This window comes from Scyliorhinus canicula, unplaced genomic scaffold, assembly GCF_902713615.1.
Source record: "Scyliorhinus canicula unplaced genomic scaffold, sScyCan1.1, whole genome shotgun sequence".
NCBI classification, from domain to species: Eukaryota; Metazoa; Chordata; class Chondrichthyes; order Carcharhiniformes; family Scyliorhinidae; genus Scyliorhinus; species Scyliorhinus canicula.
Genome location: NW_024055727.1, coordinates 345,762 through 489,940, shown reverse-complemented (window position 1 = coordinate 489,940; position 144,179 = coordinate 345,762). Strand labels below are relative to the sequence as shown.

General features: G+C 47.6%; 1 protein-coding gene across 4 annotated transcripts; it reads right to left on the bottom strand.

Annotated features, from left to right (window-relative positions):
• Positions 1-28,170: 28,170 nt before the first annotated feature.
• LOC119960716 (Fc receptor-like protein 5) lies at positions 28,171-100,891 on the bottom strand. Of its 4 annotated transcripts, XR_005459501.1 has the most exons (12): positions 100,554-100,889; positions 100,359-100,459; positions 92,417-92,446; positions 78,101-78,373; positions 75,721-76,002; positions 72,719-72,982; positions 56,001-56,288; positions 53,166-53,276; positions 37,117-37,186; positions 36,276-36,341; positions 30,767-30,798; positions 28,171-28,382 (listed from the first exon to the last, which is right to left on the bottom strand). XR_005459501.1 is itself a non-coding variant. In XM_038788332.1 (11 exons), exons 2-11 carry the CDS (start codon positions 100,387-100,389, stop codon positions 41,657-41,659), a joined length of 1,518 nt encoding a protein of 505 aa, XP_038644260.1. In that variant the 5' UTR covers positions 100,390-100,459; positions 100,554-100,891; the 3' UTR covers positions 41,586-41,656. The 4 variants fall into 4 exon arrangements, 3 of the variants coding, with proteins under 3 accessions (XP_038644260.1, XP_038644262.1, XP_038644261.1); XM_038788332.1 differs by lacking the exons at positions 28,171-28,382; positions 30,767-30,798; positions 36,276-36,341; positions 37,117-37,186 and adding exons at positions 41,586-41,797; positions 44,182-44,213; positions 49,677-49,742 and having other exon boundaries at positions 100,554-100,891; XM_038788334.1 differs by lacking the exons at positions 28,171-28,382; positions 30,767-30,798; positions 36,276-36,341; positions 37,117-37,186; positions 53,166-53,276 and adding exons at positions 41,586-41,797; positions 44,182-44,213; positions 49,677-49,742 and having other exon boundaries at positions 100,554-100,891.
• Between the last annotated feature and the right edge of the window lie 43,288 nt (positions 100,892-144,179).

The window sequence follows — 144,179 nt, the reverse complement described above, 5'->3', positions numbered from 1 at the left end:
ACAATGGCTGCATCAGGAAGGCTGGCATGTGGGCTGCGAGCAAGATACTGAGTTACAATGGCTGCATCAGGAAGGCTGTGGGCTGTGGGCTGCGAGCAAGGTGCTGAGTTACAATGGCTGCATCAGGATGGCTGTGGGCTGTGGGCTGTGGACCTGAGAGCAAGGTGCTGAGTTACAATGGCTGCAGCAGGAAGGCTGGGGCCATGCTGCCGGCTGCGAGCAAGGTGCTGAGTTACAATGGCTGCAGCAGGAAGGCTGGGTCCATGCTTTGGGCTGAGAGCAAGGTGCTCAGTTACAATGGCTGCTTCAGGAAGGCTGTGGGCTGTGGGCTGAGAGCAAGGTGCTGAGTTACAATGGCTGCATCAGGAAGGCTGTGGGCTGTGGGCTGCGAGCAAGATGCTGAGTTACAATGGCTGCATCAGGATGGCTGTGGGCTGTGGGCTGTGGACCTGAGAGCAAGGTGCTGAGTTACAATGGCTGCATCAGGAAGGCTGTGGGCTGTGGGCTGCGAGCAAGGTGCTGAGTTACAATGGCTGCAGCAGGAAGGCTGGGGCCATGCTGTGGGCTGCGAGCAAGGTGCTGAGTTACAATGGCTGCAGCAGGAAGGCTGTGGGCTGTGGGCTGAGAGCAAGGTGCTGAGTTACAATGGCTGCATCAGGAAGGCTGTGGGCTGTGGGCTGCGAGCAAGGTGCTGAGTTACAATGGCTGCAGCAGGAAGGCTGGGGCCATGCTGCCGGCTGCGAGCAAGGTGCTGAGTTACAATGGCTGCAGCAGGAAGGCTGGGGCCATGCTTTGGGCTGAGAGCAAGGTGCTCAGTTACAATGGCTGCTTCAGGAAGGCTGTGGGCTGTGGGCTGAGAGCAAGGTGCTGAGTTACAATGGCTGCATCAGGAAGGCTGTGGGCTGTGGGCTGCGAGCAAGATGCTGAGTTACAATGGCTGCATCAGGATGGCTGTGGGCTGTGGGCTGTGGACCTGAGAGCAAGGTGCTGAGTTACAATGGCTGCATCAGGAAGGCTGTGGGCTGTGGGCTGCGAGCAAGGTGCTGAGTTACAATGGCTGCAGCAGGAAGGCTGGGGCCATGCTGTGGGCTGCGAGCAAGGTGCTGAGTTACAATGGCTGCAGCAGGAAGGCTGTGGGCTGTGGGCTGAGAGCAAGGTGCTGAGTTACAATGGCTGCATCTGGAAGGCTGTGGGCTGTGGGCTGAGAGCAAGGTGCTGAGTTACAATGGCTGAATCAGGAAGGCTGTGGGCTGTGGGCTGAGAGCAAGGTGCTGAGTTACAATGGCTGCATCAGGAAGGCTGTGGGCTGTGGGCTGAGAGCAAGGTGCTGAGTTACAATGGCTGCATCTGGAAGGCTGTGGGCTGTGGGCTGCGAGCAAGGTGCTGAGTTACAATGGCCACATCAGGAAGGCTGGGGCCATGCTGTGGGCTGCGAGCAAGGTGCTGAGTTACAATGGCTGCATCAGGAATGCTGGGACCATGCTGTGGGCTGAGTGAAGGTGTCCCACAAAGCAGACTCCCAGTCTGTGTTTAATCTCCCCAATGTTGAGGAAACGGTATTGGCAGAAGCGAATACAGTTGAACAAATTGAAGGAAGAGAAGTGAAACGCTGCTTCCCCAGAAAGGAGAGTTTGCTGCTGAGAACCATGAGACGGGAGGAGGTAAAGGGACAGTTGCTGCATCGTCTGTGATTGCAGGGGAAGGTGCCGGGGGAAGGGAAAGGTGTGTGGGGTGTGATGAGGAAGTGGATAAGGGTGTCGAGGAGGGAGCGGTAACTGAGAAATGCAGACATTGAGGGGGTGGTTGGAGAGATGTGAAGATGTGTTTGGCGTCGACCTCATGCTGGAGTTCACAGAAATGGTGGAGGATTTTCCTTTCAATGTGGAGGCTGACAGTGTGGAAAGTGAGGATAGGGAGACACTATCATGTTTCCGGGAGGGAGGGGGATGTGTGAAGACAGAGGTGTGAGAAATGAATTGAAGACGATTGAGAGCCCTGTACACAAAGGGAAGGTGGTGGGGACAGCTCCGGATAAGGAAAAGATAGACTTGCCAGACGGGCTATTGTCCAACGCGTCATCATTAGAACAGAGGCTATGGAGGCGGAGAAAGTGGGAGAATGAGATGCTGCCTTTACAGGTAGCAGGGTGTGATGATCTGTACACAACCCTCGTGTTGGGGAACCGTAGAGGGATTGGACATCCATTGTGAAGATTAGGGGGTTAGGGCCAGGGAAATAGACATTGTTTATATGACATACGGCATCAGAGGAATCAGGAATCATAGAATCCCCACAGTACAGAAGGAGGTCATTCGGCCCATTCAGTCTGTACCAAACCTCTGAGAGAGTACCACAACCAAGCTCACTCCCGCGTCTCTCATTAACCCCTTAATCTAACCTACACTTCTTTATGGTCACTATGGAGCAACTTAGCATGGCCAGTCCACCTAACCTGCACATCTTTGGGCTGTGGGAGGTAACCGGAGCACCCGGAGGAAACCCACGCACACACGGAGACAAAGTGCAGTCCCCACACAGACAGTCACCCAAGGTAGGAATTGATCCGGAGACCCTGATGCTGTGTGGCAACAGTGCCAACCACTGCGTCACTGTGCCACCAATGTCTTTGGGAAGGGACAGAACAGGGTAAAGCGGATGGAATCACGATAGGAAGAAATGATCTTGCTGGGGCTGGAACAGGCCGAAATAATTGATGTACAGAGACTTTCCTGTTTGTGGATTTTGGGGAGAAGGAGCGGGAGGTTGATGCAGGATGTGTGGGATTGTGGGACTGTGATGCCTGAGCCTGTGGACAGCGGATATCCAGAGCCAATGAGGTCAGTCCTGGAAGCAATATCATGATGTTTGGTGGTGTGCTGCTGGTCCAGGGAGAGGTAGCAGGAGGGGAAGGTAGCAGGATGGGTCTGAGAGTTGACGGTCAGCCCCTGGGAGGAAGAAGTCAGTACACCAGACAATAATGGCAGCACCCTTGTGAGCAGCTCAGATCACCAGGTCAGGGTTGGATATTAGAGAGAGGATTGGAGCAAGATTAGACTGAGTCAGGAATACAGTTGGTGAGAGGCACAGAGAAATTGAGATGGTCGATGTCACACTGACAGATCTCAATGAAAAGATTAAGAGCTGATAGGAGGCCAGAGGGTGGGGTCCAGGTAGAGGGAGATTACTGGAGGCAGATGGATTTCAACAACAAATATTCATCAAATAGACAGTGAGAAACAGCAGAGACAATATTATCTATTCACTGATCACCATCAGAATAATTACCAAAGAATTGAAAAGCAGAAGTCGGTCTCTGTTATTCTTGAATTTAGAACAGAATATAATAAAATCTCCAGTCACAATGTCAACAGTTGGAACAATGGGATTAGACGTCTGAGGAAATGAAATCCAGTAACTCAGAGTTTACTAAATAGTCGGCACATATTCCAATGTCAACATTATTCCTGACACATTTCATCCAATTATTGCAATAACTATCAGAAATAATAGATCTGAGTAGTATGATAGAAATTCACGGTAGCATTGTGGATAGCATAATTGCTTCACAGCTCCAGGGTCCCAGGTTCGATTCCGGCTTGGGTCACTGTCTGTGCGGAGTCTGCACGTTCTCCCCGTGTGTGCGTGGGTTTCCTCCGGGTGCTCCGGTTTCCTCCCACAGTCCAAAGATGTGCAGGTTAGGTGGATTGGCATGCTAAATTGCCCTTCGTGTCCAAATTTCCCCTTAGTGTTTCGTGGGGTTACTGGGTTATGGGGATAGGGTTGAGTAGTTGACCTTGGGTAGGGTGCTCTTTCCAAGAGCCAGTGCAGACTCGATGGATCGAATGGCCTCCTTCTGCACTGTAAATTATATCTATGATAAAGGCCGTCAGTAAGATCCGACATAACAGACTGATGAGTAATCTCAGAGCCAGTGGAGTTCGGGGACACAGCAGCAGAATGGACACATGCTGGCGATACACACACAGAAAACAGGGGAAGAGTTAAAGGGATTTAGGCTGATTGGTCGGAAGGTGGGAAGTGGATCAGCAATGGGATCAATCGCCTTCGCCATTCCCAGCAACAGTATGGAATCGGGAAGCAGCATGAAAATTAGACAATTTACAGACCAAATCAAATTGAGAGTGATAGTGAATACAGAGGAAGAGTACAACTAATACAGGCACACATTCATCATTAATTATGAATTTGCAAAGTGGGTATTCAATGGGAAAATAACTTCCCGACAGATAAGTGTCCGCTGCTGCATTTTGATCAGAACAATAAGTCCCCCAATCACTCCTTGGAAAACAATTGTGTGAATGGACTGGAGGGGTTTCTGGGTTCAGGTGAATAGATTCACAAATCGTGTGAAGCAGAAACACAGTTTAAACACACCCATAAAAATTGATCAAACAAGTGAGTTCATTTCAGAATGAATAGAAATGGGAAAAACATCACAGAACCTGTAGGAATACCAGACTGCTGAGTTTTATTAACTGTCAGGGTGTCGGTGACACTCTTACTGTTGGAGTAGGTCAATAGAAAACAGATATCGAGACTTTTCACTGCACACAATAAAACCATGATCAAAACACAGCCAAACTCTTCCTGCTTTCAATCGAACCCAAAAATAAAACAGAGACAGAGAGAGAGACACACAGAAAGACAGGAAGAGAGAGAGAAAGCTCCATAGAACAGAGCGACGGCTTGCCAAATAAAACACATCATTTCAAAATAGAACCGACTTATTTCAGTTCAGTTCCTTACGCACACACAATACAATTCCACACGGAGAGGTATTCCCAGTAATTGATGGATATTCTGATCAGACATTCCACTCTGCTTAGTGACCCCACACTCAGTACAATTCTACACTGACAGATACTTCCAGTAATCCTTGCTCCCGCTGTCAGATATTCCACTCTGGTTACTGACCCTCACTCAGTACAATTCTACTCTGGCAGATACTTCCAATAATCCTTGTTCCCGCTGTCAGATATTCCACTCTCGTTAGTGACCCACACTCAGTACAATTCTACACTGACAGATACTTCCAGTAATCCTTGCTCCCGCTGTCAGATATTCCACTCTGGGGAGGGACCCACACTCAGTACAATTCAACACTGACAGATACTTCCAATAATCCTTGTTCCCGCTGTCAGATATTCTACTCTGGTTAGTGACCCACACTCAGTACAATTCTACACTGACAGATACTACCAGTAACCCTTGTTCCCTCTGTCAGATATTCCACTCTGGTTAGTGACCCACACGCAGTACAATTCCACACTGACAGACACTTCCAGTAATCCTTGTTCCCGCTGTCAGATATTCCACTCTGGTTAGTGACCCACACTCAGTACAATTCTACACTGACAGATACTTCCAGTAATCCTTGTTCCCGCTGTCAGATATTCCACTCTGGTTAGTGACCCACACTCAGTACAATTCTACACAGACAGATACTTCCAGTAATCCTTGTTCCCGCTGTGAGATATTCCACTCTGGTTAGTGACCCACACGCAGTCTGCTATAATTCTTTCTTCTCCTAAACCTCCCATCAGAGAAATTGCCTTCACTGAGATCCAATCTAACATTATACAAGATACCACTCAATAGCTTATCTTCACCAGTCAGAGATCCAGTGAGTAACAAACAGAGGTTTATTGTGAGTTGATGGAAGGGATTCAAACCATTGACATGCTTAAAGACATTTGACAATTATATAGTTGACCAGTTGTCTGTACAACAGTCAGCACGAGATCAGGATTAAACATTTTCAGTCAGAGTTTCAAATCAGCGAACCGCTCACACACAGATTTACACAACTTCAATGGTGATAGTCACTTACCAGGAACAGCAACGATAGCAATGATTGGGTAGAATATTTTCTCAGCAAAATAAATTGGATCAATCATTTTCACTGTGAAGTGATGTGTCCTTTCCTGCGATTGGCAATCTCTCTCTCTGAAACTCTGAGGTTATATATTCTCCAAGCTGTTAATTGATACCCTGTGGAACCACCTCAGGGATATTGAGGTTGTGACATCGTCTAACTTATTTTTCAAGATGTCAACAACTGATTGAGATATTGTGTTCAGTCAAAACAAATATTTTTTTTTCAGTGAGTGACCTCTTTCCAAACAGTGAACTGTGTTGATCACATTATTCAGCTAACATTAACATGAAGGATGGTGTCCACTCAGAAACCATCAGTCCCATTTCTAGATCTCAGATTGTTTCAGTGATATCCCCTCACTCCACTGCGAACATTCAGAGATTCAGTTCCAATTGTCAGTGTGTTTCTCTGGGTGTGTCCACTGAACTCTGGGATGTACCTGGATCTGTAACAGTGACCATTGAGTGATTCAGTTCCAATTGTCGTTGTGTTTCTCTGGATGGGTCCACTGCACTCTGGGATGTAGCTGTCTCTGTAACTGTGACCATTCAGTGATTCAGTTCCAATTGTCAGTCTGTTTCTCTGTCTGGTTCCACTGCACCCTGGGGAGTAGCTGCCTCTGTAACTGTGACCATTCAGCGATTCAGTTCCAATTGTCAGTGTGTTTCTCTGGGTGGGTCCATTGCACTCTGGGGTGTAGCTGTTTGTGTAACTGAGCCCATTCAGTGATTCAGTTCCAATTGTCAGTGTGTTTCTCTGGGTGTGTCCACTGCACTCTGGGGTGTAGCTGCCTCTGTAACTGTGACCATTCAGTGATTCAGTTCCAATTGTCAGTGTGTTTCTCTCGGTGGGTCCACTGCACACTGTAGTGTAGCTGCCTCTCTAACTGTGACAAATCAGTGATTCAGTTGAAATTGTCAGTGTGTTTCACGCGGTGGTTCCACTGCAGTCAGGGGTGTAGCTGCCTCTGTAACTGTGACCAGTCAGTGATTCAGTTCCAATGGACAATGTGTTTCTCTGGGTGGGTAAACTGAACTCTGGGGTGTAGCTGTCTCTGTAACTGTGACCATTCAGTGATTCAGTTCCTATTGTCAGTGTTTCTCTGGGTGGGTCCACTGTCCTGTGGGGTGTGGCTGTCTCTGTAACTGTGACCATTCAGTGATTCAGTTCCAATTGTCAGTGTTTTTCGCTGGGAGTGTCCACTGTTCTCTGGGGTGTAGCTTTCTCTGTAACTGTGACCATTCAGTGATTCAGATCCAAATGTCAGTGTGTTTCTCTCAGTGGGTCCACTGCACTCTGGGATGTAGCTGTCTCTGTAACTGTGACCATTCAGTGAGTCAGTTCCAATTGACAGTGTGTTTCTCTGGGTGGGTCCACTGTACTCTGGGGTGTAGCTGCCTCTGTGACTGTGACCATTCAGTGAGTCAGTTCCAATTGACAGTGTGTTTCTCTGGGTGGGTCCACTGCACTCTGGGATGTAGCTGCCTCTGTAACTGTGACCATTCAGTGATTCAGTTCGAATTGTCAGTGTGTTTCTCTGTTTGAGTGCACTGCACTCTGGGATGCAGCTGTATCTGTAACTGTGACCATTCAGTGATTCAGTTCCAATTGACAGTGTATTCCTCTGGGTGGGTCCACTGCACTCTGGGGTGTAGCTGCCTCTGTAACTGTGACCATTCAGTGATTCTGGACCAATTGTCAGTGTGTTTATCTGGGTGGGTCCACTGGACTCTGGAGTGTAGCTGTCTCTGCAAATGTGACCATTCAGTGATTCAGATCCAATTGTCAGTGTGTTTCTCTGGATGGGTCCACTGTACTCTGGGGTGTAGCTGCCTGTGTAACTGTGACCATTCAGTGATTCAGTTCCAATTTTCAGTGTGTTTCTCTGTATGGGTCCACTGCACTTTGGAATGTAGCTGCCTCTGTAACTGTGACTATTCAGTGATTCAGTTCCAATTGTCAGCGTGTTTCTCTGGGTGGGTCCACTGCACACTGGAGTGTAGCCATCTCTGTAACTGTGATCATTCGGTGATTCACTTCCAATTGTCAGTGTGTTTATCTGGGTGGTTCCACTGCACTCTGGGATGTTGCTGTCTCTGTAACTGTGACCATTCAGTGATTCAGTTCCAATTGTCAGTGTGTTTCTCTGGGTGGGTCCACTGCACTAAGGGATATAGCTGCCTCCGCAAATGTGACCTTTCAGTCATTCAGTTCCAATTGTCAGTGTGTTTTTCTGGGTGTTCCCACTGCACTCTGGGGTGTAGCTGTCTTTGTAGCTGTGACCATTCAGTGATTCAGTTCCAATTGTCGGTGTCTTTCTCTGGGTGGGTCCACTGCAGTCTGGGATGTAGCTACCTCTGTCACTGTGACCATTCAGTGATTCAGTTCCAATTGCCGGTGTGTTTCTCTGGGAGGGTCCACTGCAGTCTGGGATGTAGCTGCCTCTGTAACTGTGACCATTCAGTGATTCAGTTCCAATTGTCGGTGTGTTTCTCTGGGTGGGTCCACTGCAGTCTGGGATGTAGCTGTCTCTGTAGCTGTGACAATTCAGTTTCAGTGATTCATTTCCAATTTTCACTGTGTTTCTCTGTGTGGGTCCACTGCACTCTGGGGTGTAGCTTTCTCTGTTACTGTGACCATTCAATGGTTCAGCTCCAATTGTCAGTGCGATTTTCTGGGTGGGTCCACTGCACCCTGGGCTCTAGCTGTCTGTGTAATTCTGACCTTTCATGGTTTCCGTTCCAATTGTCAGTGTGTTTCTCTGGGTGTGTCCACTGCCCTCTGGGGTGCAGCTGTCTCTGTAACTGTGACCATTCAGTGATTCAGTTCCAATTGTCAGTCTGTTTCTCTGGGTGGATCCACTGCACTAAGGGATGTAGATGCCTCTGCAAATGTGACCTTTCAGTGATTCAGTTCCAATTGTCAGTGTGTTTCTCTGGGTGTTCCCACTGCACTCTGGGGTGTAGCTGTCTTTGTTGCTGTGACCATTCAGTGATTCAGTTCCAATTGTCGGTGTGTTTCTCTGGGTGGGTCCACTGCAGTCTGGGATGTAGCTGCCTCTGTAACTGTGACCATTCAGTGATTCAGTTCCAATTGTCGGTGTGTTTCTCTGGGTGGGTCCAATGCAGTCTGGGATGTAGCTGCCTCTGTAACTGTGACCATTCAGTGATTCAGTTCCAAATGTCAGTGTTGCTCTGGGTGCGTCCACTCTCCTGTGGGCTGTAGCTGCCTCTGTAACTTTGAACATTCAGTGACTCAGTTCCAATTGTCAGTGTGTTTCTCTGGGTGGGTCCACTGCACTCTGGGGTGTAGCTGTCTCTGTAGCTGTGACCATTCAGTGATTCAGTTCCAATTGTCAGTGTGTTTCTCTGTATGGGTCCACTGCACTCTGGGATGTAGCTGTCTCTGTAACTGTGACCATTCAGTTCCAATTTTCAGTGTGTTTCTCTGGTTGGGTCCACTGCACTCTGGGGTGTAGGTCACTCTGTAACTGTTACCATTCAGAGATTCATTTCCAATTGTCAGTGTGTTTCTCTGGGTGGGTCCACTGCACTCTGGGATGTAGCTGTCTCTGTAACTGTGACTATTCAGTGATTCAGTTCCAATTGTCAGTGTGTTTCTCTGAGTGGGTCCACGGCACTCTGGGGTGTGGCTTTCTCTGTCACTGTGACCAGTCAGTGATTCAGTTTCAATTATTAGTGTGTTTCTGTGGGTGTATCAACTGTACTCTGGGGTGTTGCTGTCTCTGTAACTTGTGACCATTCTGTGATTCAGTTTCAATTGTCAGAGTGTTTCTGTTGCGTTCTTCCACTGCACTCTGGGGTGTTGCTGCCTCTGTAACTGTGACAATTCAGTGATTCAGTTCCAATTGACAGTGTATTTCTCTGGGTGGGTCCACTTGGCTCTGGAGTGTAGCTGTCTCTGTAACTGTGACCATTCAGTGATTCAGATCCAATTGCCAGTGTGTTTCTCTGGGTGTGTCCACTGCCCTCTTGTGCAGAGCTGCCTCTGTAACTGTGACCATTCAGTGATTCAGTTCCAATTGTCAGTGAGTTTCTCTGTATGGGTCCACTGCACTCTGGGATGTAGCTGCCTCTGTAACTGTGACTATTCAGTGATTCAGTTCCAATTGTCAGTGTGTTTCTCTGGGTGGGTCTACAGCACTTTGGGGTGTAGCTGCCTCTGTAACTGTGACCATTCCGTGATTGAATTCCATTTGTCAGTGTGTTTATCAGGGTGGGTCCACTGCACTCTGGGGTGTGGCTGTTACTGTAACTGTGACCATTCATTGATTCAGTTCCAAATGTCAGTGTGTTCTCTGGGTGGGTCCACTGCACTCTGGGTTGTAGCTGCCTCTGTAACTGTGACCAATCAATGATTCAGCTCCAATTGTCAGTGCGATTTTCTGGGTTGGTCCAAAGCACTCTGGGGTGTAGCTGTCTCAATAATTGTGACCATTCAGTGATTCCGTTCCAATTGTCAGTGTGTTTCTCTGGGTGTGTCAATTGCACTCTGGGATGTAGCTGTCTCTGTTTCTGTGACCATTCAGTGATTCCGTTCCAATTGTCAGTGTGTTTCTCTGGGTGTGTCCTTTGCACTCTGGGGTGTAGCTGTCTCTGTTTCTGTGATCATTCTGTGACTCAGTTCCAATTGTCAGTGTGTTTCTCTGGGTGGTCCCACTGCACTCTGGGGTGTAGCTGCCTCTGTAACTGTGACCATTCAGTGATTCAGTTCCAATTGTCAGTGTGTCTCTCTGGGTTGGTACACTGCAGTCTGGGGTGTAGCTGTCTCTGTAACTGTGGCCATTCATAGAACATAGAACAGTATAGAACATAGAACAGTACAGCACAGAACAGGCCCTTCGGCCCTCAATGTTGTGCCGAGCCATGATCACCCTACCCAAACCCACATATCCACCCTATACCCGTAACCCAACAACCCCCCCCCTTAACCTTACATTTATTAGGACACTACGGGCAATTTAGCATGGCCAATCCACCTAACCCGCACATCTTTGGACTGTGGGAGGAAACCGGAGCACCCGGAGGAAACCCACGCACACAGGGGGAGGACGTGCAGACTCCACACAGACAGTGACCCAGCCGGGAATCGAACCTGGGACCCTGGAGCTGTGAAGCATTTATGCTAACCACCATGCTACCCTGCTGCCAAATGAAGTGGAGAATGTGGGCATCGATCCCACTACCTCTCACATGCTAAGCAAGCGCTCTACCATTTGAGCTAATTCCCCCTCTGTAACTGTGACCATTCAGTGATTCCGTTCCAATTGTCAGTGTTTTTCTCTGGGTGGGTCCACTGCCCTCTGGGATGTAGCTGTCTCTGTAGCTGTGACCATTCAGTGATTCATTTCCAGTTTTCAGTGTGTTTCTCTGGGTGTGTCCACTGCACTCTGGGATGTAGCTGTCTCTGTAACTGTGACCATTCAGTCATTCAGTTTCAATTGTCAGTGTGTTTCTCTGTATGGGTCCACTGCACTCTGGGATGTATTTGCCTCTGTAACTGTGACCATTCAGTTCCAATTTTCCGTATGTTTCTCTGGCTGGGTCCACTGCACTCTGGGGTGTAGCTTCCTCTGCATCTGTTACCATTCAGAGATTCAGTTCCAATTGTCAGTGTGTTGCTCTGGGTGGGTCCACTGCACTCTGGGGTATTGCTGCCTCTGTAACTGGAACCATTCAGTGATTCAGTTCAAATTGTCAGTTTGTTTCTCTGGGTGGGTCCACTGCACTCTGGGGTGTAGCTGCCTCTGTAACTGTGATAATTCAGTAATCAGTTCCAATTGTCAGTGTGTTTCTCCGTATGGATCCACTGCACTCTGGGATGTATTTGCCTCTGTAAATGTGACCATTCAGTCCCTATTGTCAGTGTGTTTCTCTGGGTGGTTCCACTGCACTCTGGGATGTAGCTGCCTCTGTAACTGTGGCCATTCAGTGATTCAGTTCCAATTGTCAGTTTGTCTCTCGGGGTGGGTCCACTTAACTCTGGGGTGTTGCTTTCTCTGTATTTGTGACCATTCAGTCATTCAGTTCCAATTGTCAGTGTGTCTCTCTGGGTGGGTTCACTGCACTCTGGGGTGCAGCTGCGTCTGTAACCGTGACGATTCAGAGATTTAGTTCCAATTGTCAGTGTGTTTCACTGTGTGGGTCCACTCCACTCTGGGGTGTAGCTGTCTCTGTAACTGTGACCATTCAGTGATTCAGTTCCAATTGTCAGTGTGTTTCTCTGGGTGGTTCCACTGCAGTCTTGGTTGTAGCTGTCTCTGTTACTGTGACCATTCAATGATTCAGTTCCAATTGTCAGTGTGTTTGTCTGGGTGGTTGAAATGCAATCTGGGATAAGATCATAAGAACTAGGAGCAGGAGTCGGCCATCTGGCCCCTCGAGCCTGCTCCGCCATTCAATTAGATCATGGCTGATCTTTTGTGGACTCAGCTCCACTTTCCGGCCCGAACACCATAACCCTTAATCCCTTTATTCTTCAACAAACTATCTATCTTTACCTTAAAAACATGTAATGAAGGAGCCTCAACTGCTTCACTGGGCAAGGAATTCCATAGATTGACAACCCTTTGGGTGAAGAAGTTCCTCCTAAACTCAGTCCTAAATCTACTTCCCCTTATTTTGAGGCTATGTCCCCAGTTCTGCTGTCACCCGCCAGTGAAAATAACCTGCCCGCATCTATCCTATCTATTCCCTTCATAATGTTAAATGTTTCTATAAGATCCTCCCTCATCCTTCTAAATTCCAACGAGTACCGTCCCAGTCTACTCAACCTCTCCTCATAATCCAACCCCTTCAGCTCTGGGATTAACTTAGTGAATCTCCTCTGCACACCCTCCAGCGCCAGTACGTCCTTTCTCAAATAAGGAGACCACAACTGAACACAATACTCCAGGTGTGGCCGCACTAACACCTTATACAATTGCAACATAACCTCCCTAGTCTTAAACTCCATCCCTCTCGCAATGAAGGACAAAATTCCATTTGCCTTCTTAATCACCTGTTGCACTTGTAAACCAACCTTCTGTGACTCATGCACTAGCACACCCAAGCCTCTCTGAACAGCGGCATGCTTTAATATTTTATCGTTTAAATAATAATCCCGTTTGCTGTTATTCCTACCAAAATGGATAACCTCACATTTGTCAACATTGTATTCCATCTGCCAGACCCTAGCCCATTCACTTCACCTATCCAAATCCCTCTGCAGACTTCCAGTATCCTCTGCACTTTTCGCTTTACCACTCATCTTAGTGTCATCTGCAAACTTGGACACATTGCCCTTGGTCCCCAACTCCAAATCATCTATGTAAATTGTGAACAATTGTGGGCCCAAAACGGATCCCTGAGGGACACCACTCGCTACTGATTGCCAACCAGAGAATCACCCATTTATCCCAACTCTTTGCATTATTTTAATTCACCAATCCTCTATCCATGCTACTACTTAACCCTTAATGCCATGCATCTTTATCTTATGCAGCAACCTTTTGTGTGGCACCTTGTAAAAGGCTTTCTGGAAATCCAGATATACCACATCCATCGGCTCCCCGTTATCTACTGCACTGGTTATGTCCTCAGAAAATTCCAATAAATTAGTTAGGGATGACCTGCCCTTTACGAACCTATGCTGTGTCTGCCCAATGGGACAATTTCTATCTAGATGCCTCGCAATTTCTTCCTTGATGATAGATTCCAGCATCTTCCCTACTACCGAAGTTAAGCTCACTGGCCTATAATTTCCTGCTTTCTGCCTACCTCCTTTTTTAAACAGTGGCGTCACGTTTGCTAATTTCCAAATCACCGGGACCACCCCAGAGTCTATTGAATTTCGGTAAATTATCACTAGTGCATCTGCAATTTCCCTAGCCATCTCTTTTAGCACTCTGGGATGCATTCCATCAGGGCCAGGAGACTTGTCTACCTTTAGCCCCATTAGCTTGCCCATCACTACCTCCTTAGTGATAACAATCCTCTCAAGGTCCTCACCTGTCATAGCCTCATTTCTATCAGTTGCTGGCATGTTATTTGTGTCTTCCACTGTGAAGACCGACCCAAAAAACCTGTTCAGTTCCTCAGCCATTTCCTCATTTCCCATTATTGAAACTCCCTTCTCATCCTCTAAAGGACCAATATTTACCTTAACCACTCTTTTTTGTTTTATTTTTGTAAAAACGTTTACTGTCTTTTTTTAAATATTCTGAGCAAGTTTACTCTCATACTCTATCTTACTCTTCTTTATAGCTTTTTTAGTAGCTTTCTGTTGCCCCCTAAAGATTTCCCAGTCCTCTAATCTCCCAGCAATCTTTGCCACTTTATATGCTTTTTCCTTCAATTTGATACTCTCCCTTATTTCCTTAGATATCCACGGTCGATTTTCCCTCTTTCTTCCGTCCTTCCTTTTTGCTGGTATAAACCTTTGCTGAGCACTGTGAAAAATCGCTTGGAAGGTTCTCCACTGTTCCTCAACTGTTCCACCATAAAGTCTTAGCTCCCAGTCTAGCTTAGCTAGTTCTTCTCTTATCCCCTTGTAATCTCCTTTGTTTAAACACAAAACACTAGTATTTGATTTTACTTTCTCACCCTCCATCTGTATTTTAAATTCCACCATATTGTGATCGCTCCTTCCGAGAGGATCCCTAACTATGAGATCATGAATCAATCCTGTTTCATTACACAGGACAAGATCTAGGACCGCTTGTTCCCTTGTAGGTTCCATTACATACTGTTCTAGGAAACTATCGCGGATACATTCTATAAACTCCTCCTCAGGGTTGCCTTGACCCACCTGGGTAAACCAATCGACATGTAGATTAAAATCCCCCATGATAACTGCTGTACCATTTCTACATGCATCAGTTATTTCTTTGTTTATTGCCTGCCCCACCATATCGTTACTATTTGGTGGCCGATAGACTACTCCTATCAGTGACTTTTTCGCCTTACTATTCCTGATTTCCACCCAAATAGATTCAACCTTATCCTCCATAGCACCGATGTCATCCCTTACTATTGCCCGGATGTCATCCTTAAATAACAGAGCAACACCACCTCCCTTACAATCCACTCTGTCCTTCCGAATAGTTTGATACCCTCGGATATTTAACTCCCAGTCGTGACCATCCTTTAACCATGTTTCAGTAATGGCCACTAAATCATAGTCATTTACGATGATTTGTGCCATCAACTCATTTACTTTATTCCGAATACTACGAGCATTCAGGTAAAGTACACTTATGTTGGTTTTTTTACCTCTGTTTTGAATCTTAACATCTCCAGTTTTATTCCTTTTGTAATTACTGGGCCTATTCACTGAACTCCCCTCAGTCACTGTACCTTGTACTGTCGCCCTTTTAGATTTTTGACTATGTCTTCTCTGCCTTGCACTTTTCCCCTTACTTCCTTTTGCTTCTGTCCCTTTTTTACCACCTTCCAACTTCCTGCATTTGTTCCCATCCCCGGCCACATTTGTTTAAACCCTCCCCAACAGCTCTAGAAAACACCCCCCCAGGACATCGGTTCCAGTCCTGCCCAGGTGCAGACCGTCCGGTTTGTACTGGTCCCACCTCCCCCAGAACCGGTCCCAATGCTCCAGAATTTGAATCCCTCCCTCTTGCACCATCTCTCGAGCCACGCATTCATCCTATCAATCCTGAAATTCCTACTCTGACCAGCTCGTGGCACTGGTAGCAATCCTGAGATTACTACCTTTGAGGTCCTACTTTTTAGTTTAACTCCTAACTCCCTGAATTCCGCTTGTAGGACCTCATCCCATTTTTTACCTATATCGTTGGTGCCTATGTGCACCACGACAGCTGGCTGTTCAACCCCCCCCCCCCCCCCGCCCCTCCCCCGAATGTCATGCAGCCGCTCCGAGACATCATTGACCCTTGCACCAGGGAGGCAACATACCATCCTGGAGTCTTGATTGCGTCCACAGAACCGCCTGTCTATTCCCCTTACGATCGAGTCCCCCATCACTATAGCCCTGCCATTTTTCTTCCTGCCCTGCTGTGCAGCAGGGCCAGCCACGGTGCCATGAACCTGGCCTCTGCTGCCTTCCCCTGGTGAGCCATCTCCCTCAACAGTATCCAAAGCGGTATATCTGTTTTGCAGAGAGATGACCGCAGGGGACACCTGCACTGCCTTCCTACTCTTGCTCTTTCTTTTGGTCACCCATTTTCTATCTCCCTCAGTAACTTTCACCTGCGGTGTGACCAACTCGCTAAACGGGCTATTCACGACCACCTCAGCATCGCAGATGCTCCAAAGTGAGTCCATCCGCAGCTCCAGAGCCGTCAAGCAGTCTAACAAGAGCTGCAACTGAACACACTTCTTGCACGTGAAGGAGCCAGGGACAGTGAACGTGTCCCTGAGCTCCCACATCGCACACGAGGAGCAAGAGACGGGTCTGGGATCTCCTGCCATGTCTTAAACCTTAGGTAAACTTAAGCAACTAGAATTTCAAAATAAAAATAAATAAATTAGACAATGAAAAGAAAAAGAGAGACTACTTACCACACATTTACCAGGGTTAAAAAGCACCTCCTCACACTCTGCACCTAATTACCTCACTGCACCAAATTACCAAGTTTCAATCCCCCAATCTGGATGAGTCTCACTCCGGATGTGTCTCCTGGAAAAGGGATGTGGCTGTCTCTGTAACTGTGACCATTCAATGATTCAGTGCCATTTGTCAGTGTGTTTCTCTGGGTGGGTCCACTGCACTCTGGGGTGCAGCTGTCTCTGTAACTGTGACCATTCAGTGATTCAGTTCCAATTGTCAGTGTGTTTCATTGGGTGGGTCCATTGCACTCTGGGATGTAGGTGTCACTGTAACTGACCATTCAGTGATTCATTTCCAATTGTCAGTGTGTTTCTTTCGGTGGTTCCTCTGCACTCTGGGGTGGAGCTGACTCTGTAGCTGTGACCATTCAGTGATTCATTTCCAGTTGTCAGTGTATTTCTCTAGGTGGTTCCACTGCACTCTGGGGTGTAGCTGCCTCTGCAACTGTGACCATTCAGTGATTCAGTCCCATTTGTCAGTGTGTTTATCTAGGTGGGTGCACTGCACTCTGGGGTGTAGCAGTCTCTGTAGCTGTGACCATTCAGTGATTCATTTCCAGTTGTCAGTGTATTTCTCTAGGTGGTTCCACTGCACTCTGGGGTGTAGGTCTCTCTGTGACTGTGACCATTCAGTGATTCAGTTCAAATTGTCAGTGTGTTTCTCTGGGTGGGTCCACTGCACTCTGGGGTGTAGCTGTCTCTGTATTTGAGACCATTCAGTGATTCAGTTCCAATTGTCTGTGTGTCTCTCTAGGTGGGTCCACTGCACTCTGGGGTGTAGCTGCCTCTGTAACTGTGGCCATTCAGTGATTCGGTTCCAATTATCAATTTGTATCTCTGGGTGGGTCCACTGCACTCTGGGATGTAGCTGTGTCTGTAACTGTGACCATTCAGTGATTGAGTTCCAATTGTCAGTGTGTCTCTCTGGGTGGGTCCACTGCACTCTGGGGTGTAGCTGCGTCTGTAACTGTGACCATTCAGAGATTCAGTTCCAATTGTCAGTGTGTTTCTCTGGGTGGGTCCACTGCACTCTGGGATGTAGCTGTCTCTGTAACTGTGACCATTTAGGGATTCAGTTCCAATTGTCAGTGTGTTTCTCTGGGTGGGTCCACTGCACTGTGGGGTGTAGCTGCCTCTGTAACTGTGACCATTCAGTGATTCAGTTCCAATTGTCAGTGTGTTTCTCTGGGTGGTTCCACTGCACTCTTGGGATTAGCTGTCTCTGTAACTGTGACCATTCAGTTCCAATTGTCAGTGTGTTTCTCTTTGTGGTTCGACTGCACTCTGGGATGTAGCTGTCTCTGTAACTGTGACCATTCAGTGATTCATCTCCAATTGTCAGTGTGTTTCTCTGGGTGGGTCCACTGCACTCTGGGGTGCAGCTTCCTCTGGAACGGTGACCATTCAGTGATTCAGTTCCAATTGTCAGTGTGTTTCTCTGGGTGGGTCCACTGAACTGTGAGGTGTAGCTGCCTCTGTAACTGTGACCATTCAGAGATTCAGTTCTAATTGTCAATATGATTCTCTGGGTGGGTCCACTGCATTCTGGGGTGTAGCTGCCTCTGTAACTGTGACCATTCAGTGATTCAGTTCCAATTGTCAGTGTGTTTCACAGGGTGGGTCCACTGCACTCTGGGATGTAGCTTTCTCTGCGTCTGTGACCATTCAGTGATTCAGTTCCAATTGTCAGTGTGTTTCTCTGGGTGGTTGAAATGCAACCTGGGATGTAGCTGTCTCTGTAATTGTGACCATTCAGTGATTCAGTTCCAATTGTCAGTGTCATTCTCTGGGTGGGTCCACTGCACCCTGGGGTGTAGCTGCCTCTGTAACTGTGACCATTCAGTAATTCAGTTCCAATTGTCATTGTGTTTCTCTGGGTGGGTCCACTGCACTCTGGGTTGTAGCTGTCTCTGTATCTGTGACCATTCAGTTATTCAGTTCCAATTGTCAGTGTGTTTCTCTGGGTGGCTCCACTGCACTCTGGGGGGTAACTGCCTCTGTAACTGTGACCATTCAGTGATTCAGTTCCAGTTGCCAGTGTGTTTCTCTGGGTGGTTCCACTGCACTCTGGGATGTAGCTGCCTCTGTAACTGTGGCCATTCAGTGATTCAGATCCAATTGTCAGTGTGTTTCTCTGGGTGGTCCACTGCACTCTGTGGTGTAGCTGTCTCTGTAACTGTGACCATTCAGTGATTCAGTTCCAATTGTCAGTCTGTTTCTCTGGGTGGCTCCACTGCACTCTGGGATGCAGCAGTCTCTGTAACTGTGACCATTCAGTGATTCAGTTCCAATTGTCAGTGTGTTTCTCTGTGTGGGTCCACTGCACTCTGGGATGCAGCTGTCTCTGTAACTATCACCATTCAGTTTCTCACTTCCAATTGTCAGTGTGTTTCTCTGGGTGGTTCCACTGCACTCTGGGGTGTAGCTGTCTCTTTAACTGTGACCATTCAGTGTTTCAGTTCCAATAGTGAGTGTGTTTCTCTGTGTGGGTCCACTGCACTCTGGGTTGTTGCTGCCTCTGTAACTGTGACCATTCAGTGATTCAGTTCCAATTGTCAGTGTGTTTCTCTGGGTGGTCCCACTGCACTCTGGGATGTCGCTCTCCCTGTAACTGTGACCATTCAGTGATTCAGTTCCAATTGCCAGTGTGTTTCTCTGGGTGGGTCCACGGCACTCTGAGATGTATTTGCCTCTGTAACTGTGACCATTCAGTGATTCAGTTCCAATTGTCAGTGTGTTTCTCTGGGTGGGTCCACTGCACTCTGGGATGTAGCTACCACTGTAACTGTGACCATTCAGTGATTCAGTTCCAATTGTCAGTGTGTTTCTCTGGGTTGCTCCACTGCACTCTGGGATGTAGCTGTCTCTGTAACTGTGACCATTCAGTGTTTCAGTTCCAATTGTCAGTTTGTTTCTCTGGGTGGGTCCACTGCACTCTGCGATGTAGCTGTCTCTGCAACTGTGACCATCCAGTGATTCAGTTCTAATTGTCAGTGTGTTTCTCTGGGTGGGTCCATTGCACTCTGGGGTGTAGCTGCCTCTGTAATTGTGACTGTACAGTGATTCAATTCCAATTGTCAGTGCGTTTCTCTCGTTGGGTCCACTGCACTGTGCGATGTAGCTGCCTCTGTAACTGTGAACATCCAGTGATTCAGTTCTAATTGTCAGTGTGTTTCTCTGGGTGGCTCCACTGCACTCTGGGATGTAGCTGTCTCTGTAACTATGACCATTCAGTGAATCAGTTCCAATTGTCAGTGTGTTTCTCTGGGTGGCTCCACTGCACTCTGGGATGCAGCTGTCTCTGTAACTATGACCATTTAGTGATTCAGTTGCAATTGTCAGTGTGTTTCTCTGGGTGTTCCAATGCCCTTTGGGTTGTTGCTGCCTCTGTAACTGTGACCATTCAGTGATTCAGTTCCAATTGTCAGTGTGTCTCTCTTTGTGGTTCTACTGCTCTCTGGGATGTAGCTGTCTCTGTAACTGTGACCATTCAGTGATTCAGTTCCAATTGTCAGTGTGTTTCTCTGTGTGGTTCCACTGAACTCTGGGGTGTAGCTGTCTCTGTAACTGTGAACATTCAGTGATTCAGTTCCAATTGTCAGTGTGTTTCTCTGGGTGTTTCCACTGCACTCTGGGATGTAGCTGCCTCTGTAACTGTGACCATTCAGTGATTCAGTTCCAGTTGTCAATGTATTTCTCTGGGTGGGTCCACTGCACTCTGGGGTGTTGCTGCCTCTGTAATTGTGACCATTCAGTGATTCAGTTTCAATTGTCAGTGTGTTTCTCTGGGTGGTCCCACTGCACTCTGGGATGTAGCTTTCTCTGTTGCTGTGATCATTCAGTGATTCAGTTCCAATTGTCAGTGTGTTTCTCTGGTTGGGTCCACTGCACTCTGGGGTGTAGCTGCCTCTGTAACTGTGACCATTCAGTGTCTCATTTCCAATTGTCAGTGTGTTTCTCTGTGTGTTCCACTGCACTCTGGGATGTAGCTACCTCTGTAACTGTGACCATTCAGTGTCTCATTTCCAATTGTCAGTGTGTTTCTCTGGGTGGGTCCACTGCACTCTGGGATGTAGCTGCCTCTGTAACTGTGACCATTCAGTGATTCAGTTCCAATTGTCAGTGTGTCTCTCTGGGTGGGTCTACTGCATTCTGTGGTGTAGCTGCCTCTGTAACTGTGGCCATTCAGTGATTCAGTTCCAATTATCAGTGTGTTTCTCTGGGTGGGTCCACTGCACTCCGGGGTGTAGCTGCCTCAGTAACTGTGACCATTCAGTGATTCAGTTCTGATTGTCAGTGTGTTTCTCTGGGTGGGTCCATTGCACTTTGGGATGTAGCTGTCTCTGTGACTGTGACTATTCCGTGATTCAGTTCTAATTGTCAGTGTGTTTCTCTGTGTGGTTCCACTGCACTCTAGGATGTAGCCCTCTCTGTAACTGTGCCCATTCAGTGATTCAGTTCGATTCTCACTGCGTTTCTCTTTGTGGTTCGACTGCACTCTGGGGTGTAGCTGTCTCTGTAACTGTGACCATTCAGTGTTTCAGTTCCAATTGACAGTGTTTTTCTCTGGGTGGGTCCACTGCACTCTGGGATGTAGCTGTCTCTGTAACTGTGACCGTTCAGTGATTCAGTTCCAATTGTCAGTGTGTTTCTCTGGGTTGCTCCACTGCACTCCGGGATGTAGCTCTCTCTGTAACTGTGGCCATTCAGTGATTCAGTTCGATTGTCATTGTGTTTCTCTGGGCGGTTCCAATGCCCTCTGGGATGTAGCTGTCTCTGTAACTCTGACCATTCAGTGATTCAGTTCCAATTGCCAGTGTGTTTCTCTGGGTGGGTCCACTGCACTCTGGGATGTAGCTGTCTCTGTAACTGTAGCCATTCAGTGAATCTGTTCCTATTGTCAGTGTGTTTCTCTGGGTGTTCCACTGCACTCTGGGTTGTAGCTGTCTCTGTACCTGTGACCATTCAGTAATTCAGTTCCAATTGTGAGTGTGTTTCTCTGTGTGGGTCCACTTCCCTCTGGGTTGTAGCTGCCTCAGTAACTGTGACCATTCAGTGATTCAGTTCCCATTGCGTACAGTTCTGGTCGCCTCATTATTGGAAGGACGTGGAAGCTTTGGAACGGGTGCAGAGGAGATTTACCAGGATGTTGCCTGGTATGGAGGGAAAATCTTATGTGGAAAGGCTGATGGACATGAGGTTGTTTTCGTTAGAGAGAAGAAGGTTAAGAGGTGACTTAATACAGGCATACAAAATGATCAGAGGGTTAGATAGGGTGCACAGCGAGAGCCTTCTCCCGCGGATGGAGGTGGCTAGCACGAGGGGACATATCCTTAAATTGAGGGGTAATAGATATAGGACAGAGGTCAGAGGTGGGTTTTTTACGCAATGAGTGGTGAGGCCGTGGAATGCCCTACCTGCAACAGTAGCAACTCGCCAACATTGAGGGCATTTAAACATTTATTGGATAAGCAAATGGATGATAAGGGCATAGTGTAGGTTAGATGGCCTTTAGTTTTTTTTCCATGTCGGTGCAACATTGAGGGCCGAAGGGCCTGTACTGCGCTGTATCATTCTATGTTCTATGTTCTAATTGTCAGTGTGTTTCACAGGGTGGGTCCACTGCATTCTGGGGTGTAGCTGTCTCTGTAACTGTGACCATTCAGTGATTCAGCTCCAATTGTCAGTTTGTTTCTCTGGGTGGGTCCACTGCATTCTGGGGTGTAGCTGTCTCTGTAACAGTGATCATTCAGTGATTCAGTTCCAATTGTCAGTGTGTTTGTCTGGGTGGTTGAAATGAAATCTGAGATGTAAATGCATCTGTAACTGTGACCATTCAGTGATTCAGTTCCAATTGTCAGTCTGTTTCTCTGTGTGGGTCCATTGCACTCTGGGATGTAGCTGCCTCTGTAACTGTGACCATTCAGTGATTCAGTTCCAATTGTCAGTGTGTTTCTCTTTGTGGTTCGATTGCCCTCTGGGATGTAGCTGTCTCTGTAACTGTGACCATTCAGTGATTCAATTCTAATTGTCAGTGTGTTTCTCTGGGTGGGTCCACTGCACTCTGGGGTGTAACTGCCTCTGTAACTGTGACAGTTCAGTGATTCAGTTCCAATTGTCAGTGTGTTTCTCTGGGTGGTTCCACTGCACTCTGGGGTGTAGCTGCCTCTGTAACTGTGACCATTCAGTGATTCAGTTCCAATTGTCAGTGTGTTTCTCTGGGTGGTCCACTGCACTCTGGGGTGTAGCTGTCTCTGTAACTGTGACCATTCAGTGATTCAGTTCCAATTGTCAGTGTGTTTCTCTGTGCTGGTCCAATGCACTGTGGGGTGTAGCTGCCTCTGTAACTGTGACTATTCAGTGATTCAGTTCTAATTGTCAGTGTGTTTATCTGGGTGGTTCCACTGCACTCTGGGCTGTAGCTGTCTCTGTAACTGTGACCATACAGTGATTCAGTTCCAATTGTCAGTGTGTTTCTCTGGGAGGGTCCAGTGCACTCTGGGATGTAGCTGCCTCTGTAACGGTGACCATTCAGTGATTCAGTTCCAATTGTCAGTGTGTTTCTCTGGCTGGTTCCACTGCACTCTAGGGTGTAGCTGTCTCTGTAACTGTGACCATTCAGTGATTCAGTTCCAATTGTCAGTGTGTTTCTCTGTGTGGGTACACTGCACTCTGGGCTGTAGCTGTCTCTGTAACTGTGACCATACAGTGATTCAGTTCCAATTGTCAGTGTGTTTCTCTGTGTTGGTCCAATGCAATGTGGGGTGTAGCTGCCTCTGTAACTGTGACTATTCAGTGATTCAGTTCTAATTGTCAGTGTGTTTATCTGGGTGGGTCCACTGCACTCTGGGCTGTAGCTGTCTCTGTAACTGTGACCATACAGTGATTCAGTTCCAATTGTCAGTGTGTTTCTCTGGGAGGTTCCAGTGCACTCTGGGATGTAGCTGCCTCTGTAACGGTGACCATTCAGTGATTCAGTTCCAATTGTCAGTGTGTTTCTCTGGCTGGTTCCACTGCACTCTGGGGTGTAGCTGTCTCTGTAACTGTGACCATTCAGTGATTCAGTTCCAATTGTCAGTGTGTTTCTCTGTGTGGGTCCACTGCACTCTGGGCTGTAGCTGTCTCTGTAACTGTGACCATACAGTGATTCAGTTCCAATTGTCAGTGTGTTTCTCTTGGAGGTTCCAGTGCACTCTGGGATGTAGCTGCCTCTGTAACGTTGACCATTCAGTGATTCAGTTCCAATTGTCATTGTGTTTCTCTGGGTGGGTCCACTGCAGTCTGGGGTGTAGCTGTTTCTGTAACTTTGACCATTCAGTGATTCAGTTCCAATTGTCAGTGTGTTTCTCTGTATCGTTGAAATGCACTCTGGTGTGTAGCTGTCTCTGTAACTGTGACCATTCAGTGATTCAGTTCCAATTGTCAGTGTGTTTCACTGGGTGGGTCCACTGCACTCTGGGGTGCAGCTGCCTCTGTAACTGTGACCATTCAGTGATCCAGATCCAATGGTCCGTGTGTTTCTCTGGGTGGGTCCACTGCACGCTTTGATGTAGCTGTCTCTGAAACTGTGACCATTCGGTGATCCAGATCCAAATGTCAGTGTGTTTCACTGAGTGAGTCCACTGCACCCTGAGGTGTAGCTGCCCCTGCAACTTTGACCATTCAGTGATTAAGTTGCAATTGTCAGTGTGTTTTTTACTGAGTGGGTCCACTGACCTCTGGGGTGTAGCTGTCTCTGTGACTGTGACCATTCAGTGATTCAGTTCTAATTGTCAGTGTGTTTCTCTGGGCGGTTCCACTGCACTCTGGGGTGTAGCTGTCTCTGTGACTGTGACCATTCAGTGATTCAGTTCCAATTGTCAGTGTGTTTCTCTGGGTGGTTCCATTGAACTCTGGGATGTATCTGTCTCTGTAACTGTGTCCATTCAGTGATTCAATTCCAATTGTCAGTGTGTTTCTCTGGGTGGGTCCACTGCACTCTGTGGTGTAGCTGCCTCAGTAACGCTATCCTCTCCGTTTTGAACTTGATGTGGGTTCATTCGACCATAAAATCCAAATTTCAATAAGTAGAAAATCTGGAATGTTTTAAAGTCCCAGGTAAATGGTTGCAACCCGAAATCTGAGGCGGCTCCTCAAACTATGAAAACTTTTTGAAAAATTGGAGCACCACAGGAAACCTGATCCCTGCATTTTGGAAGGTCTAATTCAAGAGCGGATTATACGGTCAATGGAAGGGTCCTGTAGAAAATTGATGTGCAGAGAGATCTGGGAGTTCAGGTCCATTGTATCCTGAAGGTGGCAACGCAGGTCGATAGTGGTCAAGAATGCATACAGCATGCTTTCCTTCATCGGACTTGGTATTGAGTACAAGAGTAGGCAGGTCATGTTACAGTTGTATAGGACTTTGGTTCGGCCACATTTGGAATACTGCGTGCAGTTCTGGTCGCCACATTTCCAGAAGGATGTGGATGCTTTGGAGAGGCTGCAGAGGAGGTTCACCAGGATGTTGTCTGGTATGGAGGGTGCTAGCTATGAAGAAAGGTTGAGTAGATTAGGATTGGTTTCGTTGGAAAGACGGAGGTTGAGGGGGGACCTGATTGAGGTCTACAAGCTTATGAGAGGTATGGACAGGGTGGATAGCAACAAGCTTTTTCCAAGAGTGGGGGTGTCAGTTACAAGGGGACACGATTTGAAGGTGAGAGGTGGAAAGTTTAAGGGAGATGTGCGTTGGAAGTTTGTTATGCAGAGGGTGGCGGGTGCCTGGAACGCTTTGCCAGCGGAGGTGGTAGAGGCGGGCACGATAGCATCATTTAAGATGCATCTAGACGGGTATATGAACGGGCGGGGAACAGAGGGAAGTAGACCTTGGTAAATAGGCAACAGGTTTAGATAAAGGATCTGGATCGGCGCAGGCTGGGAGGGCCGAAGGTCCTGTTCCTGTGCTGTAATTTTCTTTGTTCATAGCTAACTTTATTAATGACATCCATAAAACAAGCAATGAAGCAATTTATTTTTTTTAAGACATTCATTATATAACATGGTAGATAATTGGTAAAGCAGAATCGTTAGAATTATTAATTCCATTTGTACAATTGAACCAACCAGTTCCACTCCTGACCAGATTGGACAGGCCTTTGCAACACGCAGTCATGGATTCATGGAATGTTACAGGGCAGAAGGAGCCATTCATCCCATAGAATCGGCACCGATCCTTTGACAGTGCTTCCCATCCAGAGCCACTCCATCATCCCATCCCTCCAACTCCCTAATCGAACCATGCACACACCTTTGTCCACCTACCCCGTAGTGGAGACTGCCATATTCACACACACACATCTGTCCCAATCTGCTATCTCGTGGAAAATGTCAGAATCACACACACACACACACTTTTACCAATCGACCCTCCGGTGGAGAATGTCTGAATCACATACACACCTTTACCAATCTCCCCTTGAGTGGGGAACGTGAGAATCATACGTACACACCTTTACCAATCTCCCCCCCGGTGGAGATCGTCACAATCACACACACACACCTTTACCAATCTTTCCCCCGGTGGAGATCGTCACAATCACACACACACACCTTTACCAATCTCCCCCCTGGTGGAGATCGTCACAATCACACATACACACCTTTACCAATCTCCCCCCCGGTGGAGATCGTCACAATCACACACCTTTACCAATCTCCCCCCCCCCCCCGATGGAGATCGTCACAATCACACACACACACCTTTACCTATCTCCCCCCTGGTGGAGATCGTCACAATCACACACACACACCTTTTCCAATCTCCCCCCTGGTGGAGATCGTCACAATCATACACACACACCTTTAACAATCTCCCCCCTGGTGGAGATCGTCACAATCACAAACACACACACCTTTACCAATCTCCCCCCTGGTGTGGTTCGTCACAATCACAAACACACACACCTTTGCCAATCTCCCCCCCCCCGGTGGAGATCGTCACAATCACACACAAACACCATTACCAATCTCCCCCCCGGTGGAGATCGTCACAATCACAAACACACACCTTTACCTATCTCCCCCCTGGTGGAGATCGTCACAATCACACACACACACCTTTACCAATCTCCCCCCCGGTGGAGATCGTCACAATCACAAACACACACCTTTACCAATCTCCCCCTGGTGGGGATCGTCACAATCACACACACACACCTTTACCAATCCCCCCCCCCCTGGTGGGGATCGTCACAATCACACACACACACCTTTACCAATCTCCCCCCTGGTGGGAATCGTCACAATCACAAACACACACACCTTTACCAATCCACACCGTAGTAGGCAAATGTCAGAGTCTCACGCACTCTGACATTCTCCACGATATTGTAGATTGGTAAATACACCTTTACCACGTTACTGCCCAATGGAGAATGTCAGGTATATTTACTTCCCTTTTCACTCAGATTATTCCTGTCAATGTGAAAATGCCGGTGCGGTGGTCGCCCAGGAATTAGCCACGTTGGCAATCTGCACACTGAAGGCCGACGAAGAACGTCAATATTAGTGACATGGTAACGGACTACTTGGCGAAGGTCAGCAATTCATTATCATAGAATTTACAGTGCTGAAGGAGGACATTCGGCCCATCGAGTCTGCAGCGGCCGTTGGAAAGAGCACCCTACCCAAGGTCAACACCTCCACCCGATCCCCATAACCCAACACAACACTAAGGGTAATTTTGGACACTGAGGGCAATTTCTCATGGCCAATCCACCTAACCTGCACATCTTTGGACTGTGGTAGGAAACCGGAGCACCCGGAGGAAACCCACGCAGACACGGGGTGCATGTGCAGACTCCGCACAGACAGTGACCCAAGCCAGAATTGAACCTGGGACCCTGGAGCTGTGAAGCAATTGTGCTATCCACAATGCTACCGTGCTGCTTTTGTTCACTGATATGCGCGTGGATTACTAAGTATTCATGGCAGCGATAAAATAAAACTAAAAAGCTGAAATAATTCCTTGAACAAGTCAAAAAACCAATTCTGGTGGAGACAGCCAATCGAGTAATTCCTTAGTTGACGTGATGAGGTCCATTTGTGAGCAAGACGTGCCTAAATAACAGAGACTGACAATCTGTCAATCGTGGATGCTTCCTCAGTACACGCAATAGACTGTCACTGACTGGCGACACACGGTCTCCTGTGTCGATGTCGTCTTTCCCGTTGTCAGGGGTTGACCCAAAACATTGTGACTGATGCTGGGTTAACAACTGAATGTCCGAACAGCCGGTCCTCGTTGTTGTGACGAAGAAAATATTTATGAAATGAAAATATTGTCACGAGTTAGGCTTCAATGAAGTTACTGTGAAAAGCCCCTAGTCGCCACATTCCGGCGCCTGTTCGGTGAGGCAGTTACGGGAATCGAACCGTGCTGCTGGCCTGCTTTGGTCTGCTTTCAAAGCCAGCGATTTAGCCCAGTGTGCTAAACAGCCCCTTCATGATCACCAAAGTGGATAGACCTAAGTTTAAAATGTTAATTTTTACCATTTGGCATTTCCATCCAGAAAACGTTTCTCTACTCAAGCAAGCTGGGTGGTGTACCCGCTCCCTGGTTATGATTCCATCCGAATGCAGCAGATAGTAGGAATGAGGTCCTGTGTATTAAAGCTCCTCATGGTGTGAACAACGTACAAATCTTACTTTGCTTGAAAATGTCCCGTGGCAAAAACGAAGATATTTACTCATCGAAACGGACAAGGCTCAGTCAGTGACTATGACCTCCGCACATTTTGGTATATTTCACCATAATCTGAAGAATTATCTTCCTCTTCCTGTCGGGGCAACAGGTCTCCATTCCTTTCCATTTTCTGATGTTTCAGAGTCGCGTAAGTGACATAATAATCGTCCTTGCCCTGAAAGGGAGTGGAGAGGGTGTCAATACACTCACTGCCTGCTCTAATCTAAGCCATGTCGGTCATAACATCCTCCACCTACAGGTACCATGTGCGATGTGAGGAGTGGAACTCATAAGTCGACATCGGGGACAGTGGGCGTTGAAGGAGGAGTTTGTGTGTGTGTGTGTGTGTGTGTGACTGGGAATACAGGACAGCAAAAACAGACAGCACAGGAACAGGACCTTCTGCCCTCCAAGCCTGTGCATCTAACCTAAGACCGCCTGCATTCTCACGGTCTGTATCCCTCTATCCCCATCTTATCAGAAGGAATTTAGAAGGATGAGGGGGGATCTTATAGAAACATGTAAAATTGTGAAGGGAATAGATAGGATAGATGCGGGCAGGTTGTTTCCACTGGCGGGTGAAAGCAGAACTAGGGGGCATAGCCTCAAAATAAGGGGAAGTAGATTTAGGGCTGAGTTTAGGAGGAACCTCTTCACCCAAAGGGTTGTGAATCTATAGAATTCATTGCCCAGTGAAGCAGTTGAGGCTCCTTCATTACATGTTTTTAAGGTAAAGATAGATAGTTTTTTGAAGAATAAAGGGATTAAGGGTTATGGTGTTCGGGCCGGAAAGTGGAGCTGAGTCCACAAAAGATCAGCCATGATCTCATTGAATGGCGGAGCAGGCTCGAGGGGCCAGATGGCCTACTCCTGCTCCTAGTTCTTATGTTCTTATGTTCTTATTCCTGTTTTCTGAAACGAAAGGAAAATTTCAGCAAGTCTGGCAGCATCTGTAGTGAGAGGAAAGAGCCAACGATTTGAGTCCGATGACTCTTTGTCAAAGCTAACAGACAGAGTGAGTGGGAAATATTCATACTGTGGAGTGGGAATGAAAGATGAGTTATAGCCACAGAAACCCAGGGAAACCGGGTGCTAATGGCCACAGATACTAAGGGGAAAGAGTATTAATGGCAGTCCCCAGAGAGGACAAAAGATGGGAAAGGTCAAACAGCAGGGAAACTAACATCAGAGGATGAACAGAATTCGTTCAGTGGGTGCCGCAGGCTGTGCCAGCTTTTATTGCCCATCCATTGAGGGGGCAGTGAAGCATCAAGCACATTGCTGTGGGATTGCAGTCAGACCAGGTAAAATGGGAGATTTCCTTCTCTGATCCAGAGGGGGTTTTAAAACAATCTGCAATAGTCATCATTAGATATTTAATTCCAGATTTATCTTAAATTCAAACTTCTGCAGCGATGGGATTGGAACCCCCGTACCCACAGCATTCCCCTGGGTTCCTGATTTACTCATCCAGTGATAATCCCACCAGGCCACTGCCTCCCATTGCCTACAGCGTTAGCTGTTCTCCAGTCCTCTGGGACTACCTGGGTCGCCAGTGCGGATGCCAGGAATCCTGTCAGGGACCCAGCACTTACGTCCATTGCCTAACTCAGTATTCTGGGTATAAAACTGGTGCGGCCGCATTTGGAGTATTGCGTGCAGTTCTGGTCGCCGCATTATAGGAAGGATGTGGAAGCATTGGAAAGGATGCAGAGGAGATTTACCAGGATGTTGCCTAGGATGGAGGGAAGATCTTATGAGGAAAGGCTGAGGGACTTGAGGCTGTTTTTGTTAGAGAGAAGAAGATTAAGAGGTGACTTAATTGAGGCATACAAGATGATCAGAGGATTAGATAGGGTGGACAGTGAGAGCCTTTTTCCTCGGATGGTGATGTCCAGCACGAGGGGACATAGCTTTAAATTGAGGGGAGGTAGATATAGGACAGATGTCAGAGGTAGGTTCTTTACTCAGAGAGTAGTAAGGGCGTGGAATGCCCTGCCTACCACAGTAGTGGACTCGCCAACACTAAACGCATTCAAATGGTCATTGAATAGACATATGGACGATAAGGGAATAGTGTAGATGGGCTTTAGAGGGGTTTCACAGGTCCGCGCAACATCGAGGGCCGAAGGGCCTGTACTGCGCTGTAATGTTCTATGTTCTATCGCATCCAGCCCTGGGGAATAATCCACATTTATATTTTTCAAGACGCCCAAAACAAACTCCATTTTGATAATTTGACCCAAACGCTCTGCACACCCTTCCCCAGTCTCAACATCCATCAATTCCTTCTCTTTGGCGAATACTGACACAACGTCGTCATTCAGTACCCCGCCAATTTCCTCTGTGGCCAATTATAGATTCCCTCCCGTGCCCTTGAGTGGGGGCAACCCTTTACGTTGTGAGAGTTTTCCACCTCTGACTCTTTATGAGAGCGAGTCCTTGATCCCCTTGTCTATCTGTCCTGCTGCCGTCAGAGAACTATGGACATGTGCCTCAATTTGTGGCTTGTCTCTGATTCCCTCCAACATTAATGACGTGGTTAAATAAGACACTTACTGGGATTGTTCCAGCTCCTTTTCCATTGTGACCTATAGGGAACAAAAGATTCACATTTGAGTTTGCGTTTTGGGTGATATTGAATTTCCAGTCCCCCCCCCCCCCCCCCCCCCCCCCCCATTATCCTCCTGAATATGTCTTCCCACAAGTAGGCACAGCCGCTGGTGAAGTGGGATTGCAATAGATATGAACGAGTTCAGACAAGTGGATTGGAAAACACTTCTTTTTCAATTTGGAGTTGGGTTGGGGGGGAGTGGCCAATGAAAGCAGCTCACAATGCTGTTGGCCGATTGAAGGTCAAGGAAAATAGACATCTTTATTTTGCCATGGGGGTGTGGGCAGCAGTGCCAAAGGGCAGAATTCATTGCAATTTCCTCCCTGGCCTTCAGGGGGTGTCGGTGAGCCATCTTCCTCTGCACTGCGAGTGGGGCAATACGGGTCAAGGTTCCATTCCTTTAGTTTAACCTCTCTCTCGTGCAGTTATGGCCCAACTGAGTGGCTTTCTCCGCCATTTTACCAGCACAGTTTGGGGTCAAGCAATTCCCTGTGGATCTGGATGTGAACTGTGAGGACGACAGACATTCTCCCGCCCTTGAAAGGGCAGCAGTGGATCAGATTTCCTCTGCAATTGTTTGAAGCTAACCGTGACTAAGACTGGCTTTCCAATCCCAGACACTCATCGTTACTCACAGTTGATTTCCGACGATTCCTGTGGTGGATTGTGAACCCATCTCCAGAGATTATTAAGCAGGACCTTTGAGTTATTACAGCGATCGTATAACTCTGTCACCATCTCCCCAGTGGGAGTTTTCGGTTTGAACATAGAACATAGAGAAATACAGCACAGAACAGGCCCTTAGGCCCACGATGTTGTGCCGAACTTTTGCCCTTGGTTAATCATAGATTATTGGAAACTAAGGGCAATTTATCACGGCCAATCCACCCAACCTGCACATCTTTGGACTGTGGGAGGAAACAGGAGCACCCGGAGGAAACCCACGCACACACTGGGAGGATGTGCAGACTCTGCACAGACAGTGACCCAAGCCGGAATCGAACCTGGGATCCTGGCGCTGTGAAGCAATTGTCCTATCATGCAATGCTACCATGCTGCCCTTAAGAACAAATTAATCTACACTCCATTATTCTACCCTAATCCATGTACCTATCCAATAGCCGCTTGAAGGTCCCTAACGTTTCCGAATCAACTACTTCCACAGGCAGTGCATTCCATGCCCCGACTACTCTCTGGGTAAAGAACCGACCTCTGACATCCCTCCTATACCTTCCACCATTTATCTTAAATTTATGTCCCCTTGTAATGGTTTGTTCCACCCGGGGAAAAAGTCTCTGACTGTCTACTCTATCTATTCCCCTGATCATCTTATAAACCTTTATCAAGTCGCCCCTCATCCTTCTCCGTTCTAATGAACAAAGGCCTAGCACCCTCAACCTTTCCTCATACCGTGGGCAGCACGGTAGCATGGTGGTTAGCATAAATGCTTCACAGCTCCAGGGTCCCAGGTTCGATTCCCGGCTGGGTCACTGTCTGTGCGGAGTCTGCACGTCCTCCCCGTGTGTGCGTGGGTTTCCTCTGGGTGCTCCGGTTTCCTCCCACAGTCCAAAGATGTGGATTGGCCATGCTAAATTGCCCGTAGTGTCCTAAAAAGTAAGGTTTGGGGGGGGGGGGGCTGTTGGGTTACGGGTATAGGGTGGATACGTGGGTTTGAGTAGGGTGATCATGGCTCGGCACAACATCGAGGGCCTGTTCTGTTCTATGTTCTATATGACCTACTCTCCATTCCAGGCAACATCCTGGTAAATCTCCTTTGCACCTTTTCCAAAGCTTCCACATCCTTCCTAAAATAAGGTGACCAGAACTGCACACAGTACTCCAAATGTGGCCTGACCAAGGTTTTGTACAGCTGCATCATCACCTCACGGCTCTTAAATTCAATCCCTCTGCTAATGAACGCTAGCACAGCATAGGCCTTCTTCACAGCTCTATCCGCTTGAGTGGCAACTTTCACAGATCTATGATCATAGACCCCAAGATAACCCCTGCCCAAGTTTGTGACTACCCCCGCCCACTTACCCACTTTATTGAGGCCCAGTCAAAAACGCCAATAAACTGTCATCCCCAAATCAATCCCATGCTGTAACACTAAAGTAAGGGCTTGAGCACTCCCAGCGTGATGGAAGAACAGAATTCCTACTACGCTAAAATAAGTCATTTGGACCATGGAGTCTGCAGTGACTCTCTGAAAGAGCCACTGACCCAGATCGACTCCCCGTAAGACCAACCCAGACCCAACCTGCACATCTTTGGGTACGAAGGGGCAATTTAGCATGGCCAATCCCTGTAACATGTATTTTTGAGCATGGTCAACAAAGCAAACAAGTACATCTGTGAATACTGTGAGAGGTATTGGGCCCTGTATCTAAGGCAGAATGAGCTGGCCTTGTTCTGGGTCCAGAGAAGGATGACAAAAATGATCCCTGGAATGAAGAGTTAGCAAGTGAGGAACTGTTACTCTGTCACTCGTCTGTCCTCGTTGGAGTTAAGAAGGATGAGGGAGGGGGTAGGCTTGAAACTTACAGGATGCGGTGAGACCTGGATAGAGTGGAGGTGGAGAGGATGTTTCCACTAGTAGGTGAAACTTGAAACCGAGGACACAATCTCATACTGAAGGACAATCCTTTAAAACTGAGATGAGGAGGAATTTCTTCAGCCAGAGGGTGGTGAATCTGTGGAACTCTTTGCCGCAGAAGGCTGTGGAGGCCAAATCACTGTCTTGAAGACAGAGATAGATATTCTTGATGAGAAAGGGAATCAGGGGTTATGGGGAGAAGGCAGGAGAATGGTGTTGAGAAATATAGCAGGCATTATTGAACCGTGGAGCAGACTCGATGGGCCAAATGGACTAATTCTTCTCCTATTCACGGCCCCAAGGTCCCAGGTTCGATCCCGGCTCTGGGTCACTGTCCGTGTGGAGTTTGCACATTCTCCCCATGTTTGCATGGGTTTCGCCCCACAACCCTAAGGATGCACAGGGCAGGTGGATTGGCCACGCTAAATTGCCCCTTAATTGGAAAAAATGAATTGGGCACTCTAAACTTATTTAAAATGAAAATTTATGCTCCCATGTCTTATTGTCATATCTTTGGACACTAAGGGACAATTTAGCACGGCCAATCCAACTAACCTGTACATCTTTGGACACTAAGGGACAATTTAACATGGCCAATCCACCTAACCTGTACATCTTTGGACACTAAGGGACAATTTAACACGGCCAATCCACCTAACCTACACATCTACGGCGATTACGATGCTATTTAAACCTCCGGGTCCATAGCCTTTCAGCCTCATCCTATTCATCTAATGGTCAAGAAGCCTCTTAAATGGGTTCCATAATGGCGCAGTGCTTAGCACTGCTGCCTCAAGGCGCTGTGCACCTGGGTTCTATCCCAGCCCCAGGTCACTGTCCGTGTGGATTATCCACTTTCCCTCCTGTCGGTGTGGGTCACACCACAACAACGCAAAAAGGTTTGCAGGTTGGTCAATTGGCCATGCTAAATTCCCCCTGAATCGGAAACGAAAAGCTGGGACGCGATTCTCCGCAAATGCGGAGAGTCGTGAACATAGAACATGGTACAGCACAGAACAGGCCCTTCGGCCCTCGATGTTGTGCCGAGCAATGATCACCCTACTCAAACCCACGTATCCACCCAATACCCGTAACCCAAGAACCCCCCCTTAATCTTACTTTTTTAGGACACTACGGGCAATTTAGCATGGCCAATCCACCTAACCCGCACATCTTTGGACTGTGGGAGGAAACCGGAGCACCCGGAGGAAACCCACACACACACGGGGAGGACGTGCAGACTCTGCACAGACAGTGACACAGCCGGAATCGACCCTGGGACCCTGGAGCTGTGAAGCATTTCTGCTAACCACCATGCTACCGTGCTGCCCGTGTTACCCGGCAGCCGCCGCGCCCCCTCCCGGGACCCGATTCTGCTCCCCGATTGGGGCTAGCAGCGGGGCCCCGTGAATCACGGCATCGCAGGCTTAACGAACTTTGCTAAGCCCACGCGCCAAGGGTAACGGCGGCTGATGCGCACGATGACGTCAGCCGCGCATGCGCGGATTGGACGGCTCCAACCCGCGCATGCGCGGATGACCTCGTCACGCATATGCGTGAAACCCGCGCATGCGCGGGCTGTCATGCCCTTCAGCCGCCCCGCGGACTGATCAAGCGGGGCGGCGGAAGAACAAAGAGTGTGCGGGGTTCGGACCCGCTGCCCGCGATCGGTGGGCACCGATCGCGGGCCCATGCCACTCTTGGCACAGCCGTGGTGCGGCTGTGCCAATCGGTGCCATGGTTCTCCAGAACGGCACTTTGCGGCCGTTTTCACGAACTGTGATAGCAGGTGTGTTGGAGTTCGTGAAAACGGCCTGGGAACTCGGCCCATCGGATAGGGGAGAATCCCTGCTCGCCGTAAAAAACGGCGAGCAACGATTCGTGTCGTGGGGCGGCCATGGGGGGGGGGAAGAATAGCGGGAGGTCGGGAAAAGTGTCGGGAAAAGTGTCGGGAAGGCCCTCCCGCTATTCTCCGACCCGTCGTGGGGGGCGGAGAATCGCACCCTTGGTATGCATTAAAAAGAGATGTCTCTTAAACGTCACTATCGTCCGTGCTTCCACCACCTCCTCTGGCAGCGAGTTCCAGGCACCCTCTGTGTAAAAAAAGTCCCTCGCACATCTCCTCTAAACCTTGCCCCTCGCACCTTAAACCTAAGCCCCCTAGTAAATGACACTTCCACCCTGGGGACCAGAATTATATACAATGTTAGAAATGTGACCGAATTAAGGATCTGTACAGCTACAATTTTTTTACTCAATAGCCCGGCCGATGAAGGGAAGCATGCCGTAGGCCTTCTTGAACGCCCTTCTCTACCTGCGTTACCACTTTCAGTGAACTGTGGACCTGAACACCCAGATCCCCCTGTCGCTCAATAATCATAAGGGTTCTGCTCATTCACTGTATATTTCCCTACCTGTGTTAGCCCTTGAAAAATGCATTACCTCACATTTGTCCAGATTAAACTCCATCTGCCACCTCTCCGCCCAAGTCTTCAAACGATCTAAATGCTGCTGTATTCTCTGACAGTCCTCATCGCTATCCGCGATTCCACCAACCTTTGTGTCATCCGCAAACGTACTAATCAGACAAGTTACATTTTCCTCTAAATCGTTGATATAAATAGGCTACTTTCGATGTGGAATGCAATGATTTCACGGTTTCGAGTTCAACTAGAGTATTGTACCTAACGCCATCCGGCTTAAAAAAGACAAGGTTTGCTTCAGGGCTTCTGATCAGGGGTCGTTCAGTAATTATTTACACCCAGAGAACAATGTTCTGAAGAGTACCAGCTACTTATGTTTTCTGTTTGCTTTAAGTGCAGACCTGCGCAAAAAAATTAGCTTTCAATGCATATTACCATCGGCCTTCCTCTTCACTTGGACTTCGGCGTACACAATTTCACCAGCGGATGGCACAGTGTGTTCTGAAAGAGGGAAGAGATTGCAGGGTTTACTAGTCAAGCATCTGTCCCTCACCTCCTCAGTCTGACCTGCTGCACGTTCACAGCACTGACCCGTTTTGGATGATGCTTGAATTAAATATACGTCACCATGAACCAAATGCTTCATTACATGAATCCTTAATCAGAGATATTAAATTGAGATAAGACCGTAAAACCATAAGGCACAGGAGTAGAATTGGGCCACTCGGCCCATCGAGTCGATCCGACATTCATGACAGATATTATTCTCATCCCCATTCTTCTGCCTTCTCCCCATAAACCCTGATCCCCTTATTAATCAGGAACCTATCTGGGCCGAAGGACTCTGTGCTGTACTGTTCTATGATCTATGTCTGAAAGAAACACAGTGATTTGGACTCCACAGCCTTCTGCGTCAAAGAGTTCCACAGATTCACCACCCTCTGGCTGAAGAAATTCCTCCTCATCTCTGTTTCAAAGGATCATCCCTTCAGCCTGATATTGTGTTCCAGGTTCTCCGAGTGGAAACAGCCTCTCCAGGTCCACTCTACCCAGGTCTCGCAGTATCCTGTAAGTTTCAATAAGATTCCCCTCACTCTAATAAACTCCAACGTGTACAGTCCCAGAGTCCTCAGCCCCTCATCATATGACAAGCACTTCATTCCAAAGTTAATTCTTGTGAAACTCCTCTGGACCATTTCCAGGACCAGCACAATACATACGTGGCCCAAACCTGCGCACAATACTCCAAATAGGGTCTGGCTAGAACTTTATATACCATCAGAAATACATCCTGCTCTGGTATTCTTCATATCGACATGAATGGCAACGCCCTGGATCGCTGAGCTCTGTATAAAAGACAGACAGAAAGCGCACCTATTATGCTTTGCGCAGGTGAAGGAGACACATCCTGAGCGAGTGACACACATCCAGAATGGGAATTTGGAACTTGGTAATTTGGTGCAGTGAGGGAATTCGTGGCAGAGTGGGAGAAGGTGCTGCTTCCCGATCATTTTGTTCTCTTTCTTCTGGCCTGCAACTGTTAATCCGGTCACACCCAAGGTGCAGGCAGAGAGATGGGTGACCACCAGAACGGACAGGCAGTCGGTGCAGGAATCCCCTGTGGCTGTCCCCCTCTCGAACAGGTATACCGATTTGGATACTGTCGGGGGGGAATAACCTATCAGGGGACAACAGCAGCAGCCAGAGCAGTGACACCACAGCTGGCTCTGATAGACTTATCAGTGATAGGCAGCATGGTTTTGTGCAGGGAAGGTCACGTCTTACAAACCTAATAGAATTCTTTGAGGAAGTGACAAAGTTAATTGATGAGGGAAGGGCTGTAGATGTTGTATACATGGACTTTAGTAAGGCGTTTGATAAGGTTTCCCATGGCAGGTTGATGGGAAAAGTGAAGTCGTATGGGGTTCAGGGTGTACTAGCTAGATGGATAAAGAACTGGCTGGGCAACAGGAGACAGAGAGTAGTGGTGGAAGGGAGTGTCTCAAAATGGAGAAGGGTGACTAGTGGTGTTCCACAGGGATCCGTGCTCGGACCACTGATGTTTGTGATCTACATAAATGACCTGGAGGAAGGTCTGATCAGCAAGTTTGCAGATGATATTAAGATTGGTGGAGTTGCAGATAGCGAGGAGGACTGCCAGAGAATACAACAAAATATAGATAGGTTGGAGAGTTGGGCAGAGAAATGGCAGATGGAGTTCAATCCAGGCAAATGCGAGGTGATGCATTTTGGAAGGTCAAATTCAAGAGCGGACAATATGGTCAACGGAAGGGTCTTGGGGAAAATTGATGTGCAGAGAGATCTGGGAGTTCAGGTCCATTGTACCCTGAAGGTGGCAACGCAGGTCGATAGAGTGGTCAAGAAGGCATATAGCATGCTTGCCTTCATCGGACAGGGTATTGAGTACAAGACTCGGCAGGTCATGTTACAGTTGTATAGGACTTTGGTTCGGCCACATTTGGAATACTGCGTGCAGTTCTGGCCGCCACATTACCAGAAGGATGTGGATGACTTGGAGAGGGTGCAGAGGAGGTTCACCAGGATGTTGCCTGGTTATGGAGGGTGCTAGCTATGAAGAAAGGTTGAGTAGATTAGGATTGGTTTCGTTGGAAAGACGGAGGTTGAGGGGGGACCTGATTGAGGTCTACAAGCATATGAGAGGTATGGACAGGGTGGATAGCAACAAGCTTTTTCCAAGAGTGGGGGTGTCAGTTACAAGGGGACACGATTTGAAGGTGAGAGGTGGAAAGTTTAAGGGAGATGTGCGTTGGAAGTTTGTTATGCAGAGGGTGGCGGGTGCCTGGAACGCTTTGCCAGCGGAGGTGGTAGAGGCGGGCACGATAGCATCATTTAAGATGCATCTAGACGGGTATATGAACGGGCGGGGAACAGAGGGAAGTAGACCTTGGTAAATAGGCAACAGGTTTAGATAAAGGATCTGGATCGGCGCAGGCTGGGAGGGCCGAAGGTCCTGTTCCTGTGCTGTAATTTTCTTTGTTCATAGCTAACTTTATTAATGACATCCATAAAACAAGCAATGAAGCAATTTATTTTTTTTAAGACATTCATTATATAACATGGTAGATAATTGGTAAAGCAGAATCGTTAGAATTATTAATTCCATTTGTACAATTGAACCAACCAGTTCCACTCCTGACCAGATTGGACAGGCCTTTGCAACACGCAGTCATGGATTCATGGAATGTTACAGGGCAGAAGGAGCCATTCATCCCATAGAATCGGCACCGATCCTTTGACAGTGCTTCCCATCCAGAGCCACTCCATCATCCCATCCCTCCAACTCCCTAATCGAACCATGCACACACCTTTGTCCACCTACCCCGTAGTGGAGACTGCCATATTCACACACACACATCTGTCCCAATCTGCTATCTCGTGGAAAATGTCAGAATCACACACACACACACACTTTTACCAATCGACCCTCCGGTGGAGAATGTCTGAATCACATACACACCTTTACCAATCTCCCCTTGAGTGGGGAACGTGAGAATCATACGTACACACCTTTACCAATCTCCCCCCCGGTGGAGATCGTCACAATCACACACACACACCTTTACCAATCTTTCCCCCGGTGGAGATCGTCACAATCACACACACACACCTTTACCAATCTCCCCCCTGGTGGAGATCGTCACAATCACACATACACACCTTTACCAATCTCCCCCCCGGTGGAGATCGTCACAATCACACACCTTTACCAATCTCCCCCCCCCCCCCCGATGGAGATCGTCACAATCACACACACACACCTTTACCTATCTCCCCCCTGGTGGAGATCGTCACAATCACACACACACACCTTTTCCAATCTCCCCCCTGGTGGAGATCGTCACAATCATACACACACACCTTTAACAATCTCCCCCCTGGTGGAGATCGTCACAATCACAAACACACACACCTTTACCAATCTCCCCCCTGGTGTGGTTCGTCACAATCACAAACACACACACCTTTGCCAATCTCCCCCCCCCGGTGGAGATCGTCACAATCACACACAAACACCATTACCAATCTCCCCCCCGGTGGAGATCGTCACAATCACAAACACACACCTTTACCTATCTCCCCCCTGGTGGAGATCGTCACAATCACACACACACACCTTTACCAATCTCCCCCCCGGTGGAGATCGTCACAATCACAAACACACACCTTTACCAATCTCCCCCTGGTGGGGATCGTCACAATCACACACACACACCTTTACCAATCCCCCCCCCCTGGTGGGGATCGTCACAATCACACACACACACCTTTACCAATCTCCCCCCTGGTGGGAATCGTCACAATCACAAACACACACACCTTTACCAATCCACACCGTAGTAGGCAAATGTCAGAGTCTCACGCACTCTGACATTCTCCACGATATTGTAGATTGGTAAATACACCTTTACCACGTTACTGCCCAATGGAGAATGTCAGGTATATTTACTTCCCTTTTCACTCAGATTATTCCTGTCAATGTGAAAATGCCGGTGCGGTGGTCGCCCAGGAATTAGCCACGTTGGCAATCTGCACACTGAAGGCCGACGAAGAACGTCAATATTAGTGACATGGTAACGGACTACTTGGCGAAGGTCAGCAATTCATTATCATAGAATTTACAGTGCTGAAGGAGGACATTCGGCCCATCGAGTCTGCAGCGGCCGTTGGAAAGAGCACCCTACCCAAGGTCAACACCTCCACCCGATCCCCATAACCCAACACAACACTAAGGGTAATTTTGGACACTGAGGGCAATTTCTCATGGCCAATCCACCTAACCTGCACATCTTTGGACTGTGGTAGGAAACCGGAGCACCCGGAGGAAACCCACGCAGACACGGGGTGCATGTGCAGACTCCGCACAGACAGTGACCCAAGCCAGAATTGAACCTGGGACCCTGGAGCTGTGAAGCAATTGTGCTATCCACAATGCTACCGTGCTGCTTTTGTTCACTGATATGCGCGTGGATTACTAAGTATTCATGGCAGCGATAAAATAAAACTAAAAAGCTGAAATAATTCCTTGAACAAGTCAAAAAACCAATTCTGGTGGAGACAGCCAATCGAGTAATTCCTTAGTTGACGTGATGAGGTCCATTTGTGAGCAAGACGTGCCTAAATAACAGAGACTGACAATCTGTCAATCGTGGATGCTTCCTCAGTACACGCAATAGACTGTCACTGACTGGCGACACACGGTCTCCTGTGTCGATGTCGTCTTTCCCGTTGTCAGGGGTTGACCCAAAACATTGTGACTGATGCTGGGTTAACAACTGAATGTCCGAACAGCCGGTCCTCGTTGTTGTGACGAAGAAAATATTTATGAAATGAAAATATTGTCACGAGTTAGGCTTCAATGAAGTTACTGTGAAAAGCCCCTAGTCGCCACATTCCGGCGCCTGTTCGGTGAGGCAGTTACGGGAATCGAACCGTGCTGCTGGCCTGCTTTGGTCTGCTTTCAAAGCCAGCGATTTAGCCCAGTGTGCTAAACAGCCCCTTCATGATCACCAAAGTGGATAGACCTAAGTTTAAAATGTTAATTTTTACCATTTGGCATTTCCATCCAGAAAACGTTTCTCTACTCAAGCAAGCTGGGTGGTGTACCCGCTCCCTGGTTATGATTCCATCCGAATGCAGCAGATAGTAGGAATGAGGTCCTGTGTATTAAAGCTCCTCATGGTGTGAACAATGTACAAATCTTACTTTGCTTGAAAATGTCCCGTGGCAAAAACGAAGATATTTACTCATCGAAACGGACAAGGCTCAGTCAGTGACTATGACCTCCGCACATTTTGGTATATTTCACCATAATCTGAAGAATTATCTTCCTCTTCCTGTCGGGGCAACAGGTCTCCATTCCTTTCCATTTTCTGATGTTTCAGAGTCGCGTAAGTGACATAATAATCGTCCTTGCCCTGAAAGGGAGTGGAGAGGGTGTCAATACACTCACTGCCTGCTCTAATCTAAGCCATGTCGGTCATAACATCCTCCACCTACAGGTACCATGTGCGATGTGAGGAGTGGAACTCATAAGTCGACATCGGGGACAGTGGGCGTTGAAGGAGGAGTTTGTGTGTGTGTGTGTGTGTGTGTGACTGGGAATACAGGACAGCAAAAACAGACAGCACAGGAACAGGACCTTCTGCCCTCCAAGCCTGTGCATCTAACCTAAGACCGCCTGCATTCTCACGGTCTGTATCCCTCTATCCCCATCTTATCAGAAGGAATTTAGAAGGATGAGGGGGGATCTTATAGAAACATGTAAAATTGTGAAGGGAATAGATAGGATAGATGCGGGCAGGTTGTTTCCACTGGCGGGTGAAAGCAGAACTAGGGGGCATAGCCTCAAAATAAGGGGAAGTAGATTTAGGGCTGAGTTTAGGAGGAACCTCTTCACCCAAAGGGTTGTGAATCTATAGAATTCATTGCCCAGTGAAGCAGTTGAGGCTCCTTCATTACATGTTTTTAAGGTAAAGATAGATAGTTTTTTGAAGAATAAAGGGATTAAGGGTTATGGTGTTCGGGCCGGAAAGTGGAGCTGAGTCCACAAAAGATCAGCCATGATCTCATTGAATGGCGGAGCAGGCTCGAGGGGCCAGATGGCCTACTCCTGCTCCTAGTTCTTATGTTCTTATGTTCTTATTCCTGTTTTCTGAAACGAAAGGAAAATTTCAGCAAGTCTGGCAGCATCTGTAGTGAGAGGAAAGAGCCAACGATTTGAGTCCGATGACTCTTTGTCAAAGCTAACAGACAGAGTGAGTGGGAAATATTCATACTGTGGAGTGGGAATGAAAGATGAGTTATAGCCACAGAAACCCAGGGAAACCGGGTGCTAATGGCCACAGATACTAAGGGGAAAGAGTATTAATGGCAGTCCCCAGAGAGGACAAAAGATGGGAAAGGTCAAACAGCAGGGAAACTAACATCAGAGGATGAACAGAATTCGTTCAGTGGGTGCCGCAGGCTGTGCCAGCTTTTATTGCCCATCCATTGAGGGGGCAGTGAAGCATCAAGCACATTGCTGTGGGATTGCAGTCAGACCAGGTAAAATGGGAGATTTCCTTCTCTGATCCAGAGGGGGTTTTAAAACAATCTGCAATAGTCATCATTAGATATTTAATTCCAGATTTATCTTAAATTCAAACTTCTGCAGCGATGGGATTGGAACCCCCGTACCCACAGCATTCCCCTGGATTCCTGATTTACTCATCCAGTGATAATCCCACCAGGCCACTGCCTCCCATTGCCTACAGCGTTAGCTGTTCTCCAGTCCTCTGGGACTACCTGGGTCGCCAGTGCGGATGCCAGGAATCCTGTCAGGGACCCAGCACTTTCGTCCATTGCCTAACTCAGTATTCTGGGTATAAAACTGGTGCGGCCGCATTTGGAGTATTGCGTGCAGTTCTGGTCGCCGCATTATAGGAAGGATGTGGAAGCATTGGAAAGGATGCAGAGGAGATTTACCAGGATGTTGCCTAGGATGGAGGGAAGATCTTATGAGGAAAGGCTGAGGGACTTGAGGCTGTTTTTGTTAGAGAGAAGAAGATTAAGAGGTGACTTAATTGAGGCATACAAGATGATCAGAGGATTAGATAGGGTGGACAGTGAGAGCCTTTTTCCTCGGATGGTGATGTCCAGCACGAGGGGACATAGCTTTAAATTGAGGGGAGGTAGATATAGGACAGATGTCAGAGGTAGGTTCTTTACTCAGAGAGTAGTAAGGGCGTGGAATGCCCTGCCTACCACAGAAGTGGACTCGCCAACACTAAACGCATTCAAATGGTCATTGAATAGACATATGGACGATAAGGGAATAGTGTAGATGGGCTTTAGAGGGGTTTCACAGGTCCGCGCAACATCGAGGGCCGAAGGGCCTGTACTGCGCTGTAATGTTCTATGTTCTATCGCATCCAGCCCTGGGGAATAATCCACATTTATATTTTTCAAGACGCCCAAAACAAACTCCATTTTGATAATTTGACCCAAACGCTCTGCACACCCTTCCCCAGTCTCAACATCCATCAATTCCTTCTCTTTGGCGAATACTGACACAACGTCGTCATTCAGTACCCCGCCAATTTCCTCTGTGGCCAATTATAGATTCCCTCCCGTGCCCTTGAGTGGGGGCAACCCTTTACGTTGTGAGAGTTTTCCACCTCTGACTCTTTATGAGAGCGAGTCCTTGATCCCCTTGTCTATCTGTCCTGCTGCCGTCAGAGAACTATGGACATGTGCCTCAATTTGTGGCTTGTCTCTGATTCCCTCCAACATTAATGACGTGGTTAAATAAGACACTTACTGGGATTGTTCCAGCTCCTTTTCCATTGTGACCTATAGGGAACAAAAGATTCACATTTGAGTTTGCGTTTTGGGTGATATTGAATTTCCAGTCCCCCCCCCCCCCCCCCCCCCCCCCCCCATTATCCTCCTGAATATGTCTTCCCACAAGTAGGCACAGCCGCTGGTGAAGTGGGATTGCAATAGATATGAACGAGTTCAGACAAGTGGATTGGAAAACACTTCTTTTTCAATTTGGAGTTGGGTTGGGGGGGAGTGGCCAATGAAAGCAGCTCACAATGCTGTTGGCCGATTGAAGGTCAAGGAAAATAGACATCTTTATTTTGCCATGGGGGTGTGGGCAGCAGTGCCAAAGGGCAGAATTCATTGCAATTTCCTCCCTGGCCTTCAGGGGGTGTCGGTGAGCCATCTTCCTCTGCACTGCGAGTGGGGCAATACGGGTCAAGGTTCCATTCCTTTAGTTTAACCTCTCTCTCGTGCAGTTATGGCCCAACTGAGTGGCTTTCTCCGCCATTTTACCAGCACAGTTTGGGGTCAAGCAATTCCCTGTGGATCTGGATGTGAACTGTGAGGACGACAGACATTCTCCCGCCCTTGAAAGGGCAGCAGTGGATCAGATTTCCTCTGCAATTGTTTGAAGCTAACCGTGACTAAGACTGGCTTTCCAATCCCAGACACTCATCGTTACTCACAGTTGATTTCCGACGATTCCTGTGGTGGATTGTGAACCCATCTCCAGAGATTATTAAGCAGGACCTTTGAGTTATTACAGCGATCGTATAACTCTGTCACCATCTCCCCAGTGGGAGTTTTCGGTTTGAACATAGAACATAGAGAAATACAGCACAGAACAGGCCCTTAGGCCCACGATGTTGTGCCGAACTTTTGCCCTTGGTTAATCATAGATTATTGGAAACTAAGGGCAATTTATCACGGCCAATCCACCCAACCTGCACATCTTTGGACTGTGGGAGGAAACAGGAGCACCCGGAGGAAACCCACGCACACACTGGGAGGATGTGCAGACTCTGCACAGACAGTGACCCAAGCCGGAATCGAACCTGGGATCCTGGCGCTGTGAAGCAATTGTCCTATCATGCAATGCTACCATGCTGCCCTTAAGAACAAATTAATCTACACTCCATTATTCTACCCTAATCCATGTACCTATCCAATAGCCGCTTGAAGGTCCCTAACGTTTCCGAATCAACTACTTCCACAGGCAGTGCATTCCATGCCCCGACTACTCTCTGGGTAAAGAACCGACCTCTGACATCCCTCCTATACCTTCCACCATTTATCTTAAATTTATGTCCCCTTGTAATGGTTTGTTCCACCCGGGGAAAAAGTCTCTGACTGTCTACTCTATCTATTCCCCTGATCATCTTATAAACCTTTATCAAGTCGCCCCTCATCCTTCTCCGTTCTAATGAACAAAGGCCTAGCACCCTCAACCTTTCCTCATACCGTGGGCAGCACGGTAGCATGGTGGTTAGCATAAATGCTTCACAGCTCCAGGGTCCCAGGTTCGATTCCCGGCTGGGTCACTGTCTGTGCGGAGTCTGCACGTCCTCCCCGTGTGTGCGTGGGTTTCCTCTGGGTGCTCCGGTTTCCTCCCACAGTCCAAAGATGTGGATTGGCCATGCTAAATTGCCCGTAGTGTCCTAAAAAGTAAGGTTTGGGGGGGGCTGTTGGGTTACGGGTATAGGGTGGATACGTGGGTTTGAGTAGGGTGATCATGGCTCGGCACAACATCGAGGGCCTGTTCTGTTCTATGTTCTATATGACCTACTCTCCATTCCAGGCAACATCCTGGTAAATCTCCTTTGCACCTTTTCCAAAGCTTCCACATCCTTCCTAAAATAAGGTGACCAGAACAGCACACAGTACTCCAAATGTGGCCTGACCAAGGTTTTGTACAGCTGCATCATCACCTCACGGCTCTTAAATTCAATCCCTCTGCTAATGAACGCTAGCACAGCATAGGCCTTCTTCACAGCTCTATCCGCTTGAGTGGCAACTTTCACAGATCTATGATCATAGACCCCAAGATAACCCCTGCCCAAGTTTGTGACTACCCCCGCCCACTTACCCACTTTATTGAGGCCCAGTCAAAAACGCCAATAAACTGTCATCCCCAAATCAATCCCATGCTGTAACACTAAAGTAAGGGCTTGAGCACTCCCAGCGTGATGGAAGAACAGAATTCCTACTACGCTAAAATAAGTCATTTGGACCATGGAGTCTGCAGTGACTCTCTGAAAGAGCCACTGACCCCGATCGACTCCCCGTAAGACCAACCCAGACCCAACCTGCACATCTTTGGGTACGAAGGGGCAATTTAGCATGGCCAATCCCTGTAACATGTATTTTTGAGCATGGTCAACAAAGCAAACAAGTACATCTGTGAATACTGTGAGAGGTATTGGGCCCTGTATCTAAGGCAGAATGAGCTGGCCTTGTTCTGGGTCCAGAGAAGGATGACAAAAATGATCCCTGGAATGAAGAGTTAGCAAGTGAGGAACTGTTACTCTGTCACTCGTCTGTCCTCGTTGGAGTTAAGAAGGATGAGGGAGGGGGTAGGCTTGAAACTTACAGGATGCGGTGAGACCTGGATAGAGTGGAGGTGGAGAGGATGTTTCCACTAGTAGGTGAAACTTGAAACCGAGGACACAATCTCATACTGAAGGACAATCCTTTAAAACTGAGATGAGGAGGAATTTCTTCAGCCAGAGGGTGGTGAATCTGTGGAACTCTTTGCCGCAGAAGGCTGTGGAGGCCAAATCACTGTCTTGAAGACAGAGATAGATATTCTTGATGAGAAAGGGAATCAGGGGTTATGGGGAGAAGGCAGGAGAATGGTGTTGAGAAATATAGCAGGCATTATTGAACCGTGGAGCAGACTCGATGGGCCAAATGGACTAATTCTTCTCCTATTCACGGCCCCAAGGTCCCAGGTTCGATCCCGGCTCTGGGTCACTGTCCGTGTGGAGTTTGCACATTCTCCCCATGTTTGCATGGGTTTCGCCCCACAACCCTAAGGATGCACAGGGCAGGTGGATTGGCCACGCTAAATTGCCCCTTAATTGGAAAAAATGAATTGGGCACTCTAAACTTATTTAAAATGAAAATTTATGCTCCCATGTCTTATTGTCATATCTTTGGACACTAAGGGACAATTTAGCACGGCCAATCCAACTAACCTGTACATCTTTGGACACTAAGGGACAATTTAACATGGCCAATCCACCTAACCTGTACATCTTTGGACACTAAGGGACAATTTAACACGGCCAATCCACCTAACCTACACATCTACGGCGATTACGATGCTATTTAAACCTCCGGGTCCATAGCCTTCCAGCCTCATCCTAGTCATCTAATGGTCAAGAAGCCTCTTAAATGGGTTCCATAATGGCGCAGTGCTTAGCACTGCTGCCTCAAGGCGCTGTGCACCTGGGTTCTATCCCAGCCCCAGGTCACTGTCCGTGTGGATTATCCACTTTCCCTCCTGTCGGTGTGGGTCACACCACAACAACGCAAAAAGGTTTGCAGGTTGGTCAATTGGCCATGCTAAATTCCCCCTGAATCGGAAACGAAAAGCTGGGACGCGATTCTCCGCAAATGCGGAGAGTCGTGAACATAGAACATGGTACAGCACAGAACAGGCCCTTCGGCCCTCGATGTTGTGCCGAGCAATGATCACCCTACTCAAACCCACGTATCCACCCAATACCCGTAACCCAAGAACCCCCCCTTAATCTTACTTTTTTAGGACACTACGGGCAATTTAGCATGTCCAATCCACCTAACCCGCACATCTTTGGACTGTGGGAGGAAACCGGAGCACCCGGAGGAAACCCACACACACACGGGGAGGACGTGCAGACTCTGCACAGACAGTGACACAGCCGGGAATCGACCCTGGGACCCTGGAGCTGTGAAGCATTTCTGCTAACCACCATGCTACCGTGCTGCCCGTGTTACCCGGCAGCCTCCGCGCCCCCTCCCGGGACCCGATTCTGCTCCCCGATTGGGGCTAGCAGCGGGGCCCCGTGAATCACGGCATCGCAGGCTTAACGAACTTTGCTAAGCCCACGCGCCAAGGGTAACGGCGGCTGATGCGCACGATGACGTCAGCCGCGCATGCGCGGATTGGACGGCTCCAACCCGCGCATGCGCGGATGACCTCGTCACGCATATGCGTGAAACCCGCGCATCCGCGGGCTGTCATGCCCTTCAGCCGCCCCGCGGACTGATCCAGCGGGGCGGCGGAAGAACAAAGAGTGTGCGGGGTTCGGACCCGCTGCCCGCGATCGGTGGGCACCGATCGCGGGCCCATGCCACTCTTGGCACAGCCGTGGTGCGGCTGTGCCAATCGGTGCCATGGTTCTCCAGAACGGCACTTTGCGGCCGTTTTCACGAACTGTGATAGCAGGTGTGTTGGAGTTCGTGAAAACGGCCTGGGAACTCGGCCCATCGGATAGGGGAGAATCCCTGCTCGCCGTAAAAAACGGCGAGCAACGATTCGTGTCGTGGGGCGGCCATGGGGGGGGGGGGAGAATAGCGGGAGGTCGGGAAAAGTGTCGGGAAGGCCCTCCCGCTATTCTCCGACCCGTCGTGGGGGGCGGAGAATCGCACCCTTGGTATGCATTAAAAAGAGATGTCTCTTAAACGTCACTATCGTCCGTGCTTCCACCACCTCCTCTGGCAGCGAGTTCCAGGCACCCTCTGTGTAGAAAAAGTCCCTCGCACATCTCCTCTAAACCTTGCCCCTCGCACCTTAAACCTAAGCCCCCTAGTAAATGACACTTCCACCCTGGGGACCAGAATTATATACAATGTTAGAAATGTGACCGAATTAAGGATCTGTACAGCTACAATTTTTTTACTCAATAGCCCGGCCGATGAAGGGAAGCATGCCGTAGGCCTTCGTGAACGCCCTTCTCTACCTGCGTTACCACTTTCAGTGAACTGTGGACCTGAACACCCAGATCCCCCTGTCGCTCAATAATCATAAGGGTTCTGCTCATTCACTGTATATTTCCCTACCTGTGTTAGCCCTTGAAAAATGCATTACCTCACATTTGTCCAGATTAAACTCCATCTGCCACCTCTCCGCCCAAGTCTTCAAACGATCTAAATGCTGCTGTATTCTCTGACAGTCCTCATCGCTATCCGCGATTCCACCAACCTTTGTGTCATCCGCAAACGTACTAATCAGACAAGTTACATTTTCCTCTAAATCGTTGATATAAATAGGCTACTTTCGATGTGGAATGCAATGATTTCACGGTTTCGAGTTCAACTAGAGTATTGTACCTAACGCCATCCGGCTTAAAAAAGACAAGGTTTGCTTCAGGGCTTCTGATCAGGGGTCCTTCAGTAATTATTTACACCCAGAGAACAATGTTCTGAAGAGTACCAGCTACTTATGTTTTCTGTTTGCTTTAAGTGCAGACCTGCGCAAAAAAATTAGCTTTCAATGCATATTACCATCGGCCTTCCTCTTCACTTGGACTTCGGCGTACACAATTTCACCAGCGGATGGCACAGTGTGTTCTGAAAGAGGGAAGAGATTGCAGGGTTTACTAGTCAAGCATCTGTCCCTCACCTCCTCAGTCTGACCTGCTGCACGTTCACAGCACTGACCCGTTTTGGATGATGCTTGAATTAAATATACGTCACCATGAACCAAATGCTTCATTACATGAATCCTTAATCAGAGATATTAAATTGAGATAAGACCGTAAAACCATAAGGCACAGGAGTAGAATTGGGCCACTCGGCCCATCGAGTCGATCCGACATTCATGACAGATATTATTCTCATCCCCATTCTTCTGCCTTCTCCCCATAAACCCTGATCCCCTTATTAATCAGGAACCTATCTGGGCCGAAGGACTCTGTGCTGTACTGTTCTATGATCTCTGTCTGAAAGAAACACAGTGATTTGGACTCCACAGCCTTCTGCGTCAAAGAGTTCCACAGATTCACCACCCTCTGGCTGAAGAAATTCCTCCTCATCTCTGTTTCAAAGGATCATCCCTTCAGCCTGATATTGTGTTCCAGGTTCTCCGAGTGGAAACAGCCTCTCCAGGTCCACTCTACCCAGGTCTCGCAGTATCCTGTAAGTTTCAATAAGATTCCCCTCACTCTAATAAACTCCAACGTGTACAGACCCAGAGTCCTCAGCCCCTCATCATATGACAAGCACTTCATTCCAAAGTTAATTCTTGTGAAACTCCTCTGGACCATTTCCAGGACCAGCACAATACATACGTGGCCCAAACCTGCGCACAATACTCCAAATAGGGTCTGGCTAGAACTTTATATACCATCAGAAATACATCCTGCTCTGGTATTCTTCATATCGACATGAATGGCAACGCCCTGGATAGCTGAGCTCTGTATAAAAGACAGACAGAAAGCGCACCTATTATGCTTTGCGCAGGTGAAGGAGACACATCCTGAGCGAGTGACACACATCCAGAATGGGAATTTGGAACTTGGTAATTTGGTGCAGTGAGGGAATTCGTGGCAGAGTGGGAGAAGGTGCTGCTTCCCGATCATTTTGTTCTCTTTCTTCTGGCCTGCAACTGTTAATCCGGTCACACCCAAGGTGCAGGCAGAGAGATGGGTGACCACCAGAACGGACAGGCAGTCGGTGCAGGAATCCCCTGTGGCTGTCCCCCTCTCGAACAGGTATACCGATTTGGATACTGTCGGGGGGGAATAACCTATCAGGGGACAACAGCAGCAGCCAGAGCAGTGACACCACAGCTGGCTCTGATAGACTTATCAGTGATAGGCAGCATGGTTTTGTGCAGGGAAGGTCACGTCTTACAAACCTAATAGAATTCTTTGAGGAAGTGACAAAGTTAATTGATGAGGGAAGGGCTGTAGATGTTGTATACATGGACTTTAGTAAGGCGTTTGATAAGGTTTCCCATGGCAGGTTGATGGGAAAAGTGAAGTCGTATGGGGTTCAGGGTGTACTAGCTAGATGGATAAAGAACTGGCTGGGCAACAGGAGACAGAGAGTAGTGGTGGAAGGGAGTGTCTCAAAATGGAGAAGGGTGACTAGTGGTGTTCCACAGGGATCCGTGCTCGGACCACTGATGTTTGTGATCTACATAAATGACCTGGAGGAAGGTCTGATCAGCAAGTTTGCAGATGATATTAAGATTGGTGGAGTTGCAGATAGCGAGGAGGACTGCCAGAGAATACAACAAAATATAGATAGGTTGGAGAGTTGGGCAGAGAAATGGCAGATGGAGTTCAATCCAGGCAAATGCGAGGTGATGCATTTTGGAAGGTCAAATTCAAGAGCGGACAATATGGTCAACGGAAGGGTCTTGGGGAAAATTGATGTGCAGAGAGATCTGGGAGTTCAGGTCCATTGTACCCTGAAGGTGGCAACGCAGGTCGATAGAGTGGTCAAGAAGGCATATAGCATGCTTGCCTTCATCGGACAGGGTATTGAGTACAAGACTCGGCAGGTCATGTTACAGTTGTATAGGACTTTGGTTCGGCCACATTTGGAATACTGCGTGCAGTTCTGGCCGCCACATTACCAGAAGGATGTGGATGACTTGGAGAGGGTGCAGAGGAGGTTCACCAGGATGTTGCCTGGTTATGGAGGGTGCTAGCTATGAAGAAAGGTTGAGTAGATGAGGGTTGTTTTCATTGGAAAGATGGAGGTTGAGGGGGGACCTGATTGAGGTCTACAAAATTATGAGAGGTATGGACAGGGTGGATAGCAAGAAGCTTTTCCCAAAAGTGGGGGTGTCAGTTACAAAGGGTCATGATTTAAAGGTGAGAGGGAGAAAGTTTTTTACGCAGAGGGTGGTGGGTGCCTGGAACGCTTTGCCAGCGGAGGTGGTAGAGGCGGGCACGATAGCATCATTTAAGATGCATCTGGACAGATATATAAACGGGCGGGGAACAGAGAGAAGTAGACCTTGGAAAATAGAAGACATTTTAGATTAAGGACCTGGATCAGTGCAGGCTGGGAGGGCCGAAGGGCCTGTTCCTGTGCTGTAATTTTCATTGTTCTTTGTTCTATTCTATCTAAGCTAACTGCAATACAATAAGAATCACATCTTATTCAGCTCCAGTCCAATCAGCTCCCCCCAGTTTATGAGCCAGTGCAATTTCTAGAACAGTCCTCTCGCTCCCTCTAGTGGCTCAGCCTAACATAACATAAACTCTTCACATGCTGCACATTTGTACAATGTGACGGGGGGAATGTGGGAACTCTATACGGACAGTGACATGGGTCCGGATCAGACCCAGATCGTCGGCACGGTGAGGCAGCAGTGCTAACCACTGTCCCACCGTGCTGAACGATGGGGTTCCGAGGGTTAATGTGCTGACAACGGTTCTCCTTGATTATACGAGATGAATTAATAAGAACATAAGGACTAGGAGCAGGAGTAGGCCACCTGGTCCCTCGAGCCTGCTCCGTCATTCAATGAGATCATGGCTGATCTTTTGTGGACTCAGCTCCACTTTCCGGCCCGAACACCATAACCCTTAATCCCTTTATTCTTCAAAAAACTATCTGTCTTTACCTTGAAAACATTTAATGAAGGAGCCTCAACTGCTTCACTGGGAAAGGAATTCCATAGATTCACAACCGTTTGGGTGAAGAAGTTCCTCCTAAACTCAGTCCTAAATCTACTTCTCCTTATTTTGAGGCTATGCCCCCTAGTTCTGCTTTCACCCGCCAGTGGAAACAACCTGCCCGCATCTATCCTATCTATTCCCTTCATAATTTTAAATGTTTCTATAAGATTCCCCCCTCATCCTTCTAAATTCCAACGAGTACAGTCCCCAAGTCCCTTTAAATACTGAGTAACTAATGTTTGCATCATCTCTGTGAACTCCATCTAGCTATCTGACCCCAAACATCCTGAACTCAGATGCTCCTTAAAGCTGACGTGGTAAATCTGGCTTCATTGTCTTGTCAAGTGAGTTGTACCTTTGTTGTGTCGGCGACGTTTGTAGAGAAACAGGAGAATCAGTAACGCGAGAATCAGGAGCGAAATCCCCACTGCTGCATAGATCGCAAAGAGGAAACGTTCAGGGGAAACTGGAAATTAAAATTGGTAAAAGAAGGGCTTTTAATAATTGAACAGAAAGATGAAGTCGCTGAAGACTCGATCGATCCAATAAACTCCAACGCATCGCAGAAAATCTGCACTCGAAATGTCAGTTCCTTTCTCTCCCTACAGATGCTGCCAGACCTGTTCTGATTTTACAGCATTTTCTCTTTGGTTTCAGGTTCCAGCATCAACAGTAAACCGACACATCTTTCGGCACTAAGGGAGAATTTAACACGGCCAATCCACCTAACCTGTACATCTTTGGGCACTAAGGGAGAATTTAACACGGCCAATCCACCTAACCTGCACATCTTTGGGCACTAAGGGGCAATTTAACACGGCCAATCCACCTAACCTCTACATCTTTGGACACTAAGGGACAATTTAACACGGCCAATCCACCTAACCTCTACATCTTTGGACACTAAGGGACAATTTAACACGGCCAATCCCCCTAACCTGTACATCTTTCGACACAAAGGGACAATTTAATACGGCCAATCCAGCTAACCTGTACATCTTTGGACACTAAGGGACAATTTAACACGGCCAATCCACCTAACCTGTACATCGTTGGGCACTAAGGGACAATTTAACACGGCCAATCCACCTAACCTGCACATATTTGGGCACTAAGGGGCAATTTAACACGGCCAATCCACCTAACCTCTACATCTTTGGACACTAAGGGACAATTTAACACGGCCAATCCCCCTAACCTGTACATCTTTCGACACAAAGGGACAATTTAATACGGCCAATCCAGCTAACCTGTACATCTTTGGACACTAAGGGACAATTTAACACGGCCAATCCACCTAACCTGTACATCGTTGGGCACTAAGGGACAATTTAACACGGCCAGTCCCCCTAACCTGTACATCTTTGGGCACTAAGGGGCAATTTAACATGGCCAATCCACCTAACCTGTACATCTTTGGGCACTAAGGGACAATTTAACACTGCCAATGTCCCTAACTTGCTTATCTTTGGACACTAAGGGACAATTTAACACGGCCAATCCACCTAACCTGTACATCTTTGGACACTGAGGGACAATTTAACACGGCCAATCCACCGAACTTGCACATCTTTGGACACTGAGGGACAATTTAACACGGCCAATCCACCTAACCTGTACATCTTTGGACACTAAGGGACAATTCCACATGGCCATTGCCCCTAACCTGTACATCTTTGGACACTAAGGGACAATTCCACATGGCCATTGCCCCTAACATGCATATCTCTGGACAATGCGGGACAATTTAACAAGACCAAACCATCGAAACCGCACATCTTTGGCCACTCGGGGGAAATGTAAAGTGACCATTCCAGCTAACCTGTACATCTTTGGATCTTAGCGGAATGTTTAGCACGGTCAATCCACGTATGCTGCTGATCTTTGGGAGCTTTGGAGTAATGTTAGCTGGGGTAATCTATCTAATCTTTGGACTGTAGGAGGAAACCGGAGCGCCCGTCTGAAGCCGATGCAGACACAGGAAAAAGTCCGTACTCCACACAGACCGTCACCCAAGGTAGGAATCGAACCCGGGTGAAGCAACGTTAACCGCTGTGCCATCGTGCTGCAAAACATGTCGGACTATATGTGCTGACAAATAGGGCGGAATGTTTCTTAGAAACATTTGAGCCACTGCTGATGGCATTTTTATAAATGACCTGGAGGAGGGTGTAGAAGGATGGGTGAGTAAATTTGCAGATAACACTAAAGTCGGTGGAGTTGTGGACAGTGCGGAAGGATGTTACAAATTACAGGGGGACATAGATAAGCTGCAGAGCTGGGCTGACAGGTGGCAAATGGAGTTTAATGCAGAAATGTGCAAGGTGATTCATTTTGGAAGGAATAACAGGAAGACAGAGTACTGGGCTAATGGTAAGATTCTTGGTAGTGTGGACGGGCAGAGAGATCTCGGTGTCCATGTCCATAGATCCCTGAAAGTTGCCACCCAGGGTGAGAGGGTTGTTAAGCAGGCGTACGGTGTGTTAGCTTTTATTGGGAGAGGAATTGAGTTTCGGAGCCATGAGGTCATGTTGCAGCTGTACAAAACTCTGGTGCGGCCGCATTTGGAGTATTGCGTGCAGTTCTGGTCGCCACATTATAGGAAGGATGTGGAAGCATTGGAAAGGGTACAGAGGAGATTTAGCAGGATGTTGCCTGGTATGGAGGGAAGATCTTACGAGGGAAGGCTGAGGGACTTGAGGCTGTTTTTGTTAGAGAGGAGAAGGTTAAGAGGTGACTTAATTGAGGCATACAAGATGATCAGAGGATGAGATAGTGTGGACAGTAAGAGCCTTTTTCCTCGGATGGTGATGTACAGCACGAGGGGACATAGTTTTAATTTGAGGGGAGATAGATATAGGACAGATATCAGAGGTAGGTTCTTTACTCAGAGAGTAGCAAGGGCGTGGAATGCCCTGCCTACAACAGTAGTGCACTCACCAACATTAAACGCATTCAAATGGTCATTGGATAGGCATATGGACGATAAGGGAATAGTGTAGATGGGCTTTAGAGGGGTTTCACAGGTCAGCACAACATCGAGGGCCGAAGGGCCTGTACTGCGCTGTAATGTTCTATGTTCTATGTTTGATGGGAATTCCAGAAGCGAAATGAGTCCATTCAGTTTGATGTAGCAACATTAAAATGTTTTCTAACCTCTTCCCTTCCGCCTTCTTTGGCTGAGTCGTACCTGCTATTGTGAGTCGCATCGGTTGTCCACATTGGTCCATACGGCCAAACCCATTGTCAGCACCACAGGAGTACAGGCCTCCATCCGCCACAGACATCACTGTAAGGGTGAAATCCCCTCTTCTGGCGTTAGTGACTGTCCTGTTGTCAATGATCTGGCTATCACGGCTGAGCAGGTAATGTATGGGCGGCGTTCCTTGTTCGGACTTGCATCCGAGTCTCGCCCTGGCTCCAATAGCAAAGGTTGAATTACCCCAAACTGAGAAGAAGTCTGGGCAGCTGACTGGAACTGTAAAACAGTGAAAATCAAAGAAGCACATTTCAAAATGAATAATCGCAACATTGTCTCCACAATGTGGGCAGGTGGTAGATGTGAATATTCCCCATGATGTCTTAAAATAGTCCTGTGAAAAATTAACTTGACAGCTATTTAAACAGAAATTTTCATTACAATAGTGTTCCGTGTGGGCGATGGTGTAACATTGGGAGTGACCTTAACGTTCCCTAATAAGCCTCAACCAGCTCACTGGGCTAAAGGCTGGCTTTGAAAGCAGACCAAGGCAAGCCAGCAGCACGGTTCGACTCCCGTACCAGCCTCCCCGAACAGGCGCCGGAATGTGGCGACTAGGGGCTTATTACAGTAACTTCATTGAAGCCTACTCGTGGCAATAAGCCATTTTCATTTCATTGAATGATTCCTACACATCCTCGTTCTTCAAAAGATCAATGGCTAAGTCATTAATAATTAATTTTCTCACTCCCTCTCTTCCTCTATTCTGTCTCTTTTTCTCTCGCTCTTTATGTTCTCTCAGTCTGTTTCCATATTTTCACTCACACAATATCTTCCCCTTTTCCACGCTCTCTCCTTCTCTCATCCCTTATTCTCCTGTCTCACTCTCCCTCATTTTCTCACTCTCCCTCTTCCATGTTGTGTCCCTCTCTCCTCCCATATCCTCCTCTCTATCACTCTCCCTCTGTTTCTCTGCCTCCCTCTTCCATGTTGTCTTGCTATATCCTCCCATATCCTCTTCTCTCTCACTCTATCTCTGTGTCTCTCACTCCCTTTTGCATGTTGTCTCCCTGTCTCCTCCCATATTCTCTCACACACACTATCTCTCTTTGTCTCTCCCTCTTTGCCATGTTGTCTCTCTGTCTTTGTCTCTCACTGTCTCTTTCTGTCTATCTCTCTGTCTGTCTCTCCCTCTCTCTCTCACTCTCTCTCTCTCTCCAAGCTCTTCCTCCTCTTTTATTGTCTCCCACACCCCATCACTCTCTCCACTCATGTTCTTACGCTTTCTCTCTATTCTATGTTGCCGCACTCTCTCATAGAGAGAGACATAATTATCTGCTCTGACACAGAAAGTTAGTTTCACACGAGTGGACTATGGATATGGTAATTTGTGCATTGAAGTTTAATCCTCGTAATCCTTTCCTTGTGAATCAGGAACCAATCGTATCGCTGGCCACCTGATACACACCGAGTGAGAGATCCGAACCTGAAACAAACAATTGGCAATGATGCCACTGCCTTTTCATCAATGTTATGCATTAATAGTAGTAATTGACAAAGGAGCCAGATTGATAGAGGTAGCTGCAGCCGGGGATTACAATGCGAGATAATAAAATATTAATTGCAAATGAATTGAAATGAAAAAATGAAAATCGCTTATTGTCACGAGTAGGCTTCAATAAAGTTACTGTGAAAAGCCCCTAGTCGCCACATTCCGGCGCCTGTCCGGGGAGGCTGGTACGGGAATTAAACCGTGCTGCTGGCCTGCTTTCAAAGCCAGCGATTTAGCCCAGTGTGCTAAACCAGCCCCATTAATTACTAACCACGGGGGGGGGGGGGGGGGGGCACAGGTTGAAATAGTTTTGATTGTCTAAACTATTAGACAGTGATTAGCACTGCTACCTCACAGCGCCAGGATCCCGAATTGAATTCCAGCCTTGGGTACAAGAGTAGGCAGGTCATGTTACAGTTGTATAGGACTTTGGTTAGGCCACATTTGGAATACTGCGTGCAGTTCTGGTCGCCACATTACCAGAAGGATGTGGATGCCTTGGAGAGGGTGCAGAGGAGGTTCACCAGGATGTTGCCTGGTATGGAGGGTGCTAGCTATGAAGAAAGGTTGAGTAGATTAGGATTGTTTTCGTTGGAAAGACAGAGGTTGAGGGGGGACCTGATTGAGGTCTACAAAATTATGAGAGGTATGGACAGGGTGGATAGCAACAAGCTTTTTCCAAGAGTGGGGGTGTCAATTACAAGGGGTCACGATTTCAAGGTGAGAGGGGGAAAGTTTAAGGGAGATGTGCGTGGGAAGTTTTTTACGCAGAGGGTGGTAGGTGCCTGGAATGCTTTGCCAGCGGAGGTGGTAGAGGCGGGCAAGATAGCATCATTTAAGAGGCATCTAGACAGATATATGAGCGGGCTGGAACAGAGGGAAGTAGATCCTTGGAAAATACGCCACAGGTTTAGATAAAGGATATGGATCGGCGCAGGCTGGGAGGGCTGAAGAGCCTGTTCCTGTGCTGTAATTTTCTTTGTTCTTTGTTCTTTGTCACTGTCTCGTGACAATAAGCCATTTTCATTTCATTGAATGATTCCTACACATCCTCGTTCTTCAAAAGATATGGATATCCTCCCCGTGTCTGCGTGGGTTTCCTCCTGGTGCTCTTGTTTCCTCCCACAGTCCAAAGATGTGAAGGTCAGGCGGATTGGCCATGCATGTTAGATGGGGTTTTGGGGATAAGGTAGGGGAGTGAGCCAAGGCTAGGGGCTCTTTCAAAGGCGCAGACTCGATGGGCGCAATGCCCTCTTTTTTGCCCGAAGGATTCTCAGGGATTCTATCATGAAGTCCTTTCGAATTGATATCGGGAGTTGAGCAAATTGGAATTGCATGCTCTGGATTTCGGAATAATTGGTGATGTTCTCTCTGGGGCCGGAAAGATTTTGAAATTGGTTGATAGGACAGGCACGAGGAGAATGTTCCCTTCATGGCATGTGAATCTAAAACATGGGGAATGATGCTCAGGATAATGGGGTTGGTCATTTTGGGATGAGCTGAGCAGCAATCACTCTGCTCAAAGGGTTGAGGATCATTGCAGATGTCCATCCCTACAGGGTTGTGAGAGTTCCATCGCTGGCTGTATCAGAGGCCGGGATAGAGAGATTGTTCATCTCGAGGGTTCTTAGTCAGGAATGGGAGCAGAGGGTGGGAGAAATGTAGTCGGGAGATAAGGATCAGCCGCGTATCCAATTGGATGCCGAAAAGCCTCCTTGGGTCACATAGTCTAGATTATCACAGAATTTACAGTGCAGAAGGAGGACATTCGTCCCATCGAGTCTGCACCGGCTCTTGGAAAGAGCAACCTACCCAAGGTCCACACCTCCACCCTATCCCCATAACCCAGTAACCCCACCCAACACTAAGGGCAATTTTGGACACTTAAGGGCAATTTATCACGGCCAATCCACCTAACCTGCACATCTTTGGACAGTGGGAGGAAACCGGAGCACCCGGACGAAACCCACGCACACATGGGGAGGATGTGCAGACTCAGCACAGGCAGTGACCCAAGCCGGGAATCGAAACTGGAACCCTGGAGCTGTGAAGCAATTGTGCTAACCACTATGCTACCATGCTGCCCTAATTTGTTTTATTTTAATATTATTTTCAAAATTTAGAGTACCCAATTATTTTTTCCAATTAAGGGGCAATTTAGCGTGGCCAATCCACCTATCCAGCACATCTTTGGGTGAAGGCATGGGGAGAATGTGCAAACTCCTCACGGACAGTGACCCAGAGCCTGGATTCAATCCCAGGTCCTCAGCGCCATAGGTAGCAATGCTAGCCACCGTGCGGCTTGGTCTACACCGTCCACTCATCTCATTTCATGTCTTACATCATGGACGCTGGCAATGGAAATGCAATTGTTGCCTCGTTCAGCTTAGAATTGGAGCCATTTCTGACGTAGAAACTGATAGAAAGAGACAGCAGGAGCAGAATTGGTCCTTCGGCCCTTCAAGTCTGGTGCAGCATTCCGTAGATTCCTCACAGTGCACACAATGAAGAAATAACAATATAGCAACAGGCCCTTCGGCCCTCCCAGCCTGCGCCGATCCAGATCCTTTATCTAAACCCGTCGCATATTTTCCAAGGATCTACTTCCCTCTGTTCCCCGCCCGTTCATATATCTGTCCAGATGCATCTTAAATGATGCTATCGTGCCCGCCTCTACCACCTCCGCTGGCAAAGCGTTCCAGGCACCCACCACCCTCTGCGTAAAAAACTTTCCACGCACTTCTCCCTTAAACTTTCCCCCTCTCACCTTGAAATCGTGACCCCTTGTAATTGACACCCCCACTCTTGGAAAAAGCTTGTTGCTATCCACCCTATCCATACCTCTCATAATTTTGTAGACCTCAATCAGGTCTCCACTCAACCTCTGTCTTTCCAACGAAAACAATCCTAATCTACTGAACCTTTCTTCATAGCCATACCATACCAGGCAACATCCTGGTGAACCTCCTCTGCACCCTCTCTAAAGCATCCACATCCTTCTGGTCATGTAGCGACCAGAACTGCACGCAGTATTCCAAATGTGGCCTACCAAATGTCCTATACAACTGTAACATGACCTGCCGACTCTTGTACTCAATACCCCGTCCGATGAAGGCAAGCATGCTGTATGTCTTCTTGACCACTCTATCGACCTGCGTTGCCACCTTCAGAGTACAATGGATCTGAACTCCCAGATCTCTCTGCACATCAATTTTCCCCAGGACTCTTCAATTGACCGTATCGTCCGCTCTTGAATTAGATCTTCCAAAATGCATCACCTCGCATTTGCCTGGATTGAACTCCATCTGCCATTTCTCTGCCCAACTCGCCAATCTATCTATATTTTGCTGTATTCTCTGACAGTCCACCTCGCTTTCTGCAACTCCAATCTTAGTGCCATCTGCAGATTCCTTACAGAGCACACAATGAACAAATAACAATATAGCGCAGGAACAGGCTCTTTCTCCGTCCAGAACGCTACTGGTCGCGATACCTCACTCAGCCTGAATCCTCAGCACTTCCGATTGCAATATCCCTCAGTCGCTTAGGACTGAGTTTAGCAGGAACTTCTTCACCCAAAGGGTTGTGAATCTATGGAATTCCTTGCCCAGTGAAGCAGTTGAGGCTCCTTCATTACATGTTTTTAAGGTAAAGATAGATAGATTTTTGAAGAATAAAGGGATTAAGGGTTATGGTGTTCGGGCCGGAAAGTGGAGCTGAGTCCACAAGATCAGCCCTGATCTCATTGAATGGCGGAGCAGGCTCGAGGGGCCAGATGGCCGACTCCTGCTCCTAGTTCTTATGTATACCCATCCTATCCATGTGTTTGTCGAGATGCCTTTTGAACGCCATTAATGTTTTTGCTTCCACAACCTCCTCTGGTAACGCGTTCCAGACACTCACCACGCTCTGCGTAAAAACCCGCCTCGCACATCTCCTTGAAACTTTGCCCCACAAACCTTCACTTCAATCGCGGCTAATCATCCAACTCAACAGCCCGGGCCTATCATCCCCTCTTATCATCTGATCCCGATTGGTCCAGGGGCACTCTCCAGGCTGACTTGAAAGCAGACTATGTTTTGGCCAATATAAAAACCTACTTGAGTTAGCGGCATGGTCAGTTAGTCACAATGTGTGGTTACTTAGAATTTAAAGAGCTGAAGGAGGCCATTCGGCCCATCGAGTCTGCACCGGCTCCTGGAAAGAGCACCCTACACAAGGTTAACACCTCCACCCTATTCCCATAACCCAGTAACCCCACCCAACACTAAGGGCAATTTTGGACACTAAGGGCAATTTATCATGGCCATTCCACCTAACCTGCACATCTTTGGACTGTGGGAGGAAACCGGAGCACCCGGAGGAAACCCACGCACACACGGGGAGGGTGTGCAGACTCCGCACAGACAGTGACCCAAGCCGGAATCAAACCTGGGACCCTGGAGCTGTGAAGCGATTGTGCTATCCACAATGCTACCGTGCTGCCCCCGTGAATTCTGTACAATTCCCATTGAGAGACTCTTTTTCTTCCAGATGTACCTGCTACAGTCAGCTCCATTGTCTCGTTACAGTTGGTATGATCAGCCATCCCATTGGCAGCGCCACAGGAATACACGCCTCCATCCTGTAATGTGAAGTTGAAGATTCCAGGTCGAGAATCGAGGACTGTCACATTGGCGAGGAGACGCTGGCCACGATAGAGTTGGTAGCGTACTGGGGGCGTGCCTCTGTGGGACTTACACATGAAGATCACCTGGTGGCCAAGGGCAACGAGCGAGCCGTTCAGGTTTGAGGTGAGAGACGGGCAGCTCACCGCGACTGGGAAGACAAGAAGTTGGTGTGTGAATGGATTTCGAGGAAGAAAACAATCAGCATTGCACTTACACAGCACGGCTCACACATGCATGTTTAAAACCTGATCAATGCTCTTAAACACAGAACAAATTCTTGGCCATCAGTAGCTAGTGGTGTCCCTCAGGGATCACTGTTGGGCCCACAATTGTTCACAATTTACATAGATGAGTTGGAGTTGGGGACCAAGGGCAATGTGTCAAAGTTTGCAGATGACACTAAGATGAGTGGTAAAGCAAAAAGTACAGAGGATACTGGGAGGTTATGCTGCAATTGTCTAAGGTTTTAGTGAGGCCACACCTGGAATAAGCCATCCTCACCTGGTGTGGCCCATATATAACTTCTGGCACGTGGCAATGTCCTGGAAATTCAGTCCCCTTACCTAAGAACATATAGACAAAGAACTGTGCAGAATTTAGTGGCTGAGATTGAAAATGTGTCTTCCAATTATCAATACTGTGAACAGTTTTGGTTCCCTTATGGAAGAAGCGGTTTGCTGACATCAATAGGAGGTGGTGGTGTAGGGGTGTTGTCACTAACTTGTATTCCAGAGATCCAGGGTAATGATCTGGGATCCCAGTTTCCAATCCCACCATGGCAGAGAAAGTAACCCAAGCCGGGATTCGAGGTTGCGACCCTGGTGGTGAGAAGCAACAGTGCTAACCACTGTGCTACCATGCCGCCCCCCCAGCTCTGGCCTACATGTATGTCCAGTCCCAAGCAGCGATGGTGTTAACTATGAACTGGCATCTCAGAAGAAGAATTTACAGTGCAGAAGGAGGCCATTAGGCCCATCGAGTCTGCACCAGCCCCCGGAAAGAGCACCCCACCCAAGGTCAACACTCCACCCTATCCCCATAGCCCAGTAACCCCACCCAACATTAAGGGCAATTTTGGACACTAAGAGCAATTTATCATGGCAAATCCACCTAACCTGCACATCTTTGGACTGTGGGAGGAAACCGGAGCATCCGGAGGAAACCCACACACACTCGGGGAGGATGTGCAGACTCCGCACAGACAGTGACCCAGCCGGGAATCGAACCTGGGACCCTGGAGCTGTGAAGCAATTCTGCTAACCACCGTGCTGCCCCTCAAGCCACTCCATTCAAATGCCGGACTTTCCAGTGAAGATCATGAAGCAATATATAAAAGTAAGTGTTCTGAATTTCAAATATAACCAAATTGTGGTTGACGTTTTTCAACACGACATGTCTACCTTTCTGTTGTGACGACATTATTACGACATTCAGCGGTTTGGCAATGAGGCATTGTTCTGTCCACACCAGGTTGCTGACTGAAGATATTTCTTACCTTCTGCCTTGACTTCGACAGCTGGGCTGTGGACAGCGTTGCTGATGTTGTTGTAAACACTGCAGCTGTAACTGCCATCCATATCTTCATGGAAATTGTAGAGTCGGTGAGTTATCTCCCTGCTGGGTGAGATTTCTTTGTAGATCTCCATCTCTCCCCTGTACCAGGTGAACTCTATTGGCGGGGAGCCTTTAGTGATGGTGCATCTCAAGGTCAGGTTGCCTCCTCCCCTGACCCTCCCGTTGACTGGATTGATGTTCAACTGTGGTTTGGTGACATGAGCTCCTGTGGGAGATACAAGCATAGATCAGAGCTCGCATGACTTCAATTTACAGAAAGGTGGGGCGGGATTCTCTGTCGGCTGATTCCTAAATCGGGAAACACGATTGGGTGGAGCATCGGTGTCGAGGCTGACATTGCGGCCTATTTCCTCGCCGAATCGCCATTCTCTGGTGCCTCGACAGCCATGTCAATGTGTTCCACTCCACACGTAGACTAAACTGCATTCGCATGTCATTAATGGACAGGACACAAGGGGCCTCCATGATGCTCCTGATCGTCTGCGGAGAATTCCCGACTGCATATTTCACATGGACTTTTAGAAATTGTGTAACAGGCACTGTGGCTGCTGAAGGGGGGAAGGTATGGAACGTGTCCAACATCACCATAGTTTGCTGACAGTTGTCCCACTGGCCGGGGGGTCTCCTGCTAGGGCCGGGGTGGAGTGGCGGCTGGTGACCAGGAGATTGGCTGTGTTTTATCATAGATATTATCATAGAATTTACAGTGCAGAAGGAGGCCACTCGGCCCATCGAGTCTGCACCGGCTCTTGGAAAGAGCACCCTACCCAAGGTTAACACCTCCACCCTATCCCCATAACCCCACCCAACACTACGGGCAATTTTGGACACTAAGGGCAATTTAGCATGGCCAATCCACCTAACCTGCACATCTTTGGACTGTGGGAGGAAACCGGAGCACCCGTAGGAAACCCAGGTCGACACTGAAAACTGAAAAACTGAAAATCGCTTATTGTCACGAGTAGACTTCAATGAAGTTACTGTGAAAAGCCCCTAGTCACCACATTCCGGCACCTGTTCGGGGAGGCTGTTACGGGAATCAAACCGTGCTGCTGGCTTGCTTTCAAAGCCAGCGATTTAGTCCAGTGTGCTACGGGGAGGATGTGCAGACTCCGTACAGACAGTGACCCAAGCCGGAATCGAACCTGGGACCCTGGAGCTGTGAAGCAATTGTGCTATCCACAATGCCACCGTGCTGCCCTTTTTTGGGCTGGATGGGCACAGAACACACCATTGCCATGTCCTGCCAGGCAATCACGCTGCTGACTGCCCACTGTGAATGTAGGGCCGCCGGTCGTGTGGATGAACCTCCAGACCACCCTTGTAGGTGACCTCTGGTCCCCGTCAAGCGGCACGTGCATGCTGTAGGCTAACCAGCGCCACCTTGTGGCTGGGATGTGAGTGTGGGGATTGTAATGTGGAAATGCCAGTCTTCCGAGTGTCAATCACGGACACTGCGAGTCCCACACATTTCCTCATTGGAATCGATTCTGTTCGACGTGGTGTGGGTGCTACAGAATGAAATTAATAAGCTTTACTGTCACAAGTTGGCTGACATTATACTGCAATGAAGTTACTGTGAAAAGTCCCTAGTCTCCATATTCCGGCCACTGTTTGGGTACACGGAGGGAGAATTCAGAATGTCCAATTCACCTCACAGCACATCTTTCGGGAATTGTGGGGGGAAATCGGAGCTCCCGGAGTAAACCCACGCTGACACGAGGAGAACGTACAGACTCCACACAGACAGTATGGGGTACTGTGGGATGAAAACTATACAGACAAAGGGAGATAGCGAGGAGGACTGTCAGAGAATACAATCAAATATAGATAAATTGGAGAGTTGGGCAGAGAAATGGCAGATGGAGTTCAACAAAAAGGAAGGACGGTAGAAAGAGGGAAAATCGACCGTGGATATCTGAGGAAATAAGGGAGAGTATCAAATTGAAGGAAAAAGCATTTAAAGTGGCAAAGATTGCTGGGAGATTAGAGGACTGGGAAATCTTTAGGGGGCAACAGAAAGCTACTAAAAAGCTATACAGAAGAGTAAGATAGAGTATGAGAGTAAACTTGCTCAGAATATAAAAACAGACAGTAAAAGTTTTTACAAATATATAAAACAAAAAAGAGTGGCTAAGGTAAATATTGGTCCTTTAGAGGATGAGAAGGGAGTTTTAATAATGGGAAATGAGGAAATGGCTGAGGAACTGAACAGGTTTTTTGGGTCGGTCTTCACAGTGGAAGACACAAATAACATGCCAGTGACTGATAGAAATGAGGCTATGACAAGTGAGGACCTTGAGAGGATTGTTATCACTAAGGAGGTAGTGATGGGCAAGCTAATGGGGCAAAATGTAGACAAGTCTCCTGGCCCTGATGGAATGCATCCCAGAGTGCTAAAAGAGATGGCTAGGGAAGTTGCAGATGCACTAGTGATAATTTACCGAAATTCACTAGACTCTGGGGAGGTCCCGGTGGATTGGAAATTAGCAAACGTGACACCACTGTTTTAAAAAGGAGGTAGGCAGAAAGCAGGAAATTATAGCCCAGTGAGCTTAACTTCGGTAGTAGGGAAGATGCTGGAATCTATCATCAAGGAAGAAATAGCGAGGCATCTGGATAAAAATTGTCCCATTGGGCAGACGCAGCATGGGTTCATAAAGGGCAGGTCATGCCTAACAAATTTAGTGGAGTTTTTTGAGGACATTACCAGTGCAGTAGATAATGGGGAGCCGATGGATGTGGTATATCTGGATTTCCAGAAAGCCTTTGACAAGGTGCCACACAAAAGGTTGCTGAAAAAGATAAAGATGCATGGCATTAAGGGTAAAGTAGTAGCATGGATAGAGGATTGGTTAATTAATAGAAATAAAAGAGTGGGGATTAATGGGTGTTTCTCTGGTTGGCAATCAGTAGCTAGTGGTGTCCCTCAGGGATCCGTGTTGGGCCCATAATTGTTCACAATTTACATAGATGATTTGGAGTTGGGGACCAAGGGCAATGTGGCCAAGTTTGCAGATGACACTAAGATGAGTGGTAAAGCGAAAAGTGCAGAGGATACTGGAAGTCTGCAGAGGGATTTGGATAGGTTAAGTGAATGGGCTAGGGTCTGGCAGATGGAATACAATGTTGACAAATGTGAGGTTATCCATTTTGGTAGGAATAACAGCAAACGGGATTATTACTTAAACGATAAAATATTAAAGCATACCGCTGTGCAGAGAGACTTGGGTGTGCTAGTGCATGAGTCACAGAAGGTTGGTTTACAGGTGCAACAGGTGATTAAGAAGGCAAATGGAAGTTTGTCCTTCATTGCTAGAGGGATGGAGTTTAAGACTAGGGAGGTTATGTTGCAATTGTATGAGGTGTTAGTGAGGCCACACCTGGAGTATTGTGTTCAGTTTTGGTCTCCTTACTTGAGAAAGGACGTACTGGCACTGGAGGGTGAGCAGAGAAGATTCACTAGGTTAATTCCAGAGCTGAAGGGATTGGATTATGAGGAGAGGTTGAGTAGACTGGGACTGTACTCATTGGAATTTAGAAGGATGAGGGGGATCTTATAGAAACATTTGTGTTCAAGTAGGTGGTTTGAAGTGTGTCTACTTCAATGCCAGGAGTATACGAAATAAGGTAGGGGAACTGGCAGCATGGGTGGGTACCTGGGACTTCGACGTTGTGGCCATTTCAGAGACATGGATAGAGCAGGAACAGGAATGGTTGTTGCAGGTTCCGGGGTTTAGGTGTTTTAGTAAGCTCAGAGAAGGGGGCAAAAGAGGGGGAGCTGTGGCGCTGCTAGTCAAGGACAGTATTACGGTGGCGGAAAGGATGCTAGATGGGGACTCTTCTTCTGAGGTAGTATGGGCTGAGGTTAGAAACAGGAAAGGAGAGGTCACCCTGTTGGGAGTTTTCTATAGGCCACCTAATAATTCTACGGATGTAGAGGAAAGGATGGCGAAGATGATTCTTGAAAAGAGCGAAAGTAACAGGGTAGTTGTTATGGGAGACTTTAACTTTCCAAATATTGACTGGAAAAGATATAGTTCGAGTACATTAGATGGGTCGTTCTTTGTACAATGTGTGCTGGAGGGTTTCCTGACACAATATGTTGACAGGCCAACAGGAGGCGAGGCCACATTGGATTTGGTTTTGTGTAATGAATCAGGCCAGGTGTTAGATCTGGAGGTAGGTGAGCACTTTGGAAACAGTAACCACAATTCGGTGACCTTTACGTTAGTGATGGAAAGGGATAAGTATACCCCGCAGGGCAAGAGTTATAGCTGGTGGAAGGGCAATTATGATGCCATTAGACATGACTTAGGATGTGTTGGTTGGAGAAGTAGGCTGCAAGGGTTGGGCACACTGGATATGTAGAGCTTGTTCAAGGAACAGCTATTGCATGTTCTTGATAAGTACGTACCAGTCAGGCAGGGAGGAAGGGGTCGAGCGAGGGAACCGTGGTTTACCAAAGAAGTGGAATCTCTTGTTAAGAGGAAGAAGGACGCCTATGTGAAGATGAGGCATGAAGTTTTAGTTGGGGCGCTTGATAGTTACAAGGAAGCGAGGAAGGATCTGAAGAGAGAGCTGAGACGAGCAAGGAGGGGACATGAGAAGTCTTTGGCAGGTAGGATCAAGGAAAACCCAAAAGCTTTCTATAGGTATGTCAGGAATAAAAGAATGACTAGGGTAAGAGTAGGGCCAGTCAAGGACAGTGTTGGGAAGTTGTGTGTGGAGGCTGAGGAGATAAGCGAGATACTAAATGAATACTTTTCGTCAGTATTCACTCAAGAAAAAGATAATATTGTGGAGGAGAATGCTGAGACCCAGGCTATTAGAATAGATGGCATTGAGGTGCGTAGGGAAGAAGTGTTGGCAATTCTGGACAAGGTGAAAATAGATAAGTCCCCGGCGTCGGATGGGATTTATCCTAGGATTCTCTGGGAAGCCAGGGAAGAGATTGCTGAGCCTTTTGCTTTGATTTGTAGGTCATCATTGGCTACAGGAATAGTGCCAGAGGACATGAGGAAAGCAAATGTGGTCCCTTTGTTCAAGAAGGGGAGTAGAGATAACCCTGGTAACTATAGGCCGGTGAGCCTAACGTCTGTGGTGGGTAAAGTCTTGGAGAGGATTATAAAAGATACGATTTATAATCATCTAGATAGGAATAATATGATTAGGGATAGTCAGCATGGTTTTGTGAAGGGTAGGTCATGCCTCACAAACCTTATCAAGTTCTTTGAGAAGGTGACTGAACAGGTAGACGAGGGTAGAGCAGTTGATGTGGTGTATATGGATTTCAGTAAAGCGTTTGATAAGGTTTCCCACGGTCGGCTATTGCAGAAAATACGGAGGCTGGGGATTGAGGGTGATTTAGAGATGTGGATCAGAAATTGGCTAGTTGAAAGAAGACAGAGAGTGGTAGTTGATGGGAAATGTTCAGAATGGAGTTCAGTTACGAGTGGCATACCACAAGGATCTGTTCTGGGGCCGTTGCTGTTTGTCATTTTTATAAATGACCTAGAGGAGGGCGCAGAAGGATGGGTGAGTAAATTTGCAGACGACACTAAAGTCGGTGGAGTTGTAGACAGTGCGGAAGGATGTTGCAGGTTACAGAGGGACATAGATAAGCTGCAGAGCTGGGCTGAGAGGTGGCAAATGGAGTTTAATGTGGAGAAGTGTGAGGTGATTCACTTTGGAAAGAATAACAGGAATGCGGAATATTTGGCTAATGGTAAAATTCTTGGTAGTGTGGATGAGCAGAGGGATCTCGGTGTCCATGTACATAGATCCCTGAAAGTTGCCACCCAGGTTGATAGGGTTGTGAAGAAGGCCTATGGTGTGTTGGCCTTTATTGGTAGAGGGATTGAGTTCCGGAACTATGAGGTCATGTTGTAGTTGTACAAAACTCTAGTACGGCCGCATTTGGAGTATTGCGTACAGTTCTGGTTGCCTCATTATAGGAAGGACGTGGAAGCTTTGGAACGGGTGCAGAGGAGATTTACCAGGATGTTGCCTGGTATGGAGGGAAAATCTTATGAGGAAAGGCTGATGGACTTGAGGTTGTTTTCGTTAGATAGTCGAAGTTTAAGAGGTGACTTAATAGAGACATACAAAATGATCAGAGGGTTAGATAGGGTGGACAGCGAGAGCCTTCTCCCGCGGATGGGGATGGCTAGCACGAGGGGACATAGCCTTAAATTGAGGGGTAACAGATATAGAAAGCAAAGAGTTGGGATAAATGGGTGTTTCTCTGGTTGGCAATCAGTAGCTAGTGGTGTCCCTCAGGGATCCGTGTTGGGCCCACAATTGTTCACAATTTACATTGATGATTTGGAGTTGGGGACCAAGGGCAAGTTTGCAGATGACACTAAGATGAGTGGTAAAGCGAAAAGTGCAGAGGATACTGGAAGTCTGCAGAGGGATTTGGATAGGTTAAGTGAATGGGCTCAGGTCTGGCAGATGGAATACAATGTTGACAAATGTGAGGTTATCCATTTTGGTAGGAATAACAGCAAACGGGATTATTATTTAAATGATAAAATATTAAAGCATGCCGCTGTTCAGAGAGACTTGGGTGTGCTAGTGCATGAGTCACAGAAGGTTGGTTTACAAGTGCAACAGGTGATTAAGAAGGCAAATTGAATTTTGTCCTTCATTGCTAGAGGGATGGAGTTTAAGACTAGGGAGGTTATGTTGCAATTGTATAAGGTGTTAGTGCGGCCACACCTGGAGTATTGTGTTCAGTTTTGGTCTCCTTACTTGAGAAAGGACGTACTGGCGCTGGAGGGTGTGCAGAGGAGATTCACTAGGTTAATCCCAGAGCTGAAGGGGTTGGATTATGAGGAGAGGTTGAGTAGACTGGGACTGTACTCGTTGGAATTTAGAAGGATGAGGGGGGATCTTATAGAAACATTTAAAATTATGAAGGGAATAGATAGGATAGATGCGGGCAGGTTGTTTCCACTGGCGGGTGACAGCAGAACTAGGGGGCATAGCCTCAAAATAAGGGGAAGTAGATTTAGAACTGAGTTTAGGAGGAACTTCTTCACCCAAAGGGTTGTGAATCTATGGAATTCCTTGCCCAGTGAAGCAGTTGAGTCTCCTTCATTACATGTTTTTAAGGTAAAGATAGATAGTTTTTTGAAGAATAAAGGGATTAAGGGTTATGGTGTTCGGGCCGGAAAGTGGAGCTGAGTCCACAAAAGATCAGCCATGATCTCATTGAATGGCGGAGCAGGCTCGAGGGGCCAGATGGCCTACTCCTGCTCCTAGTTCTTATGTTCTTATGTTCTTATGACAGAGGTCAGAGGTGGTTTTTTTACGCAAAGAGTGGTGAGGCCGTGGAATGCCCTACCTGCAACAGTAGTGAACTCGCCAACATTGAGGGCATTTAAAAGTTTATTGGATAAGCATATGGATGATAATGGCATAGTGTAGGTTAGATGGCCTTTAGTTTTTTGCCATGTCGGTGCAACATCGAGGGCCGAAGGGCCTGTACTGCGCTGTATCGTTCTATGTTCTATGTTCTATTTAAAATTATGAAGGGAATAGATAGGATTGATGTGGGCAGGTTGTTTCCACTGGCGGGTGACAGCAGAACTTGGGGACATAGCCTCAAAATAAGGGGAAGTAGATTTAGGACTGAGTTTAGGAGGAACTTCTTCACCCAAAGGGCTGCGAATCTATGGAATTCCTTGCCCAGTGAAGCAGTTGAGGCTCCTTCATTAAATGTTTTTAAGGTAAAGATAGATAGTTTTTTGAAGAATAAAGGGATTAAGGGTTATGGTGTTCGGGCCGGAAAGTGGAGCTGAGTCCACAAAAGATCAGCCATGATCTAATTGAATGGCGGAGCAGGCTCGAGGGGGCAGATGGCCTACTCCTGCTCCTAGTTCTTATGTTCTTATGTAATCCAGGCAAATGCGAGGTGATGCATTTTGGAAGATCAAATTCAAGAGCAGAATATATGGTCAATGGAAGGGTCCTGGAGAAAATTGATGTACAGAGAGATCTGGGAGTTCAGGTCCATTGTACTCTGAAGGTGGCAGCGCAGATTGATAGAGTGGTCAAGAAGGCATACATCATGCTTGCCTTCATCGGACGGGGTATTGAGTACAAGTGTCGGCAGGTCATGTTACACTTGTATAGGACTTTGATTCGGCAACATTTGTAATACTGCGTGCAGTTCTGGTCGCCACATTACAAGAAGGATGTGGATGCTTTGGAGAGGGTGCAGACGATGTTGACCAGGATGTTGTCTGGTATGGAGGGTGCTAGCTATGAAGAAAGGTTGAATAGATTAGAAAGACGGAGGTTGAGGGGGCACCTGATTGAGGTTTACAAAATTATGAGAGGTATGGACAGGGTGGAGAGCAACAAGCTTTTTCCAAGAGTGGGGGTGTCAGTTACAAGGGGTCACGATCTCAAGGTGAGAGGGGGAAAATTTAAGGGAGATGTGCGTGGAAAGATTTTTTATGCAGAGGGTGGTGGGTGCCTGGAACGCTTTGCCAGCGGAGGTGGTAGAGGCGGGCACGATAGCATCATTTAAGATGCATCTGGACAGGTATATGAACGGGTGGGGAACAGAGGGAAGTAGACCTTGGAAAATAGGCGACAGGTTTAGATAAAGGATCTGGATCGGTGCAGGCTGGGAGGGCCGAAGGGCCTGTTCCTGTGCTGTAATTTTCTTTGTTCTTTGTGCGAACTGTACACAGTCACCCAAGCTCGGAATTGAACCCTGGCCTCTGTCACTGTGATGCAGCAGTGCTAAGCAGTGAGCCAGCGAGCCGACCAATTTCTTATCGCGTGCACTATCGAGTCCTGGGTGCGAACCATTCATATCTCTTTCTCATGACCACAGGTAAAGATATATTTGTTTAACCATTGGCCAAACACCGACAGACATTTTTTGTACTCACCCCTCACAGTCATTTCCACACTTTTGGCCGTGTGTGTTAAACTGTTGCTAACGCTACAATGGTACCATCCAGAATCCATCACGGTGGCCTGTCGGATGTGATACACATTGTGACTGACCGAATCAGAATTCATAAGGCTGTTGTTTCTGTAGAATGAATATTCTCCGCTCCCACAGGCATCTGAGTCGCTGCACTCACAGCTCAGCGTTATATTGTCACCATCCTTTGGCCTGTCAGGTTTTACAGACAGCCTCACAGGAAGATCTGAAATGGAAGAGGAAAGGAGGTCACTGTTCAGGATCGCTCAGTATCCCAAAATTGGTGCATTACAGATGTTGCTGTGTTCCGAAGGGTGGGAGGGGGTTCTTCTGCAGGAATGCATTTGGAGACTGTGAAAAACGGGCGGTATTGGTCATTTCATTTGATCGCTGTGTTTGAAATGTACTTTTTATCCGCTAATGTGAAATGGACGTCACTATCTGGGGGCAGCATTTATTGTCCATCCCGTACTCCCCTTGAGAAGTTTGTGGTCAGCTGCCTTCTTTACCCTGTGTAGGGGTTGTAGGTCCACCCACTGTGCTGCTAGGGAGGTCGTTCCAGGACGTTGATATATTTCCAAGTCAGGGTGGTGAATGACTTGAAGGGGAACATCCAGGTGGTCGGCATTGACCATATTGGACGGCTTGTCCTTCTAGATGGTGGTGGTCGTGGGGGTTTGGAAACTACTGACTAAGGAGCCTTAGTGAGTTCCTGCATCTTGCAGATGGTACACACGGCTGCGCCGATAGTGGAGGGTACGAAGGGTTGTGGAAGCGGGGAGCGGGGGGCAATCCAGCGGGGCTGCTTTGTCCTGGATGCTGGAGCGCATCAATATCAGGGCAGCAGGGTAGCATGGTGGTTAGTATAAATTATTCACAGCTCCAGGGTCCCAGGTTCGATTCCCGGCTGGGTCACTGTCTGTGTGGAGTCTGCACGTCCTCCCCCTGTGTGCGTGGGTTTCCTCCGGGTGCTCCGGTTTCCTCCCACAGTCCAAAGATGTGCGGGTTAGGTGGATTGGCCATGATAAATTGCCCGTAGTGTCCTAATAAAAAAGTAAGGTTAAGGGGGGGGGGGGGGGGGTTGTTGGGTTACGGGTATAGGGTGGATATGTGGGTTTGAGTAGGGTGATCATGGCTCGGCACAACATTGAGGGCCGAGGGGCCTGTTCTGTGCTGTACTGTTCTATGTTCTAATATCATTGAAGCTGCCCTCATCTGGGCAAGTGAACGGTATTATTCCATTGCATGACCGACGTTTGCCTTGTGGATCGTTTTGCGGAGTCAGGAGGTGAGTTACCCACCCCCACGCGCCCCCTTCCGATTCCTGAGCTTTGATCGGCTCTTTCAGCCACAGTATTGACATGGTTAGCGCAAATCAGTGCCCTGTCAATGGTGAGCACCATGGTGTTGATGGCATATTGGGGCGCAGTATCAACTGGCACTTTCCAATGTGTGATTCACCTAACGTACAGCTCCAGATCAGTCATGGTGCTGACTAAAGGGTGACAGATCATCCCTCTGTTCAAAGTAGGGGAATATTGTCGATAAACTGTTGTGGATCAGTCAATTCAGCCCTTTGCAATGAGGAGAGACAATTGGGAAAATTCTCAGAATGATATCTGACGGCCAACGCCGATTCTGCACCAAACGACAAAGCCGAATAGCTACATTCAATCATCAGAGGGAATGTCTTCAAACGGGTGTTTAGAAGGTTGCATATTTCATAAGACGAAGGGGAAACCGCAGCGAGCATCCAAGGCATTCTTCCTCATCCGCATCTTTGGGCGAACTGTGTGCTAAACAATGAAGCAACTTGCCATTTAGCCTCCTTGGTATAGACAATGGACTGCAGTGTTAAACCCCATTTGCACTTTCCCAGTTCCTTTATTCCAACCTTTAATCCTTTTTTCCCACCACCCACCAGTTACGCAGCACATACTCGTGCGACTCGACCAACGTAGTCTATCTCATACGCTGCAGGAAAGGATGTCCCGAAGCGTGGTACATTGGCGAGACCATGCAGACACTGCGACAACGAATGAACGGGCATCGCGCGACAATCACCAGGCAGGAATGTTCCCTTCCAGTCGGGGAACACTTCAGCAGCCAAGGGCATTCAGCCTCTGATCCCCGGGTAAGCGTTCTCCAAGGCAGCACGGTAGCATTGTGGATAGCATAATTGCTTCACAGCTCCAGGATCCCAGGTTTGATTCCGGCTTGGGTCACTGTCTGTGCGGAGTCTGCACATCCTCCCGTGTGTGCGTGGGTTTCCTCCGGGTGCTCCGGTTTCCTCCCACAGTCCAAAGGTGTGCTGGTTAGGTGGATTGGCCATGATAAATTGCCCTTAGTGTTCAATATTGGCCTAAGTGTTGGGTGGGGTCACTGGGTTATGGGGATAGGGTAGAGGTGTTGACCTTGGGTAGGGTGCTCTTTCCAAGAGCCGGTGCAGACTCAATGGGCCGAATGGCCTCTTTCTGCACTGTACATTAGATGATTATAAGGCGGTCTTCAGGACACGCGACAACACAGAATCGCCAAGCAAAAACCTATAGCCAAGTTCCGCACGCATGAGTGCAACCTCAAACGGGAATTTGGATTCATGTCGCATTACATTCATCCCCCACCATCTGGCCTGGACTTGCAAAATCCTACCAACTGTCCTGGCTTGAGACAATTCCCACCTCTTTAACCTGGGATTACTCCCTATCTCTGGATCTGTAACGATTTGATTACCTGCAAATGCTCGCATTCAAAGCATTGTCTGGATCTCTGACTTTGTCTATATGAATGTTTCTGGAACATACCTCTCCATTCACCTGAGGAAGGAGCAGTGCTCCGAAAGATCGTGTTTGAAACAAACCTGTTGATCTTTAACCTGGTGTAGGAAGATTTCTTACTGCCCTTTTCCCCCCAATAACTTTGCTTTTTTTCTCTTGCTTGTGGATAATGTACAATGGCACATACCTTTAATGTCTACAAATGTATATGCTGATGAGTAGATGGGTCCATTGGTAAAGTTAACAAATTGCAATTCGCAGCGATAACGTCCTTTATCCTCCACGGAAACCCTTTCAATTTCAAATGTACCACTTCCAACAAAAACTGTTGCCTCGCCCAAACGAGAACCTTCTTTGAAAAACGTGTAAATCGCCTCCTTCTTAAAGGTGAAATTACATCTTAACAGCAGATTTTGGTTGGCCCACAGAATTTCTGGAAGACTCTCAATGGTCGTTGAGCCATCTGGTTCTATTGGAGAGAAACAATGGAAATTAGCAGATTGGCAGGAATTCGTTCCTTAAATCATAATCACACATTTCTTCTTTTACAGCCATCCACTACCATCTCGAAGTCAAGAGCAGAACACACCGACGAAACTCCAGCATCTGGAGGTTCCCCTCCAAGTTACTGACCAGCCCTGCTGGGAAATATATCACCTTTCCTTCACTCTCACTGGGGCAAAATGCTGTAAGGCTCTCTGTAGGTTGGACCTACATCTCAAGGACTGCAGTGGCTCAAGAAGACAACTCACCACCACCTTCTGAAGGCACCTAGGGATGGGCAGTAAATGTTGGTCAAACCAGCGACGTCCAAGTCCCGACTCTGATAAACAATCATTCAGAGGCGGTGGGGAGTTTGGTACATCAAGTTGCAGCGGGTCTAAAATAAACCTTCAGTAACCAGGACCTCATCCCAAAATCCCACAATCCTCAGGGATGGAGGGTATGTAGCAGAGATATCGAAGGGCAGCACGGTAGCATTGTGGATAGCACAATTGCTTTGCAGCTCCAAGGGTCCCAGGTTCGATTCCCGGCTTGGGTCACTGTCTGTACGGAGTCTGCACATCCTCCCCGTGTGTGCGTGGGTTTCCTCCGGGTGCTCCGGTTTCCACCCACAGTCCAAAGATGTGCAGGTTAGGTGCATAGGCCATGATAAATTGCCCTTAGTGTCCAAAAAGTGCCCTGAGTGTTGGGTTGGGTTATGGGGATAGGGTGGTGTTGACCTTGGGTAGGGTGCTCTTTCGAGGAACCGGTGCAGACTCAATGGACCGAATGGCCTCCTTCTGCACTGTAAATTCGATGATAAGTACACAATCAGCAATATGGATTCTGGATGTGATAATCTCATTCTGAACAGCGGACAGTAAGATTGATTTATTAACAAAAGTGAATGTGCACAGCAGATTGAAGGAACATGGTACCCAACAGATGACGGGAAAGGGTAATGCGAGGGTGATATTACCATGATTAGAATAGTGAGTGCTGCTCCAGTTGCAGTTTTCTAGATGATTTTTTACCAACAGGTCCCTCGAGCCTGCTCCGCCATTCAATGAGATCATGGCTGATCTTTTGTGGACTCAGCTCCACTTTCCGGCCCGAACACCAGAACCCTTAATCCCTTTATTCTTCAGAAAACTATCTATCTTTACCTTACAAACATGTAATGAAGGAGCCTCAACTGCTTCACTGGGCAAGGAATTCCATAGATTCACAACCCTTTGGGTGAAGAAGTTCCTCCTAAACTCAGTCCTACATCTACTTCCCCTTATTTTGAGGCTATGCCCCCTAGTTCTGCTTTCACCCGCCAGTGGAAACAACCTGCCCGCATCTATCCTATCTATTCCCTTCATAATTTTATGTTTCGAAAAGATCCCCCCTCATCATTCCAAATTCCAACGAGTACAGTCCCAGTCTACTCAACCTCTCCTCCTAACCCAACCCCTTCAGCACTGGAATTAACCTCGTGAATCGCCTCTGCCCACCCTCCAGTGTCAGTACGTCCTTTCTAAAGTAAGGAGATCAAAATTGAACACAATACTCCAGGTGTGGCCTCACTAAAACCTTATACAATTACAGCATAACCTCCCTAGTCTTAAACTCCATCCCTCTAGCAATGAAGGACAAAATTCCATTTGCCTTCTTAAAAACCTATTGCACCTGTAAACCAACTTTTTGCGACTCATGCACTAGCACACCCAAGTCTCTCTGCGCAGAAGCATGGTGTAATATTTTATCATTAAGTAATAATCCTGTTTGCTGTTATCCCTACCAAAATGGATAACCTCATATGTGTCAACATTGTATTCCATCTGCCAGACCCTAGCCCATTCACTTAACCCATCCAAATCCCTCTGCAGACTTCCAGTATCCTGTGCACTTCTCGCTTTCCCACTCACCTTAGTGTCATCTGTAAACTTGGACATATTGCCCTTGGTCCCCAACTCCAAATATACCTCGTGGGTATATTTTGTAAGATACCAACTTTTAAAGTTTTTCAGAACAGTTTCTCCATTCAATTGTTAATTGATAAAAAGAATGGATGTAAAAGTGAGTGCAACTTAACTTACCAGTGACGTTCACGTGAATGGTGTTACTGTAGGGTGTACTACTGCGAGATGAATCTGTTGTGGTTTTACATTTATACACGCCAGTATCGTTCTTTGAAGCATACTTGATGGGATATCTTTCCTCGCCAGGTATGTCACCCCGATCACTGATATGCCATATATAATTCTTAGAGCGTGAGCTTCTTCCAGCATCGCATGTGAGAATGATGCTGTCACCAGCCAGGAATCTAACCCATGGTGGCTCCATTGTCAGGACCGGTGCGGTGGTCTCACCTGTGGAGGTCAATGGAAAACAAGGAGGACATTTAAGTATGTCAATCGATAGTAGTGTGTGCTGCTCATTCACTAACGTTCACCACACCTACCCCAAACAGTGGCTTTTATTCAGACAAGCAACAATCCCCTAACACGACATATGTTACTTTATTATTGCCCCAAATAGAGGTATTAGTCAATCCGGGACATTCGCACAAGGTGACATGAACTGAGTATTTATATTCATCAGGAATGATGGGACTGGGGCCTTGCAGTGGTAACTGTTACACACACTAGCATACCGCAAATATCATCCAATCCATGTGCTGTATCATCTGTTTTGTGTTTAACCCCAAGGTGAAAAGCAATTAGTCAAACACGATTGTTTGACTAATCTGTTTTAACAAACAGATTGCCAACTGTCATCTAATAACGGTGATCAATGTTAAAATAGAACATAGAACATAGAACATTACAGCACAGTACAGGCCCTTCGGCCCTCGATGTTGCGCCGACCTGTGAAACCCCTCTAAAGCCCATCTACACTATTCCCTTACCGTCCATATGTCTATCCAATGACCATTTGTATGCGTTTAGTGTTGGCGAGTCCACGACTGTTGCAGGCAGGGCATTCCACGCCCTTACTACTCTCTGAGTAAAGAACCTACCTCTGACATCTGTCCTGCATCTATCTCCCCTCAATTTAAAGCTATGTCCCCTCGTGCTGGACATCACCATCTGAGGAAAAAGGCTCTCACTGTCCACCCTATCTAATCCTCTGATCATCTTGTATGCCTCAATTAAGTCACCTCTTAACTTTCTTCTCTCTAACAAAAACAGCCTCAAGTCCCTCAGCCTTTCCTCGTAAGATCTTCCCTCCATACCAGGCAACATTTTGGTAAATCTCCTCTCTACCCTTTCCAATGCTTCCACATCCTTCCGATAATGTGGCGACCAGAACTGCACGCAAAACTCCAAATGCAGCCGCACCAGAATTTTCTACAGCTGCACCATGACCTCATGGCTCCGAAACTCAATTCCTCAAGTGCACGGGTTTCCTCCCACAGTCCAAAGATGTGCAGGTTAGGTGGATTGGCCGTGTTGAATTGTCCCTTATTGTCCAAAGATGCACAGGTTAGGTGGATTGGCCGTGTAAAATTGCCCCTTAGTGTCCAAAGATGGACAGGTTAAGTGGATTGACCGTGTTGAATTGTCCCTTAGTGTCCAAAGATGTCCAGGTTAGGTGGATTGGCCGTGTTAAATTGCCCCTTAGTGTCCAAAGATGTACAGGTTAGGGGGATTGGCCGTGTTAAATTGCCCTTTAGTGTCTAAAGATGTACAGGTTAGGTGGATTGGCCATGTTAAATTGTCCCTAGTGTGCAAAGATGTGCAGGTTAGGTGGATTGACCGTGTTAAATTGTCCCTTAGTGTCCAAAGATGTACAGGTTAGGTGGATTGGCTGTGCTAAATTGCTCCTTAGTGTCCAAAGATGTGCAGGTTAGGTGGATTGGCCGTGTTAAATTGTCATTTAGTGTCCAAAGATGGACAGATGAGATGGATTATCCAAGGTAAATTGTTCCTTAGTGTCCAAAGATGGACAGGTTAATAGAATCCCGGTATTGCAGAAGGAGGCCATTTGAATCTGCATCGTCGGGTAGAAAGTACTCACTACCTAGGCCCACAACACCACACCATCCCCAGAGGCCAACTAAACCCACTTAACAATAGGACAGTAAGGAGAAATTTATCATGGTCAATCCACCTAAACTGCACCTCTTTGGACTGTGGGAGGAAAGTGCATCACCCCGGGCTGGTTTAGCACAGGGCATAATAGATGGCTTTGAAAGCAGACCAAGGTAGGCCAGCAGCACGGTTCGATTCCTGAACCAGCCTTCCCGAACAGGTGCCGGAATGTACCGACTAGGGGCTTTTCACAGAAACTTAACTTGAAGCCTACTCGTGAAAATAAGCGATTTTCATTTTTTTTTTCAAAACACATGCAGACACAGAGAGAATGTGCAAACTCCAACCCAACAGTCACTGAAGGTCGAAATTCAACCCGGGACCCCGGGAAAAGTGCGAACCACTGAGTTGCTGTGCCCGACCTTCTACTGTCATTACCTAGGCTGGCCTACATGACTCTTACATTGTGGGCGAGGCGGTTGATGTAGATATAGAGAAATACAGCACAGAACAGGCCCTTCGGCCCACGATGTTGTGCCGAACTTTTGTCCTAGATTAATCATAGATCATAGAATTTTGGACACTAAGGGCAATTTATCATGGCCAATCCACCTAACCTGCACATCTTTGGACTCTGGGAGGAAACCGGAGCACCCGGAGGAAACCCACGCACACATGGGGAGGATGTGCAGACTCCGCACAGTCAGTGACCCAAGCCAGAATCGAACCTGGGACCCTGGAACTGTGAAGCAATTGTGCTATTCACAATACTACCGTGCTGCCCTTAAGAACAAATGAATCTACACTCCATCATTCTACCATAATCCATGCACCTATCGAATAGCCGCTTGAAGGTCCCTAACATTTCCGACTCAACTACTTCGACAGGCAGTGCATTCCATGCCCCCACTACTCTCTGGGTAAAGAACCTACCTCTGACATCCCTCCTATATCTTCCACAATTAACCTTAAATTTATGTCCCCTTGTAATGGTTTGTTCCACCCGGGGAAAAAGTCTCTGACTGTCTACTCTATCTATTCCCCTGATCATCTTATAATCCTCTATCAAGTCACCCCTCATCCTTCCCCGTTCTAATGAGAAAAGGCCTAGCACCCTCGACCTTTCTTCGTAAGACCTACTCTCCATTCCAGGCAACATCCTGGTAAATGTCCTTTGCACCTTTTCCAAAGCTTCCACATCCTTCCTAAAATGAGGTGACCAGAACTGCACACAGTACTCCAAATGTGGCCTGACCAAGGTTTTGTACAGCTGCATCATCACCCCACGGCTCTTAAAATCAATCCCTCTGCTAATGAACGCTCACACACCATAGTCCTTCTTCACAGCTCTATCCACTTGAGTGGCAACTTTCAAAGATCTAAGTACATAGACCTCAAAATCTCTCTGCTCCTCGACATTGCCAAGAAATTTGTTGTTACTCCTGTATTCCGCATTCATAGTTGTCCTTCTAAAATGGACAACCTCACACTTGTCATGTTTAAACTCCATCTGCCACTTCTCAACCCAGCTCTGCATCCTATCTGTGTCTCTTTGCAGACAACAACAGCCCTCCTCGCTATCCACAACACCACCAATCTTCGTATCATCTGCAAATTTACTGACCCACCCTTCAACTCCCTCATCCAAGTCATTAATGAAAATCACAAACAGCAGAGGACCCAGAACTGATCTCTGCGGTATGCCAGGTAACTGGTAAATGCATATATTTTTTTAAATGCTAATCCTAAAGTGAGATCCTTAGTGATTTCGCATAGATGAGATCAGGGCTATGCAGAAAGATACCTGTGGTAGATTTCCCTGTAATCAATGCGGGGTAAATCAAACGTCACCAGGGGCACAATTCGAATCTTTCCGGCAGAATGGACATGGAATATGAGAGTTCGAGACGCACTTTGCAAACCACCTTCATTTCCTCCTCACAGAGTGATAAACATTGGAAACTACAGCTCAGCTGCAGGCCAATAGCATCCTATTACGCCATTAAATAACATCATCCCTGATCGACTCGTGCCTGATCCTGTCTGACCCCCTTCCCTCTTCACCCGATAAACCATTGAGTCCCTCGTCTCATAAAATAAGTGGCCGATCTCCGCCTTCGATCTACTCAATGACGCAACATCCACGCCCTTGTCTAAAAGAGAATTACACAGATTAATGGCCCAACTGCGCCGATCGTGCTGTCAGTTGAACCTGAAATGTTCTACACTTCCGGGGTCCGTATCCCTCTATCACCATCCCATTCATGTATTTGTCAAGATGCCCCTTAAACGATATTCAGGACGCAGCCGATATTCAGGACGCCAAAGCGTGTTAGTGATGCAGTGGGGAAGGTAACACTGACAAAGGAGAGTACTTGCAGGCAAGGAGATGGGTTGAAGTGTGTATATTTCAACGCAAGAAGCATCAGGAATAAGGTGGGTGAACTTAAGGCACGGATCGGTACTTGGACTACGATGTGGTGGCCATCACGGAAACTTGGATAGAAGAGGGGCAGAAATGGTTGTTGCAGGTCCCTGGTTATAGATGTTTAAACAAGATTAGGGTGGATGGTAAAAGAGGTGGAAGGGGGGTGGCATTGTTAATTAGAGATAGTATAACAGCTGCAGAAAGGCAGTTCGAGGGGGATCTGCCTACTGAGGTAATATCGGTTGAAGTCAGAAATAGGAAGGGAGCAGTCACCATGTTGGGAGTTTTCTATAGGCCCCCCAATAGCAGCAGAGATGTGGAGGAACATATTGGGAATCAGATTTTGGAAAGGTGCAAAAGTCACATGGTAGTAGTCATGGGTGACTTCAACTTCCCAAATATTGAGTGGAAACTCTTTAGATCAAATAGTTTGGATGGGGTGGTGTTTGTGCAGTGTGTCCAGGAAGCTTTTTTAACACAGTATGTAGATTGTCCGACCAGAGAGGAGGCCATATTGGATTTGGTACTTGGTAATGAACCAGGGCAGGTGATAGATTTGTTAGTGGTGGAGCATTTTGGAGATAGTGACCACAATTCTGTGACTTTCACTTTAGTAATGGAGAGGGATAGGTGCGTGCAACAGGGCAAGGTTTACAATTGTGGGAAGGGTAAATACAATGCTGTCGGACAAGAATTGAAGTGCATAAGTTGGGAACATAGGCTATCAGGGAAGGACACAGTGAAATGTGGAATGTGTTCAAGGAACAGGTACTGCGAGTCTTTGAAATGTATGTCCATGTCAGGCAGGGAAGAGATGGTCGAGTGATGGAACCATGGTTGACAAGAGAGGTTGAATGTCTTGTAAAGAGGAAGAAGGAGACTTATGTAAGGCTGAGGAAACACGGTTCAGACAGGGCGTTGGAGGGATACAAGATAGCCAGGAGGGAACTGAAGAAAGGGATTAGGAGAGCTAAGCGAGGACATGAAAGATCTTTGGCGGGTAGGATGAAGGAAAACCCCAAGACACATATGTGAGAAATATGAGAATGACTAGAGCGAGGGTAGGTCCGATCAAGGACAGTAGCGGGAGTCTGAAGAGATAGGAGAGGTCTTGAACAAGTACTTTTCTTCAGTATTTACAAACGAGAGGGGCCATATTGTTGGAGAGGACAGTGTGAAACAGACTGGTAAGCTCGAGGAGATACTTGTTATGAAGGAAGATGTGTTGGGCGTTTTGAAAAACTTGAGGATAGACAAGTCCCCTGGGCCTGATGGGATGTATCCAAGGATTCTATGGGAAGCAAGAAATGAAATTGCAGAGCCGTTGGGAATGATCTTTTCATCCTCGCTGTCAACAGAGGTGGTACCAGGGGACTGGAGAGTGGGGAATGTCGTGATCCTGTTCAAAAAAGGGAATATGGATAACCCTAGGAATTACAGGCCAGTTAGTCTTACTTCGGTGGTAGGTAAATTAATGGAAAGGGTACTGAGGGATAGGATTTCTGAGCATCTGGAAAGACACTGCTTGATTAGGGATAGTCAGCACGGATTTGTGAGGGGTAGATCTTGCCTCACAAGTCTTATTGACTTCTTTGAGGAGGTGAACAAGCATGTGGATGAAGGTAAAGCAGTGTATGTAGTGTACCTGGATTTTAGTAAGGCATTTGATAAGGTTCCCCATTGTAGGCTTATGCAGAAAATAAGGAGGCATGGGATGGTGGGAAATTTGGACAGTTGGATAACAAACTGGCTTACCGATAGAAGGCAGAGAGTGGTGGTGGATGGCAAATATTCAGCCTGGAGCCCAGTTATTAGTGGCGTACTGCAGGGATCAGATCTGGGTCTTCTGCTGTTTGTGATGTTCATTAACGACTTGGATGAGGGAGTTGAAGGGTGGGTCAGTAAATTTGCAGATGACATGAAGATTGGTGGAGTTGTGGATAGTGAGGAGGGCTGTTGTCGGCTGCAAAGAGACATAGATAGGATGCAGAGCTGGGCTGAGAAGTGGCAGATGGAGTTTAACCCTGACAAGTGAGAGATTGTCCATTTTGGAAGGACAAATTTGAAGGCGGAATACAGGGTTAACGGTAGGGTTCTTGTCAATGTGGAGGAGCAGAGAGATCTTGGGGTCTATGTTCATAGATCTTTGAAAGTTGACACTCAAGTGGATGGAGCTGTGAAGAAGGCCTATGGTGTGCTAGCGTTCATTAGCAGAGGGAATAAATTTAAAGCAGTGAGGTGATAATGCAGCAGTACAAAACCTTGGTCAGGCCACATTTGGAGTACTGTGTGTAGTTCTGGTCACCTCATTTTAGGAAGTTTGTGGAAGCTTTGGAAAAGGTGCAAAGGAGATTTACCAGGATGTTGCCTGGAATGGAGAGTAGGTCTAACTAGGAAAGGTTGAGGGTGCTCGGCCTTTTCTCATCAGAACGGAGAAGGATGAGGGGCAAATTGATAGAGGTTTATAAGATGATCAGGGGAATAGATAGAGTAGACAGTCAGAGACTTTTTCCCCGGGTGGAACAAATCATTACAAGGGGACATAAATTTAAGGTGAATGGTGGAAAATATAGGGGGGATTTCAGAGGTAGGTTCTTTACCCAGAGAGTAGTGGGGGCATGGAATGCACTGCCTGTGGAAGTAGTTGAGTCAGAAACATTAGGGACCTTCAAGTGGCTATTGGATAGGTACATGGATTATGGTAGAATAATGGAGTGTAGATTATTTTTTTCATAAGGGCAACACGGTAGCATTCTGGATAGCACAATTGCTTCACAGCTCCAGGGTCCCAGGTTCGATTTCGACTTGGGTCACTGTCTGTGTGGTGTCTGCACGTTCTCCCCGTGTGTGCGTGGGTTTCCTCCGGGTGCTCTCGTTTCCTCCCACAGTCCAGAGGTGTGCAGGTTGGGTGGATTGGCCGTGATAAATTGCCCTTAGTGTCCAAACGTCTACGATCTATGATTAACCTAGGACAAAAGTTCGGCACAACATCGTGGGCCGAAGGGCCTGTTCTGTCCTGTATTTCTCGAAAAAACAAAAAAAAATCTCTATCGTCCCTGCTTCCGTCACCTCCTCTGGCAGTGAGTTCCAGCCACCATTCTGCAGGAAAATCCTTCCCTCGCACACCTTTCTAAACGTTGCCCCTTGCACTTTATTCCTGTGTCCACTTGTAATTGACTCTCCCACACTTCGAAAAAGCTCTGACTACCCTCTCTGTCCATGCCCCTCATAATATTGTTGATTTCTACAGGGTCGACGCTCAACCTCCGTCGTTTCAGTGAGAACAAACAAATTTATTCAATCTCTCCTCACTAATGACCTCCACACAAGGGGGCGTCCTGGTAAACTCTTCAGTACCTCTCCAAAGCCTCCACTTCCTGCCGCTGGTATGCGACAGAACTGAAACCTATATTTCACATTTGGTCTAACTAAGGTTCTGCGCAACTGCAGCATGATTGCCAATATTTAAACTCAATGGCCCGGCCGTTGAACGCATGCACGCTGTCTGCCTTCTTAACTACCTTCTCTGGGATAATGGTAAGATTCATGGCAGTGTGGACGAGCAGAAAGATCCCGGACCCATGAGGTCATGTTGCAGTTGTACAAAACTCTGGTGCGGCCACATTTGGAGTATTGCGTGCAGTTCTGGTCGCCGCATTATAGGAAGGATGTGGAAGCATTGGCAAGGGTACAGAGGAGATTTACAAGAATGTTGCCTAGTATGGAGGGAAGATCTGAAGAGGAAAGGCGGAAGGACTTTAGGCTGTTTGTGTTAGAGACAAGAAGATTAAGAGGTGACTTAATTGAGGCATACGAGATGATCAGAGGATTAGATAGGGTGGACAGTGAGAGCCTTTTTCCTCGGATGGTGATGTCCAGCACGAGGGGACATAGTTTTAAATTGAGGGGAGATAGATGTAGGACAGATGTCAGAGGTAGGTTCTTTACTCAGAGAGTAGTAAGGGCGTGGAATGCCCTGCCGGCAACAGTAGTGGACTCGCCAACACTAAACGCATTCAAATGGTCATTGGATAGACATATGGACGCTATGGGAATAGTGTAGATGGGCTTTAGAGGGGTTTCACAGGTCGGAGCAACATCGAGGGCTGAAGGGCCTGTACTGCGCTGTAATGTTCTATGTTCTCCACCTGTGTTGCATTTTCGGTGACGTTGGGCCTGTCCACCCAGATCCATCTGTCTGTCAATACTCTGAAGCGTTCTGCCATTCATTGCTATTTCCCACGGAATTAGACATTCCAAATGCATTACCTCCCATTTCTCCGGATTTAACTCCATCTGCCGTCTCTCCCCCAAAACCAATATATGCCCAGCTGCATCCTCTGACAGTCCTGATCGCAATCCGCAATTCCACCAACCTTTGTGTCTTCCGCAAACTTGCTAATGAGACCAGTTACATGTTCCTCTAAATCATTTATTTATGCTACAAACAGTAAACGTCCCAACACTGCGGAACACCGCTAGTCCCAGCCCTTCATTTAGATACGCATCTTCCACTGCTTCCCTCTGCCTTCTTTGACCAAGCCAGTTATGTATCCACCTGACCAGCTCCCCTCTGATCCTGTGCGACTTCACTCCCCTGCACCAGTCTGCCCTGAGTGATCTTGCCAGAGGCTTTACTAATGTCCAACATCTTCTGCCCTCTCCTAAACCAATCAACTTCGTCACTTCTCAAACAACTTGATTATGTTAGTGAGACATAACCTTCCCTTCACGAAACCATGCTGTCTCTCCTTAACTTTGATGTGGAGATGCTGGCGTTGGACTGGGGTGAGCTCAGTAAGAAGCCTTCCAACACCAGGTTAAAGTCCAACAGGTTTGTTTCAAACACGAGCTTTGGAGCAATGCTCCTTCCTCTGGTGAATGGCGAGGTATGTTCCAGAAACATTTATATAGACAAAGTCAGAGATGCCAGACAATGCTTGGAATGCGAGCATTTGCGGGTAATCAAATCGTTACAGATCCAGAGATAGGGGGTGATCCCAGGATAAAGAGGTGGGAATTGTCTCAAGCCAGGACAGTTGGTCGGATTTTGCAAGTCCAGGCCAGATGGTGGGGGGTGAATGTAATGCGACATGAATCCAAGATCCCGGTTGAGATCAGCCTCTGATCTCCGGATAAGCGTTCTCCAAGGCCGTCTTCAGGACACGCGACAACGCAGAATTGCCGAGCAAAAATTTATAGCTAAGTTCCGCACGTATGAGTGCGGCCTCAACCGGGATCTTGGATTCATGTCACATTACATCTACCCCCCACCATCTGGCCTGGACTTGCACAGTCCTACCAACTGTCCTGGCTTGAGACAATTCCCACCTCTTTAACCAGTGATTATCCCTCTCTCTGGATCTATAATGATTTGATTACCAGCAAATGCCCGCATTCCAAGCATTGTCTGGCATCTCTGACTTTGTCTATATAAATGTTTCTGGAACATACCTCTCCATTCACCTGAGGAAGGAGCAGTACTCCGAAAGCTCATGTTTGAAACAAACCTGTTGGACTTTAACCTTGTGTTGTAAGGCTTCTTACTTTGCTCTCCATAACTTGCTTCATAAATGGGAGTGAATCTTGTCTGGAAGAATCGTGGGTTTCACTGGATTTCCTGGATTATTCTTGCAGCCCTTCTTATACATTAGCTACTCTCCTGGGACGTCACCTGCATCCAGTATGGATACAAATATTCAGGCAAGGCCTCATCAATCTCCTACCTTGCCTCCCTCACGATACTGGGGGAGATCCCATCAGGCCGTGGGGACTGACCTACCTGAATGTTTCCCAAGACGCCCGAAACCTCCTCCTGTTTGATCTCAATGTGACCCAGATAATCTCAGAGCTTTGTTGCAAGTATATATTGGTGCACTAAGCCCCAAGGTAACCTCCCCTCTAAAACTGCCAGGCTGACTTTTTACTGCCGGCACAGAGCATCGTGGTTGGCTCTGAACTGCTGTTAAAAATGGCCCACAATGCCACTCAGTTCCAGGGATTGACAACAGATGTTGACGCCATCAATGCCGCCGACATCCTGTGAATGAGAAAAAATCGCACTAGATGATTTGTTCCCTCTCCTCTGGATTTTTGATTGACCTTTCCTGCCTATTGCAGCATAACTTTCGAAGAGTTGTTCCTGATGCAAGGGAAAGACAGACCTGCAACTCAGAAACTACACGACCACACAAGAGGAAGGAGAAGTCTGTTCAGCAACAACTGGTGTTTGCTGATGGGAATTCAACTCACAGACGTGACCGCGTGAACTCGAGATGGTTGTCGCAGTAGCTCCAATATAAGCATTTAAGGCCGCCTTCAAAACAATTGAAAAATGTACCCCAGCACTTGATGGGACATTGAATAAATATAACGTGGATATTGAACAAAGAACAAAGCAAATTACAGCACAGGAACAGGCCCTTCGGCCCTCCCAGCCAGCGCCGATCCGGATCCTTTATCTAAACCTGTCGCCTATTTTCCAAGGATCTACTTATCTCTGTTCCCCGCCCGTTCATACATCTGCCCAGGTGCATCTTAAATGATGCTATCGTGCCCGCCTCTACCACCTCCGCTGGCAAAGCGTTCAAGGCATCCACTATCCTCTACGTAAAAAAACTTCCACGCACATCTCCCTTAAACTTTCCCCCTCTCACCTTGAAATTGTGACCCCTTGTAATTGACACCCCCACTATTGGGAAAAGCTTGTTGCTATCCACCCTGTCCATACCTCTCATAACTTTGTTGACCTCAATCAGGTGTCCCCTCAACCTCCGTCTTTCCAATGAAAACAATCCTAATCTACTCAATCTTCATAGCTAGCACCCTCCATACCAGGCAACATCCTGGTGAACATCCTCTGGGCCCTCTCTAAAGCATCCACATCCTTCTGGTAATGTGGCGACCAGAACAGCACGCAGTATTCCAAATGTGGCCTAACCAAAGTCCGATACAACTGTAACATGACCTGCCGACACTTGTACTCAATACCCCGTCCGATGAAGGCAAACATGCTGAATGCCTTCTTGACCACTCTATCAACCCGCGTTGCCACCTTCAGGATACAATGGACCTGATTTCCCAGATCTCTCTGTACATCAATTTTCCCCAGGACCCTTCCCTTGACCATATAGTCCGCAATTGAATTTGATCTTCCAAAATACATCACCTCGCATTTTCGTGGATTGAACTCCATCTGCCATTTCTCTGCCCAACACTCCAATCTATCTATATTTTGCTGTATTCTCTGACAGTCCGCCTCACTATCTGCAACTCCACCAATCTTAGTATCATCTGCAAACTTGCTCATTAGACCACTTATACCTTCGTGCAGATCATTTATGTATATCACAAACAACAGTGGTCCGAGCACGGATCCATGTGGAACACCACTAGTCACCTTTCTCCATTTTGAGACACTCCCTTCCACCACTACTCTCTGTCTCCTGTTGCCCAGCCAGTTCTTTATCCATCTAGCTAGTACACCCTGAACCCCATACGACTTCACTTTTTCCATCAACCTGCCATGGGATACTTTATTAAATGCTTTACTGAAGTCCATGTATATGACATCTACAGCCCTTCCCTCATCAATTAACTTTGTCACTTCCTCAAAGAATTCTATTGGTTTGTAAGACATGACCTTCCCTGCATAAAACCATGCTGCCTATCATTGATAAGTCTATTTTCTTCCAAATGTGAATAGATCCTATCCCTCAGTATCATCTCCAACAGTTTGCCTACCACTGTCGTCAAGCTCACAGGTCTATAATTCCCTGGATTATCCCTGCTACCCTTCTTAAACAAAGGGTCAACATTAGCAATTCTCCAGTCCTCCGGGACCTCACCCGTGGACCTCAAGGATGCTGCAAAGATATCTGTTAAGGCCCCAGTTATTTCGTCCCTCGCTTCCCTCATTAACCTGGGATAGATCCCATCCGGTCCTGGCGACTTGTCCACCTTAATGCCTTTTAGAATACCCAAAACCTCACCCTTCCTTATGCAGACATGACCTAGAGTATTTAAACATCCATCCCTAGCCTCAACATCCATCATTTCCCTCTCCTTGGTAAATACCGATGCAAAGTACTCATTAAGAAGCTCACTCATTTCCTCTGACTCCACGCATAAATTCCCTCCTTTGTCTTTAAGTGGGCCAATCCTTTCTCTCGTTGCCCTGTTGCTCCTTATATACGAATAAAAGGCTTTGGGATTTTTATTAACCCTGTAAGCCAAAGATATTTCATGACCCCTTTTAGCCCTCTTTATTGCACGTTTGAGATTCGTCCTACTTTCCCGATATTCCTTCAAAGCTTCATCAGTTTTGAGTCACCTCAATCTTATGTATGCTTCTTTTTCATCTTAGCAAGTCTCACAATTCCACCCGTCATCCATGGTTCCCTAATCCTGCCATTTCTATCTCTAATTTTCACAGGAACATGTCTGACCTGCACTCTAATCAACCTTTCCTTAAAAGACTCCCACATTTCAAATGTGGATTTACCCTTAAACAGCTGCTCCCAATCCACATTCCCGAGATCCTGTCGAATTTTATTATACTCTGCCTTTCCCCAATTTAGCACTCTTCCTTTAGGGAAAGTCTCATCTTTGTCCATGAGTATTCTAAAACTTACGGAATTGTGATTGCTATTCCCAAAGTAATCGCCGACTGAAGCTTCAACCACCTGGCCGGGATTATTCCCCAATACCAGGTCCAGTATGGCCTCTTCCCGAGTTGGGCTATTTACATACTGCTCTAAAAATCTCTCATGGATGCTCCTTACAAACTCTGCTCCCTCTACGCCTCCAACACTACATGAGTCCCATTCAATGTTGGGGAAGTTAAAATCTCCCATGACAACTACCCTGTTGTTCCTACAAATGTTGCCTGGTATGGAGGGAAGATCTTATGAGGAAAGGCTGAGGGACTTGAGGCTGTTTGTGTTAGAGAGAAGAAGGTTAAGCGGTGACTTAATTGAGGTATACGAGATGATCAGAGGATTAGATAGGGTGGACAGTGAGATCCTTTTTCCTCAGATGGTGATGGCTAGCACGAGGGGGACATAGCTTTAAATTGAGGGTAGATAGATATCAGACAGATGTCAGAGGTAGGTTCTTTACTCAGAGAGTAGTAAGGGCGTGGAATGCCCTACCTGCAGCAGTAATGCACTCGCCAACACTAAACGCATTCAAATGGTCATTGGATAGACATATGGACGACAAGGGAATAGTGTACATGGGCTTTAGAGGGGTTTCACAGGTCGTCGCTGCATCGTTGGCCGAAGGGCCTGTACTACGCAGTAATGTTCTATGTTCTATGTTTGTTCCGGTCCCCACATTACCAGAAGGATGTGGATGCTTTAGAGAGGGTGCAGAGGATGTTCACCTGGATGTTGCCTGGTATGGAGGGTGCTAGATATGAAGAATGGTTGAGTAGATTAGGATTGTTTTCGTTGGAAAGATGGAGGTTATGGGGGGACCTGATTAAGGTCTAGAAAATTATGAGAGGTATGGACAGGGTGATAACAACAAGCTTTTTCTAAGAGTGGGGGTGTCAGTTACAAGGGGTCACGATTTCAAGGTGAGAGGGGGAAAGTTTAAGGGAGATGTGCGTGGAAAGTTTTTTACGCAGAGGGTGGTGGGTGCCTGGAACGCTTTGCCAGAGGAGGTGGTGGAGGCGGGCATGATAGCATCATTTAAGATGCATCTGGACAGATATATGAACAGGCGGGGAACAGAGGGAAGTTGATCCTTGGAAAATAGGAGACAGGTTTAGATAAAGGATCTGGATCGGCGCAGGCTGGTAGGGCCGAAGGGCCTGTTCCTGTGCTGTAATTTTCTATCATTTTCCTTTCTTAATAAAGATTATATTTGGTATCTGTGAAGCTCACTATTGACTATCATGTTGTTGCTTTAAGTGGTTGTGAATAGTCATTTTAAATTCCACATACCTTGTGCTGCTGACTGCGAAGCCATTGCCACTGAAAAATATAAAGAGAAATATAATCGATAAGGTTCTGTTGATTTGCTGCAAACTTGCGTTGAGAGAGAAGGGGAAGCTTGAGCAAACCTAGAGAAGTCACACTTTCCTGTTTGTCTTTTCTTAAAATCATGTCCTGAAATTGAACTTGTGACCAAAAGTGATCTTTTCATGCTCGTGGCTGACAATAAACATTTGGGAGAGAAAGTCGTGGTCGTTGCTTTAATCTGTTAAACTGAGTTAATTTCAAATAGATTGGTGTTGAAGTGCGGGTTTCTCCAGCGCAATAACAGTCAGTTGGTGATATCAGTAAGAAGTCTCACAGAAGGTTAAAGTCCAACAGGTTTGTTTCAAACACGAGCTTTCGGAGCGCTGCTCCATCCTCAGGTGAATGTGGTTGATGATATGTGTGAAAGAGAGACAGAGAGCAGGGATGTGTCTGATCCGGAGTGTGCGAGTGTTTGGTTGCGTGTGTGAGAGAGAGAGATAGACAGTGATATAGATAGATAGAGAGAGGACAGGAAATTCTCTGTCCCTGTGGGTGCGCGTGTGGCAGAGCTATTTGTGTGTGTATGAGAGAGACAGCGTGAGATAGGTGGACAGAGATAAAGACAGATAAATGGATAGGAAGGTAGATAGATTGTTGATAGATAGACAGTTAGATAGATAGGCAGGTATTAATGCGTGAGAATAGACAAGCTTGAGTGTCTGTGCCTGTGTAAGTATGAAAAAGAGGGAGCGCTAGATAGAGATAGAGAGATAGATATGAAGAGAGAGTTAATGCTTCTGTCCCTGTGTCCGTGAGTGTTTGTCGTTTGTGTATGTCTATGAATGAGATATATATATATATAGAGAGAGAGAGAGGGGGTGCATTAATGCCTCTGTGTCTGCCTGTGCGCGCAAGTGTGAATCTTGTTTGTTAGAGAGAGATAGAGAGCTAGATAGATAGATGTGGAGATGGCGGCGTTGGACTGGGGTGACCACAGTAAGAAGTCTTACAACACCAGGTTAAAGTCTGTGATGAACAGTATTAATAACTGCTGTAAACGGTACCTGACCTTTAAATCCTTGCCCCTTTAAGATGCTTGGAACCCTGGGGGACTCCGCCTCTGGCTACACCCCCAGGAAACGGTATATAGGATATGGCTCCATGTGGAGAGCACACTTCTCTCGGATGCTGTTCAGTTCTCTGTAGATTAAAGCCTTTTGATTACCGACCTCGCTCTCGCGTCGTAACTGAGGGTGCCTCAAAGTCCAACAGGTTTGTTTCAAACAAGAGCTTTCGGAGCACTGCTCCTTCCTCAGGTGAATGAAGAAGAAGGAGCCTGAGGAAGGAGCAGTGCTCCGAAAGCTCGGGTTTGAAACAAACCTGTTGGACTTTAACCTGGGTGTTGCAAGACTTCTTACTAGACAGATAGAGAGTGAGAGAGCATTAATCTCGCTGTACGCGCCTGAGCGTGAGTGAGTGTTGTTGGTGTTTGAGAGAGAGAGATAGAGAGATAGTTAGAGAGAGGAAATTAATGCCTCTCTGCCTGTGTGCGCGTTAGTGAGAGTATTGTTTGTCTGTGCATGAGACACAGAGATAGATAGAAAGATACATCGATAGAGAGATAGATAGAGAGATAGATAGAGAGATACATAGATAGATAGATAGAGAGATACATAGATAGAGAGATAGATAGAGAGAGAGCGTGAAAGAGAGAGACAAAGAGGGCGAGAGAGATAACAATACCCAACGTGGCCATTTGAAAAAATACACTGACACAGTCTAAAGCAGTATGAGAGGTGGGCAGAGTAAGGCCAAAGAACTGAATGAAAGAGGAAGCTAAGGACAAAAAAATGAAAAGAATAATGCTCACGAGTAGGCTTCAATATCGTTACTGCGAAAAGCCCCTAGTCACCACATTCCGGCGCCTGTTCGGGGAGGCTGGTACGGGAACTGAACCGTGCTGCTGGCCTGCTTTCAAAGCCAGCGATTTAGCCCATTGTGCTAAACCAGCCCCTGGAGACAAGTTGAGTCAGAGAAATGACAGATAGAGATAGGGAATGTGTGAAAAAAAACTTGTTTTTCTGCCAGGAGGTGATTGAGTGGACGTCTGAGAGTACTGAGCTTGATCATAACTGCCAGGCTCAAGGATAGACAACAAAGAGGAATAAGGAATGATTTATATTGGAGAATGTGCAGTGATGTTTCACAATGATTAGTGTGACTGCCCGACTATTGACTTGAACTTGTAGATTGATCGGAAGTGAAGTGTTTGCAGTTTTGATATTAATTGCAAAGGGATATGTGTCCCAGAGTAAAGGTTTCCCGCTGCGATTGCACAAAACGTTGACGAGTCCAAACATGGAACATTGTGGACAGTTTCAATCGCTTGAACTCAGAAACGAATGACCACTCTGGAGGGAGAGCTAGACAGGTTGACTAGGCTGACTCCTGGGATGACAAAAGGACAAAGAAACAAGAATAGTACAGCACAGGAAAGGCTCTTCGTCCCTTCAAGCCTGCGTCTGCCACACTGTCCATCTGACCGAAAACATTTCACACTTCCGGGGTCCGTATCCCTCTATTCCCATCTTTAGAACATAAGAACATAAGAACTAGGAGCAGGAGTCGGCCATCTGGCCCCTCGAGCCTGCACCGCCATTCAATTAGATCATGGCTGATCTTTTGTGGACTCAGCTCCACTTTCCGTCCCGAACACCATAACCCTTAATCCCTTTATTCTTCAAAAAACTATCTATCTTTACCTTAAAAACATGTAATGAAGGTGCCTCCTATTCATCCATTTCCAAGAATTTGCATTCGGTGGAGTTGTGGACAGTGCGGAAGGATGTTACAAATTACAGAGAGACATAGATAAGCTGCGGATCTGGGCTGAGAGGTGGCAAATGGAGTTTAATGCAGAAAAGTGTGAGGTGATTCATTTTGGAAGGAATAACAGGAAGACAGAGTACTGGGCAAATGGGAAGATTCTTGGTAGTGTGGATGAGCAGAGAGATCCCGGTGTCCATGTCCATTGATCCCTGAAAGTTGCCACCCAGGTTGAGAGGTGTGTTAAGATGGCGTACGGTATGTTAGCTTTTATTGGTAGAGGAATTGAGTTTCGGAGCAATGAGGTCATGTTGCAGCTGTAGAAAACTCTGGTGCGGCCGCATTTGGATTCATGCGTGCAGTTCTGGTCGCCGCATTATATGAAGGATGTGGAAACATTGGAAAGGGTACAGAGGAGATTTACCAGGATGTTGCCTGCAATGGAGGGAAGATCTTATGAGGAAAGGCCGAGGGACTTGAGGCTGTTTTGACCTTGGGCCCTGTTGACCTTGGGTAGTGTTCTCTTTCCTAGAGTCGGTGCAGACTCGATGGGCCGAATGGCCTCCTTCTGCCCTGTAAATTCTATGATAATCTATGATTTCAGGCTGGGCTAGACAGCGTTTTGGGAAGAGGGCGGGAAAATGGAGTTCAAAATCAAGTTAAACCATGATCACATTGACTGGAGGGCGAGGTCCCATGGACCGAATGGCTCCTCCATCTACTGTATCATATGTTCATTATTTACTTAGAGCAACGAGGTTAAGCACACTGGGCTAAATCGCTGGCTTTGAAAGCAGACCAAGGCAGGCTAGCAGAACGGTTCGATTCCCGTACCAGCCTCCCCGAACAGGTGCCAGAATGTGGCGACTAGGGGCTTTTCAAGGTAACTTCATTGAAGCCTACTCGTGACAATAAGCGATTTTCATTTCATTTCTAAGATGAGAATAATTATTGGACGTGGGCTGATCACGATGGTGAGAATATGAATCTGGCCCAGGTGAAATGCAAGGAACAGCCACAAATGCGGCACCCTAGCAACGTGATTATCACTGTTGCTTCACCGTGTCAGGGTCCCAGGTTCGATTCCCGGCTTGGGTCACTGTCTGTGCGGAATACAGCATGCATGCCTTCATCGGACAGGGTATTGAGTACAAGAGTTGGCAGATCATGTTATAGTTGTATAGGACTTTGGTTAGGCCACATTTGGAATACTGCGTGCAGTTCCTGGTCGCCACATTACCAGAAGGATGTGGATGCTTTGGAGATGGTGCAGAGGAGGTTCACCAGGATGTTGCCTGGTATGGAGGGTGCTAGCTATGAAGAAAGGTTGAGTAGATTAGAATTGTTTTCATTGGAAAGACGGAGGTTGAAGGGGGACCTGATTGAGGTCTACAAAATTATGAGAGGTATGGACAGGATGGATAGCAACAAGCTTTTTCCAAGAGTGGGGCTGTCAATTACAAGGGGGTCACGATTTCAAGGTGAGAGGGGGAAAGTTTAAGGGAGATGTGCGTGTAAAGTTTTTTAAGCAGAGGGTGGTGGGTGCCTGGAACGCTTTACCAGCGGAGGTGGTAGAGGTGGGCATGACAGCATCATTTAAGAGGCATCTAGACAGATATAGGAACGGGTGGGGAACTGAGAGAAGTAGACCTTGGAAAATAGGCGACAGGTTTAGATAAAGGATCTGGATCGACGCAGGCTGGGAGGGCCGAAGGCCCTGTTCCTGTGCTGTAAGTTCCTTTGTTCTTTGTTCTTTGAGGCTGCACGTTCTCCCCGTGTCTACGTGGGTTTCCTCCGCGTGCTCCGGTCCTGTTCCTGTGCTGTAATTTCATTTGTTCTTTGTTCTTTGAGTCTGCACGTTCTCCCCGTGTCTACGTGGGTTTCCTTCGGGTGCTCCGGTTTCCTCCCACAAGTCCCGAAAGACGTGTTTGTTAGGTGAATTGGACATTCTGAATCTCCCCTGTGTACCCGAACAGGCGCCGGAGTGTGGCGACGAGGGGATTTTCACTAAATACATTGCAGTGTTAATATAAACCTGCTTGTGTCAATACAGATAATTATTAGTGTAATTATTGAAAAAGAGTAAAGGGATAATATTAGGCCTTCAAACAGGGGGTATCTGATGTGCAGCCCAATTACATCACAAGGCAGATTGTTGGTACTCCACGGTGGCACAATTTTTAGCACTGCTGCCTCACGGCGCCAGGATCTCAGGTTCGATACCAGGCTTGGGTCAGTGTCTGAGATTTGATCGCATGTTATCGCCGTGTCTGCGTGGGGGAATCTTCCGGGTGCTCCAGTTCATCTCACAGTCCAAAGACACCTGGGTTAGGTAGATTGGCCATGACAAATTGCCCCCTCGCGCCCAACCATGGCCAGTTAGCTGATTTGGCAATGCCAGCACCTGCCATTTAACGTTGAAAGATGTGCAGGTTAGGTTGGCTACTGGGGTGGGGTTGGGGAGTGGGCCTGGAGAGACTATTTTTGAAGACGGTCGGTGCAGAATGGATGGGCCGGGCGGCCTACTTCTACTCTGTCGGTATTGTATAAATTCTATGCATCACTGGAAGATATTTTGAAATTAAGCAGAACGTGCGTGTTCCCCATTTGCAGCGGTTTCAGAATACAGTGAAGAACTCGGGCCAGAGGTTACTAAAAAGCAAACTAAAGAATGACACTCACCCTAACCCTAAACTCCAAAGATGGGAATAAAATAAAAGGGAACTTGCGAGGCTTTTAATAAGCATCAAGAACCATATGGCTCACTCAACACCACATCCCTTTGGCTGAGGTTCTGAATCTATATTTTGCATTTCCTTGCCACGAATATGTACATTTCCAAATACCGATCTAACTTTCCACCTGTGCACCCACCTTTCCGAACAGCGAGCCAACTTTCCACAGATCATAGAAGTTACAGTGCAGAAGGGGGCCATTCGGCCCATCGAGTCTGCACCGGCTCCTGGAAAGAGCACCCTACCCAAGGTCAACATCTCCAACCTATCCCAATAACCCAACCCAACAGTAGGGGCAATTTTCGACACTACGGGCAATTTATCATGAACAGAGTTTTGTACAACTGCAACATGACCTCATGGCTCAGACTCTCAATTCCTCTACCAATAAAAGCTAACACACCGTACGCCTTCTTAACAACCCTCTCAACCTGGGTGGCAACTTTCAGGGATCTATGGACATGGACACTGATATCTCTCTGCTCATCCACACTACCAAGAATCTTACCATTAGCCCAGTACTCTGTCTTCCTGTTATTCCTTCCAAAATGAATCACCTCGCACTTTTATGCATTAAGCTCCATTTGCCACCTGTCAGCCCAGCTCCGCAGCTCATTCTCTCCTTCTCTCATTTCATGTCTTACATCATGGACGCTGACAATGGAAATGCAATTGTTGCCTCCTTCACACTTAGCCAAAATCCTTATCTTAAATAGCTCATCTATGTCCCTCTGTAACTTGTGACATCATTCTGCACTGTCCACAACTCCACCAACTTTAGTGTCATCTGCAAATTTACTCACCCATCCTTCTACGCCATCCTCCAGGTCATTTATAAACATGACAAACAGCAGCGGCCCCAAAATATTGGAAAGCTGGGTGTCCAGGTGGAACGTTAGATGGGGATTTGGATAGATGAGTGGGGAACGTTAGATGTGGATTTGGATAGATGGGTGGGGAACGTTTGATGGGGATTTGGATAGATGGGTGTTCAGGTGGAACGTTAGATGTGGATTTGGATAGATGGGTGGGGAACGTTTGATGGGGATTTGGATAGATGGGTGTTCAGGTGGAACATTAGATGGGGATTTGGATAGATGGGTGTTCAGGTGGAACATTAGATGGGGATTTGGATAGATGGGTGTGGAACGTTAGATGGGGATTTGGATAGATGCGTGAGAAACGTTAGATTTGGATTTGGATAGATGGGTGTTCAGGTGGAACGTTAGATGGGGATTTGGATAGATGAGTGTGGAACGTTAGATGGGGATTTGGATAGATGGGTGTGGAACGTTAGATGGGGATTTGGATAGATGGGTGCTCAGGTGGAACGTTAGATGGGGATTTGGATAGATGGATGTGGAACGTTAGATGGGGATTTGGACTGTGTGTGAGGAAGTCTGTGTGGGAGTGTGTGAGTATATGTGTGACTGTGTCTGTCACTGTATGACAGAGACTGTGTGTGAGGAAGTGTGTGTGGGAGAGAGTGTGTGAGTATGTGTGTGACTGCGTGTGTCACTGTATGACAGAGACTGTGTGAGAAAGTGTGTGTGAGAGAGGGTGTGTGTGGAAGAGAGTGTGTGAGTAGGTGTGTGACTGCGTGTGTCACTATGTGTGAGACTGTGTGAGAAAGTGTGTGTGAGGGAGAGTGTGTGAGTATGTGTGTGACTGCGTCTGTCACTGTCTGAGAGAGACTGTGTGTGAGGAAGTGTGTGTGGGAGAGAGTGTGTGAGTATGTGTGTGACTGTGTCTGTCACTGTATGAGAGAGACTGTGTGTGAGGAAGTGTGTGTGGGAGAGAGTGTGTGAGTATGTATGTGACTGTGTCTGCCACTGTATGAGAGAGACTGTGAGGAGGTGTGTGGTGGAAGGGAGAGTGTGTGTGTGTGAGAGACAGTTTGTGGGAGAGACAGAAAATGTGTGTGAGGATGTGTGTATGTGACAGTGTGCGTGTGGTAGAAAAGCGGAAGAGTGTCTGGCTGCATGTGAGAGATGAATTGGGTTAGAGAATGTTTTCGTGTGAGGGAACGTTTCTAGGTTAGAGAGAGAGAGAATCGGTGGGCTTGTAATCCACCACCTCCCCCTCACCCCCACCCCTCCGGCTCTCTGTATCACTATTCCAGTAATAATGCCACTGTCTCCCCGTGTCAGAGATTGAGTGAAAGGGTGACAGGATGTGTTTGAAAACATATCAGTAGAAGATAGTGTGTGGAAATGTATGTGTGTGTGAACATATGTGTAAATTTCATGGACAGAATTATTCCTTATAGATGAAACGGTCCATCAATAAATATATCAGTCGGTTTACATTACACTTCAATGTAGTTCCTGTGAAAATCCTTTAGTCGCCACTCACATACTTACAAATCAGCAGAAAAGAAGAGGGACGATCCATGGAGACTCCTGTCTCTCTCTCTCGTCTTACTCCCAGTGATCGATTCCGATTCGGTCCCAGGACAGGGAGCCTGAAGGAGATAGAGGGGGAGCAGTCAGAGGCATTGCTGAGGGGCACATTGCTAACTCAACAGACACGAGGGAACATCACCCTGAACATCATACCTCACACTGACATAAAGTTGCAGCCGCTATTCCTGTGAGATGCTGCTGGCTGACCAGGTTATGGCAGTTATTTAACAGATTGTCCCCAAGGAGTTCAGAAATGAGAACTTTAAAAAAAAAGTTTCCCTTCCTCTTTCGTGGTCTCCACTAGCAACAGAAGCGAGTGTGTGTATCATCAGACTACCCTGTCAGACTGAGAATGATAAATAAGGCACTCAGGGCAATGATTCGCTCTGCCCTGGAAGAGGTCGTGTACAATTGACTCTGTCCAACTCAGACGTGTAAATCTAAACAGAAGCATTTGCGCTGCTGTTGTCCGACCACCTTGTGACTTGAGGAAACAGCAGAGGTGCTGAAGGAGGAAGCTGTTCCTTGCTGATACGAAACTCTGATCTCAAAGTGAACTGGTTCCAAACCGCAGCTGGGCTGAAATAGAAGAGTTTCCATCGCTCAGCTCGAGAAAAGATGAAATGGTTTTCCCCCCTTGTCCTTATCTAGGAGGGATTGGTACTTCCACTTTCAGCCATCCTTGTTAGGCTGGTCTATCAGGAGATGGGCCAATCTGCCCTGATTTCATTTATTTTTGATTGTTTAATTCTTTGGCATGATGCCGGCCAGGTCAGAAGCTATTTTTTTACCCGGGATTATCAAAGAAAGTACAGGTAGTGAGCCTTAGGTCAGTGGTAGGGAAATTATTGGAGGATTCTTCGAGCCATTCTTTGCGTTTGATAAGGTTCCCCGCAGTAGGCTATTGCAGAAAATACGGAGGCATGGGATTCAGGGTGATTTAGCAGTTTGGATCAGAAATTGGCTAGCTGGAAGAAGACAAAGGGTGGTGGTTGATGGGAAATGTTCAGACTGGAGTCCAGTTACTAGTGGTGTACCGCAAGGATCTGTTTTGGGGCCACTGCTGTTTGTCATTTTTATAAATGACCTGGAGGAGGGTGTAAAAGGATGGGTGAGTAAATTTGCAGATGACACTGAAGTCGGTGGAGTTGTGGTCAGTGTGGAGGATGTTACAAGTGACAGAGGGACATAGATAAGCTGCAGAGCTGGGCTGACAGGTGGAAAATGGAGTTTAATGCAGAAGAGTGTGAGGTGATTCATTTTGGAAGGAATAACAGGAAGACAGAGTACTGGGCGAATGGTAAGATTCTTGGTAGTGTGGATGAGCAGAGAGATCTTGGTGTCCATGTCCATAGATTCCTGAAAGTTGCCACCCAGTTTGAGAAGGTTGTTAAGAAGGTGTACCTTTATTGGTAGAGGAATTGAGTTTCGGAGCCCTGAGGTCATGTTGCAGTTGTACAAAACTCTGGTGCGGCCGCATTTGGAGTATTGTGTGCAGTTCTGGTCGCCGCATTATAGGAAGGATGTGGAAGCATTGGAAAGGGTACAGAGGAGATTTACAAGGATGTTGCCTGGTATGGCCTTTTTCCTCGGATGGTGATGTCCAGCACGAGGGGACATAGCTTTAAATTGAGGGGAAATAGATATAGGACAGATATCAGAGGGAGGTTCTTTACTCAGAGAGTAGTAAGGGCATGGAATGCCCTGCCTTCAACAGGCGTGGACTAGCCAACACTAAACACATTCAAATGGTCATTGGATAGGCATAGAACATAGAACATAGAACAATACAGCATAGAACAGGCCCTTCGGCCCTCGATGTTGTGCCGAGCCATGATCACCCTACTCAAACTCATGTATCCACCCTATACCCATAACCCAACAACCTCCCACCCCTTAACCTTACTTTTTAGGACACTACGGGCAATTTAGCATGGCCAATCCACCTATCCCGCACATCTTTGGACTGTGGGAGGAAACCGGAGCACCCGGAGGAAACCCACGCACACACGGGGAGGACGTGCAGACTCCCCACAGACAGTGACCCAGCCGGGAATCGAACCTGGGAAGTTTTAAAGCATTTAGGCTAACCACCATGCTACCGTGCTGCCCCATATGGACGATAAGGGAATAGTGTAGATGGGCTTAAGAGGGGTTTCACAGGACGGCGCAACATTGAGGACTGAAGGGCCTGTATACTGCGCTGTAATGTTCCATCTTTGTACTTTGAAACCCAGGGAAACCGGGTATTAATGGCCACAGAAACCATGGGGAAAGAGTGTTAATGGCAGTCCCCAGAGAGGACAAAAGATGTGAAAGGTCAAACAGCAGAGAAACTAACATCAGAGGATGACCTGTAGGTGTGGGGGGAAGGGGGAAGCAAAGAGGAGAAAGGTGCAGGAAAGGTGGATAAGATGGGGGGAAATTAAATGTCTGTTAAGAAAGAAAGAAATTGTAAAAGACAGTTAAAATGAAATGAAAACAAATGGGTAGAGGTGGGTCTGATTATCTGAAGTTGTTGAATTCGATGTTCAGGCCGGAAGGCTGTAGCGTGCCTAACCGGTTGATGAGAGGTTGTTCCTCCAGTTTGTGTTGACCTTCACTGGAACATTGGATAGAAATATAGATAGTTACTGACTCCGAAATTGAGGAAACTAACAATCTTGACAACCATTGGATGGACACAAATGAAAGGCACATTTTATTGATTGGAGATATTTCATGATGTTGACTATAATTGTTCAATGGGTACACGGTGCTTCAAGAAGCAGAAACACAAGGGGCGCGATTCTCCGCTCCCCACGTACGTTTTGGTCCTGTCCAAAGCTGGAGGAGTACTGGAAGGAGGTTTTTAGGGTAATTTCTAAAGTGGTGCACGTGAAACTGGACCCGGGTCCCCGGGAGGCCATATTCGGGGTTTCGGAACAGCCGGGATCGGAAACGGGTGCGGAGGCAGATGTTGACGCCTTAGCCTCGTTGATCGCCCGAAGGCGGATCCTGTTGGGATGGTGACCAACCTCTCCACCCTGTGGCCTGGCCTGACGGGGTGACCTACTGGAATTCTTGACTCTTGAGAAGGGTAAGTTTGAACTGAGGGGAAGGATGGAAGGGTTGCACAATTCATGGGTCTTATTGATTATGCACTTTCAATGACTGGATAACATCGAATGTTAGTTTGTGGAGGAGCGGGGCGGTTGGGAGGGGTGGGTGGGTGCGTGGGTTGGAGGGGGGGGGGGGCTGTGTGTGTTAATGGTGACTATGGGTGGTTCCGGATTTCTTTTTGTCATTTGTTTCCGTTAACATGCACGCTAATGTTTGGGGGTTTGGTGGGAGTTTGGGACCGTTGTTATTGATATGGGGATTGACATTACATTCATAACTAATTATTGTTTATTATTGGTGGGTGAAAATTTGGGGAGAAAATGTGAAAGAGTAGGAGAATAAAAATAGTTTTAAAAAAAATATGAGGGGGGAATATATTGTGGGGGGGGGGGGACCTAAAATGGGTTGGCATAAAATAGGGGGGATAAATTTGCGGAGGTCATAAAATGGGAGGGTGCATTAATTCTGGGGACAAAATGGTGGCAAAAATGTGGACAGTGGGGAGCAAAATTGGGTGGGGGGTATTGGAAGCCGAACAGATTTTTTGTGGGGTGAATTGGGGGGATTAAAATGAGGGGAAAATGGACGGATTAAATGGTGTGAATAAAATGGGAGTGGCATAAAACTGGGAGAAGAACCGGGGTAGAATCCTGGGACACACACACTCCCACACACCTCCCTCTCCACACACACAATCCTCCCCCGCACACACTCCCACACACCTCCCTCTCCACACACACAATCCTCTCCCCCTCACACACTCCCACACACTTCCCTCTCCACACACAATCCACCCCCCCCACATACTCCCTCTCTCCCTCCCACACACTCCCGCCCACACACACTCTCCCACATACACTCCCACACACCTCCCTCTCCACACACAATACTCCCCCTCACACACACTCCCACACACCTCCCTCTCCACACACACAATCCTCCCCCACACACACACTCCCACACACCTCCCTCTCCATATACACAATCCTCCACCCCCACACACACACTCCCACACACCTCCCTCCCACACACACAATCCTCCCCCCCCACAAACACTCCCACGCACCTCCCTCTCCACACACACAATCCTCCCCCTCACACACACTCCCACAAACCTCCCTCTCCACACACAATATCCTCCCACCCTCACACACACTCCCACACACCTCCCTCCACACACACAATCCTCCCCACACACACTCTCCCACACACCTCCCTCTCCACACACACAATCCTCCCCCCACACACACACTCCCACACACCTCCTCTCCATATACACAATCCTCCACCCCCACACACACACTCCCACACACCTCCCTGTCCACACACACAATCCTCCCCCCCACAAACACTCCCACGCACCTCCCTCTCCACACACACAATCCTCCCCCTCACACACACTCCCACAAACCTCCCTCTCCACACACAATATCCTCCCACCCTCACACACTCTCACACACACCTCCCTCTCCACACACACAATCCTCCCCCCCCACACACTCTCCCACACACCTCCCTCTCCACACACACAATCCTCCCCCCCCACACACTCCCACACACCTCCCTCCACACACACAATCCTCCCCCCCACACACACTCCCACACACCTCTCCACGCACACAATCCTCCCCCACACACACTCCCACACACCTCCCTCTCCACACACACAATCCACCCCCACACACACTCCCACACTCCTCCCTCTCCCCACACACACAATCCTCCCCCCCCACACACAGTCCCACACACCTCCCTCTCCATACACACAATCCTCCCCCCCACACACACACGGTTCGCCGCACACAAACACCTCCCCCTCACACACACACCCTCCCACACACACTCCCACGCACACACCCTCCCACACACATTCCCACACACCTCCCTATCCAGGCACACAATCCTCCCCCACCCACATATACATACTATCTCCCACACACATACACTCTCTCCCTCCCACACACATCTTCCACATACTCCCTCCCACACATATATTCCATTCCACAGACCCACATACTCCCTCCCACACACACTCACTCCCTCCCACACACACTCACTCCCTCCCCCACACATATGCTCCCACACACCCACTCTCCCTGCCTCACATGCACACATAAACTGCCCTCCACACACATACAGATACTCGCTGAAGCCCAACTTCTGAACACTCGCCGCCTTGCACACGCTCAGTCTCTCGCATGCAATCCCTCTTTATCACTCACTATTCATCACTCTCCATCTCTCACACTCGGGTACCCCTTCTCTCACTCACCCCACCCCGTATCATGAAATCTGGCATTGCAACTCACTCTCCGCAAGGCTGCTCAGTCCAAAGATGTGCAGGTTGGGTGGATTGGCCATGAAAAATTGTCCAAAATTCTATGATTAACCTAGGACAAAAGTTCGGCGCAACATCGTGGGCCGAAGGGCCTGTTCTGTGCTGTATTTCTCTATCTCTCTATCTATCTCTCTCTACCTCAACCCCCACACTCGAGGTATTTATGGCGGAGTTGTCATGTCTCGAAAGTTATGAGAGCATTTTACACACCTCACACCATCTTCCCCTTCCACGCCCGCTTTCTCTCCACTCTGTCCCCTTCATTTACTCTCAATCAACTCCATGACCCTCTTCCAACACCAGGTTAGAGGAACCTGAGGAAGGAGCAGCGCTCCGAAAGCTCGTGTTTGAAAAAAACCTGTTGGACTTTAACCTGGTGTTGTAAAACTTCTTACTGTGCTCACCCCAGTCCAACGCCGGCATCTCCACATCATCACCCTCTTGAACACCTCACCCTCTTTCACTCCTTGTGGTGAATTCACACTGTATTGCATTGCATTGTATTATGTCTTTGTGGGCTCTGTCTGTGAGCCGTTGCGCGGCTCTGCCCACAGAGGGAGATGACGGGCTGGTACTGGGCTCCACCCTTGGCTCCGCCCATGGCCCCTCCCACTACAGGAAGTATAAAGTGCTCCAGCCGTGAGCCTGCCCTCAGTTCCTCTGGTCGCAGGCAGGCTCAGTTGTAAGACTATTAAAATCACAAATTACTTCCAATTGTCTCTCTACTGAACTGATGGTCACATCAATTTAATAGTCTTAAAAAACTTGAAGAAAACTATTATGGAATCAGACCTCGAACCCGACGGAATAGAACTCGACCTGCAGGCTGCAGAGATGAAGGAAATCTTCATACACTGGCTTCGATGCTTCAAGGCCTACCTGGCTTGAATCAAGCACATCCGAGACGACAGAGGAGCAGAAAATCGGCAGACTGCACGCACGGGTGAGCCATCGTATCTCTCCGCAACTGAATTGTACAACCTCATATACTGAGACCCTGGCTGTGCTCGACCGACTATACGTGAGGCTGATTAACGAGGTCTCCGCGTGGCACATTTTCAGACTTATCACCCTATCTTCCATCAGCACATGTCACAGACCAGCGTTCACTTGCTGTTGATCTCAAACCGCCTGCCTTCCATTATAAGATTGTCTACAACGGGAGGACCAGTATGAGTTAGAGACAGTGCATTATTTTCACAGCTAATTATAATTTCCTGATGTACTGAAGTGAGGTGTTTGCATCAGCAGCAGTCCCTCAGTCTTCTGAGGTGTTCAAAATGTTTCCTTCGTTTGTGGAGTTGAATCAGATTCAGTTATGGAAAATTTGCTTTGGATTTTAACTTGTTCCAGATTTTTGAGACTTTTAAAAATGCAATCACTTATATTGCAAATCTGAACGGTCACATTTACAGAGGCAGCTACACCACAGAGTGCAGAGGACCACCCAGAGAAACACACTGACAATTGGAATTGACTCACTGAATGGTCCCAGGTACAGAGACAGCACACCCCAGAGAGCAGTGGACCCACCCAAAGAAACACACTGACAATTGGAACTGAATCACTGAATGGTCACTGTTACAGAGACAGCTACACCCCAGAGTGCAGTGGACCCAACCAGAGAAACACACTGACAATTGGAACTGAATCACTGAATGGTCACGGTTACAGAGACAGCTACACCCCAGAGTGCAGTGGACCCACCCAGAGAAACACACTGACAATTGGAACTGAATCACTGAATGGTCACAGTTACAGAGGCAGCTACACCCCAGAGTGCAGTGGACTCACCCAGAGAAACACACTGACAATTGGAACTGAATCACTGAATGGTCACAGTTACAGAGACAGCTACACCCCAGAGTGCAGTGGACCCACCCAGAGAAACACACTGACAATTGGAACTGAATCACTGAATGGTCACAGTTACAGAGACAGCTACACCCCAGAGTGCAGTGGAACCACCCAGAGAAACACACTGACAATTGGAACTGAATCACTGAATGGTCACAGTTACAGAGGCAGCTACACCCCAGAGTGCAGTGGACCCACCCAGAGAAACACACTGACAATTGGAACTTAATCACTCAATGGTCACAGTGGAGTGAGGGGATATCACTGAAACAATCTGAGATCTAGAGATGGGACTGATGGTTTCTGAGTGGACAGCATCCTTTCTGTTAATGTTAGCTGAACAATGTGATCAACACAGTCCAGTGTTTGGAAAATGGTCACTCACTCTAAAAAAAATATTTGTTTTCACTGAACACAATATCTCAATCAGTTTGTTCACATCTTGAAAAATAAGTTAAACAATGTCACAACCTCAATGTGCCTGAGGTGGTTCCACAGGGTAACAATTAACAGCTTGGAGAATATATAACCTCAGAGTTTCAGAGAGAGAGATTGCCAATCGCAGGAAGGACACATCACTTCACAGTGAAAATGCTGTATCCAATTGAGACTGCTGAGAAAATATTCTACCCAATCATTGCTATCGTTGGTATTCCTGGTAAGTGTCTATCACCATTGAAGTTGTGTAAATCTGTGTGTGAGCGGTTCGCTGATTTGAAACTCTGACTGAAAATGTTTAATCCTGATCTCGTGCTGACTGTTGTACAGACACATGGTCAACTATATAATTGTCAAATGTCTTTAAGCATGTCAATAGTTGAATCCCTTCCATTAACTCACAATAAACCTCTATTTGTTACTCACTGGATCTCTGACCGGTGAAAATATGATATTGAGTGGTATCTTGTGTAATGTTAGATTGGATCTCAGTGAAGGCAATTTCACTGATGGGATGTTTAGGAGGAAAAAGAATTAAAGCACACGGCGTGTGGGTCACTAATCAGAGTGAGATATCTGACAGCGGGAACAAGGATTACTGGAAATATCTGTCAGTGTAGAATTGTACTGAGTGTGGGTCACTAACCAGAGTGGAATATGTGACAGCGGGAAAAAGGATTACTGGAAATATCTGTCAGTGTAGAATTGTACTGAGTGTGGGTCAGTAACCAGAGTGGAATATCTGACAGCGGGAACAAGGATTACTGGAAGTATCTGTCAGTGTAGAATTGTACTGAGTGTGGGTCACTAACCAGAGTGGAATATCTGACAGCGGGAATAAGGATTACTGGAAATATCTGTCAGTGTAGAATTGTACTGAATGTGGGTCACTAACCAGAGTGGAATATCTGATAGCGGGAACAAGGATTACTGGAAATATCTGTCAGTGTAGAATTGTACTGAGTGTGGGTCACTAACCAGAGTGGAATATCTGACAGCGGGAATAAGGATTACTGGAAATATCTGTCAGTGAAGAATTGTACTGAGTGTGGGTCACTAACCAGAGTGGAATATCTGACAGCGGGAACAAGGATTACTGGAAGTATCTGTCAGTGTAGAATTGTACTGAATGTGGGTCAGCAACCAGAGTGGAATATCTGACAGCGGGAACAAGGATTACTGGAAGTATCTGTCCATGTAGAATTGTACTGAGTGTGGATCACTAACCAGAGTGGAATATCTGACAGCGGGAACAAGGATTATTGGAAGTATCTGTCCGTGTAGAATTGTACTGAGTGTGGATCACTAACCAGAGTGGAATATCTGACAGCGGGAACAAGGATTATTGGAAGTATCTGTCCGTGTAGAATTGTACTGAGTGTGGATCACTAACCAGAATGGAATATCTGACAGCGGGAACAAGGATTATTGGAAGTATCTGTCCGTGTAGAATTGTACTGAGTGTGGGTCAGTAACCAGAGTGGAATATCTGCCAGTGGGAACAAGGATTACTGGAAGTGTCTGTCAGTGTATAATTGTACTGAGTGTGGGTCACTAACCAGAGTGGAATATCTGACAGCGGGAACAAGGATTACTGGAAGTATTTGTCAGATTAGAATTGTACTGAGTGTGGGTCAGTAACCAGAGTGGAATATCTGACAGCGGGAACAAGGATTACTGGAAGTATTTGTCAGATTAGAACTGTACTGAGTGTGGGGTCACTAACCAGAGTGGAATATCTGACAGCGGTGAACAAGTATAATGACAAAGAAAAGTACAGCACAGGAACAGGCCCTTCGGCCCTCCCAGACTGCGCCGACCATGCTGCCCGTCTAAACTCAAATCTTCTGCACTTCCTGGGTTCGTATCCCTCTAGTCCCATCCTATTCATGTATTTGTCAAGACGCCACTTAAATGTCACTATCATCCCTGCTTCCACCACCTCCTAGTGTGGCGCCCAGAATTGAACACTATACTCCAAAAATGGCCTAATTAAGATTCTATACAACTGTAAAATGACTTGCCAATTATTATACTCAAAGCCCCGGCCAATGAAGGCAAGCATGCCGTATGCCTTCTTGCCTACCTTCTCCACCTGTGTTGCCCCTTTGAGTGACCTGTGGACCTGTACACCTGGATCTCTCTGACTTTCAATACTCTTGAGGGCTCTGCATTAGACCTTCCAAAATGCATTACCTCACATTTGTCCGGATTAAACGCCATCTGCCATCTCTCTGCCCAAGTCTCCAAATGATCTAAGTCCTGCTGTATCCTCTGACAGTCCGCATCGCTATTCGCAATTCCACCAATCTTTGTGTCGTCCACAAACTTACTAATCAGTTACATTTTCCTCCAAATCCTTTATATGTCCTACGAACAGCAAAGGTCCAATCAGAAAAGCAAGAGTAATTATTAATTGTGGAGGCCAATTCACAGAGTGTCTTTAAGACAGAGATATATAGGTTCTTGATTAATAGGGGGATCAGGGATTATGGGGAGAAGGCAGGAGAATGGGGATGAGAAAATATAATAACATAAGAACATAAGAACTAGGAGCAGGAGTAGGCCATCTGGCCCCTCGAGCCTGCTCCGCCAATCCAGGCGTGGTCCAGGGGTTGTGGGCGTGGCCTAGGAGCTATGGGAGTGGTCTAGGTGTTGTGGGCGTGGTCTAGGTGTTGTGGGCGCTGTCTTGAAATTGTGGGCGTGGTCCAGGGGTTGTGGGGGTGGTCTATGGGTTGTGGGTGTGGTCCAGGGGTTGTGGGCGTGGACTATGGGTTGTGGGCGTGGTCTAGGGGTTGTGGGCGTTCTCTAGGTGTTGTGGGCGTGGTCTAGGTGTTGTTGGCGCTGTCTTGAGATTGTGGGCGTGGTCCAGGTGTTGTGGGCGTGGTCTAGGAGTTATGGGCGTGGTCTATGGGTTGTGGGCGGGGTCTCGGTGTTGTGGGCGTGGTCCAAGGGTTGTGGGCGTGGTCCACGGGTTGTGGGCGTGGTCTAGGAGTTGTGGGCGAGGTCTATGGGTTGTGGGCGGCGTCTCGGGGTTGTGGGCGTGGTCTCAGCAGATGGGGCGTGGTTTCAGCAGATGGGGCGTGGTCTAGGAGTTGTGGGCCGTGTCCTAGGAAACCCATTTGGTTAGGTCCAGAGTGAGTGAGTGAGTGAGTGAGTGAGTTAGTTAGTTAGTTAGTTAGTTGGGTGAGTGAGTGTAACGCTGTCTGCAACGAAAATGTATTGTTGTCACGAGTAAGCTTCAAATGAAGTTACTGTGAAAAGTCCCTAGTTGCCACATTCTGGCACCTGTTCAGGGAGGCTGTTATGGGAATTGATCCGGGCTGTTAGTTTGCCTTGGTCTGCCTTCAAAGCCAGCGATTAGCCCAGTGAGCTAAACAGACCATAGCAAATGTAACTGATACTCAACACTGCTGACTGCACCTTCTGGGATCGCTCTGTGCGCCAATGGACTTTGGTTTAGAAAGGTCTCTCTAAGTTTGAAGAGGCAGTTTAACTGCAGAAAGTGAAGGGACTTCTCCAGGGATGTTCCAATCCACACATAACACGGTGGTGAGGATGGGTGGGGGGTGGGGGTGTTAGGTACAGTGAGGAATGGAGCTCCCAGCAGGAGTGAGGGGTGGCGTAGAGGAGGGACAACGTCCCATCTGGTTAGGTCCAGATTGCTGCTGCTGTGGGATCTTGCTGTTCACTCACTGGCCTGTGGCCTTTTCCCGCACTGCAACAGTGACTACAACACTTAAATTCAAATTGCAGAGAGTGAGTGAGTGGGCGTGGTCTGTGGGGTTGTGGGCGTGATCTAGGATGAGTGCGCATGGTCTAGGAGTTGTGGGCGTGGTCTACGAGTTGTGGGAGTGGTCTATGTGTTGTTGGAGTGGTCTAGGGGTTGTGGGCGTGGTCTAGGGGTTGTGGGCGTGGTCTACGAGTAGTTGGCCTTGTCTACGAGATGTGGGCGTGGTCTCCGTGTTGTGGGCGAGGTCTAGGAGTTGTGGGTGTGGACTAGGAGTTGTGGGCGTTGTCAAGGAGTTGTGGGCGTGGTCTATGTGTTGTGGGCGTGGTCCAGGAGTTGAGGACGTGGTCCAGGGGTTTTGGGCGTGGTTTAGGGGTTGTGGGCGTGGTCTAGGGGATGTAGGCATGGTCTAGGAGTTGTGGGCGTGGTCTAGGGGTTGTGGGCGTGGTCTAGGATTTGTGGGCGTGGTTTCAGCAGATTGGGCAGGGTCTAGGAATTGGAGGCGTGGTCTAAGAAGAGTGGGCATTGCCTAAGAGTTATGGGTGTGGTGTAGGGGTTGTAGGCGTGGTCTGGGTGTTGTGGGTGTGGTCTTGGGAGTGGGCGTTGCCTAGTCGTTGAGGGCGTGGTCTATGGGTTATGGGCGTGTACTAGGATGAGTTGGCGTGGTTTTGTTGTGGGCGTTGTCAAGGAGTTGTGCGCGTGGTCTGTGGGTTGTGGGCGTGGTCCAGGAGTTGAGGACGTGGTCCAGGGATTGTGGGCGTGGTTTAGGGTTTGTGGGCGTTGTCTAGTGGATGTGGGCATGGTCTAGGAGTTGTGGGCGTGGTCTAGGGGTTGTGGGCGTGGTTTCAGCAGATGGGGCATGGTCTAGGAATTGGGGGCGTGGTCTAAGAAGTGTGGGGGTTGCCTAAGAGTTGTGGGTGTGGTCTAGGGGTTGTGGGCGTGGTCTGGGTGTTGTGGGTGTGGTCTTGGGAGTGGGCGTTGCCTAGGCGTTGAGGGCGTGGTCTATGGGTTATGGGCATGGACTAGGATGAGTAGGCGTGGTCTAGGAGTTGTGGGCGTAGTCAACGAGTCGTGGGCGTGGTCCAGGGGATCTGGGCGTGGTCTTGGGGCTGTGAGCGTGGACTGAGGGATGTGGGCGTGGTCTAGATTTTGTGGGAGTGGTCTACAGGTTGTGGGCGTGGTCTAAGAATTGCGGGCGTGGTCTATGGGATGTGGGCGTGGTCTCGGAGTTGAGGGTGTGGTCAGGTAGTTGTAGGCGTGGTCTAGGGGATGTGGGCGTTGTCCAGGAGTTGTGGGCGTTGTCTCAGCTGGGGCCATGGTCTAAGAGGAGAGGACGTTACCAAGGAGTTGAGGGCGTGGTCTATGCGTTTTGGGCGTGGTCCAGGAGTTGTGGGCGTGGCCAAAGGAGTTGTGGGTGTGGTCTAGGAGTTGTGGGCGTGGTCTAGAAGTTGTGGGCGTGGTCTAGGAGTTGTGGGCGTGGTCTAGGTTTTGTGGGCACTGTCTTGGGGTTGTGGGCGTGGTCCAGGCGTTGTGGGGGTGGTCTAGGAGTTGTGGGCGTCGTCTACGGGTTGTGTGCGTGGTTTAAGAGTTGTGGGCGTGGTCTAGTTGATGTGGGAGTGGTCTAGGAGTTGTGGGCGTGGTTTCAGCAGATGGTCGTGGTCTTGGAATTGGGGGCATGGTCTAGGGCTTGTGGGCGTGGTCTAGGAATGGTGGGCGTGGTCTAGAGGTTGTGGGCGTGGTCTAAGGAGTGGGCGTTGCCTAGGAGTTGAGGGCGTGGTCTATGTGTTGTGGGCGTTGTCCAGGTTGAGTGGGCGTGGTCTAGGAGTTCTGGGCTTAGTCTACGAGTCGAAGGCGTGGTATAGGAGTTGTGGGTGTGGTCTAGGAGTTGTGGGTGTGGTCTATGGGTTGTCGGAGGGGTCTAGGGGTTGTGGGCATGGCCCATGTTTTGTGGGCGAGGTCTAGGAGTTGTGGGCGTGGTCTCAGCAGATGGGGCGTGGTTTCAGCAGATGGGGCGTGGTCTAGGAGTTGTGGCCGTGTCCTAGGAAACCCATCTGGTTCGGTCCAGAGTGAGTGAGTGAGTGAGTTAATTAGTTAGTTAGTTAGTTAGTTGGGTGAGTGAGTGTAACGCTGTCTGCAACGAAAATGGCTAATTGTCACGAGTAAGCTTCAAATGAAGTTACTGTGAAAAGTCCCTAGTTGCCACATTCTGGCACCTGTTCAGGGAGGCTGTTATGGGAATTGATCCGGGCTGTTAGTTTGCTTTGGTCTGCCTTCAAAGCCAGCGATTAGCCCAGTGAGCTAAACAGCCCACAGCAAATGTAAATTATACTCAACACTGCTGACTGCACCTTCTGGGATCGCTCTGTGCGTCAATGGACTTTGGTTTAGAAAGGTCTCTCTTAGTTTGAAGAGGCAGTTTAACTGCAGAAAGTGAAGGGACTTCTCCAGGGATGTTCCAATCCACACATAACACGGTGGTGAGGGTGGGTGGGGGGGGGGGTGTTAGGTACAGTGAGGAATGGAGCTCCCAGCAGGAGTGAGGGGTGGCGTAGAGGAGGGACAATGTCCCATCTGGTTAGGTCCAGATTGCTGCTGCTGTGGGATCTTGCTGTTCACTCACTGGCCTGTAGCATTTTCCCGCACAGCAACAGTGACTACAACACTTAAATTCAAATTGCAGAGAGTGAGTGTGGGCGTGGTCTGTGGGGTTGTTGGCGTGGTCTAGGAGTTCTGGGCGTGGTCTACGAGTTGTGTGAGTGGTCTAGGTGTTGTGGGCGTGGTGTTGGAGCTGTGGGCTTGGTCTAGGGGTTGTGGGCGTGGTCTACGAGTTGTGGGCGTGGTCTACGAGTTGTGATTATGAGGGGCATAGACAGAGTGGATAGTCAGAGGCTTCTCCCCAGGGTAGAGGGGTCAATTACTAGGGGGTACAGGTTTAAGGTGCGAGAGGCAAGGTTTCGAGGGGATGTACGAGGCAAGTTTTTTACACAGTGGATAGTGGGTGCCTGGAACTCGCTGCCGGAGGAGGTGGTGGAAGCAGGGACGATAGTGACATTTAAGGGGCATTTTGACAAATACATGAATAGGATGGGAATAGAGGGATACGGACCCAGGAAGTGCAGAAGATTTGAGTTTAGACGGGCATCATGGTCGGCACTGGCAGGGAGGGCCGAAGGGCCTGTTCCTGTGCTGTACTTTTAATTGTTATTATATGTGTTCACCGCTGTCAGATATTCCACTCTGGTTACTGACCAACACTCAGTACAATTCTACACTGACAGATATTTCCAGTGATCCTTGTTCCCGCTGTCAGACATTCCACTCTGGTTTGTGACCCACACTCAGTACAATTCTACACTGACAGATACTTCCAGTAATCCTTGTTCCCGCTGTCAGATATCCCACTCTGGTTAGTGACCCACACTCAGTACAATTCTACACTGACAGATACTTCCAGTAATCCTTGTTCCCGCTGTCAGGTATTCCACTCTGGCTAGTGACCCACACTCAGTACAATTCTACACTGACAGATATTTCCAGTAATCCTTGTTCCCGCTGTCAGATATTCCTCCCGAGAGAGACCCACACTCAGTGTAATTTCATTCTTACTTCCACTACCTTGCTTCAGAGTGACTGCCTTAATTGAGATCCAATCTAACATTCTTCAAAATTTAACTCAATATAACTTCATTAAGAACAAAGAACAAAGAAAATTACAGCACAGGAAAAGGCACTTCGGCCCTCACAGCCTGCGCCGATCCAGATCCTTTATCTAAACCAGTCGCCTATTTTCCAAGATCTACTTCCCTCTTCCCCGCCCGTTCATATATCTGTCCAGATGCATATTAAATGATGCTATCGTACCCGCCTCTACCACCTCCACTGGCAAAGCGTTCCATGCACCCACCACCCTCAGCGTAAAAAACTTTCCCGCATATCTCCCTTTAACTTTCCCTCTCTCACCTTGAAATCGTGACCCCTTGTAACTGACACCCCAACTCTTGGGAAAAGCTTCCTGCTATCCACCCTGATATCCATCATAATGTTGTAGACCTCAATCAGGTCTCCACTCAACCTCCGTCTTTCCAACGAAAATCCTAATCTACTCAACCTTTCTTCATAGCTAGCACCCTCCATACCAGGCAACATCCTGGTAAACCTCCTCTGCACACTCTCTAAAGCATCCACATCCTTCCGGTAATGTGGCTACCAGAACTGCACGCAGTATTCCAAATTCCAAAATAAATGCCAGGAATTACAAAGAGATGTTTGTTGTTTGATGACAAAGCGGATTCAAACCACAGACATGTTTGAAGTTATTTAAGGTGAATGATAAAGTTGACCAGGTGACAGTGTAACAGTGAGCACGAGATGAGGGTGAACATTTTTAGTAACAGTTTGAAATAAGAGATCCACCAACACACAGATTTACATACCTTCAATGGTGATAGGTACTTCCCAGGAACATGAACAAAAGCAACGACTGGGTAGAATATTCTCTCAAAGATTGGAATTGAAAAACCCACGTTCCGTCTGAAGTGGATAGGATCCTCCTACTGCTAGCAGGCTCTACTTCTTAAACACTGAAGTTATATATTCCGCAAGACTGCAATTTACACCTCAAGGAACCACCTCAGCGATATTGAGGTTGCAACATGTCTGAACAGATTTTTTAACGATGAAAAAAAATTACGAAATTGGGTACAAAAAAATAGAATATCAGTTTTTTGAGAGTGACATATTTCGAAACACTGGACTATGTTGATCATATTGTCAAACTAATAACAACAGAAATGATGGTCTACACAAAAAAAAAGCATCAGACCCACTTCGAGATCTCACATTGTTTAAACGATATCTGTCACTTGACTGTGACCATTCAGTGTTTCATATCCAGTTGTTCGTGTGTTTCTCTGGGTGCATCCACTGCACTGGGGTGTAGCTGCCTCTGGTACTGTGACCATTCAGTGATTCACTTCCAATTGTCAGTGAGTTTCTCTGGGTGGGTCCACTGCACTCTGGGGTGTAGCTGCCTCTGTAACTGTGACCATTCAGGGATTCAGTTCAAAACATCAGTGTGTTTCTCTGGGTGTACATAGAACATAGAACATTACAGCGCAGTACAGGCCCTTCGGCCCTCGATGTTGCGCCGTCCTGTGAAACCCCTCTAAAGCCCATCTACACTATTCCCTAACCGTCCATATGCCTATCTAATGACCATTTGAATGCGTTTCATGTTGGCGAGTCCACTACTGTTGCAGGCAGGGCATTACACGCCCTTACTACTCTCTGAGTAAAGAACCTACCTCTGTCATCTGTCCAATATCTATGTCCCCTCAATTTAAAACTATGTCCCCTCGTGCTGGACATCACCATCTGTGGAAAAATGCTCTCAATGTCCACCCTGTCTAATCCTCTGATCATCTTGTATGCCTCAATTAAGTCACCTCTTAACCTTGTTCTCTCTACCGAAAACAGCCTCAAGTCCCTCAGCCTTCCCTCATAAGATCTTCCTTCCAGACCAGGCAACATCCTTGTAAATCTCCTCTGTACCCCTTCCAATGCTTCCACATCCTTCCTATGATGTGGCGACCAGAACTGCACACAATACTCCAAATGCGGCCGCACCAGAGTTTTGTACAATTGCAACATTACCTCATTCCTCGACCAATAAAATCTAACACACCGTACGCCTTCTTAACAGGCCTCTCAACCTGGGTGGCAACTTTCAGGGATCTATGGACATGGACACCGAGATCTCTCTGCTCATCCACACTACCAAGAATCTTACCATTAGCCCAGTACTCTGCCTTCCTGTTACTCCTTCCAAAATGAATCACCTCACACCTTTCTGCATTAAACTCAATTTGCCAACTGTCAGCCCAGCTCTGCAGTTTATCTATGTCCCTCTGCAACTTGTAACATCCTTCTGAACTGTCCACACATCCACCGACTTTAGTGTCATCTTCAAATTTACTCACCCATCCTTCTACGCCCTCCTCCAGGTCATTTATAAATAGCCAGCACTGCCAGTGCTCACCCCCCCCCCCCCCACAGCCAGCACTGCCAGTGCTACCCACACATAGCCTGCACTGCTAATGCTTCCCCCCCACAGCCAGCACTGCCAGTGCGCGCCCCACAGCCCGCACTGCCAGTGCTCCCCCCACAGCCAGCACTGCCAGTGCTACCCCACACAGACAGCACTGACAGTGCCCCCCAGAGCTGATTGACTGAGAGGCTTTCAGTGTTCGGCTGGAGCTGCTGATTGGCTGAGTGGCTGTCAGTCAGCGGCGGGAGCTGCTGATTGGCTGAGAGGCTGTCAGTCAGTTTGATTTACTCATTAATTTAATAATTGATGTAACCGGATATTTCACCGCGATCTTGATCTGGTCCCTGAATCTGGACTGAGTCACCACATAAATAAATGTGTTTGTGCAGCAATTTAAATCCCGCAGCATCAATCCGACTTGTTGGAAAGTAAATTGAGGAATGGTGAGGTAATATAATCCTCTCACATTGATATACAAATATTTAATAACGTTCACAGTCCAGAGGAGAATGAAAGCTCCCGAGATGCTGAAGAGCAAAATCATTGACTTCCTTCTGCTCTCCATCTCTGGGTCTGCGCGATTGTCTCCCTGACTCTGAGCCCTCAGTGTCTTCCGGACCCGACTGGTGAGTAAAATGTGTCTGACTGTCAGAGAGTTGATCAACAGGATTGAGAAGAACGGGATCAATGGGGTTAAAACCTGATCAAACCAGGAATATCCAACCCATCCCGGGTCAGTGAAATAGCTGCTCTTTGCCTGACAGAACCACTGGACATTGTCGATTATCCTCGCAGGTTCATATATAAAGTACAGGGGGATGTTTTTCACCCAGAGCAAGAGGCCGCTTGTTGACAGAATCACAGCCGCAGTTTTCCCGGTGCAATATTTAGTTTTCAGTTTCTGGCAGCGAATGGCCACAAATCGATCAAAGGAGAAAGTGAGGGTGAACCAGACAGAACAGTCCCTGGCTGCAGCCATCAGGACAGAGTTAACACTGCACACATGGGTGAGGAACAGGAAATTCCAGGGGAAATAATAACCATTGATCCTGTTCAGTATGGGGTTAGTGATAATAAACAGCAGATCCGCCATTGCCATGGCCACCAGGTAGCGAGTGGTGCAGGTAGAGAGGCCACACTTCCTCTGACACAGAATCACAATTCCCAGTAAATTAACTGTCAGAGAGAGAAAGGAGAGATGCAAAAAATTACTGGATAATCAATCTCCCTGTCTGAACATAATCTCAGCATCAATATAATGGACAGTGGGTGAGTGGGGGTGTTGGGAGAGGAGTGGGCACAGAGATTAACATTGCAGAGAGGGAAGTAGCAAATGTAACTCGAGTGTTAAAGATAGGGAATGGGGGGGGGGGTGAATTGCAGCCCTGTCAGTTCGATGGCAGTGGGAGGAAAATGTTTATAATTCAGATACCTTTGGGAGAGGTTACATTTCTCATTCAGTCTGATTTACAGGATTCACTCAGGCCGGCCAGGTTTTCCAAACCAGATACAAACATACCAGAGATTATTGGACCACACCCCGGATTGGACCGTTCCCTGGACTGGGTTTCTGATGGGGTTGGACACCACTCCAGGTTTATTTGAATCCTCCACGATCAATGGAAAAAATAAAACAAACGCTGGATCGTCTCATTTCATAATCACGGGAGGAATAGAATCAGAGAATCTGCATGGCAGATGGAGGCCATTGGGCCCTTGGAAAGAGAAAACCAGTTAAATCTACCCAATCCCCATAATCCAATAAACCAACCTTATCTATATGGAAACTAAGAACAATTTATCTTGTCCAATCCACCTAACCTGCACATCTTTGGACTGTGGGAGGAAACCGGAGCACCCGGAGGAAACCCACGCACACACGGGGAGGATGTGCAGACTCCGCACAGACAGTGACCCAAGCCGGAATCGAACCTGGGACCCGGGAGCTGTAGAGCTACTGTGCCAACCACTGTGCTACCGTGAAAGTCCAGCCTGTCCAGAATAGAGTCTGTCCTGTCTCCAGAACATTCCGAAGGCACACCCCTACCAGGTGTATTCATTCGTAAAGCATCCTCTCCCAGGAATCCCCCATTGCCATGTCTGGGGCATCCCAACATCACTGTTCCCAGGAATCCATCCTCTCCCTGTTTGAAAACAATCCCTACCAAGCTTTTCTCAGGAATATTCCCGCTCCGGCATTGGACACTCCCCAGGGTTCAATTGGCCGGAGTAGACTCTCTCCAAATTCGGATTCATTGCATTCGACAAACAAATAGGGAAATTCCAAAACAAGGGCGTTAAGATGGAAGAGAAAGTTCCCAGTATAAAGTTGTTGAAATTAAAGTTATGTCCTGCGGGATGTAACATCCTAATTGGACGATGAGATGTTGCTCCTCCAGCTTGCGTTGGGCTTCACTGCATTCTTGCCACAGGCCAAGGACAGACATGTGGGCCTGAGAGCAAGGTGCTGAGTTACAATGGCAGCATCAGGAAGGCTGTGGGCTGAGAGCAAGGTGCTGAGTTACAATGGCTGCATCAGGAAGGCTGTGGGCTGTGGGCCTGAGAGCAAGGTGCTGAGTTACAATGGCAGCATCAGGAAGGCTGTGGGCTGTGGGCCTGAGAGCAAGGTGCTGAGTTACAATGGCAGCATCAGGAAGGCTGTGGGCCTGAGAGCAAGGTGCTGAGTTACAATGGCAGCATCAGGAAGGCTGTGGGCTGTGGGCCTGAGAGCAAGGTGCTGAGTTACAATGGCAGCATCAGGAAGGCTGTGGGCCTGAGAGCAAGGTGCTGAGTTACAATGGCAGCATCAGGAAGGCTGTGGGCTGTGGGCCTGAGAGCAAGGTGCTGAGTTACAATGGCTGCATCAGGAAGGCTGGGGCCATGCTGTGGGCTGAGTGAAGGTGTTCCACAAAGCAGACTCCCAGTCTGTGTTTAATCTCCCCAATGTCGAGGAGACGGTATTGGAAGAAGCGAATACAGTCGAACAAATTGAAGGAAGAGAAGTGAAACGCTGCTTTACCAGAAAGGAGAGTTTGCTGCTGAGAACCATGAGCCTGGAGGAGGTAAAGGGACAGTTGCTGCACCGTCTGTGATTGCTGGGGAAGGTCCCGGGGGAAGGGAATGGGGTGTGGGGTGTGATGGGGAAGTGGGTAAGGGTGTCGAGGAGGGAGCAGTACCTGAGGAATGCAGACATTGAGGGGGTGGTTGTAGAGATGTGAAGATGTGTTTGGTGGTGACGTCATGCTGGATTTCACAGAAATGGTGGAGGATTTTCCTTTCAATGTGGAGGCTGACGGTGTGGAAAGTGAGGATAGGGAGACACTAACATGTTTCCGGGAGGGAGGGGGATGTGTGAATACAGAGGTGTGAGAAATGGATTGAGCGCGATTGAGAGCCCTGTACACAAAGGGAAGGTGGTGGGGCAGCCCCAGTTAAGGAAAAGACAGACTTGCCAGACGGGCTATTGTCCAACGCGTCATCATCAGAACAGAGGCGATGGAGGCGGAGAAAGTGGGAGAATGAGGTGCAGTCTTTACAGGAAGCGGGGTATGAGGATCTGTACACAACCCTCGTGTTGGGGAATGGAGGTGCAGAGGGATTGGACATCCATTGTGAAGATTAGGCGGTTGGAGCCAGGGAAATAGACATTGTTTCTATGACATACGGCACCAGAGAAATCAGGAATCATAGAAACCCCACAGTGCAGAAGGAGGTCATTCGGCCCATTATGTCTGTACCAAACCTCTGAGAGAGTACCTCAACCAAGCTCACAGACCCACCTACCTCATTAATCCCTTAATCTAACCTACACTTCTTTATGGACACTATGGAGCAATTTAGCATGGCCAGTCCACCTAGTCCGCACATCTTTGGACTGTGGGAGGTAACGGGAGCACCCGGAGGAAACCCACGCACACACGGAGACAAAGTGCAGTCTCCACACAGACAGTCACCCAAGGTAGGAATTGATCCGGAGACCCTGATGCTGTGTGGCAACAGTGCCAACCACTGCATCACTGTGCCACCAATGTCTTTGGGAAGGGACAGAGCAGGGTAAAGCGGGTGGAATCACGATAGGAAGAAATTATCTTTCTGGGGCTGGAACAGGCCGAAATAATTGGTGTACAGGGACTTTCCTGTTTGTGGATTTTGGGGAGGTAGAAGCGGGAGGTTGGTGCAGGATGTGTGGGGTTGTGGGACTATGATGTCTGAGCCTGTGGACAGAGTATATCCAGAGCCAATGAGGTCAGTCCTGGAAACAATATCATGATGTTTGGTGGTGTGCTGCTGGTCCAGGGGGAGGTAGCAGGAGGGGGAGGTAGCAGGAGGGGGAGGTAGCAGGATGGATCTGAGAGTTGATGGTCAGCCTCTGTGAGGAAGAAGGCAGTACACCAGACAATAATGGCAACACCCTTGTGGGAAGCTCAGATCACCAGGTCAGGGTTGGATATTAGAGAGAGGATTGGAGCAAGATTAGAGTGAGTCAGGAATACAGTTGGTGAGAGGCACAGAGAAATTGAGACGGTCGATATCGCACTGACAGATCTCAATGAAAAGATTAAGAGCTGATAGGAAGCCAGAGGGTGGGGTCCAGGTAGAGGGAGATTACTGGAGGCAGATGCATTTCAACAACAAATATTCATCAAATAGACAGAGAGAAACAGCAGAGACAATATTATATATTCACTAATCACCATCAGAATAATTACCAAAGAATTGAAAAGCAGAAGACGGTCTCTGTTGTTCTTGAATTTAGAACAGAATATAATAAAATCTCCAGTCACAATGTCAACAGTTGGAAAAATGGAATTAGACGTCTGAGTAAAAGAAATCCAGTAACACAGAGTTTACTAAATAGTCGGCACATATTCCAAAGTCAACATTATTCCTGACACATTTCATCCAATTATTGCAATAAATATCAGAAATAATAGATCTGAGTAGTATGATAGAAATTCACGGTAGCATTGTGGATATCATAATTGCTTCACAGCTCCAGGGTCCCAGGTTCGATTCCAGCTTGGGTCACTGTCTGTGCGGAGTCTGCACATCCTCCCCGTGTGTGCGTGGGTTTCCTCCGGGTGCTCCGGTTTCCTCCCACAGTCCAAAGATGTGCAGATTAGGTGGATTGGCATGCTAAATTGCCCTTTGTGTCCAAATTTCCCCTTAGTGTTTGGTGGGGTTACTGGGTTATGGGGATAGGGTGGAGTAGTTGACCTTGGGTAGGGTGCACTTTCCAAGAGCCGGTGCAGACTCGATGGTCTGAATGGCCTCCTTCTGCACTGTAAATTCTATCTATGAACTGTCTGTGCAGAGTCTGCATGTTCTCCCCGTTTGTGCTTTTGATTCCTCCGGGTGCTCCGGTTTCCTCCCACAGTCCGAAGATGTGCAGGTTAGGTGGATTGGCCATGGTAAATGGCACTTAGTGTTGGGTGGGGTTACTGGGTTATGGGGATATGTGTTGACCTTGGGTAGGGTGCTCTTTCCAAGAGCCAGTGCAGTCTCGATGGGCCGAATGGCCTCCTTCTGCACTGTAAATTATATCTATGATAAAGGCCGTCAGTAAGATCCGACATAACAGACTGATGAGTAATCTCAGAGCCAGTGGAGGTAGGGGGCACAGCAGCAGAATGGACACATGCTGGCGATACACACAAAAAGCAGGGGAGGAGTTAAAGGGATTTAGGCTGATTGGTAGAAGATGGGAAGTGGTGTTCCACAAGGATCAGAACAGGGATCAACCTCCTTCGCCATTCCCAGCAGCAGTCTGGAATCGGGAAGCAGCATGAAAATTGGACAATTTACAGACAAAATCACATTGAGAATGATAGTCAATACAGAGGAAGAATACAACTAAGTTCAGGCACACAATCATCATTAATTATGAATTTGCAAAGTGGGTATTCAATGGGAAATTAATTTCCCGACAGATCAGTGTCCGCTGCTGCATTTTGATCAGAACTAAAAGTCCCCCAATCACTCCTTGGAAAACAATTGTGTAAATGGACTGGAGGGGTTTCTGGGTTCAGGTGAATAGATTCACAAATCGTGTGACGCAGAAACACAGTTTAAACACACCCATAAAAATTGATCAAACAAGTGAGTTCATATGGGCATGAACAGAAATGAGGAAAACAGCAGAGAACCTGTAGGAATACCAGACTGCTGAGTTTTATTAACTGTCAGGGTGTCGGTTATAACTGTTACTGTTGGAGTAGGTCAATAGAAAACAGATATCGAGACATTTCACTGCATACAATAAATCCATGGTCACAACACAGCCAAACCCTTCTTGCTTTCAATCTAACCCAGATATAAAACAGAGATAGAGACTCACAGAAAGACAGGAAGAGAAAGAGAGAGAGAACTCCATAGAATAGAGCGACGACGTGCCAAATAAAACACACCATTTCAAAATAGAATCAACTTATTTCAGTTCAGTTCCTTACGCACACACAATACAATTCCACACGGAGATATAGTCCCAGTAATTGATAGATATTCTGATCAGACATTCCACTCTACTTAGTGACCCCACACTCAGTACAATTCTACACTGACAGACAGTTCCAGTAATCCTTGTTCCCGCTGTCAGATATTCCACTCTGGTTAGTGACCCACACTCAGTACAATTCTACACTGACAGATACTTCCAGTAATCCTTGTTCCTGCTGTCAGATATTCCACTCTGGTTAGTGACCCACACTCAGTACAATTCTACACTGACAGGTACTTCCAGTAACCCTTGTTCCTGCAGTCAGATATTCCACTCTGGTTAGAGACCCACACTCAGTACAATTCTACACTGACAGACACTTCCAGTAATCCTTGTTCGCGCTGTCAGATATTCCACTCTGGTTAATGACCCACACTCAGTACAATTCTACACTGACAGACACTTCCAGTAATCCTTGTTCCCGCTGTCAGATATTCCACTCTGGTTAGTGACCACAGTCAGTACAATTCTACACTGACAGATACTTCCAGTAATCCTTGTTCCCGCTGTCAGATATTCCACTCTGGTTACTGACCCACACGCAGTACAATTCCACACTGACAGACACTTCCAGTAATCCTTGTTCCCTCTGTCAGATAATCCACTCTGGTTAGTGACCCACACTCCACAATTATACACTGACAGATACTTCCAGTAATCCTTGTTCCCGCTGTCAGATATTCCACTCTGGTGAGAGACCCACACTCAGTACAATTCTACACTGACAGATACTTCCAGTAATCCTTATTCCCGGTGTCAGATATTCCACTCTGGTTAGTGACCCACACACAGTACAATTCCACACTGACAGGTACTTCCAGTAATCCTTGTTCACGCTGTCAGATATTCCACTCTGGTTAGTGACCACAATCAGTACAATTCTAAACTGACAGATATTTCCAGTAATCCTTGTTCCCGCTGTCAGATATTCCACTCTGGTTAGTGACCCACACACAGTACAATTCTACACTGACAGATATTTCCAGTAATCCTTGTTCCCGCTGTCAGATATTCCACTCTGGTTAGTGACCACAATCAGTACATTTCTACACTGACAGATATTTCCAGTAATCCTTGTTCCCGCTTTCAGATATTCCACTCTGGTTAGTGAACCACACACAGTACAATTCTACACTGACAGGTACATCCAGTAATCCTTATTCCCGCTGTGAGATATTCCACTCTGGTTCGTGACCCACACGCAGTGTGCTATAATTCTTTTTCCTCCTAAACCTCCCATCAGAGAAATTGCCTTCACTGAGATCAAATCTAACATTACACAAGATACCACTCAATATCATATCTTCACCGGTCAGAGATCCAGTGAGTAACAAATAGAGGTTTATTGTGAGTTGATGGAAGGGATTCAACCATTGACATGCTTAAAGACATTTGACAATTATATAGTTGACCATGTGTCTGTACAACAGTCAGCACGAGATCAGGATAAAACATTTTCAGTCAGAGTTTCAAATCAGCGAACCGCTCACACACAGATTTACACAGCTTCAATGGTGATAGACACTTACCAGGAACACCAACGGTAGCAATGATTGGGTAGAATATTTTCTCAGCAGTCTTAATTGGATAAACCATTTTCACTTTGAAGTGATGTGTCCTTCCTGCGATTGGCAATCTCTCTCTCTGAAACTTTGAGGTTATATATTCTCCAAGCTGTTAATTGATACCCTGTGGAACCACCTCAGGCATATTGAGGTTGTGACATCGTTTATCTTATTTTTCAAGATATGAACAAACTGATTGAGATTTTGTGTTCAGTGAAAAAAAAAAAATTTTTTGAGTGAGTGATCTCTTTTCAAACTGAACTGTGCTGATCACATTGCGGTCCACTCAGACACCACCAGTCCCATTTCTAGATCTCAGATTTTTTCAGTGATATCCCCTCACTCCACTGTGAACATTGAATGATTCAGTTCCAATTGCCAGTCTGTTTCTCTGTGTGGTTCCACTGCACTCTGGGATGTAGCTGTTTCTGTAACTGTGACCATTCTGTGAATCAGTTCCAATTGTCAGTGCGTTTCTCTGGGTGGGTCCACTGCACTCTGGGGTGTAGCTGCCTCTGTAACTGTGACCATTCAGTGATTCAGTTCCAATTGTCAGTGTGTTTCTCTGGGTGGGTCCACTGCACTCTGGGAGAGTTTCTGTGGGAGGGTGTGTGTGGGAGGGAGAGTGTGTGTGTGGGAGGGAGAGAGGGAGTGTGTGAGGGGGGAGATTTGTGTGTGGAGAGGGAGGTGTGTGAGATTGTGTGCGGGGGAGGATTATGTGTGTGGAGAGGGAGGTGTGTGGCAGTGTGTGTGTCCCAGGATTCTACCCCGGTTCTTCTCCCAGTTTTATGCCACTCCCATTTTATTCACACCATTTAATCCGTCCATTTCCCCCCCATTTTAATCTGTTCGGCTTCCAATTCCCCCCACCCAATTAAACTCCCCACTGTCCAAACTGTTGCCCCCATTTTGCCCCCAGAGTTAATGCACCCTCCCATTTTATGACCTCGCAAATTCCCCCCCCCCCCCATTTTATGCCAGACCATTTTAGGTCCCCCCCCCCACAATATATTCCCCCCTCATAATTTTTTTAAACTATTTTTATTCTCCTACTTTTTCACATTTTCTCCCCAAATTTGCAACCACCAACAATAAACAATAATTAGTTATGAATGTAATGTCAATCCCCATATCAATAGCCACGGTCCCAAACTCCCTCCAAACTCCCGAACATTAGCGTGCATGTTAACGGAAACAAATGACAAAAAGAAATCAGGAATCACCCATAGTCGCCATTAACACACACAGCCCGCCTCCCTCCAACCCACCCCCACCCACCCCTCCCCCCCCAACTAACGTTCGATGTTATCCCTCCATTGAAAGTGCATAATCAATAAGGCCCATGAATTGTGGAACCCTTCCATCCTTCCCCTCAGTTCAAACTTACCCTTCTCAAGAGTCAAGAATTCCAGTAGGTCACCCCGTCAGGTCAGGGCACAGGGTGGAGAGGTTGGTCTCCATCCCAACAGGATCCGCCTTCGGGCGATCAACGAGGCGAAGGCGTCAACATTTGCCTCCGCACCCATTTCCGATCCCGGCTGGTCCGACACCCCAAATATGGCCTCCCGGGAGCCCGGGTCCAGTTTCACGTGCACCACTTTAGAAATTACCTTAAAAACCTCCTTCCAATAATCCTCCAGCTTTGGACAGGACCAAAACATATGAACGTGATTATCCCCCCCGCAACATTCAAACACATCTTCTAACTCTCAAAGAATCGGCTCATCATCACCCTCGTGAGGTGTGCTCTGTACACCACCTTCAGCTGTATCAGCCCCAACCACATGCACGAGGTGGAGGCTTTCACTCTACGGAGCACCTCACACCAGATCCCCTCCTCCATCTCCTCTCCCAGCTCTTCCTCCCACTTTGCTTTGATCCCTTCCAGTGGTGCCTTCTCCTCTTCCAAAATAGCTCAGTAGACTGCTGACTCTACTCCCTCCTCCAGTCCCCCTCCAGCAATGTAGAGGCCAGCTCTTCCGGGAAGTTCTGTATCTCCTTCCTGGCAAAATCTCCAACCTGCATGTATCTAAACATTTCCCCCTGCTCCAGCCCATACTTCGCTTCCAGCTCCTTCAATACTGCAAACCGAGAAACAAATCGTTTAGAGTCTTAATCCCCTTCTCCTGCCACCTCCGAAAATTTCCATCCCATCTCCCTGGTTCAAATCTGTGGTTCCCCTGAATCGGCATTTCCATTGACCCTGTCCCCAACCCGAAGTGTTGGCGAAATTCTCAATGAAGCGATTACTTCCGGATTCCCTGAGTATTTCCCAGGGGCCATCGGTAGCGGCGCTGTTGCTAGCGCCTTCAATCCCGACTCCCTTCACAAACTCTCCTCCATGCTGACCCACTGGGAATCAATCCCTCTGACCCAGTTTCCCACCTTCCCCACATGATAGCAAAACGTTTCAAATATATTGATCTGATTTCATTCATTTTGCTCTGAGATGTTTATTTGTATATTTATTGTTCACGTAAACATTTTCCGCTTCAAATATGTTATTCGGTTATAATGATCCTGTCTTCAAGTTTCCAAAAGAGCACACACACACACGTTCATGTACATGAACAGACACTTTCACACACACCCAGCCATCGAAGCCCGTCCACATGCGCTAATGGAATAGCTGGTGACATAGTGATGGAATTCAAGGAACTAAATGCCTTGTTTTGTGCAACAGCGAACATAACGATGTTCAAAAATCTCAAATTCGTGGAACATATTAAGTGGGCTGTTTTCACACGGCTGCACCCTCATTGTCCTCGATGACACCAGAAACTGCATCAGCATCGTCACCTGTGAAATTAGAAGGAACATAATAGTGAGTGAGACACATTCGTTAAACGTCCTCGTTCTGATATCCTCCTGTCTGGATATAAAGCTACAAGTAGACGTTAAAGGTACAAATTATTATTTAGAAAAACTTCCCGAGCGGCAACATTTCCCTTTCTAAAGCCAGTCTTCATATTGCATTCTGTTCAGCAAGAATCTTGTGTGATGACTAAACTGTTGCAATTATTTACCTCGTTATTTGCATTTAATTTCAATCTGATGACAGTTTTTTCAGTGGTAGCCTCGAGAGGGTGCTCGATGAATAAATTCTAACATGACATACCTTGGGCGGAATTTTCCCAACGGGAGACAAAGTGCCGTCGCCGGAGTGAAAACCGGAGTGTTTCACTCCGGCGTCGGAGGCTGCTCCTCTCCCCCTATTCTCCCCCACCCCCAGTGTAGCCACCGAAGTTGGCCATTCCCTAAATACAAAATGGAGGAACGCAAAGCATACAGGATAAAATGGACAATGTTTGCAGCGCCAGCAGGCTGCACCTAGCAGGTGTGGATTCTGTCTGCTGAGAAAGCAGACAGCACCGAAACGAACATTCTGCATACTAATGAGGCAATCTCCGGGATAGTTAGCATGTTAATGGAACGATTCCAGATACAATGGACACAAATGGGGAAGCAACTGCAACATTGTAAAGGATACCAGACACCCAGGCACCAACAGGGTTCGAAATCAAAGAGCCTGAAGGCCCGCCCAGTAGCTAAGGAACAGCCTCAGTATTGGGGATTCAAACATATCGATTGGGAAGAGACCCAATCGATTCTGAGCAGGTAAGGGAGTCCGCCCAAAGGGGCTTGGATCCCTGGGACCTATAAAAGACAGGTCCCACACATGGTTCAGTCTTCTTGTCCAGCCCTCCTCTCTCCTTGACCACCCCTCCCTTGTGGACCAGCTCCTCGACCAGCTTTTACCAAGAAGACCTTGAAGGAGAGAGAGGAGAGGTTTGGGACAGCAGCCGCCAGCAAGTAAGTGTCTCACAACGATCGCTACCAGAGATAGACACTCCTGACCTCTTTTTAATCAATACCAACCTGGTCTGCAGACCAGAGCAGAGCAAGAGGCCTTGTTCCCTGACCCGGCAGTTCCTTCGAGATGAGTATTTGTTTATTTAGCTGTAGGAATAGTTTAATCCTTTTAGCGTGTGCATGGGTAGTTATTATAATTGTATTATATTAAACTCAGTTGTTTGAACTTACTAATTGGTGTATGGTTTTATTGCTTTGAACTTCACCTTGAAACTTGTGGCAGTACCTTAACGGTACCTGGCGACTCCAGAGCTAAGTAACGAAACAGAACCAAATGGAGTGTTAGGCACACTCACCCAGAACGAGCAACACCACCGGGAGCGACGGCGCGGCAATCTCGTGCGCCGGACCTTAACGCTTGCGTCAAAGCGGCACCGCATGAATGACGTGGCCGGCGGCGCCTGAATGACGTCTTCCGCGAATGCACAGGTTGGCCGGCGCCATCCCGCGGCGCGGTTCCCGTCTTCCCCTCTGTGCCCCGCAAGACATGGCGGCTTGATCTTGAGGGGTGGCGGAGGGAAAAGTGCGTCCTTTAGAGAGGCGGGCCCGACGATCGGTGGGTACCGATCGCGGGAAAGACCACTCCTGAGCGCCCCCCTGGTGCTCTATCTTCCCTCCGCCCCCCCCCCCCCCCACCACAGGCCCCACAGGCAGCCGTCGCGCGGCGTTCACGCCGGCAGCGACCGGGTGTGGTTGGCGCCGGTGGGAACCGGTCGGGTTCGTCAGGCCGCTCGGCCCATCCGGGCCGGAGAATTGCCGCTCGACCGGAGCAGCGATTCTCCGAGCTTCCTGTCGAAAAACGCGACACGCCAGTTTGGGGGGGGGCGGTGGGAGAATCGCGTGCGAGTGCCAGGGCGGCGTGGCGTGATTTGCCCGGCCCTCCCGCGATTCTCCCACCCAGCGTGGGGAGCGGAGTATCGCGCCCCTTGTGTTTCTACTTCTTGAAGCACCGTGGACCCATTGAACAATTATAGTCAACATCATGAAACATCTCCAATCAATAAAATGTGCCTTTCATTTGTGTTCATCCAATGGTTGTCAAGATTGTTACTTTCCTCAATTTCGGAGTCAGTAACTATCTATATTTCTATCCAATGTTCCAGCGAAGGTGAACGCAAACTGGAGGAACAATCTCTCATCGTCCGGTTAGGCACAGCCTTCCGGCCTGAACATCGAATTCAACAACTTCAGATAATCAGCCCCACCGTGACCAATTTGTTTTCATTTCATTTTAACTGTCTTTTACCATTTATTTCTTTCTTAACAGACATTTAATTTCCCCCCATCTTATCCACCTTTCCTGCACCTTTCTCCTCTTGCTTCCCGCCCCCCCCCCCCCCCCCCCCACACCTACAGGTCATCCTCTGATGTTAGTTTCTCTGCTGTTTGACCTTTCACATCTTTTGTCCTCTCTGAGGACTGCCATTAACACTCTTTCCCCTTGGTTTCTGGGGCCATTAGCACCCGGTTTCCCTGGGTTTCATAGTACATAGAACATTACAGCGCAGTATACAGGCCCTTCAGCCCTCAATGTTGTGCCGTCCTGTGAAACCCTTCTAAAGCCCATCGACACTATTCCCTTATCGTCCATATGCCTATCCAATGACCATTTGAATGTTTAGTGTTGGCGAGTCCACGCCTGTTGCAGGCAGGGCATTCCACGCCCTTACTACTCTCTGAGTAAAGAACCTGCCTCTGACATCTGTCCTATATCTATCTCCCCTCAATTTAATGCTATGTCCCCTCGTGCTGGATATCACCATCCGAGGAAAAAGGCCACATCAGGCAACATCCTTGTAAATCTCCTCTGTACCCTTTCCAAAGCTTCCACATCCTTCCTATAATGCGGCGACCAGAACTGCACACAATACTCCAAATGCGTCCGCACCAGAGTTTTGTACAACTGCAACATGACCTCAGGGATCCGAAACTCAATTCCTCTACCAATAAAAGCTAGCACAGCGTACGCCTTCTTAACAACCCTCTCAACCTGGGTGGCAACTTTCAGGGATCTATGGACATGGACACCAAGATCTCTCTGCTCATCCACACTACCAAGAATCTTACCATTCGCCCAGTACTCTGTCTTCCTGTTATTCCTTCTAAAATGAATCACCTCACACTTTTCTGCATTAAACTCCATTTGCCACCTGTCAGCCCAACTCTGCAGCTTATCTGTGTCCCTCTGTCACTTGTAACATTATCCACACTGACCACAACTCCACCGACTTAAGTGTCATCTGCAAATTTACTCACCCACCTGTCCTCATTAATACTACACCCTGTCTGCTTCATCCGATGCCAATGCTTATGTAGTTACATTGTATATATTGTGTAGCCCTATTATGTATTCTCATGTACTTTCTTGAATTCTTTTCAATTCCCTTTCTTCCAATGTACTGAATGATCTGTTGAGCTGCTTGCAGAAAAATACTTTTCACTGTACCTCGGTACACGTGACAATAAACAAATCCAATCCAATCCAATCCAATCCTCCAGGTCATTTATAAAAATGACAAACAGCAGCGGCCCCAAAACAGATCCTTGCGGTACACCAATAGTAACTGGACTCCAGTCTGAACATTTCCCATCAACCACCACTCTTTGTCTTCTATCAGCTAGCCAATTTCTGATCCAAACTGCTAAATCACCCTGAATCCCATGCCTCCGTATTTTCTGCAATAGCCTATTGCGGGGAACCTTATCAAACGCAAAGAATGGCTCGAAGAATCCTCCAATAATTTCCCTACCACTGACCTAAGGCTCACTACCTGTACTTTCTTGGATAATCCCGGGTAAAAAAATAGTTCTGACCTGGCCGGCAACATGCCAAAGAATTAAACAATCAAAAAGAAATGAAATCAGGGCAGATTGGCCCATCTCCTGATAGACCAGCCTAACAAGGATGGCTGAAAGTGGAAGTACCAATCCCCCCTAGATAAGGACAAGGGGTGAAAACCATTGCATCTTTTCTCGACCTGAGCGATGGAAACTCTTTTATTTCAGCCCAGCTGCGGTTTGGAAACAGTTCACTTTGAGATCAGAGTTTCGTATCAGCAAGGAACAGCTTCCTCCTTCAGCACCTCTGCTGTTTCCTCAAGTCACAAGGTGGTCGGACAACAGCAGCGCAAATGCTTCTGTTGAGATTTACACGTCTGAGTTGGACAGAGTCAATTATACACGACCTCTTCCAGGACAGAGCGAATCATTGCCCTGAGTGCCTTATTTATCATTCTCAGGCTGACAGGGTAGTCTGATGATACACACACTCGCTTCTGTTGCCAGTGGAGACCACGAAAAAGGAAGGGAAACTTTTTTTAAAAAGTTATCTTTTCTGAACTCCTTGGGGACAATCTGTTAAATAACTGCCATAACCTGGTCAGCCAGCCGCATCTCACAGGAATAGCGGCTGCAACTTTATGCCAGTGCGAGGTATGAGTTTCAGGATGATGTTCCCTCGTGTGTGTTGAGTTAGCAATGTGCCCCTCAGCAATGCCTCTGACTGCTCCCCCTCTATCTCCTTCAGGCTCCCTGTCCTGGGACCGAATCGGAATCGATCACTGGGAGTAAGACGAGAGAGAGAGACAGGAGTCTCCATGGATCGTCCCTCTTCTTTTCTGCTGATTTGTAAGTATGTGAGTGGCGACTAAGGGATTTTCACAGGAACTACATTGAAGTGTAATGTAAGCCGACTGATATATTTATTGATGGAGCGTTTCATCTATAAGGAATAATTCTGTCCATGAAATCTACACATATGATCACACATACATACATTTCCACACACTATCTTCTACTGATATGTTTTCAAACACATCATGTCACCCTTTCACTCAATCTCTGACACGGGGAGACAGTGGCATTATTACTGGAATAGAGATACAGAGAGACGGAGGGGTGGGGGTGAGGGGGAGGGGGTGGATTACAAGACCACCTATTCTCTCTCTGTCTAACCTAGAATCGCTCCCTCACAGGAACACATTCTCTAACCCAATTCATCTCTCCCATGCAGCCAAACACTCTCCCGCTTTCCTACCACACGCACTCTGTCACCGACACACGAGTAAGCTTCAAATGAAGTTACTGTGAAAAGTCCCTAGTTGCCACATTCTGGCACCTGTTCAGGGAGGCTGTTATGGGAATTGATCCGGGCTGTTAGTTTGCTTTGGTCTGCCTTCAAAGCCAGCGATTAGCCCAGTGAGCTAAACAGCCCACAGCAAATGTAAATGATACTCAACACTGCTGACTGCACCTTCTGGGATCGCTCTGTGCGCCAATGGACTTTGGTTTAGAAAGGTCTCTCTTAGTTTGAAGAGGCAGTTTAACTGCAGAAAGTGAAGGGACTTCTCCAGGGATGTTCCAATCCACACATAACACGGTGGTGAGGGTGGGTGGGGGGGGGTGTGTTAGGTACAGTGAGGAATGGAGCTCCCAGCAGGAGTGAGGGGTGGCGTAGAGGAGGGACAATGTCCCATCTGGTTAGGTCCAGATTGCTGCTGCTGTGGGATCTTGCTGTTCACTCACTGGCCTGTGGCATTTTCCCGCACAGCAACAGTGACTACAACACTTAAATTCAAATTGCAGAGAGTGAGTGTGGGCGTGGTCTGTGGGGTTGTTGGCGTGGTCTAGGAGTTCTGGGCGTGGTCTACGAGTTGTGTGAGTGGTCTAGGTGTTGTGGGCGTGGTGTTGGAGCTGTGGGCTTGGTCTAGGGGTTGTGGGCGTGGTCTACGAGTTGTGGGCGTGGTCTACGAGTTGTGATTATGAGGGGCATAGACAGAGTGGATAGTCAGAGGCTTCTCCCCAGGGTAGAGGGGTCAATTACTAGGGGGTACAGGTTTAAGGTGCGAGAGGCAAGGTTTCGAGGGGATGTACGAGGCAAGTTTTTTACACAGTGGATAGTGGGTGCCTGGAACTCGCTGCCGGAGGAGGTGGTGGAAGCAGGGACGATAGTGACATTTAAGGGGCATTTTGACAAATACATGAATAGGATGGGAATAGAGGGATACGGACCCAGGAAGTGCAGAAGATTTGAGTTTAGACGGGCATCATGGTCGGCACTGGCAGGGAGGGCCGAAGGGCCTGTTCCTGTGCTGTACTTTTAATTGTTATTATATGTGTTCACCGCTGTCAGATATTCCACTCTGGTTACTGACCAACACTCAGTACAATTCTACACTGACAGATATTTCCAGTAATCCTTGTTCCCGCTGTCAGACATTCCACTCTGGTTTGTGACCCACACTCAGTACAATTCTACACTGACAGATACTTCCAGTAATCCTTGTTCCCGCTGTCAGATATCCCACTCTGGTTAGTGACCCACACTCAGTACAATTCTACACTGACAGATACTTCCAGTAATCCTTGTTCCCGCTGTCAAGTATTCCACTCTAGCTAGTGACCCACACTCAGTACAATTCTACACTGACAGATATTTCCAGTAATCCTTGTTCCCGCTGTCAGATATTCCTCCCGAGAGAGACCCACACTCAGTGTAATTTCATTCTTACTTCCACTACCTTGCTTCAGAGTGACTGCCTTAATTGAGATCCAATCTAACATTCTTCAAAATTTAACTCAATATAACTTCATTAAGAACAAAGAACAAAGAAAATTACAGCACAGGAAAAGGCCCTTCGGCCCTCACAGCCTGCGCCGATCCAGATCCTTTATCTAAACCAGTCGCCTATTTTCCAAGATATACTTCCCTCTTCCCCGCCCGTTCATATATCTGTCCAGATGCATATTAAATGATGCTATCGTACCCGCCTCTACCACCTCCACTGGCAAAGCGTTCCATGCACCCACCACCCTCAGCGTAAAAAACTTTCCCGCATATCTCCCTTTAACTTTCCCTCTCTCACCTTGAAATCGTGACCCCTTGTAACTGACACCCCAACTCTTGGGAAAAGCTTCCTGCTATCCACCCTGATATCCATCATAATTTTGTAGACCTCAATCAGGTCTCCACTCAACCTCCGTCTTTCCAACGAAAATCCTAATCTACTCAACCTTTCTTCATAGCTAGCACCCTCCATACCAGGCAACATCCTGGTAAACCTCCTCTGCACACTCTCTAAAGCATCCACATCCTTCCGGTAATGTGGCTACCAGAACTGCACGCAGTATTCCAAATTCCAAAATAAATGCCAGGAATTACAAAGAGATGTTTGTTGTTTGATGACAAAGCGGATTCAAACCACAGACATGTTTGAAGTTATTTGATTAAGGTGAATGATAAAGTTGACCAGGTGACAGTGTAACAGTGAGCACGAGATGAGGGTGAACATTTTTAGTAACAGTTTGAAATAAGAGATCCACCAACACACAGATTTACATCCCTTCAATGCTGATAGGTACTTCCCAGGAACATGAACAAAAGCAACGACTGGGTAGAATATTCTCTCAAAGATTGGAATTGAAAAACCCACGTTCCGTCTGAAGTGGATAGGATCCTCCTACTGCTAGCAGTCTCTACTTCTTAAACACTGAAGTTATATATTCCGCAAGACTGCAATTTACACCTCAAGGAACCACCTCAGGGATATTGAGGTTGCAACATGTCTGAACAGATTTTTTAACGATGAAAAAAAATTACGAAATTGGGTACAAAAAAATAGAATATCAGTTTTTTGAGAGTGACATATTTCGAAACACTGGACTATGTTGATCATATTGTCAAACTAATAACAACAGAAATGATGGTCTACACAAAAAAAAAGCATCAGACCCACTTCGAGATCTCACATTGTTTAAACGATATCTGTCACTTGACTGTGACCATTCAGTGTTTCATATCCAGTTGTTCGTGTGTTTCTCTGGGTGCATCCACTGCACTGGGGTGTAGCTGCCTCTGGTACTGTGACCATTCAGTGATTCACTTCCAATTGTCAGTGAGTTTCTCTGGGTGGGTCCACTGCACTCTGGGGTGTAGCTGCCTCTGTAACTGTGACCATTCAGGGATTCAGTTCAAAACATCAGTGTGTTTCTCTGGGTGTACATAGAACATAGAACATTACAGCGCAGTACAGGCCCTTCGGCCCTCGATGTTGCGCCGTCCTGTGAAACCCCTCTAAAGCCCATCTACACTATTCCCTAATCGTCCATATGCCTATCTAATGACCATTTGAATGCGTTTCATGTTGGTGAGTCCACTACTGTTGCAGGCAGGGCATTACACGCCCTTACTACTCTCTGAGTAAAGAACCTACCTCTGTCATCTGTCCAATATCTATCTCCCCTCAATTTAAAACTATGTCCCCTCGTGCTGGACATCACCATCTGTGGAAAAATGCTCTCAATGTCCACCCTGTCTAATCCTCTGATCATCTTGTATGCCTCAATTAAGTCACCTCTTAACCTTGTTCTCTCTACCGAAAACAGCCTCAAGTCCCTCAGCCTTCCCTCATAAGATCTTCCTTCCAGACCAGGCAACATCCTTGTAAATCTCCTCTGTACCCCTTCCAATGCTTCCACATCCTTCCTATGATGTGGCGACCAGAACTGCACACAATACTCCAAATGCGGCCGCACCAGAGTTTTGTACAATTGCAACATGACCTCATTCCTCGACCAATAAAATCTAACACACCGTACGCCTTCTTAACAGGCCTCTCAACCTGGGTGGCAACTTTCAGGGATCTATGGACATGGACACCGAGATCTCTCTGCTCATCCACACTACCAAGAATCTTACCATTAGTCCAGTACTCTGCCTTTCTGTTATTCCTTCCAAAATGAATCACCTCACACCTTTCTGCATTAAACTCAATTTGCCAACTGTCAGCCCAGCTCTGCAGTTTATCTATGTCCCTCTGCAACTTGTAACATCCTTCTGAACTGTCCACACATCCACCGACTTTAGTGTCATCTTCAAATTTACTCACCCATCCTTCTACGCCCTCCTCCAGGTCATTTATAAATAGCCAGCACTGCCAGTGCTCACCCCCCCCCCCCCCCCACAGCCAGCACTGCCAGTGCTACCCACACATAGCCTGCACTGCTAATGCTCCCCCCCACAGCCAGCACTGCCAGTGCGCGCCCCACAGCCCGCACTGCCAGTGCTCCCCCCACAGCCAGCACTGCCAGTGCTCCCCCACACAGACAGCACTGACAGTGCCCCCCAGAGCTGATTGACTGAGAGGCTTTCAGTGTTCGGCTGGAGCTGCTGATTGGCTGAGTGGCTGTCAGTCAGCGGCGGGAGCTGCTGATTGGCTGAGAGGCTGTCAGTCAGTTTGATTTACTCATTAATTTAATAATTGATGTAACCGGATATTTCACCGCGATCTTGATCTGCTCCCTGAATCTGGACTGAGTCACCACATAAATAAATGTGTTTGTGCAGCAATTTAAATCCCGCAGCATCAATCCGACTTGTTGGAAAGTAAATTGAGGAATGGTGAGGTAATATAATCCTCTCACATTGATATACAAATATTTAATAACGTTCACAGTCCAGAGGAGAATGAAAGCTCCCGAGATGCTGAAGAGCAAAATCATTGACTTCCTTCTGCTCTCCATCTCTGGGTCTGCGCGATTGTCTCCCTGACTCTGAGCCCTCAGTGTCTTCCGGACCCGACTGGTGAGTAAAATGTGTCTGACTGTCAGAGCGTTGATCAACAGGATTGAGAAGAACGGGATCAATGGGGTTAAAACCTGATCAAACCAGGAATATCCAACCCATCCCGGGTCAGTGAAATAGCTGCTCTTTGCCTGACAGAACCACTGGACATTGTCGATTATCCTCGCAGGTTCATATATAAAGTACAGGGGGATGTTTTTCACCCAGAGCAAGAGGCCGCTTGTTGACAGAATCACAGCCGCAGTTTTCCCGGTGCAATATTTAGTTTTCAGTTTCTGGCAGCGAATGGCCACAAATCGATCAAAGGAGAAAGTGAGGGTGAACCAGACAGAACAGTCCCTGGCTGCAGCCATCAGGACAGAGTTAACACTGCACACATGGGTGAGGAACAGGAAATTCCAGGGGAAATAATAACCATTGATCCTGTTCAGTATGGGGTTAGTGATAATAAACAGCAGATCCGCCATTGCCATGGCCACCAGGTAGCGAGTGGTGCAGGTAGAGAGGCCACACTTCCTCTGACACAGAATCACAATTCCCAGTAAATTAACTGTCAGAGAGAGAAAGGAGAGATGCAAAAAATTACTGGATAATCAATCTCCCTGTCTGAACATAATCTCAGCATCAATATAATGGACAGTGGGTGAGTGGGGGTGTTGGGAGAGGAGTGGGCACAGAGATTAACATTGCAGAGAGGGAAGTAGCAAATGTAACTCGAGTGTTAAAGATAGGGAATGGGGGGGGGGGGGTGAATTGCAACCCTGTCAGTTCGATGGCAGTGGGAGGAAAATGTTTATAATTCAGATACCTTTGGGAGAGGTTACATTTCTCATTCAGTCTGATTTACAGGATTCACTCAGGCCGGCCAGGTTTTCCAAACCAGATACAAACATACCAGAGATTGTCATCCCTGATCAATTATTGGACCACACCCCGGATTGGACCGTTCCCTGGACTGGGTTTCTGATGGGGTTGGACACCACTCCAGGTTTATTTGAATCCTCCACGATCAATGGAAAAAATAAAACAAACGCTGGATCGTCTCATTTCATAATCACGGGAGGAATAGAATCAGAGAATCTGCATGGCAGATGGAGGCCATTGGGCCCTTGGAAAGAGAAAACCAGTTAAATCTACCCAATCCCCATAATCCAATAAGCCAACCTTATCTATATGGAAACTAAGAACAATTTATCTTGTCCAATCCACCTAACCTGCACATCTTTGGACTGTGGGAGGAAACCGGAGCACCCGGAGGAAACCCACGCACACACGGGGAGGATGTGCAGACTCCGCACAGACAGTGACCCAAGCCGGAATCGAACCTGGGACCCGGGAGCTGTAGAGCTACTGTGCCAACCACTGTGCTACCGTGAAAGTCCAGCCTGTCCAGAATAGAGTCTGTCCTGTCTCCAGAACATTCCGAAGGCACACCCCTACCAGGTGTATTCATTCGTAAAGCATCCTCTCCCAGGAATCCCCCACTGCCATGTCTGGGACATCCCAACATCACTGTTCCCAGGAATCCACCCTCTCCCTGTTTGAAAACAATCCCTACCAAGCTTTTCTCAGGAATATTCCCGCTCCGGCATTGGACACTCCCCAGGGTTCAATTGGCCGGAGTAGACTCTCTCCAAATTCGGATTCATTGCATTCGACAAACAAATAGGGAAATTCCAAAACAAGGGCGTTAAGATGGAAGAGAAAGTTCCCAGTATAAAGTTGTTGAAATTAAAGTTATGTCCTGCGGGATGTAACATCCTAATTGGACGATGAGATGTTGCTCCTCCAGCTTGCGTTGGGCTTCACTGCATTCTTGCCGCAGGCCAAGGACAGACATGTGGGCCTGAGAGCAAGGTGCTGAGTTACAATGGCAGCATCAGGAAGGCTGTGGGCCTGAGAGCAAGGTGCTGAGTTACAATGGCTGCATCAGGAAGGCTGTGGGCTGTGGGCCTGAGAGCAAGGTGCTGAGTTACAATGGCAGCATCAGGAAGGCTGTGGGCTGTGGGCCTGAGAGCAAGGTGCTGAGTTACAATGGCAGCATCAGGAAGGCTGTGGGCCTGAGAGCAAGGTGCTGAGTTACAATGGCAGCATCAGGAAGGCTGTGGGCTGTGGGCCTGAGAGCAAGGTGCTGAGTTACAATGGCTGCACCAGGAAGGCTGGGGCCATGCTGTGGGCTGAGTGAAGGTGTTCCACAAAGCAGACTCCCAGTCTGTGTTTAATCTCCCCAATGTCGAGGAGACGGTATTGGAAGAAGCGAATACAGTCGAACAAATTGAAGGAAGAGAAGTGAAACGCTGCTTTACCAGAAAGGAGAGTTTGCTGCTGAGAACCATGAGCCTGGAGGAGGTAAAGGGACAGTTGCTGCACCGTCTGTGATTGCTGGGGAAGGTCCCGGGGGAAGGGAATGGGGTGTGGGGTGTGATGGGGAAGTGGGTAAGGGTGTCGAGGAGGGAGCAGTACCTGAGGAATGCAGACATTGAGGGGGTGGTTGTAGAGATGTGAAGATGTGTTTGGTGGTGACGTCATGCTGGATTTCACAGAAATGGTGGAGGATTTTCCTTTCAATGTGGAGGCTGACGGTGTGGAAAGTGAGGATAGGGAGACACTAACATGTTTCCGGGAGGGAGGGGGATGTGTGAATACAGAGGTGTGAGAAATGGATTGAGCGCGATTGAGTGCCCTGTACACAGAGGGAAGGTGTTTGGGCCAGCCCCAGTTAAGGAAAAGACAGACTTGCCAGACGGGCTATTGTCCAACGCGTCATCATCAGAACAGAGGCGATGGAGGCGGAGAAAGTGGGAGAATGAGGTGCAGTCTTTACAGGAAGCGGGGTATGAGGATCTGTACACAACCCTCGTGTTGGGGAACGGAGGTGCAGAGGGATTGGACATCCATTGTGAAGATTAGGCGGTTAGGGCCAGGGAAATAGATATTGTTTCTATGACATACGGCACCAGAGGAATCAGGAATCATAGAAACCCCACAGTGCAGAAGGAGGTCATTCGGCCCATTATGTCTGTACCAAACCTCTGAGAGAGTACCTCAACCAAGCTCACAGACCCACCTACCTCATTAACCCCTTAATCTAACCTACACTTCTTTATGGACACTATGGAGCAATTTAGCATGGCCAGTCCACCTAGTCCGCACATCTTTGGACTGTGGGAGGTAACGGGAGCACCCGGAGGAAACCCACGCACACACGGAGACAAAGTGCAGTCTCCACACAGACAGTCACCCAAGGTAGGAATTGATCCGGAGACCCTGATGCTGTGTGGCAACAGTGCCAACCACTGCATCACTGTGACACCAATGTCTTTGGGAAGGGACAGAGCAGGGTAAAGCGGGTGGAATCACGATAGGAAGAAATGATCTTGCTGGGGCTGGAACAGGCCGAAATAATTGGTGTACAGGGACTTTCCTGTTTGTGGATTTTGGGGAGGTAGAAGCGGGAGGTTGGTGCAGGATGTGTGGGGTTGTGGGACTATGATGTCTGAGCCTGTGGACAGAGTATATCCAGAGCCAATGAGGTCAGTCCTGGAAACAATATCATGATGTTTGGTGGTATGCTGCTGGTCCAGGGGGAGGTAGCAGGAGGGGGAGGTAGCAGGAGGGGGAGGTAGCAGGATGGATCTGAGAGTTGATGGTCAGCCTCTGTGAGGAAGAAGGCAGTACACCAGACAATAATGGCAACACCCTTGTGGGAAGCTCAGATCACCAGGTCAGGGTTGGATATTAGCGAGAGGATTGGAGCAAGATTAGAGTGAGTCAGGAATACAGTTGGTGAGAGGCACAGAGAAATTGAGACGGTCGATATCGCACTGACAGATCTCAATGAAAAGATTAAGAGCTGATAGGAAGCCAGAGGGTGGGGTCCAGGTAGAGGGAGATTACTGGAGGCAGATGCATTTCAACAACAAATATTCATCAAATAGACAGAGAGAAACAGCAGAGACAATATTATCTATTCACTAATCATCATCAGAATAATTACCAAAGAATTGAAAAGCAGAAGACGGTCTCTGTTGTTCTTGAATTTAGAACAGAATATAATAAAATCTCCAGTCACAATGTCAACAGTTGGAAAAATGGAATTAGACGTCTGAGTAAAAGAAATCCAGTAACACAGAGTTTACTAAATAGTCGGCACATATTCCAAAGTCAACATTATTCCTGACACATTTCATCCAATTATTGCAATAACTATCAGAAATAATAGATCTGAGTAGTATGATTGAAATTCACGGTAGCATTGTGGATATCATAATTGCTTCACAGCTCCAGGGTCCCAGGTTCGATTCCAGCTTGGGTCACTGTCTGTGCGGAGTCTGCACATCCTCCCCGTGTGTGCGTGGGTTTCCTCCGGGTGCTCCGGTTTCCTCCCACAGTCCAAAAATGTACAGATTAGGTGGATTGGCTTGCTAAATTGCCCTTTGTGTCCAAATTTCCCCTTAGTGTTTGGTGGGGTTACTGGGTTATGGGGATAGGGCGGAGTAGTTGACCTTGGGTAGGGTGCACTTTCCAAGAGCCGGTGCAGACTCGATGGTCTGAATGGCCTCCTTCTGCACTGTAAATTCTATCTATGAACTGTCTGTGCAGAGTCTGCATGTTCTCCCCGTTTGTGCTTTTGATTCCTCCGGGTGCTCCGGTTTCCTCCCACAGTCCGAAGATGTGCAGGTTAGGTGGATTGGCCATGGTAAATGGCACTTAGTGTTGGGTGGGGTTACTGGGTTATGGGGATATGTGTTGACCTTGGGTAGGGTGCTCTTTCCAAGAGCCAGTGCAGTCTCGATGGGCCGAATGGCCTCCTTCTGCACTGTAAATTATATCTATGATAAAGGCCGTCAGTAAGATCCGACATAACAGACTGATGAGTAATATCAGAGCCAGTGGAGGTAGGGGGCACAGCAGCAGAATGGACACATGCTGGCGATACACACAAAAAGCAGGGGAGGAGTTAAAGGGATTTAGGCTGATTGGTAGAAGATGGGAAGTGGTGTTCCACAAGGATCAGAACAGGGATCAATCTCCTTCGCCATTCCCAGCAGCAGTCTGGAATCGGGAAGCAGCATGAAAATTGGACAATTTACAGACAAAATCACATTGAGAATGATAGTCAATACAGAGGAAGAATACAACTAAGTTCAGGCACACAATCATCATTAATTATGAATTTGCAAAGTGGGTATTCAATGGGAAATTAATTTCCCGACAGATCAGTGTCCGCTGCTGCATTTTGATCAGAACTAAAAGTCCCCCAATCACTCCTTGGAAAACAATTGTGTAAATGGACTGGAGGGGTTTCTGGGTTCAGGTGAATAGATTCACAAATCGTGTGACGCAGAAACACAGTTTAAACACACCCATAAAAATTGATCAAACAAGTGAGTTCATTTGGGCATGAACAGAAATGAGGAAAACAGCAGAGAACCTGTAGGAATACCAGACTGCTGAGTTTTATTAACTGTCAGGGTGTCGGTTATAACTGTTACTGTTGGAGTAGGTCAATAGAAAACAGATATCGAGACATTTCACTGCATACAATAAATCCATGGTCACAACACAGCCAAACCCTTCTTGCTTTCAATCTAACCCAGATATAAAACAGAGAAAGAGAGACTCACAGAAAGACAGGAAGAGAAAGAGAGAGAGAACTCCATAGAATAGAGCGACGACGTGCCAAATAAAACACACCATTTCAAAATAGAATCAACTTATTTCAGTTCAGTTCCTTACGCACACACAATACA

Excerpts from the sequence above, each read along its gene's own strand:
- LOC119960716 (XM_038788332.1), bottom strand. The coding sequence starts at position 100,389 with ATGGATCGTCCCTCTTCTTTTCTGCTGATTT. Across the intron at positions 72,983-75,720 it reads TACATTTGTAGACATTAAAG|ATCTTCCTGTGAGGCTGTCT; the intron begins GTATGTGCCATT and ends CTTCCATTTCAG. Across the intron at positions 53,277-56,000 it reads GATGCGACTCACAATAGCAG|TTTCCCCTGAACGTTTCCTC; the intron begins GTACGACTCAGC and ends TTTAATTTCCAG.